The sequence below is a fragment of the Molothrus ater genome, chromosome 4 (genome assembly GCF_012460135.2).
Source record: "Molothrus ater isolate BHLD 08-10-18 breed brown headed cowbird chromosome 4, BPBGC_Mater_1.1, whole genome shotgun sequence".
NCBI classification, from domain to species: domain Eukaryota; kingdom Metazoa; phylum Chordata; class Aves; order Passeriformes; family Icteridae; genus Molothrus; species Molothrus ater.
The window spans coordinates 58,386,590-58,530,768 of NC_050481.2; the positions used below are offsets into that span (position 1 = coordinate 58,386,590).

The 144,179-nt window shown below is 37.7% G+C and overlaps 1 protein-coding gene across 2 annotated transcripts; it reads left to right on the top strand.

Moving 5' to 3' along the window:
- Positions 1 to 9,902: 9,902 nt before the first annotated feature.
- Positions 9,903 to 73,609, top strand: RAB28 (RAB28, member RAS oncogene family). 2 transcript variants are annotated; one of them, XM_036382654.2, is made up of 8 exons: positions 9,903 to 10,280; positions 17,342 to 17,438; positions 22,649 to 22,737; positions 31,357 to 31,486; positions 63,822 to 63,925; positions 66,728 to 66,805; positions 71,937 to 72,034; positions 72,937 to 73,041. In XM_036382654.2, exons 1-7 carry the CDS (start codon positions 10,203 to 10,205, stop codon positions 72,027 to 72,029), a joined length of 669 nt encoding a protein of 222 aa, XP_036238547.1. In that variant the 5' UTR covers positions 9,903 to 10,202; the 3' UTR covers positions 72,030 to 72,034; positions 72,937 to 73,041. The 2 variants fall into 2 exon arrangements, with proteins under 2 accessions (XP_036238547.1, XP_036238548.1); XM_036382655.2 differs by lacking the exon at positions 71,937 to 72,034 and having other exon boundaries at positions 72,937 to 73,609.
- The last annotated feature ends 70,570 nt before the right edge of the window (positions 73,610 to 144,179 follow it).

Below are 144,179 nucleotides of genomic sequence, written 5' to 3' on the forward strand. Positions count from 1 at the left end.
ATAAGTAAGAATAGAAAATCACTCCAAATGTTTCAAATTGTGTCAAATGATGAGAAGGATTAAAGACACACCACATCTCATTTTAAGTCAGAGTCTCAATTCTCATAGTAGTCTAGATATTTTTATAGTATTCTGTTAAGTCTATGCAATAAGCTGAGTAAGCTCTCAATTAATTGAATATATTGTCAAATTGAATATGAGTTTGAGTGTGTTATTAACTGGTGAGAATTTTACCAAAGTAAAGTAAGATAAAAACAACTGATGCATTATAAGATGCTAAAAGTGTAGATGGTGGAATTCTCTGGAAATAGAAAATAATACCTAATTTTCTTTAGTAATAATTGCATGTTCTCAAAACCTTAATTGCACCATTTCTTCTTGGTCTACTTGAGTAGAGTACTAGATATGCAAATTCTGTCACAGTTTTCTTCCAGCTTTTGCTGGGATGCTTCTCCTAACTCTCTCTTCCTTAGTATTTTCTATATTTACCACGTTGCTAATACACCTCTATGGTTTGGCTTGACTTAGATCTGAGATAATCATGCCATAAAGCACTTCATCTCCATCAGAAACACCTACAGTTTTGGCAGCAATAATAAAATTGCCCTCAAGATGTAGAATTTCCTGGGAAGAAATTAGTTTGGAAGCACATAAGCTAGCGTTGAGGAAAAACACTTTGAGTGAGTCACAACTTTTGATACCACATCAGAAGAAAATTGATACAAAGTAGGGGTTTGAAAACCAGTTATCCAAGAGACGTAATTCTGCTGGTCATAGTCCCTTATGGAAAACCGGGCGACAGTTCTGATTTCATGTGCAATAAGAAAGATGAACAGAAAAACTATCAGAAATATGAGTTGTCATTCCAGCTGAGACACATTGACATTGAGCTGTGCACTTTATTGTGCTAAATTACACAAATAATGTCTAAGAAAGCATGTTCATTAGACCTATGACAGGCCAGCTCCCAGCCAGGATGTCAGCTCTCCAGTTTGCTGGGTGTGACAGCAGCTGCAGCTGGAGGGACTTGTGCCCAGCCTGATTGCTCATATCATGGCTTAGGTTGCTCAGGTGAGGCTGTGGTGTGGGTGAGGTGTGGGTGCACATTAATTGCTGCCAGTGGTGGTAGCAAACCATGAAGAAATTGTGGATGTGACATCCTGAACTGCTGCAGCTGTTGGCTCCTGAACACAGTCAGAGCTCTCTGTCATGGTGGGTAGTGACACACACACCTATTGGGCATAGAATACATTTCAAAGCTGATTGAGATATTACATTAAGCTATTCAGATGGGGACGATTTTCTGGATAAGTTAGTGCTTTGCCTTCATTTGCTGACGTGGCAATGAGATGGCACAGCTGATGGCTGGCTGGTGGGTCTGTGGAGGAAATGCTCATCCTCTGGAGTACTGTATCTTATACAGACTATAACAACGGGACATAGCTGAGTTGGAGGATACTAAATGACATTCCATAGATACTTCAAATTAATTTTGGACTGAAATAGTTGTTTGCTCAAGAAAATCAGTCTTGGGTGTCTGCAGTCAGTGCAAACTTACCTCTCCCATGAAAGTTTCACAGGAAAGTGTGCATCCAATAACTCCAGACTGAGCTATACACATGACTGCATTGCTTGAATATTCACAGCAGCTAAAATCTGTAGTCAGACATGAGGATCTCAGTTCTCTAGGTGATGTACACAGGTATAGCCAATAGATCATATTTGTTCCCTAAAAACTGCAAATTGCAATCTAGGGAAAAAGAAAAAAAAAGTTTCCACAGTCATGGGGGACAATCAAAGAACAATGAGACAATTTTACACAAAATGACAGACAACTATACTGGACATCAGTACCTTCCAGCTGCCAAGTACTTATAGATGAGGTTGCACAGTGAAGGAGCAGAGGAGTAGAGGCTCTACAGCAACCAGTATAATAAAGTCTAGGAGTCTGGGGAATTAATTAGCTTTGAGCACTCTGAAAGCATGGTTGGCATGTGCTGCAGTGAACACAGAGCTGCACTGTCATGACTATGACATCTGCAGTTTAATGTTGCAGATAAATGTATATTTGGAGAGCTCAAAGTTGGAAATCTGGAGCTCTTTTCTTCCCTTTGAGGCTAGTAACATATATGACTTTGAGCAGATTGTCTAGACTTGGCAGAAAGGGGATTGCAGAGGGTTTCCAATGTCAAGATTCATTCAACTCGTGTATGTGCAATTCCTTGGATGAAGATCAATAGTTAATAATTATTGCTGTGAAAGATGATCATAAAAGTGCTTCAAGGGATATATTCACTATCATATTTATGTCAAATGTTATTAAATATGATTTGCAATTAATAATTTTTTCAGAATATCGAGTTTGTCTTCTGTATTGTTCACACAGTCTTCACAGACTGATAGATTATATAAAAGATTTAATTGATGTATTTCCAAGGGATTTCTTTTGACATGTAGTTCAGAATGAAAAAGAATGTTAATAAGGACCTGTAGGCAAGTGAAAAACAGGATACATTGCAACACAGGTTTCCTTTACCTGTCATATTAACGTGACAGTTGATTTGCTGAAAGATTTTTTAGACATGGGCAATTTAGACATGATAATGTATTGGGTTTGTGTGTCCTCGTTTTGATAGCAGGGGATGGGGGTGGCTTCTGTGAAAAGCTGCCAGAAGCTTCCATCATGTCCAACATGAGCCAATACCAGCTGGCTCCAAGCTGGACCTGCCACCGGCCAAGGTCATGCCAACAGCAACAGTGGCAGCACCTCTAGGAGTTAAGGAGACGGGGGGAAACCTGCATAAGTGCATCTGAACAGAGAAGTGAGAATATGTGAGAAGAACAAACGTGCAGACACCAAGGTCAGTGGAGAAAAAGGTGAGGAGGTGCTTCAGGCACCAGAGCAGAGATTATTTATCCCCCTGCAGCCTGTAGTGCAGACCTTGGAGAGGCAGGGGCTCTGTTGAGCTCCATGGTGGAGCAGAGATCCACCACCAGCCCCTACAGGCCCCCATGCTGGAACAGGCAGATCCCTGAAAGAGGCCTGTGACCCTTGGGAAACCCATGGTGAAGCAGGGAAAGAGTGTGCCCCTGCAGAAGAAGGAGAGGGAGAGGCTATGTGTGATGAACTGACCACAGCCCCTATTCCTTATCCTCCTGCACCCCTCGAGGGCAGGAGCTGGAGAATCAGGGAGTGAAGATGAGCCTGGGAAAAAGGCAGGGGTGACAGAAAGGTATTTTAAGTCTTGGGTTCATTTCTCTGTATGGGAGTAGCTACACATTAAGGCAGAAAAATGGAAATCGGTAGATAAGGTGAAGATGGGAGAATTAGATAAAGAGAAAATTATGATGGATGTTACTGAAAGAAGTATCAGGTTGCAGGGGATGGGCCACCTGAGCAATAAGTTTCAGGTGCAACATTGTGTAATGCGTTCTTAAAGAGCTGCCTACAAAAAGCAGGATCAGGGTGATTAACTGGTTAAGAGGATTTTGGGAAGCTACAGCAGAGGCTCAAGATACTGGGCCAAGAGAACTGGATAGCTGTGGCCCAAAACCATTGATGTGGGATAAGATTCAGCCATATAGACTGCAAAGTCAAACACTTGGAAACTAGTAACTTAATATTCAGGAGAAGATGAGATTTAATAGCTAATAGTCTAAGAGAAGAATGAGATGGCTACTAGATCTATTGGAAAAGTGATTTCTGTGTGAAGAAAGCAAATGCAATTATTGTGCACAGTAAAAAAAGCTGAGGGAAAGGGGGAGGAAAGTGGACATTTGAGATTATTGCACTTGTCTTCCCAAATAGGCATGCTGAGGCTCTGCCCTCCAGGAAGCATCTATACATCTGCCTGCTGATGGGAAGTAGAGAATTAATTTCCTTTAAAAAATTTTGCTTGTGTGTGTAGCTTTGTTTCAGTTATTAAACTGTAATTATCTCAACCTTCATCTCTCGCTTTTGTCCTTCTGATTCTCACCCTGCTCCTGCTGAGGGAGAGGGACCAAGAGATTGGGTGGAAGCTTCTCTGTCAGGTGGGATGTCAGGGCTTACCCCAGTTGGCAACCAAGCCCCATGCAGCTGCTTGCATACTCCACCATCAGCAGAGCTGGAAGGGTAAACCCATAATATGGAATGAAACCACCAGGCCTTAGAACAAACTTCCAAGATGAGTGGTGAGGGAAAATGGCCTTCCAATTCAACAACAGGACACCAGTGATTCAGGTGGGTCCTTCCAAAGCTGCACTACAGGCTAGAAAATAATTCTAGATTTTTCCATGGTGTTATAAAAAGAAAAGAAGAAAAGCTTTTTTTTTTGGACTGGTAACAGGTCAAGACTGTGAGGAAGATAGCTTTCTCCATTTTTGCAACAAGCATTGTGGTTTGGGGTCAAGAAACAGGAGTTCCCAGTGATCCTCTGTGTTCATGTGGGAAATTCCAGATTTGCATGACTGTCTCAGTAGAAGTACTTAATTTATAAATTAGTTCTCTTTCTGTAGGTCAAAAAAGACCTTCTCTTTCTGTAACTGTTGTTATTAGCCTGGCTGTTGCTGGACTTCATACTCTGAGTTACATAGTGTACTTAAGTGAGAAAAAGTGTTTACCACAATGAAAATGTGGTGTGGCTTTATTAGTAAATTCAGCTAGTGGAAAGACAAGAGAACTTGTTTGTCCAGTCACACAACTGGAGAGCAGGTTTCCAATGTGGGTTTTTCATGTTAACTATGGCTAGAATTACTGCTCTGTCTTAAATACTAGCCAGGTGTCAGTGAGTTATTTACCTTTCCACAATACAGGGAAAAAGGTAGTGCCTTACACAAATTAAAAAGCTACTGCTGACATTTCTCTCCCCTCCCCAGCAGAGTCAGTGTAGGAGGAGATGGTTCCAGTGGGACCACATGCCATGGTCACTATTGCCAGAAGGAGGATGTGGTCAGCTTTCTCTTAAACATTTAGCTTGGCCTCCGCAGTCCTGTGCTTGGTGAACCTCACTGGCCCTGTTTTACTGGGTAGTTTGTGGGGAACAGCTGGCCAGTGGTTCTTTTCTGTTTTATTAGGCAATGTAGTTCATAAAAGTTGTGGCCTTCAGCTTAACCATATTCCTGAGTGGAAAGTCTTGTTCACTGCAGTGTCTGGGCCAGAGACCTTTACATCACTGCAGTCAACAGCATTAAAAACAGTCACTCCTTACGTGACCTTAGGTTAGCAGGAAGCAAGATGGAAGAATGCCCTTCCAAAAGCAAGGATTTCCAGCTTGAGTAGGAACTGTTTCTTACATGTATAAAAACAAGTCATTATTTACCATTTCCACTCAGTTGTCTGTCTAGTCAGGCACATTAATCACCGAGTTTCACTCAAGGCACAGTCATCAAGCAGTGCAGAAGAAAACAGTGTCTGGTAAAGACATTAGAGATGATACTGGTGATGTAGAAACAATTTGGGTTTTATTTGCAAATCTGTAGTGCAATTAAAAGCAACAGCTGCTCTCTACTCTGCTCCAGAGGTGAGTGGCAAACCCAGCATTATAATGGAAGTAAATATATTTTCTTTTTAAACACACACTCCACTTTTTCTTTTCTTTTCAAGGACACTTCCCTCATTCAAACAAATGGAATTTCAATTTCCACCTTGGAGAAGAGGAGTGTGTGCAGATCCGAGCAACAGAGACTTGAAATAGAAAAATTGGTATGAATGAAACTCAAAAGAGAATGAGTATTGTTGTGTAAGCATGGGCAGAAAAAGCAGAACAAATGTTAAAAGAATGTCTTGTATTGGTAACAGAGGACACAGTTCATGTCAATCACTCTGAGAAATGTGTTGTTTCCATCAAGTGCTGTAAGGACAGCCCAGATGACTTGGTAGCTAATGACCCTGCATTCTTGAAGAGGATGGCAAAAACGTTGAAGGCTCCCACACATGCTATTCCTTTTTCTCTCACTGCAGATTCCACCTCATTCAGCTTGATTCACACCTTTTCTCAGAGCCTGGGAGAAGCATACATCTATTTCCTATGTAGGCAATGATTTTTAGTGCTTTTGTAGATACTTGCATAAAGGAGTACAACTTATACTATATTCTAAAAAAAGCCCTCCCACATTCAGAGGTGTAATTTGCATTTGTACAGTTTGCATTTGCAAACATGGTGGACTGTGTATGCCACAATTACTTAGTCAGGGTAGCCTAAGAGCAAGGAGGCAAAGAAATCAAAACTGGAACTGTGCTATTTCTTCAAACAGAAACTGATTATCAAAAATAGTTTTCTAATTAAACTGTAAAAAAATGACAGGAGAAAAAAAGAGAGTATTTCTGACTGCCAGCTCAAAACATGAGCAGAAATGAAAATCAATGGGCTGCACAAAAAAAATTTAACCAGGTTTGTAGGGGAAAATGTGAAGAAGGAACAAGTGCAACACAAAAATTCACAGGGGCCAGGAAGGAACGTTCCTTTAAAACCAAATGAGGTGAGCTGGGTACCTGGCTCTGTCTCTTGAGATGGATGAAGATGTTACATAAAAATGTGGACTGTGAAGAGTGAATACTAAAAACTCCCACTCTTGTCTCTGCCCCTCAGAAATTCCCACAGATTTCCCTTTCCAGCCTTCCTTTCCTACCTACCTATAAGCTCTAACTCCTCCACTGCTGCCTGTCTCCTGTCCTAAACATCTCTGGCCTGTCCTGTCACACTCTACTACCTCTGCCTCCCAAAAACTCATTCAGAAGTTGCAGTGATTCTACTTATGGAGAGTTACAAAATACAGACAGAATGTCAAACAATATATATTTATTTAACAATATATATTTATTGTCTGTGTCACTTGGTGACCCAGGCTCTTTTCAGTGAAAACTCCATTCAAAGTAACTGCTCAAGGATTTTTTCTTAGTATTTTAAAAATGCATTAGAGTTTCATATTATTTCTATACTGCCATCAATGATTTTTTTTTTACTGCAATGATCTGTTAGTTAATTCCAGTGCTTTTCACCACACTTCATATATTTCCTTTAACTGTGAAGTATCAAACACTTTGAGACTAGCTTCCTTTCATCTATAAAATGCTACCCATATTTAGTAAAGATGGCAATGACAAAAATAGTTCAATTTGAAAGCCTCCCAGAGGGGATGTGTTGGTAGCAAAAGTTTGTACCACTCTGTAAAATGACCAAACCACGCTGTTAATGTGCTTGCTGAACATTGCAAGCGAGATGTGTAAAGATTTCCAGTCAGATTGTTTGCCCTGTTATGCTGCTTAAGTTAAATAATGGTAAACAACACTCTTTGGTAGTATTATTGTTAAAGCATTAACTCCACCAGGCACCTTTTTTCTTGTACACTGATCTTTTATATAGTAAAAAGTGATTTTAGTACATCCCTGTCATTCATAGACTTAAGCAAGGAGGTTTTTGGGAGTTGAGTTGCCCAACTGCATAACCATGCCATCTCCTGGGGTAGTTTCCATTCATTTTTCTCAGTAGTCAATAGCAAGCATGAGTGTTTATCCATACCAAGTATTCATTGTATTTCCAAAATTATGTTTTAATATATAATTGCTTATTTAAACAGATCAGATACACAGGCTCAAGACAAATTTAAGCCTGTGAATACAACATTGAAGATGAAAGAGAAGCAAATTAAATTTTGGGATATTTATCATAACACACACATTTCTTTGTGGTATTTCATATGAAAATACATGTAGTCTGGACACCTAGAGCACCTTGCTCTCTTATCATCCTGCCTTTGCACATGCAGCTTCTCATCTTGTGGGTTAAACAGAACCTGTTTCTCCTCAAAATCAAGAAAGCTTTTAATTAATATTTCATATTTTTTTTTCTTAATGTGACTGAGGTGACATTTCAGAAATATGAGCAGTTCCACCAACAGTGGTTTATCAAGCATGTGTCTGCCCTGGTGTGAGATGTGGAGCTTTTAAATGTCTAATGCCAACTGTACAACTATTCAATATGTCAGAAATCATAAAGGAAAATTCCATGTTTGTCTCTATTGCTCTTCCTTCCAAGAAATGCTGAGCCCTGATGCTGATCTTACTTAAGTGCCAAGTTAAGAGAACTTGCAGTACAATTAGGCTAAATGATTATCTGAAGTGGAAAATAATGAAGAACACGTTACATTTGATTCAAAGTATGGAGTGACAAAGGTGTGTGTCTTGTTTTCCATTAGAATTTAATGTACTTTATGGTGTATCTGCCCTCCTCTTTTTTATTTTTTTTCCCAGAATGTCATTAGAAAAGCATTTAGCCTCAATTATGCAAACACATGAATACATGATCAATATGGAACCTTCTTCATCCAACTGAGGATTGAGTAAAACAGTGTACTTGTAATATTGGAAATTTCAGACATACATTTCATAAAGAAAACCTGAAAGAGACTGAAACAGGTATGATTGCTATTCAGACATTATACAAACTTGTTCTAAAAATTCTTAGCTTGTTATTGAATCCATCAAAATACATCTATACCTCAAAGAGTTCCAGATGGTTCTGTTCAAATTGTCATACAAACAATGTCCAAAGAATTGTTGTCACTCATACTGGAAAAATATGTCAAATGGAGGCTTGAAGAGTTTTGGTACTATTGGATATCATTATTAATGACTTTTGAATAGAGTATGGTTCTTAGACTTCCAGATACAAGCAAGTCAGGATGGTTGGCATGCATTTTAGAGGATAACATTATAAATAAAATTTTATAGACAAATGTTGCAAGTAGCCTGAAACAGGATTAAATTCAATGGGGAAAAGCAGAAAGCCCTACAGTCAAACAGAAATAAAGCTTCAACGTGTATGAAATGCCAATAACAGGAGAGCATCCAGAGGCTCTTTTAGGATAAAAGATAAATCAAGATTCATATGAGTCAGCAATGTCACACCGTCAAGAAAACAAACATCATACTGGGATATGTAAACAGAAGTCTTGTATGCAAGACACATGAAGTAATACTTCCACTCTGCTCAGTATTCCCAGGGCCTCAACAGAAGTACTGTATCCAGTTTTTGGCACAGTACTGCAACAAAGTGGAGAGGGGCCAAAGGAAAGCAACAAGAATAATCAGAAGTCTAGAAAAGACAACCGAGGGAAAGACTGACTGAAGAGGAGTTGTTTAGTCTATGGGGAAGATGACAGGCTGAAGGGATACTGGCAGTTTTCAAACTCAGGGAAGGCTGATGCAAAAGAGGAGGTTATAGCCTGTTGTCCCTGGCTATACAATGTATTTTATATTACATAAAGTAATGGCCTAAAATTCAGCTAGGGCTACCTTGACAAGTTTTCTTACTGATTGCTTATATGGATAGAAAAGTTCTGAGACTGTGTGAAAAAGTGGTGGAGTCTCTAGAATTGGAATTGTTCAGTCTGCAGAAAAGAAGGCTCCAGAGTGACCTTACTGTACAGGCCTTTATGTACCGCCCTATGAGAGACAGAGAGGGACTTCATACAGCTTTAAACTGCAAGAGTGCAGGGTAAGATTAGATATCAAGAAGAAATTCTTCGCTGTCAGGGCGGTGCGGCACTGGCACAGGCTGCCCAGAGAAGCTGTGGCTGCCCCATCCCGGCAGTTTTCCAGGCCAGGCTGGACGGGGCTCTGAGCAACCCGGTCTAGAGAAAGGTGTTGGAATGAGACGATCTTTAAGGTCCCTTCCAACGCAAACCATTCAGCGACTATGATTTGGCTGCCATAGCTATTTATTTAGTTGCCATATGCAGTTGCCATAGCAAACCCCCGCCGCCCGCCCGGTCAGCCCCACACGGGGCGGCCCCGCCCCTCAGCGGGGGCGGCCGGGCCGTAGCCCCGCCTCCGCCCCGCCCTCCGTTGCTCGGTTACCGCGCAGGGCGTCACTGCGGGGCCCGAGCCACCGCGGCGAGCGGCCGACAGCCGGGCTGAACCATCTCGCGCCCCTGTGGGGGAAAAAGTGGTGTGTCCCGAAGAAGCAGCTGGACTTGTTGCTGTAGCTCTCGCCCTCAAGTAACCGCTTCTCCCCCTTTCCTCAGCGCCTGCCCTTGGTTTCGCCCCGCGCGGACCATAGCGACGGAGGGCGCGCCGAAGGAAGATGGCGGTGCTGGCTCCACCGTTGCTGCCGGCATCGTGAGCGCGGCGCTCGCTCTTCTCGCTGTCCCGTCCTCGTTCCTGCACCCGGCTCCTCCCGGCTGCTCTCAGCCTCTTCTTTCTCGCCGGGGCCGTAGAGATCATGTCGGACTCGGAGGAGGAGGAGAGTCCGGACCGCCAGCTCAAGCTGGTGGTGCTGGGGGACGGCACCACCGGCAAGGTCAGTGCCGGCCCCGCCGGCAGCTCCTCTCCCTCGCCGCGGTGCCCCGAGCCCCTTCGCGGCCTTCCCCCTCACGCAGCCCCTGACTCTGCTGCTGAGGAAGGAGCAGCCCACGGCGCTTCCAGTCTGTCGCGCTGCCGCTGTCGCGATAGCTGCCGGCTGCTCCCCCTCGGCTCCAGGCCCTCCAGGCACGGGGGACGCGGGCTCTTCCCGCTGGTGTCCGCGCAGCCGAGCTGCCCGGCAGCCGAGCCCTCTGGCGGGCCTTCCGGCCCGAGGAGGTATCGTCAACTAAAAGACGTACACGACTGTAATCCAATTTTCTTGAGCCGCGAGCAAAGGAGCGGCGAATAACGTAGTTCGTGCTGTGCTGACGGAGTTTCCCGTGGTCCCCGTGCGCTGCCCATGGCGCGCTGGAGGCAGGAGTGGCTCGGCTGGAGCCGCTGGAGCAGCCCAGAGCCGCTCTCGGTGGCTGCAGTGCCCCGGCGTGCCGGGCTGGGGTCGGGGCCGGGCACGAGGGTTCGCGGCTCCCCTCCAAAGGGACGAGACGGGAAGGTCGCTTAGCTGGGGCTGCAGGCGCCCTTCCTTTCGGATACTGAGCTGCCAACCTCCCGAGCTGGATAGAACAGTTTGCATCTAGTGGAGTTACTGTTCCAGAGTTTGGAAAGGCACTGCTGGGTCTAGTTAGTTTTCGTTTGTAACTTCTTATGGCTTTGGGTTTTTTCCCCCTATCTGTAATCACCATAATGAAATCCTGTTTATAAGAGTTTATTTATCAACAATAATCAAACAATAATCCAACAAATTTCTCTTTGTAAAAGAGAAACTTTGACTAGGAGAGACCAAAGAAAGCAAAAGAAAGGCTGCTTTCTTAACCGTTTAAAATAGTCACTGATCTTAACTATTCCCTTGAACATATCGATTATCATATGTAGCCTGAATAATTTTGTGAGATACACATGAAAATAGTAAATTTATTGTATGATTGGAGTATACAGTTCATTCCTCTGTCATTAACACTTGAAATTACAAGGAGAAGAAATTCTGCATGCTTCACAGTTCATATGAAAAATGGAAATGTTCGTAGAGGTGGTTTAAATGCACTGCCTTACATTAATAGGAATAAGCTCTAAGTGAAAGTACATGTGGTTTTGCTCACTTACTTATTCAGAGCTCTGTAAAGAAACAAAACGTTTTTTTTTGTCTCCAGTGATTCTAAACCCAGTCTGAAGTGGTATTGTGTTCGTCTGAGTCAGTAGATGGGCAATTCCAACCAGCTGTGTGATGAGAGCATAATAAATGCACAGCATTGACAGCTGAAGTGCTGCTTCATGGGTAGCATTTCCCAGGAGTTTTCCATTCAAACTGAAGAATCGTTTCACTGCTGCTGTTGAGCAGCTTGTGGCAAGACCTCTCGCCAAGCATGGATTTTCAAGCATTCTTGAGTTTTGATGTATATTCCTGTTGGTTCTTACCTCTCTCACAGGAGCTGCCACTCACTGCATCTCTGCTGGCTCTAGGAATCTCATGCTTCCAGGGCAGGTTTTGGGCACAGGCAGCAGCAGCAGTACTCTGGTGGACTGCTTTTCCTCCTGTCCCCCCTAGATGATGCTGTAATAGAGGCTCCTTCCCACCATCTCACTGGCCTGGCAGCACTCAGAGATTTATTGTAAGGTCTTGTAAAAATAAAGAAGCAATTGGGTCATGGAATAGAAGGATAGACTGTACCTACTACTATTTTTTACCTCAGAAGACTAAATTGTTGAGGCTCTTCTCTTTTGTTGTCTATTCGTTCCACTTACTTGTTGAAACCTGTGTATGTCTACATGTTTTCAGCTCTAAATTGTCTGACTCTCACATCTGGCTCACAGCTGGTCTTCACTCACATGCATACTTACCTCTCTTACTGTGCAAGGTGTTGGTTTTTCTCTTCCTGTCACTCTGGGATCATGAGACAGGAGGTGTGTAGAAAATGATGGGATATATCTGAAATGCTGGATCTTGTATTTAGTGTGGGGTGTTCACATTTGGCTTCTTTTGCTCCCTCTTTTCCAAAAAAACACCAAAGAAAAAAATTGTTGTTATGGGTCAGGTGGAAACTTGCTGTTTTCCTCACCCATTGCTTAGAAGCAATGTGACTCAGGTTCTGTGCAGGGATTGGTAGCAGCTTAAAAACAAATCAGTGTCAGTTCAAGCTGGAGGTAATGTTTGTACTTACACTAGCTAGGAATTGCTCTATCCATAAGGCAAGGGAGGCATGCTGTGCTTCTATTAATTTGTTTTGAGGTTGTTGAATTGATAACTGGATACTTAAAATTTTAAGGATAGCAATAAGTGCTGCTGGAGCAAACACAAGTAGAGAAGAGTAAAAGTGGAAGAAGTGAGACAGTAGAATCTGTAAAACTCTTAGGTTAAAATAGAGATGGTAAGGTAATGGTAAACTGTGGAAAATCAAAACTGAGGGAAGCAAGACTGGTTAGTCAGAAGATAATAGAGGATAATTTTAATGAACTAGACAAACTAGGAAAACAATCTGAAGAGCAATCAGAAGTGGGGGCAATGTGAGATGAAAAAATCCAGCAATTATTAATAGCAGTTGGCTCTTTGTTTTGAATGTAGGAAGGACATATATACAGACAGCTGCCTTACGTGTCTAGGTTTTAAATCAACTCACTCTTCCTGGGCCAAAATGTATTTCCATTAAAATAAACCAACATTACTATAGTATGGATTGAAAAAAAAATGTTATGATCCAGATATTTCTACTCTTTTTGTGCATAGATTGGCTTAGTACTGAAATATACAGGATGCTGATTTGAGATAGAATATTATGATTTCCTAATGTTGAAAAAGGTTTTGGGCCTCTGGAAGTAAATCTCAGAGCTGTTAATTGGAAGGGAGGTCCTGAAAAATAGGTGTGCTGAGGTTCTGTTTGTTTGCTATCTGTTGTAGCTAGAACTAGAGTAGAACTAGAGTATGGTAGCAGAAACATCCTACCTTTTCCTTCTGGTAACACTAGATGATGGAAATGAAATAATGAATGCTCAAGCTATGGGAGTTGCAGGAGATAAAACATAGGCTGGCTTAAAAGGTACTGTCCTGCTTACTTTAGGATTTTTTAGGATAGCAGATTTTTAAGCATTGTGCCAATTCTGAATTGTCTTGTTACACTGGGCTCAAAAAGTTCATAGATGGTGACAAAAATATTTTTGTCACTGTTGAGTCTTGCAAATGAGAACTGAATGAAGTGTGCTGTGCAGATTGGCCCAGCTGCATCAAATAGGTCTACACCAAATGTCAAGAAATTATGATAATTTTCTCTTTTTCAGTGAAGAAAGTTGCATCAGTAGTTGGCAGTGGGATGGAAGGACATTAGCTTGGGCACTTATGTGTTTTTATGGTAGTTAAAGCATTTCATTATTTATCCTAGTGTTTGTTTTAGTTTTGTTTGTCCTAAAATTCTTGCCAATAAGGTAGGACATGACTGAGGATTAGTGTAGCTGTGCTTGGATAGTGGCATTGATGTTCTAGAAGGGAATGAGAGAAAGGATAGATACATGTGGTTTTTGGAAAGTAGATTTTCAGTTTGTGGCTAAATTTTGTCTGTGAATGGAAATTCATGGCTTCAGAACTGTGTGCTTGCATCTAATTGAATTTTGGGTTTAGTTTTCTTTCTTACAACTATGATACTACACTTTGGCACTGCTTTCTCAAAACTTAATTCTATAGGACTTTACTCAAAGAGTTGTCCTTGGTAGGGTTTTCCCTACAAGTTTCTGGTTGCCCTGATGAGTAGTCATTGTCAGAGCTGGCTATCATTGCTTGTTCCATATGACTTTCAATTTAATTACTTTTTAGTTTATTTCATAGCTATTGTTTGCTTTTTTTCCTCTTTACTCATTATGTAGGTCTTCAGGAACAGCATGTCAAATTCAGTTTATGAATTGACTGAATTGTTGACATTGAAAAATGGAAGCAAGGAACTGTCATGCCTTTTATGTAAGGTTAAATTCCATCTTTCAAAAAACCCATTCCAAATATCCTATTGTATTTTGAACTTAGAATACTGTACTTTTTTTTTTTTACTGCTATCTTGGTTGCTGTATATTAGAGCCCAAAGACATTTTCTTGTTTTTAACAAGGTTTTCTTAACCCCAACCTTCTTCAATAGAGTATTGATATTTAGAATAGTATGTTGACATTCACTTTGAAGTATTTAAGGCAGGTGTGTGAACCTTCCAAACGGATGGAATTTTTGCTGGAAATTCTGCTATGCAAGCTGGTGGCCTGTTTGTCTTAATAGAGCTGCAAAGGAACAAAGGCCTGCATACTATTGTACTGTTTTCTGACCCTGACATTAAGGGGTGGAATTGTATGGAATGCAACCTTTCTAAAAAATGGCCACTGATTACTTACTTATTTTTACAGCTACAGTTATACTGAACCATCATTTAACTTTCATTAATTCTTATAGAGATTGTATTCAACATATCCTCAGGTGAAACATTTGAGCAAAATCTTTCCTGGCAAGCACGGTAGCGAACATTTCTGGGATTTGAAGGGAGTATTTGCATTGTAGAGGCACTTGAATATGCATTGACATAACTTCTTTGTTTATTGTTGTAAAGAAGTTTGAACTGTTGCTCTTAACATTTTGTGGATAAATGCTTGTTTTGTGAATTAATAGAGGACCCTAGACTGGTAATTCAACACCTTCCTTGAGCTCTAATATTTATTAGGAAAAATTTAGGAAGGAGTTAGTCAATGATTTTGTGCTATAAATTCCTTTGCATTCAAGAGCACAGTGGAGAAAAACTGTTTCAGAGGACTTTGCCATGCTGTTAATTACTTGCTGCTCTTATAGGTCAGCTGTTAATTGAATGTGCGTCCTTTCTTTTTACTAACAGCCCTAGAAGTCCTCAGGGAATATTGAGTGTCACAGAATGATAAGCTAATATTTACTGAGCCTTTAAAACAAGAAGGGAGTGGTTGCTTATTTAATGAGGTGTGTTGGAGAATATAGAATACTATGATATAGTCAGATGATAGTTAAATCTACTCTAGGCACTGATTACTTTTTCAAAAAGGAAAATTTCAAGAAGGCTAAATGGTGTATTCCTGCACTTGTCTTATTCTCATCTACCTCTTTAAGGTCATGACAAATTAAAGATGTCATTGTAATCTTGACATGCTAACTGTTGGGATTAAATGAATCAGTTCTACTGACTCTTTCAGTACTGTAGTCTGAATCTGTATTGAATTTTATTTTGTGTGTGTTGTTAGTATTACTGTCACATAGCTGAAGGCAGAAGAATCTTCTCATGATTCATTCTCTGTGGTCTTCCCCCTTTCCACAGGGATATAAGTATATAAGTGTACTCATGCTATTTCTAGTTTGCTTGCCTTTTTCCCCATTTGTTCTTTTTTATTTTTAATCCTCTTGAGACTTGAGTTCAGTGAAGTAAATGAAGATGTTGCATTAGGCTAACACTGACTTACTGAATTGTTTCCTAAACATGTCTTCTGATATGAAAATATCATTCATTATATATATGCCAGTGATAGGAATATAAATATGATATAGAAACATGAAAACAGTAAATCTTGTTTTATTTACTTAATAGAAAATCTAATAGATGAATAAATGTTTGCCTATTCATACTAGAGTGTTAATGCTGGAGCTCTGGTGATCATGTTTTACTGCAAAAAAGGTGGGTTTTTTTTCTGTGTACATTTGGCATTAGCCTAATTTAGATCTTTCTTATAACCTTCTATTCATGGACCTTGCCTATTCTCATATTTCAGAACTATTGGCATTATTTTGCTATTGCATTTTTGGTTAAATGTGCTCTTAACAGCAATTTCTGATAACAGTTGGTGTGACTTATTTCTTCACTGCTTGATGAACAGAAAACTAGCAAGAAAAAACCTTTCTGGCCTGTTTCGAGTTTTCTCAGACAGTGTAAGGGTTTTGTGAGCCTCCTAGTATCTTTCCTTCTCTATATAGGTAAATAAATATTTAGTAGTAATTTGTAGTTAATTTGTATTTTTATTTACAGAAGTCATGTCAGCAAGAGATTTTTAAGTGTACACTAATTTGATGTTGGTTATATTTTATATTTTTTAGTATTTAGTATTATTTTTTCACAATACAAAGTTTTAAATTATTTATGATTGTACCACTATTTTCTCCTTTACTTTACTTTTTTGTGGGCCTTCTTTCTTTATTTCTTTCCCTTTCTACCCCCACCTCTTTTATTTTTTTTTCTCTTGAATGGAGACACTAAATTGCTACTGACAGAATGTAAGTGCCTTGCTTCAGTAGTTTGCCCAGGTTAGTTGTGTATCCTTTCAGCCATATATAGTAAAAGCTTATTATTAGGTCAGCAGTGTATTGGCTTGCTTTCATAAATCCACAGAATACCAATTGAAGAAATAAATTTTCAGATTTCTGCTGAAAGGAATAATTCTATAAATGTGCATTTTTAATATGAGTTTAACTTCTTTTTCTGTGTGGAAGAAAGGACTCTTCCCATTTAAGAGTTCCTGTAATTCCAGATCCCGAAACTGATGTACAGTGGCAGAAATCTTGCCACAATTAGGGATTCTGTGGGATTCTGCACTGTGCAGATCTCTATTCTCTCCCAGAAAATTGGTCTGGGATCATGGTGTTCCTTACCAGGGAGGACCCTTGTTTTTGAGAATCAATGCTTTTTAAAAATACTGAGATCTTCAGGTACAGAAGGTGTCACATAGTTTTGTGTCAGTTTGAGCATACTGATGATACCTCCTTCAAATCTGCACAGTATTTTGTAATAGAACTGTTGGAGTATTTTTGAAATCAATGCAAATATGCACCTTACTTCTTTTTGCATAAATTAGTAGCCTTTGCCACCTCCTGTTATTATGTTGAAACTGACTGGAGTGCTTGTCAACCCAAATCCATGAACACTGTTAGCATTCATTGATTTAAAAAGTGCTTAACTGTATTTCATACTTCTGGGTTAACATAAAGTTTGTTGCTGTTAAAAATGACAACTTAATTTGATACTGTTCTGTTTTAGACATCCTTAGCTACCCGTTTTGCTCAAGAAACGTTTGGAAAACAGTACAAACAAACCTTAGGACTGGACTTCTTCTTGAAAAGGATATTATTGCCAGGTAAGAGAATAAAAACTAACACTGAAGGGCTGGGTGGCAGCAGGACTTGCAGAAACAAATTCTTCAGAGTAATCTGTACTAAATAAGTTTAGTGCAGTGATTTTTATGGCAAAGTTAGTTAGGTTGTTTGGAGAATATTTTGTTCATGCTTTCTTGCCAGGTGTCATAGAGTTATGCATTTGCAACTTACATCTCTAAGTAAAACACTGAATTCAAATAAAAGGAATGCTCTCTATATTGATGAATTTTATAATCCCTGCTTGAGTGCACTCACTTTCCATGTGGATAGTGTAACACACAACAATGAAATGGAACTTTAAACATATTAATTGAAAAAGTTTATGTGTTTTGAAAGAAATATATATATATTTTAATGAAATACACAATTTATTTTTGAGTTGTGTGGGAGATGCATAATGCAGCTATGGACTCGCAGTGCTCTAATATGTGAATGCTGTTTTATGCAAGGCAGCATGAAATTGCTGGCATTTAATAGACCACTAAAATTTAGGGTCCCTCGGCACTCATAAAAATACAGTTTGAGCATTCAAGATGTTTCACTTCATGAAGGCAAAGAAACTATTTAGATGCCAGTTGCAGCACACTGCATGGAAAATGCAAAGAAATAATTTAAAAAGAATAATTGCTGGTTAAGTTTGTCTCTGAACAATTGGGGTTTAAAATACATCTTTTCACTGATTTGTGTGTGCTCATATTCTAAGTATGCAACTATTTAATTAAAAACATTTACTTCTGGATTCAGAGATCAGAAGTTAGAAAAAGTTAGTGTAATTAGTGAGAGCTGTAGTGAGATTTGATAAAGTTAATGCAAGTTCTGTAGTTCTGTCTTCTCCTTGTGAAGGATGAGGAGGGAAGGAAACCCAGAAAGTAAGCATTTTATCTGTAACCTGAAGTTACAAGAAAATGTATACAGTTCTTGAACTTCTTTTTAAAAAATTATATTGCAAATAATTTATTGATTATGTTTATGTATTTTCTTAAGTGAAATGGAATAATCTTTTCAGACTACCCCTGTGTCCACTATTTTGGTTTAGCCATTTTGCTATACTTTTTTAGTATCTGGTGAATGATAAAGTACCAAATCCCAGTGCTTATTTCTCCATTAAATCAACAGAATAATTTTTTTATTGTCCTGCTCATGCCTCTAAAAATACCAGTGTGTATAATGCTTAACAGCAGTACTTGCAAGTGGAATGTGTACACAAATCATGCAGTGTGCATGCTGAGAACTTGTATTTTGCAAGTTTTTTTTCCAGCTGTTAAGCATACAGAAACTATTAGTACATTACTGGGATTCTAAATATCCTTGTTGAGTAGAAAATGTGGAAAATTATCAACTGTTGCTTCATTCATTTTTGTTCATAGTTTATATTGTGTGTGAATTTCATTCATTCATAGTTTATTTCGTAATAAAATCAGAATGCCAGTAAAAATAGCACCAAAAAGTCTGTACATCTATTTTCCTCAAAACAGTAGCATTTGTATTCATATTCAGGAAGAAACATTTTTCTGTAGGTTGTCACTCTGGTTTGGCCTATACCTATGTATGTGTTTAGGTATATATGGCTCTCTGTTCCATAGGTAAACTGGACTAGTTGAAGGGAGCAAGAGGGAGGGAGGTTTCATTTCTAAATGCTGGAATGGGAAGCATTACTTTAATAAGTGGATTTTTCGAATTTCTAGATTAGTTCTGAGTTTGCAGAGTTTACTCTATGCTTGTTTACTTGACAGGTTAATTGATACCACTGCACAAAAATTATGTATATCAGTAGGAAAAAGGACTTGATTTCTCTTATTCAGTAGGAGAATTGATGAACAATTATGGTTCAGTAGTTGTTTTTTTTTTCTTCTTCAATGTAAGCAAAGGTTCCAGAAATTAAAATTACAGATTTCTAGAATTACACAGAAGTTTCCATTGGGCTTCATTGAAATATATTATAACTTACAAAACAAAGTACTGTTTTTCTGTTTTTTTTTTTTGTTTTCTTTTTAATTATTTTTTAAGATAAAAGTGGCATTTGTCTCCAATTGTTTTAGTAACTAATGCAGTTTTGCAGTGAAAGTAGTAAATATTTTGCATGGTAAAACAGTACAGTTTAATACAAATCAGAAATACTTTGATAAATTTTGAATGTGTTCAGTGTTGTTCAACATGTGTCTAGTGTTCAATGTGACAAATTCACTTCATGCAGTTTGTTCAAAATACTTTTTTTTCAAGTGCTAATCAGTTCCATTGTATTTATTGATGCAGAGCCTTGTATAGTCTGGATGCAGCCATGGTGTAGGTTTTAGTGCTTAAATAGTGTATCTGTTAGTCAGAGGGGCTGCTGATAGGGACTCTTGAGAGCCACAGTTGTATACTTTTTGGGAGGTTGTGGGTGCAGCTCAGTAAACAGGATTCTCCTGTTAAAAGGATTTTTTTAAAGTCGTTGGTGTAAAAAGTGTTCAGACTTGTGTCTTGACTGTGCAGCACTGCAGGTAAGGTAAGCAGCGCACCAAGGGTCCTCCTGCAGAGTCACTGCTGCAGCAGCCCAGTGGCTTCAGTCCATGCCAGGAGCAGGCTGCACACCTGCCCTGTGCTGCCTTGCATGCTTCAGCTTTGCATTGTGTGCATTTTCTACAGAGTAAAGAAGTGCTGGGGGTTTTTTGTTCCTTAATATAGTGTATTACATGTTATTTTGATAGGATTCTGCTGTTATTTTTATTGGACTGTTAAGACTGTTTCTAAGAACTGTCTTATTATGCATGGTTTCTTTTTGTTTTGTTGTAAGTCTCTAGTTTTTATGTTCCTGTTAAATTGAAAAAATAAAAGATTTCAAACTTTTTGCAGAAAACTGTGTGTGCTACTATCTCAGCTGTTAATTAAATACTTGCGAGGTAAATTGCCTGCAATTTTTCCTTTTGTCAGACTAATCCTAACATCCTTCTTTCTTCCCCAGAATAAATCTGAGCATAAAGCAAATATTACAGAACCTATCTGAAAAAAAGGGAAAACGAAGCATTTTGCACAGGAGATGATCAGTATGAATTTCATAGTTAGTGAGGTCCTAATTGAGGAGTTCACCTTAAATGAACTTCCCAATCTTTTTTTTTTCCCCATTTCTTTTTTCTTCCCTGTTTCTTTTTTCTGTTGTAATGAAGCAGAGTAAATAATTTGTAATAGGAGATTTTTTAATTGGACAGTCACAGACTATTTAATTTAACTTACTGCAATAAAATTTTTAAGGTTGTTCCATGCAGTTATCCAGATACTAAGGCCAGAATGCTGTGCATAATTTTCCTTAGGAGGAAAATCAGGTTGAAACTTTTTAGAGTACTTGAACACAAAATTAGGCATTTGAAAACTACTGATTTTGAAAGTGATAATATTTATAAAGGTTTTTTTTTCCAAAATAGCTGTCATGAATGACACAGTGACTTCCCAGCAGAATACATAGGGGTAGAATACTGCAGCATGGTGAGCCTTTGAGCCTGCATAGTTTGTTTACCCACTGAGCATGTATAGTCTCTTCAGACTGAGGGTGCACTGGTTTATCCATGCCAGATGCTTTATGGAACACTTTTCTGCATTGTTTGCGATCATTAATGTTCTAAGCTTTTAAAATTAATTAATTAATTAATTAATACATAGTAGATGAACTATCAAAACAAATAAGCTTTTTCTTGATTAAATTGGAGTGTTTATGATGTGTTCTCTAAGCTCCATGTAGATATTTTCTTGGTATTCTATAAAATTTAGAGTAGCTTAATAGTACTGTTTCACATTCATCTCTGTATTTTTGGGACCAAGGTAGTAGTTTTGGGAATCTGCTCTTTTAACCAGATTGAAGCAAGGTGCATTATAAAAATATAATGTGGTGCATGTAATATCACTGGTAGCATATATTCAGCTAAATAGTTATAATTTGCTGTTATTTTCACCTAGTACAGGGATACATTTCCATGGAGCACGTTCCCTTGTGTAACCAATGCCAGCGTATCAGTTACAAATTTACAGCTGAATGGATCATGTGGGGTAAAATCAGATTGTCAACTGCATAAAATAGTTGAATTAAGAATATATCTTACTTAGCAAGCCAAAGAAATGTGATTATTTCCACTTGATTTGTAATTGTTGTGGTGTGAAATTTGTTGCATTTTTTAAAATCTAGGAGTAAAATTAATAGGCAGTTGTGATTATTTGTATGTAGAATTTGTATTATCATGAAAGTGCCATGTGAGTTGTATATGGATTAGAAAAAAAATTGTAAGTCCTTACTCTGTTAGAGTTTGGTGCTGCAGGTAATCAGTACAGTTATGAAAACTGTTCTTACCATGCAAAATGTGAGAAAGTATACTTTAATATATTTGTATGTATATGATACCATACCTTTCTATGTATATTTTTGATATGTGAATTACTGAGTTGTCTTGCAGAATATGTATGATTTGTAGGATGTTAAATATTCTGCATTTACACTGATTTTTTTGTTAGTTTTGTTTTTAAAAACCTGTTAACAGTTTCAACATAGCTTAAAATGGTTTAGAGTAGAAAGGAGGGTCTATTCTTGGTGTAGATTCTTTGAAGATGAGACTGTAAATCATGTCCAATTTAGCTTCATGCCTTAAGGTGGTGAGTGGAGGAAGTAATCATAGTTTGCATCCTCAACTTAGATGTGTGTCAGCATTTCCATTTTTTTGCTCTGTCAGCTATACAATTCTGTAACTGTATACTACTGTCAGCATCAGTACCAAAATGAAGTTGTTACAAAGATTTTCCACACTTCTTGATCTGTAAGGAAGATTTGGAGAGGGGGTGAGGAAGGAACACACAGTATGAAATAATGTGGATAAGTTGGCATTAATTGTGTTACCTTTCAGTTCCAAGTACCACGCTACAGAACATTCTTTGTGCAGTTTTACATGTTTTGTCAGTGGAATATGTTATATAATTTCTATTCAGGAGTGTTATACTTTATGCCATTCCAGTTATTTTCTGTTACTATTAGATATGTTAATAGCTAGCTCTAGTTTTTCTGTATCTTAACGACTTAGCTGGACACAAATGACGATTTTCCCAGATGGTACAATCATTTTTGTTTCAAAGTTTAGTTCCTGTTTCATGTATACTTGTTAAAAGCTATTGTTGTTGAATATATTTGTATCTGAATTTTCCAGGGTACACAATATCTGTATAATTTTTTTTCCAGGAAATCTGAATGTTACTCTTCAAGTGTGGGATGTTGGGGGACAAACAATAGGAGGCAAAATGCTGGATAAATATATTTATGGAGCTCAGGTACAGTATAAATGCTGATAATTATATCTTATAGCAATGATATAAAATTAATTGAAACTTTGTTCTTAAAATTATACATACATACATACATTATATATAGCTTTTAATTGATTGATTAATGAATCTCAAAATTGTTGAATGTCTTTTCAATCTAAACTTACTTGATATTAATACACTACTTTAATTCTGGTGTGTAGCTAATTTTTAGAGCTGACATAAAAAGCAAAGCAAGTGTGTGCATTTATAGAACTGAATAACTCCCAAGAACAGATGGTTGTTTCCAGGCTTTGTGTCTTGAGTTAAGAAAAGCAATCACAATAAATAGTAAAGACTATTTGGATATCCACATGGTAGATAGAGTGGCTGCTTTCAGAACAGCTGCCTCCTGGGGGGAAAAGGTAGAAGGAGGAAATTAAGAGCAATCCTACACCATTAAACTCATACATGCAACTGAGGTTATAACGGGGCAAACAAAAGGAGACAACCAGGTAGGTAAATATTTTTGCAGAACTCCTATCCAATGAAAATTAAGTTTATCTTCAGGTTAACTAAGCAACCTAAAGTGGATGCTAGGATTAAGAGCTGAATATTATAACTGCATCTTGAGTCATGAGATGATTTAGGAGCATGTAATATAAATGCCAAACTTCTTAGCATGAGTGATCCTAAAACGTGCTCTGTTCCTTAATTTGGAGTTTGTAATGAGACCAATAGGCATATCATGTGCTATTCAATAATGTTATGCAACACAGGAATGGCTAATGAAAGAGATTGGGATTTATTAGTTAATTGGATAAAGAGAAACTTTTCAATGTAACATTTTGTCACTTCCAAAAAATGTTAGTGTTTTTAGCTGTTGCATCTGTTTATAGCATGTTATTTTTTTTAATAAAACTCAATTTGCTAACCTGTTACAGATCTAGCAAGCAATAGGAGAAAGTGGCTTCCATGACTGAGGGAATTTGATTAATCACAAATTGTTGCCATATGGCCAAAGTAAATTTAATGAAGGAAATAAAAGTCTATTAGCTTTGTCTGTATTGAATTTGGTGATAAACTTAGGAGTTTCTTACCAAAAATAGCAGGTCAAAGAGTTAATACCAGTGCCCAAAAGTGCATAAGCAGTTGATATCAGTAAGACTAAAGTTTGAATTTTTTTGTCATTCAGAACACCTTAACAAAAAAGCCCTACGTCCAATCTCTTTGCCTTTAATCTTCCTCCAGTCCTCATTTAAACCCAATTTTTTAATGGACTAGTGATTTTTCTCTCCCAGTGTTGACATGTGTTGCCAGTGTCTGTAAGAGGCTTCTTATCATCAAAGTTGTTCTAACACACTTTTCTATTAGTTTTATAACAATGCCTGTTAAAGATGCATAAAATTGTCTCTATTTTCATCTATTAATGAAATGACATGAATAGTTTGAAAAGGCACTGCTTTCAGCTTATTTCTAGGCATAAGCTTATTTCATGTTGAACATCTGTACCTTTTTATAAGAAAAAAAAAGGAAAGCAAAGTAGAACAAGTAGGAGTATTTGCAAGGGTAAATCCTTTTAAATATGGATAAAAATTCCTGTGAATGGACAACAAAACAGCAAGAAAGTGACTGGGAAGAGGTAGCATGGAGTTTGTAAAGGTAAAATGTGCACAGCCAGCTTGATTGTTGTCTGTGGTTAGGTGGTTAGCTGTGTGGAGAGAAGAGCAGTGGATATAACTTATATTCACTTCAGCAGGGCCTTTGACATAATCTCCCATAATATGTAGAGATACAGGTGGAATGGGTAGACCATAAATTTACTGAAAATCTGAATGGACAGCTGGATTTAAAGGTCTATAGCTCAGTGTCTTACTGATGCCTGATTATAAGTTTTATTTCTTAAGCGTTGGTACTGGGGTTGTGTCTTTTACTAATTCTTTTATCAATGGAACAAAACATTGTAAGTTTATGAATAGCACTAATCAGGGGAGGAATGGTCACTGTGCTGGAGTGTAGGGCTGCTACTGAGAGAGACCATGACCAACTGAAGGGGTGGATCAACAGAAACCTTGGGAGGTTCAGCTGATGACAGATGCTAAGTCCTGCACCTGGTACAGAATAATCTTATGCAGGTGGGAATCAACTGGAGAGTGTGCAGTGAAGGGCCACAAAGGTGATTAATGGTCTGGAGCATCTCTCCTATGAGGAAAGGCTGAGAAAACTGTGACTGTTCAGCCTGGAGAATAGAAAGCTAATCAATATATGTCCACCATGCAGGAAGGATGCAAAGAGGAGAGAAGCAGGCTTTTTTATGTAGTGTCTTTTGACAGAACCAGAGCAATAGGCACAAACTGACACACAGGGATCCCTTCTGAACATCAGGAGACAAGTTTTCTGCTGTGGGGATGACTGAGAATTAGCACAAGTTGACCAGAGAGGTTGTAGAGTCTCCATCCTCAGAGATACTCAAAAGCAGTCTGGACATAGTCCTGAGCAGCTAGCTTTGGGTGCCACTGCTTGAAGAGGATCATTGAACCAAATGACATCTAGAGGTCCCTTCCAACCTCAGTCATTCTGTGAAATGGCTTTGGAGGAAAAAGCTCTTGGATGGATGTCTTACTGAGGTAAAAAACCAGTTAAATGGGACTTTGCAATGCATCCTTGCAACAGTAAAAGCTAATTGAGTACTCATCTGTGTTAGTAAGAATGAACTAGTCAAATCAAGGAAAGTGAATATCATGCTCTCTGACATTTTTGAGGCTACATTTGAAGTACTATATTCAGTTTGGGGTTCCCCAGTACAAGAGAGCTTTAAAATATGGAAGTAACTTGAGTGAAGGTTGCTACATAAAAAGTGTGTGTGCCTATGATGTGCCCTTGGTCAGCATGTGTGGTGTAGCTGGGATTTTAAACATCTTGTTTATAAAGTACACAAGTTGTACGGATACAGGTAAAGCAGATTATTTGGATCTGCTGCAGAAATTGTGTTTGTCTGTGTATTCTTCAAATCTAAATAATTCAGATTTAAAGTACATGTGTGGGATTGTTTGTAGCATATCTATGGCATGTGTTGTGCCTTTATCCAGTATTTGCAGATGCCCATAGCCTTGTGTAGATTTCCATCTATTTGATCATTGTGAGATTCAGAAATCATAAGCTGCTAAATTCTTATTTTTGTGCTCAGAATTTAAAGTGTATGGTAGGCCTACTTCTGAAATCCTATGGCCAGCTGGAGATGGAAGTTTAGAGAATCTCCAGCAACTGAAAAGATTATGGTCTGGAGTTCACCTGATCTTGGTTGAAATTTGATCAGAACATCACCAAGAGTAAATGGAGTATCCATCTAAACTTCACTGCAAAAACTTGCCATTAGAGGTTTCCTTCTCTCTGAGAGATGAATCAATTCTCTAGGATAGATTTTTTGGTTAGGTTACTGTTAAGATGCCATATTTTGATTGAGATCCCCTATTTCTTGTGCCATGTTTTAAAAAAAGAATAGCAGATTTGAGCATGAGAACTTTCATTGGTTGCATTTGGAGGAATTGCAATTCATTTCTGTCTTTAAGCAGTTGCTTTCTCCCTGCACGTTTTTCATTTTTTCCTCTGATATTGCTCATTTAGAACAATGTGGTTACTGCATCCTATCTTGGTAGCTGAACTTTTGTGGTGGGGCAGAAGAACTCTGCAAGCTGTGGAAAAGAAGAGTCCTTTGTTCTTTATAAATAAAGGGTGTTAATAATCAACACTGAAAGCTATTTAAAACTACCACATTTATCTCAGAATTGAGAGATGCTGAGAGTAACTGTGTAGTCAGTTGCCACAGCTATACTGATAGGGAGTAAATAATTCAATTATGGCAATATAATCACTTAATCACATGTATTTGAGTGTCCATGTCCTCAGTATCAGCAAAGACAGGAGTGGTTAAGTATGTGTGGACTGTAAGTTGCTTTCATTTGCAAAAAACTCTGTTTTCATCTGCATGTTTCTGCAATAATTAAGTTGCTCTTGACTAAATTAATATTCTGTGAATAGAAAAAATACTCTAGAATTTTGTCGTGACTTATTTTATAATATTAATGGAAATTTGAAAGTTTAGTTCCTTGATGCAAAAGTCAGTCATAGGATGAGGGTAGCTGAGGATAAATGAAGAAGAAAACATATGTTTTTAATTATTGTTTTCTCTAGCTTCCTTTTATTGTGACAGATCTTGACATAAACTTGGCATGTCTTAAATTTTGATTATCAGTACAAATATATTGCCTGGTTACAACACGTCCGTACTAACACTTCAGTTTTGAAATAAGGCTGCTGCTGTTTGCATGGTAAATCTTTCAGAAGTACTCCCATAGCTTACCTATAATTGCTGCCCCTACCCACATATCTAGTTTAAATTATCTTTAAGATCTGGCATATGCTACATCATAAATTGGCTTGTTAATAGGAGTACTGCAGACTCTACTTTCTCCAGGGAGCAGCAAATAATTTCTGCAATATTTTCAGTTTCCAGTGACCTATTTTTGAAAATGCTCTATAATTCCTAAACAAAAAGCACTCACATGTGCACTAACATAGACAAAATGTCTCTTACTAGAGTGTAATTATGCAAGCAGGGACTATTCACCATGTTGCTGGAGACTAGAGAATCAATGTGCTGTTCTTGGCATGTCGTCTACCATGCATTTCAAACCTTTTTCATCACAGGGAAATACAGTACTTTTGTGTAAAAATGCCAACGTTAATTTTCTTCCTTAATTCCTCACATATAATAGGGAAACAACAGTTTCTATGCTGTCTACTTGGTCTGTACTCCACATACTGTAAGTTTGTGGAAAACATGATGTATTTTTTTTTAAAGCAGTTGTGGAATTTCTCTGTTGAATAAAAGAAAAAGATGAAATAAATTTTAGCCATGGAGTTGTGAATAGTCTTTCATTAATTATCTCTATCATACTAAGTTGTTTATAGAGTGCTGTTGTGGTGAAAATCTAAGCAGAAAGTATTCTTTATGACCTGGATGCCATGCTGCCTTTTTTTTTGCATCTATATGATGTTATACCTGCCATCTTTGCTTTTTGAAAGTGCAGCAAATATTGGCAAGACTAAAAAAAATGTTCAAGAAAAGAATGTGCTTTAGAAGCAGTGTTTTAGATCACAGAGAAAAGGACCAAAAGGAAGTGAAGTCAGCTCTAGTTGCAAACTTTGTTAACTGATTTCTTTGATAGTAAATCCACTGTGAATACCCTTTCATCCAAAGGGGTAGGTAGGCTACAGTTGTCTAGAAGACATGAAGCAGAGTAGAATTTTGATGAAGAATTGGTTAGAAAGAGTTGGCTAGCCTTAAATGCTCACACTTTCTTATTTATTCTCCATCAAACTCTGATTAGTGTTGAAGATTGTTTAGATAATCTGCTCTTCTACAAGCTGGTGAAAGAACTTGACAGCTGGTGAAAGAAGCATTGCCATTTGCTCTTTCCTCATTTACAACTTCCAGCATTATGGCTGGTGGTTTTTTTACCATACCTATCCTTTAGATTGAGTTTCTTTTCCACTGAGCATTTAATAACTTAAGTATGTCCTTCCTAGAGCAAAACTTAGATCGTGAGACAATTTAATTTGACAATTTAATACCAAGTGCCCAGGCATTTGGGTACTTATAAAAATAGTCAGGAGAAATTAACTGAGATTAACTTAGAGGTGTAAGATATTAAGTAATAGATTGTACCAAAATTGGAAGAGGGAAGTGGATGTTTAATATTATATTTGATTAGTAAAGAAGGAAAGATAGCAAGAGGAAAGTTGGGTGTCATAATTCTTTATTTCCTTGAAGGAACTGATGAAAGCTGTTCCTCAGAAATTAATAGCAACTATATAAATATAAGGAACAAAAAAATCAAGTTTGCCAAGGAGTTGGTAACATTGGAGGAAACAAGATAGATTGGTATTGCTGTCATAAGAAAGTAGGAGTTGGATGTATCTCAATAGGATCTGTTGCCCTCCTTCAAAGCTATCCATGTGTAATGACTTTTATCAACCTTCAAAAATTTTTTCAGTGTTTGTGTACACAACTGTTATAAGTGGTGTAATTCAGAGCTTTGCTATTCTTACAGTCTCCATAGGTTTTTTTGTTTTGTTAGTTTGCTTGTTTTTAGTACTCTTGCTATAATCTTGCTGTGAGTTAAACCTATCTCTACATGTTGTATTGATCACAGATTTGTAAGAAAGTGCAGGTTGGAAGGTTGTCAGGAGGTTGGAGTAAAACACTCTAAGTAGGGTCAGCTGAGAGATGGAGCTAGGCTGCTCAAGGATCTACTGAATCCTCCCTGTCAACTTCTAAGGATGGAGACTGAGCAACCTCTGGTCAACCTGCTTTATCTTCCTCATGGTGAAAAAGCTTTTCATTAGTTATGGTTTGAATTTCTCTTATTTCAGCTTATGCCCACTGAGTTTTATCTTGCTGTGCACTGCTGTGAAGAGTCTGGCTCCATCTCCTTCATTGCTTCCTCATGGGTATGGGAAGGCTGCTTTTAGGTCTCCCCAGGGCTGTTTCCTCTCCATGCTGAAGAATTTGGGTTTGTTCATCTCTTCCTCATAAAACAAGTGCTCCAGCCTCTGATCATCTTGCTAGCCCTCTGCTGAAGTTACTCCACTTTTATCTTGAGGGACCTAAAGATGTGTTCTGACTGGATGTGTTCTTTTAGATATGATCCAACAAGTGCTGAGTAGAAAAGTTTGCTGGACTGGTGGCTGTACTTCTGCTAATGCAGCCCAGGATCACATTGGCCATCCTTGCTGCCAGGGAATGTTGCTGGCTTGGATTTGGCCTGCTGTCTGACAAGACCTGCAGGTCATTTTCAGTTGCTCTCCAGCCAGTCATGTATTGCTCCCCTCAGCCTGTATTTCTCATTCCTTCCCAGCTGCAGGACTTTGCACTTGTCCTTGTTGAATGTTGAAAGGTTCCTGTTCCCCCATTCCTTGAGCATGTCTACATACCCCTTTGAGGTAACCCTGCCCTCGGGCACATTGGCCAGTCTTCCCAATTTAGTGCCTTCTGCAAGCTATGTATAAAGGCATACACAAAGAGAACTCCTGTTATCTTTTCTTGAAACTTGTACCAGCATTATCATGCCTACCATAAGTCATGCGTTTGTTGAAGCAGTCAGGTTTTTTCCCTGCTTTTTTCATGTAAGTCATGGTTTCCAAACCTATGATACTGTTACTTGTTTCTTCTTAATAGTACCCTTTTAAGACATTCAAGTCCAGAAATGGATGCATTATTTCACCTGGAATGTTTTAGGCCAGTGTGATATTTGAGAAACAAACTCAACATATTCAGCTGTGAGCTGTAACTCCTTGATCCTATTATATGGAACCTGCTACAGAGCCAGATGCTTCCTATTGTGCACTTGATTATTGCTTCCTTTGAACTTGTCATGGTATTTATTGAATTGCATCTTATTATTTTTACGCTGTTTGTCATCATAAAATCTGAACTCTCCTCAAATAGTCTTGCAGTCTATATTAATTTGTATCAAATGTGAAATTATTAAGTAGGTGTACATTCTGTTTTGTGATCTAAGGCACTCCTTATCATCTAAGGCTCTCCTTTTAACTATCAGTTAAAACTGGGCCCAGACAAATGTCTGAAAAACTTGAAAAATCTTTTCTATTGAGAGTAGGTCATTGACTCAGCTATTTTTGTATGGATCTTGCTGTTTTTTCAGAATATTTGTGAAAATTTCATGTGAGAAACAGTGTGCAGATGTATGGTTTTTTTGCCAGGTGTGAACTCCTTGAGAACAAGTGTGCCTGAAACCAATTCTGACTTTACTCATCATTTAAAAGATACTGACCTTATTAGGGTGTAGTGGAAAGCAGGAGCAAAAGACTCAATAAGATCTGAGAGATGATCTTAGAATTGTGGAGGGGACAGGGATGACATTTGGACTGTTAATAGGCTGTGCTTTATAATATTGAATATTTGTGCTGAGGAATCATCAGAAGTGTCTGCTTTAAGTATTTGTCACCTGTAGCTTGGCCCAAAACCTTGGAAATATATGGGACTCCTTTTTGAGTTCTCACCATGTCTTTAGGTTCTCTTTTGAAAGTTTAAAGCTCGCCAATACTTCTTACTTATCTTCTGCAACACTGAAGGAATGGAATCTGGCCTTTATCCCCAAAAGGCAGCAGAAACATGACAGACAATGTGCAGAAATGTATAATTGAAATGCCTTTTTTTTTTCTTTCAAAAAAGGGAACATTGAAACTACAACTAATATTTGTTAAAACAAAAGACCTTCTCCAGTGTAATTTTTATCTTCCCTGTTAGTGTGAAATGCTATTTTGGGTTTCTCATAAAGCATATGCAGTTTGTAATATTTCTGATATAAATAATTGTGCTCTTGACTGTATTGCCATTTATTTCCTGAAATCTGCATTTGGAACACATGAAATGCAGGAGAAATACTGTAATAATGTGTATAGTGTAGAAATTTATAATTCCTTTAACTGACTCCTGAAAGATATGATGCCATTATTTGTTACTACTCTATTCTATGACAATAATAATTTAGACTGCTGCAAATCTTACCATGTTAAATTCTTTTGCAATCTGTAACATTTTAAACATGTCTTTTTATTTAGGGCATTCTCTTGGTTTATGATATTACCAATGGCCAGAGTTTTGAAAATTTGGAAGACTGGTATAATGTGGTAAAAAAAGTGAATGAAGGATCAGAAACACAGCCACTTGTGGCCTTGGTTGGAAATAAAAGTAAGTTACTCATATTTACTTATAATTGAAATACTCTGGATGTGGTTTGCTATTAAAGAAATGACATAAGGTATATATATTTGGCAAAATGCAACTGAATACTATCTTGTGTGTTATTGCTGTGTACAGATGACATATTTGGATATACTTCAGGATTATGGTTCTGGGCAGATAGGTTATGTTATGGGGCTTGCTGCATCATGCTTTGCCTAGCCTGCAGCCTCTCTCAGCAGCACACAGGAGGAGGGAGATCACTTGCCTGTGTTTGAATGTGATAGACCCCAGGATATAGCCATGGCAGTGGGAAACTGGGGAGCATTTCTGGGTGTATTAAAAGGTATATTTCATGGTTCTGTATGTGAAGAGACTGCTGCATTAACTACTGGTATATGTTTAAAAAACTACACTATGCATTAGGCATAATACTTAGGAATTGCTTATCAGACTTTTTTTTTCAATGTTATCTGTAGTTGCGCATATCAAGTGATTTGTGTTGTTCTGGGATTTTTTTAACCTCCTTTTTTTTGATCACATAAGTATAATATAATGGTTTTCTTCTGACCACCAAAACATGTCACTTTATATAATCATCACTTAGATAGTTTCCTAATTATATGGATTCCAAATTTCCCCATTTCCAACAAAAAAATCTTACATAAACATCCTTATTAGCATATCTGATGTCTTGATCCTGGCTTTCTTACCCCTTTTTCTGTTGAAGCAACATATAAGAATTTTAGAAACAAAATGGTAGAAGTGGATACATAATTTTTAAACAGTATAAATACGTTATTTGAACAACAGAAAAATATTTCATTTTTTTTTCACTTTCCAAATAATTTGTTTCTATGTTACAGTGACCATGTCATGAACAAACCTGAGAAAAGGACTTAATCCAGCAAGCTAGAATTGTCTAAAATAATTTGAAAACAATGTAGAGACAGCACTTTAATTCAGAACCATTAATTGTAGTATTGCTACAGTGATGCTGTAACATTTTATTATATTAATTATGAAAGACTAATTTCCTGTGAAGAAAACAGAGAAGGTCTTGGAGTTACAATATATAAATTGTAAACAGAGAAGGTCTTGGAGTTACAATATATAAATTGCATTTCTGAAAGCATAACACTGACATGTTGTACTCTAGCAGACCAGAGTCAATAATACAAATTCTGTTGAAATTCAAATGAAAAGTATTTTTCACTGGTTTCTATTTTACCCTAAATTTGGACTTCCTTGCTGGAGTTCTGCAAATGTTACTAAGTATTTGCAGTAAGATACACTGTAACATAGCATAAAAAAATGTTCCTTTGTTGAACTGGCGCAATAGGTGCAGAAAATGATACATTGGTTTTGATTTGGAGATGTTTTATTTCTGTTTTTTTTCAAATATACATGCCCACAAATATATATATATATATATATATATATATATATATACATACATATATATATATATATATATATATTATATTTTTCATATCCGATGTTTCATTGAGAGCATCTGGAAGTAGAATCTGGTTTCCTAGGTGAGTTTTTAGACAAATGCTGACACTGACTAGAGAAAGGTCTTTCATTTTATGGAAATAGCAGCTGAAGGAATTGCTTGCTGCCTTGTTTTCCTTCAGTAGCTGTATATAAAGAAAAGCTGCAAAATATTGATTTCATGTGATGCTAAGGATGTTTGTTGCTGTTGCACGTGTTGAGCATGCAGGGGATACTGCTTACAGAGGGATGTTTTTGCTTTTTTTTATTTCAGCATGATAAAAATTAGACTTTGAAAGTATATTGCCTTCCTGAATTCTGTAGTAGGATAAGAATATCTAGGAGGGCTTCCACCCCAATACTAAAAATTTAATAGTAGGCTCCTCTTGTTACATAAATGGAAAACAAGGTGTTTATACAGAAGCATGGTGTTGACTCTCACATATTATGAAGAGATAAAACTACTGGTACTAGCAAATTATTAAGGAGGAATCACTCTGTTCAACTTCTTTGTTTAGTAAGTGATAAAACACTCATATACAATGCAAGAGCAATAATAGGTTAAGAGCCAGGAAAAGCCATTTGATGAATTGATGAACTTACTTGACCTCATGCATCATTCAGAAGAAATACTCCAGTGAGTGGTTTCTGTCTCAGGATTGTACTTGGTTTTTTTGAGCTGTACATGTCTTTTAGGAAAATATCCAGGTAAGCTCACTGAAAGATTAGAAATGTCAATATCCACAGGCAAGTTATTCTAGCACTTAACTTTCTTTCTGATAAAAGCTTTTAAAATTTGCCAAGAATGCAGTTATTTTCATTCATAGCATTTGGAAAGCTTTGGGGCCAGTCTTTAGATACCTTGATAAGAATTTGGAAGCTCAGCCTCTGTTTTGAAACTTTGGCTTAAAGTTAGTTACTTAACTTGGCCTGTCCTTTGTCTGTTTTCTCTTAGTAATACTGTCTGAAATACATGTGTATTTTTTCCATTTTGGGGGAGATATATCTGGATTTTCTCTAGGGAATAAGCTATAGCTTGTAAGAAAACAAAAATATTTCTCTATGTAATATGATACAGAAAACTGTACACTTGAATTCTATTAAATGAAAATAATTTCCCTGGGTAATTTTGTCATTGAAAACAAATTATTTGATACCTAGCGGTATCTGGTGCATAATTGTTTACTACTGTTAAGTCATGCAGTTTTATAGGTAATTTATTAGTGGTTTCTAGTATCAATTTGTAGTCATTTAGTTAAATGTTAAGTTTGTGGGGATTTCTTTAGTATTCCATAAAACTTGAAGAAATTGTTCAGTGCTGATTTAAATGAATCAGTGCTTGTTTTCACTGTTCTGGTTTATTGTGCATTGCAGTAGATTAGCAACATGAGCACAGTAGGCTGCTGTGTCTGTTTAAAGCATGGTAATTAGCTTCAGAGTGGTGTCAAGCTATTAAAATGTCCTGTTGTGATTGAAAGAGGTTATGATTTACTCATGAAACATTGGAAGGGTAATTTCTACTTAAAAAGCTCCTATCAGTTGCTGGTATCTCATCTATCAGAGATTTATTTGAAAATAGTAGAGCAGTATGAATTGATACCTAAATTCTGGAATTCTGGACCTTCCCACCTCTCTTTTTTATTTTCCCTTTTTTTCATCTTCTCATTTTGTTTGTTTGTTTGTTTTGGTTTTTGTTTGTTTGTTTTTGGTGGGGTTGTTTTTTTTTGGATGAAGGCATGTCATTGCCCACTAATTTATTCAAAAAATTGGGAGAGCAAGAGCTTCAGAAATGCAGATCTCTGTTGTAAAACCAGGACTTTATTGAAGCTGTCTGGGTTCCCTCTGTGTGCTTAGTTTCAGTTTTCATTCTTTTTTCCTTCCTGTACCTTTTTCCTTTTTTTTCATAGCCTGTCCTACACATTTGATCAGAGAGTGGAAAGCTGATTTGAATCAAGATCTCGCCCAGACCTGCTTTCTGCACCAATGTTCAATTATCAATTGTCTTTCCATAGATTTTTGTCTGTGCATTTGATGAACAACAGAAGGAATTATAAAATTTAATGTAGAGATATTTTTTTCCTATTAATTCTAAGTCATAAGATCTTAATAACCCTGAGCTTTACAGCTGACACTGAATCTTGAAATTGACTTCCTAGTAGTTTACGTTGTGTTATTTTATTCTTATTAAATACAAAGTGTATTTGAAGTGTGCTTTGTGTTGCTAGTACCACTTGCTTTGCACTGTTGGCTGGGGAGTAAACCTTACTGTTAATTTTGACTTTCTGTTTTAGAGTTTCTATGCAATAACTCAACTTTTGTATATATGCTGCTGTCAAATACTCTGATTTGTATGGTGTAAATGAGACTATAGTTACCAAGTGAATGAATTGTGTTTTGTGCACTTAGGATCATTGCTTAAATTAGGTATTGATAAAGTTCAGTGATCACAATGGATCTTCTAGTCATTAAGTGTGAATTAGAGAGGGTTTACCATGTTTCATATGATTGATGTGTTTGCTTCCTTTCTACCTTGATGGCTTTATGTATTTTCTTCTGTACTAATCTACAAGCAGTCTCCTCAAGTGTCATACCAGCATTTTCAGTGGATATATTGTAAACAAAAATTAACCCAGGTTGCATGGGAGCTATACCCATTTGATTTATAGCTACCAAGATGGTCTTAGGGCGGTGGTTATCTGTAGCTTATGTAGGGGGTAGGAATTATCAGGTACTGGTGTATAGTGGCTGGATGAATGATTTCTGTTCTTAGAGATATTAACCAGATCCACTCCTCAATAAAGACTAATAACTCAGATTTTTAAACAATCTTCATGACAGATGAGGGCACAGAGGAGAATGCATCAACACTAATTAAGAATGCTGACTGTTTGTTCGTCTTAGCCGTGATTAATTGATCTTGCAGTGCTATCTCTGAACAGGAAGTGGGATGCTGTTACATTGTGAAGTTTAAAGGTTACATTTTAGGGTACCCTTTAACTTGCCCTTACATACAACATAAAATGTTTTTACCTATCTTATCTGAGCACAGAAAGAAACATTTTCCAGCCCAGATACAAATTAACATTTGGTGTTTTGTGTATTAATGTGAATCTGGCAATCATGGGACTTGCCCAGTTTGCTTTTTGACTCTGTTGCTGCATTATATACTTAGTCTCCCCCGTTGTGCTCATAAAATGTCTTCATTAATACTCACTTTGATAATCTATTTTATTTAAATTCAGAGCTGTGCATTCATTCTCTTGTCCCTCCCAACCTCCCCCAGTTTTCTGTTCTTGTTTCCCATGGGCTTGCCCTTTTAAGGTCCTTCACCTGTAATTAAGACAAGTGTTGAGCAGCTAATGCAAAGACCCCTGTTCTTTGGAGTCTTATGCCTGATTGAACTAAAGTTCCTGTATGCCCAGCAGCAGGTCTGGTCACCTGAGCCTTACACATGCTCTTGGGATGGGAGGTACTATAAGTACTACTTACATATAGAGACTCCCTTAAAAAGAAAACCTTGTCCTGTGCTGCAATCATTTTACCAACTCATTTGAATAAATGTAGAATGATGATACCCTGTTTTAAAATATATATAAAATGTTTGTCTCAACCAACTTGTAAGATTAATAGAAAATTGCAGTCCTATGGATTTGTTTCAAAGGTCAGGTAACTTTATTAAAAATTACTTTTAATAAGAAACTTAAATTAATGGAAGAGAAAACCACAGGTAAAAATGATCTTTTATTTGCCATAATATTATATTTCCAACCCAGTATCTCAATATGCTCTGTATTACTTTAGCAGTGGGAGCAACCTAAGAGCACACACATTTTTGAGTGAAAAAATTACCTTGCTTGTCTGAGAAAGCATTTGTCTTGCAAGATTTTGATCCTAAATCATGCTTAGCTTAGCATTAATAGGCCTGAGTACCATACATGCTAAAGAGATCTATTAAATTATGTCTGTTAAATTGCCATGTGGGCAAGTCTGCTAAACTGTGATTAGTAGACAGCTTGAGCCTCAAGTGCTGTTCTTTGGAGAGGATCTGAGCTTACAGAACTTTACACAGAAAAAAAAGAAAGGAGGTTTATTGCTCTTGCGTAGTATTTACCTTGCCATATTGATTGTCTGTGAAGGGAAAACACCTGGCAGGAAAGATTACAAGGATCTGTGCATATGTATTCCATTCTGGCTCCAGTCCTCATGTGACTTGCTGTGATAAATATATCTGTTGCAAAGGGCTGCAAATCAGCCCATGTTTTACTACAAGCCTTCTTTCAGAATCCTTCACTAAATGATCTCTTAGATAAGAAGGCAGTGGACACAGAAGCTGATTAGCAACCTGGTTAAATGCAAATTTTTAGACTTCTGGACTTCTGTAGAGTGCTGCAGCCATTATTGAAGCATATATACAGTATAGTTTTTGATGCTGAATCCTTTTTCTCATGCTGCTCAAAAGATAATTAATAATCCTTGTGAAATGCCTATATTCAGCCCAAATAGCATTAGTTAGTTGTGAGCTTGTTTTTTCACTTGTGTTCTGCTGCATTCTGGGCTTCATGACGGAGTTGAAGTTGAACAATATACACAACTTGCACTCAGAAGATATGTTACTGTTGTACTGCTTGTCTGAGTTTGAGATTTGTACAGCTAGACAGAGTCCTGATGTAAACAGGTGTAGTTCTATGAAAATCAATGAATTTGCATTCAGTTGAACCGGGGCAGTTCAGATCTGTGCGAACTATTTGCAGAAAAAATGTTTTCTCATTTGCGTCATACAGTGCTTTTACAAGAAAGTGTACAAAGAATAGTCATGAACTAATTCAACTAATAAACAGTTTTTATGCTACACTTTTTTTTTATTTTAGTGACAATGAATAAACTGGTTTCTTCTTCCTACATGTAAAATCTTGAGGCTGCACTTGAGATTTTTGTTTTGTGCCCTTGAGTTTTGTCTGCTATGACTAACCAAGAGCCACAACCAAGTTCAAGGACCTGGTAGACAGTTGTTAGTGCAGTTGGAACTCAAACACCAGTGCTACAGAAGTACCAGTAAATAATATATTCTCATTCCCTAACAGTTATGCTTAAATTGAGAAAAATCTGTAGAGATGTCATTGAAAAATGCAAATAGAAGTAAACTGTTTAAATACAAAGGTTAGAACAGTATATGTATCATATTTTTATAATAATACACAAATGAAATGCTGAGAGATCTCTTACTGCTTCCATGGATTTTGTCTGTGGTTTATTTAGCAATGTAGACATACGCCCAATAAAAAAAGATGCTGCATAAACTATAGTTCAGGCTGAATGTGCTTCTGTTTTTGGTTTAGGTAGAAATGTTTTTTCTGGCTGCGTCCTTCATACTTAGGTCTTCTTACAACAAATGAAAGCCCTTAATTGTACCTAAGGGAATAGTTAATCTACGGTGGACATATGGTGGACAAAAGCTGAGTCTAGTAAATGAAAAAAATTATAAACAGAAAATGTGTGAATGTCTGCACAGTCTGAGAGTCATGGGAGATATTGTGCTGTTGGATTGGAGCTTATTTTAGGTTAATTTGCTATTCTTTTCTATCAGTGTATCAATAGAAGTCAGTGGAGCATAATATACATAGTTTTAAAACCCAGTCAAATTCATGTCTGTTTTATTGGATTGAAAAAAAAAACCCAACTATTTTTAAAGCAGGGCAGAATTTCTTTTCTTTGCTGGTTGTCCTGCTTCTACCTTTGCCATGTGACATAAATGCAATTTCAATTTCATTAGTGGAGGGAAACTCTCTGAAATTTTTAAAAGTTATAACATTTGATTGGGGGTAGTTAATCAGTGTTAACCCTGAGCAGCTCTTGGGCTTTATGGATTCAAGCATTATATGTGGTTGCACTGCTCCAGCAAAAGGTTAAGTATTAATGGAAAATGTTCACAGCTCTTTTACTCAAAGAAAACATGTTACTTGTAAGTTTGCTTTTGATTTTACTTTTACAGTTACATTGAATGTCTTCATTCATTTAGCCATCCATAAAGCAAATATTGTTGCACATGCAGTGGATAATAAGTCTTTTTAGGACTACTTGTGTGGTATGTCACAGATCATTAACTGCAAGTAACCACCTGACTTGAGGGAAGTCTGGAAGCATCATTACAGTGAAGTAAGCTTTTATTTCTGTATCACTGCAGCACATTGATTTGTAGGAATGTCTCCATTAGCTACTGTGGAAATATATTCTCATATATTATTATTGAAGGAAGCTGATGAGAGAGGATAACCAAATTTTGAGTGTGAATAGGGCATTACTATTAGGATTTTGGATAAAATGGAGAAAAAGACAAATGCTATTGTAGCATTATTTTCTGTTTAAAACCTAGAAAAGTCAGTAAACTAATATTTTTTAACAGCTTCAGAGTTTCAGAGTCAGACTGATAAGTGTAGTAACAGTTGTACAGCGTTTCAACTGAAATGCACGTAGTAGTTGAATATATTTAATACTCTGTATGGGCAGAAAGTGTGGAGGAGAAATTTATTCCTAACCAGCAGGGAAAACTTCGGCTTTTTGTACTGATTTCAATTAAAAAAAAAAAAAGAAATTAAGACTTTTATTGGAAGTAAGCAGTTATTATTCCAGTTCAATTTAGAGAATGAGGGATAGTCTATGTTAATATGGGGAATAATCATAATGGATAACCTTCACTTTCTTTGTGGTATAGTATGACTGGTGTGCATGCAGATTGAAGAACAAAGAAAAATTACAGGGAATGTATTGTATGTGTATTTTTAAATTGTGTAATTGTCAGGACATCATCATGTTTATTGGGGTTTTGCTAGAGAAGTGAAAATTAATGGTACCATTTTGAGTTTAGCCCACAGCTACATCTCCATTCCTGAGACACTGTGGGTTTATGATACCCATTTCAGTACAAGAACATGTGTCCTCTGCTAAATGTGTGGCTTCTTTTATATAGTTTTATGCATATTAAGCACTTATGGTTATGAGCTCTTTATTGCTCCAGTATTTGAGAAGGTATGTTTTGATGAGGCACCAATTGTGCTGCAGTTTCTTTCTGCATTCTACTTTGGTGTATTTTGTACATCATATTTTTTTGAGGGGAAGAATGGTATTTGAAAAAAAATAAAAAAGGTATGTCATTCCTTATGTGTGTCCAAAATGAGACTGTGAAGATGTTACCATGGGAGTAACTACAAAGCCATAATCAAACAGATCACCAAGATAAGTCTGCTGGTTAAATGCAGAGAGTATTATTGTTGTTATTTACACTCTGTGCTTCCAGCCATTTTGGTTTGAAGAACTTCAAGATATGCTTGTTTTCGAAGGAGAGGTTTAAGACTTCACATTAAATTCAGTTTAAAACCAATTAAGAATTACTGAAATTTGTTGGTTGAGGAGGGTACAGTACAGTGATGATGAATGGTAAATTAGTAATCTAATTTATTTATTTAAAATAAGTTTGTAAAAGAAGAGGCCTTTATGTACATTGCACATAATTTCTATTCCAAAAATACTGAGTTCCCTATGAAATTTTCATGACCTATGTTTGGTTTTTTAACTCTATTTTTTTTCAGAAGCAGTATTAAGATAAAAATTTTTGTTGTTTACATGGGTGTAAATTTACAGCACAATTAGTGAGCTACTCCAAGTTTACTCTGGTGTTCTCATGCTAGCCCCTAATTTATAATATTCTTCTGGATTACTTTTTTTAATCTGTATACTATGAGGGTTTTCTTTGGTTGTAAATATTGCCCAATATTTGTACCTAGTTATGTGTGATAACAGGACTATATTGTACTGGTATAATATACTAGTATGTAGAATTCTACAGATGGTAGAATTCATTGAAGTTTTGAAATATGTGTAGAGAAAGAGGAATAACATTAACTCTTTCTGACTTTGACTGGAGAACTCAATCATACCTAGGTCATACATTTAAAAACTGCCATCAGGACTATTGCTTTTTTTAATATGCTAAGCAAAAAGTAATTAAAAAAAAGCTATGGCCTAAATAGTTGAATGGAGCACACAGAACAGTAAAATGCCTTGGGAAAGGCTTGCTTTGGAAAAATCCAGGGATATAATCATAATGTGTATTGAGGACAGCTTTAAATTGTTGGATTTTGTAACCAAGCTTTTTTTTTGTTAGATAATGTTAAATTATCTACCACAAAAAAATGCTTGGTTACAAAATGAAGGCTGGAAAAACCAAGATTTGTACAGATAGCACACCTTTGATGCTGTGGACAGAAAGAGTGACCCTCAGTTCCTAAAACCTTACTTCATACATTTCCAGGAGCTTGATGTGTTTTGTTTTGGAAATGCCACTGTGATGTCTCATGGGATGTGTATCTTTATGCTTCTCTTCATTCTTCATTCTCCTACAGGCTTTGCTCCTGATGCTGTGGGTAGAAAGGCTGGTTTAGTTTTTGTTTTATTTTTCCCATTATATTTTCCATGATGTAGGCAAGCTTTCCCCTTAGGTATGACAGGACTTTGTGAGAGTAGTGCACCAGGAATACTGTCCAACTGGCAAATCTAAACTTGGGAGAAAATAACAGTGTAAGGCAAGCAAAAAAATCCCTCTCACAAGGCACCATACTGATCTTTCTGAATCTGTTTGGTTCTCTTGATTGAAATTTTTTTAGGGAGTTAGTTTTATATAAAAAAATGAATCTTTTTGATCAGAAAAAGTTATTTTCAGTGTAATATATGAGCCCTAATAGTTATGACTGATAGTTCTGAACTAGTTCAGCTGTAGAGAATTCCCAGAGTTTTTGAGTTTAATTAATTGTTTAATTTTAAGTATACTGTTGTGGTAGTTTATTTTAATAACATTACCTCATGTACTTGCAGATGCTGGAGAAAAGAAGCCTAGTCTGGTTGTATTGTAATTCTGCAAGGTTGAAAATGGTTCAGTGTGAAGAGTACTGACAGTTCTTTCCCAGTAATATTCAGTACTGCTTTAAAGTAAATTTTTAGAAAGCACTCCATAAAGCAGCTCTAAAACCTTTTATTTCTTAAGTTGTCTCAACCTGTACAGAAGAAGTAAAGGAAACAATATAAAGAAAGATTAAAGAGCAGTCATTGTAGAGATCTCTATTGCTAGTTAATATGCTGCCTAATTAATAATTGAGCAATTTTATTGGGCTGACTCCTAAAGTACATTTGTTAAGATGACCTGCTTTTACACTGTAAGTTTTGCAGTTTTGTTTTGGGAATGGTGTATACAAAAGATTATTAGAGAATGGTTACTGGTCTAGTTGCATGTTTCAGTGGTTGATCACTAGGGCAATAATGCTGGTTTCTGAGCACAGCCAGCACTTTTTCCAGCTGCTTTATAGTGATATCTTGAAGCTTAAAATGTAATCTATATGGGTAAGCCACAAAAGCCACTATATATTAAAGCAGACTCTGACAGTAAATCAAAATTGAACAGCTGGCAACACTACCAAAGTCATAAACTTATTTATTAAAAAAACTAAACAGAAGAATTATATTAAAAAGAGAGGAATATGTTCTACAGACCGGTGGATATAGCTTAAAACCTGGAAAGTGCTGCAGATTAAGGGCCCAATTTATGAACATCTGTTCTGGCAGTTTCTGTGAGATTCTCATGTTCTTTACAATAAAAGTGTGAAACATGTTTTTCCCCCCATACTAATCATGCTTTTCTGCAGTTCATAAAACTTGCATTGAGCCTTATGCAACTGGGCCTGTCTGCTTTACACACTTGCAGAGTAATTACTGTTCATGAAAAAGTACTATAGCAACATCACAATCCCACCATATACACTTACCCTCACTTGTTCCAAGCAGTCTCATTGCCTTCAAAAGCACTGAAACAAGACTGCAGTTTCCTTCATATTTTTCAGCTTAGAGCATGGCAATGAACTAATAATGGAAGCAGGATGCTAGAGAGCAAACTGGACAGAAAAATATCTTGTACATTGTTTCTCTAAAATTGAAGCATACTTACAGTCTTTCAACTGTTAACTCCCCTTATCTCTTAATTTTGAAATAAATGATAATAAAAAGATTATTTTAATTGTGATATTTACATGGAATAGGACCCTACTTTTTTGGTCGTATTGACAGATATGTGAGGGTAAACTTTAGCATCTGATCTGCTTTGAGAGGGAACTGAAAAATTAAAAGTTTAAAACTGAGTGTCTAGTTCCATTGTCAGTGGTACTGTTTGGCTTTTGACATCAGTGTGACTAAGATATGTTTCAGAGATTTTAGCCACAAGCCTTGTTTTGTAGTCAGGCTTGGTCTGCACAGCACAGAACATATTTTGTTCTCTATCTTTTGCTTCATGTCCAGTAATTCAGATTGAACTAGAGCAGATCACTTGGGAAGGCCATCAGTTTTTCTCTAAAGCAGTACAAGACTGCTAACATCCTGCCATTAGTAAACAAAGTCAGGCTCTTGACAAAGTCTGTGATTAGGGAAACCAATACGTAGAAGGAATACTGAGCAAATGTGCAATAAAACCACTTTCCTTGTCTTAAACAGATTATATTGCTTTATTGATGGAAATGGTTACTTTTTATTTGAATGCTTTGTTTTCATTTGAATTTGATTACTTTCACTGTGTTATGCCTTATTTATTAGGTTGCAAAACCCCACGTGCTTTTGTAGCTGTTTAATCTGAGGGCAACGCTTGCAGCTGAGAATTCTCAGGACAGGAAAATTTCTGTGTACCTTTTGGGTACTTTCTCATACATTTAGGCTCATACTAACTGGCAGTAGGGAAAAGAAGGGATATCTGATAATCCTTTGGACAAAGAAATGTCATGTAGCAGCAAGGCATTTTGTGTTTCTGTGCCATCCATTTTGGAACATTTTATAGCGTGGGGGAATCTCTGTCATGTTGATAGTGTGTATCCATTTCTGAAGTTGCTTAGCCAATTTTTTCTCCAGCTCACTTGTGGAATATTAAGAAACTATATTTCAGCAAAATGTATATTGTCACTGATAGTTCCTTCTGTCTTTCCATTGAATGATACTCTTATGATTAGTTTATTTGTAGTACTGAGGACAGTACTATTAGGAAATAAAACATAAAATGACTTATAGTATTTTAATGGCTCTGGAACTTAAGTTTTCATTTTGCTCTAAATACAAAGGATGAATTGGTGCACTCTGAATAATTTTATCTGCAAGTGGTGTTCAGTATATTAATGTCAGTTCTTAAAGCATGGTTTGTTTTTTTTTTTAATAGAAGGGTCAGACACATTAATGCTGTATTTGTTCTATCCTTGTGTTTACCTGTGGTAGATTTTTATTTTCAGCTTTTGATTTGTTAAAATGTACAAATTTAATTTGTATGCACCTGCATAAAATGTTTCACCTGTGACTGGGGTTTCATTTGTTTGACTTGATTTGTGCCCTGGATTTAGCAAGGAACTAACAACCCAAGAGAAATCAAGGCTTTGTATCATCAAAGACAATATCCCAGAGGCTATTGTCCCGGAGGAAACCAAGGAAGGGATCCAGGTTGCAATACTTTTTATTGGACCTGACTAGAATGTTATGGATTTCCGGTTTTGATTAGCTCAGATTTTCATATTTATAGTGACCCTTTTGTATGTGGGTGAGCAAGGGAGTCAAGCAAATGGCTGCATCACTGTAATTTTCCATCTGCCTCTCTCTGTTAGGCTCTGCTGTCCAGGCTGGATTACTTGTCTCTCTTATTCCACTTTTTCATCTTCTTCATACTCTTTACACCTTGTCCCTTGTGCTTGGTGCAAAGGCAATGCTCTCAATGTTGTTGGTTTTCTTTTCATCCAAAAATGACCAGGAAGTGTTGTGTCATCAGCCCAATATACCACGCTTTTGGTTCTTTTTCTTTTTCTTTTTCTTTTTCTTTTTCTTTTTCTTTTTCTTTTTCTTTTTCTTTTTCTTTTTCTTTTTCTTTTTCTTTTTCTTTTTCTTTTTCTTTTTCTTTTTCTTTTTCTTTTTCTTTTTCTTTTTCTTTTTTTCCTCCTTCTCTTCTCTTCTCTTCTCTTCTCTTCTCTTCTCTTCTCTTCTCTTCTCTTCTCTTCTCTTCTCTTCTCTTCTCTTCTCTTCTCTTCTCTTCTCTTCTCTTCTCTTCCTTACTTTGCATACTTTCTTACTCTATTAGATGTCTTACAGAAGTTCTAACAGCTTGTTTGAATAAACTTGATAGATGAACTACTAAATTCTTTTGGTTTAAGTAGTAGCTCTACTAGTGTACTGAAGAAGATTTCTTTTGGAGCTGTTACAGTCTACAGGGTGCATAATCCACATGAATTAATGTGGCATTTCCTTCATAATCCTGTGCATTTTCTGCCTTAGAGCTGCTTTTATGTTTTTTGTAAGAACTTTAGTAGAATGGACCTTTAAATATGTGTTAATATCCGGAATTGTTATATTGTCATAGTGTGCTTTTGTACTTAACATGTACAAGTAGAAATAAGCTTTGCTATTTTTATTCTTTCTGTGGGCTTTTTGTTAGAATTTTGTATTTAGTGCTGCGTATTAAGTAATTAGGCCAAGAAGGCAGAATTTTTGTGAGTATGCTGGTGCTTAAAAGTGTAGCCTGCTGTCTGGTGGGGTATTCAATTGGGCTTAAACCATTGCCTAGCTGCCCAGTTGCTTTGGTACTTTAAAAAGTGCCCCTAGGAATGCCTGCTTTCATCTTTCAGTCTCTCAGTATCATTGCAAGTGTGACTCTAATGTTTAATTCTTCCAAAGAGGATGTCTAAATGTAGGGGAACTTCAATTATTTTGATAACCAAGCCAGTAAAGATATGGCAATATTAATGAGCTAGTTCTGACTTGAGTGTCTGAGTTTTTTTGAGTTTCTAATGAATTTGTGAATAACATTGGAACCTGTGAAACCACTTCATTCTGGAATTAATTTTAGGATTGGTCCGAGGGAAAAGCATAGTAGACATCACAATTCTATTATATTTGCAAAACACAATTTAGTTTATTTTGCAAAATGTTTCTGAAGAAACATAGAGTTAACTTCTCTTTAGCTAATAAAATCACTTGAGTGTGGTGTGCACTTAGTGTAGGGAAACTTATTTTGTGTGTTTACTCTACCTCACTTCTTGTTCTGGAATTATTTTCCCTAGCATCAGCACAGCTGCATCATCCATTTCCACAGTCCTTTTAACCTCCGCTTTTAATTAAAAAAAAATTAAATCAAATGCTGTTTAAAGCTTCCCATTTAGTTTTGGGAAAATAAAAGTTCACATCTAGCTTAGACGTGTGTGAACAGCTGTTAAAAGCCACAAGCAAAACGATACTTATAAAAGTGGTGGGGGGAATTTTAAGAGCAAGCTGCCAGTTTGAATGTACTTTTCAATAGCTCTTCACTTTCAGCCAAATGGTTTTAACAATAATTTTCTTTGAAAAAAACCTTTTTTATAGAACCAGCAGCCCAAGCAGTTAGGCCAGTGGTAATAGGAGGCAAGTTGCCATTTCTCTTTAACTTTTTATGAAATTTTTCTTTGAATCTGAGGAAATTGCTCATTAGAGAGATTGGAGGGGCTGATGTCCGCCCATGCCCACCCACGTGTAAGTACATCTGTCCCCATTTGATTCTAATGAGGGATCTTGTTCATTGAAATTCCCAAGTTCCAAGACTGAGCATAATACTTCCCTTGTGCCATATTTTGCAAGCATTATAGTCCTGCTCATGATTTAAGTATTTTGAAGTAATAGGATTTCTCTTCTTTAGTCCAGGTTACTAAATCTGATTAAAATCAGTTGGACAGAAACAGGCAGAGAGTTTATCTGATGTGGAATATTTAAAGGAAAGAGGCAAGATTTAGACTTTTCCTTGTTCAGTCCACCTTCTGAAAGAGAAAAAGCAAAGAGTCGTTCCTTCAAGAATATTTTGTCTTTACTGATATTGGGGGTTGTGGGGCTAGAGTGTAAAATGCTCTATGACCCAATATCCATGTGTACATATCTCTGGGATTTGTTTGAGCAATTTTTTTTTGTCCTGTCGTGGCTGGTCTATTCCATAAGTGATACATGGTCACTGCAAAGCCTTCCAGAGGTCTGGTGGCACTTGGAGCAGGTGTGACTTGTCCCACCAGGTTACCCCATGGCAGGGCCATACTGAGTTGACTTTGCTTGAGTTTACTGTGTCAGTGCTTGATCAGAGCATGCATCTGGATGTGGAATTGTCTTCAGACAGTTGGGGAGCATCTCAGGTGTGGTCATTGAATGTTTTGTGTGGCAGCAGAGATGCTACTGAAGTTTCTTCAAAGCTGAAATTTTCTTTTTTTTTAATTTTTAATTGAGGTTGTAATTTTAATGTTGGCTTGTAATCTTAGCAGAATACAGCCTGTCATAACTGGTGCTGTCACTGGTCTTGATACTTGTTGCTTTGCTGTGTTGGGGTTTCCACACTTGTGGAAATACCTTCAGTATCACTTTTGCTCTCAACTGTGTGGCCTGAGGTGTGCAGCCAAATATTTCATGTTCAAAGGCTTGGTGTGGCATTCATTTAACACATCTGTCTTTGAAATATGCCCTTGTTGGCTTTGCATGGGCAGATGGTGAAGATGAGTTGGGTTGCAATGTAAATTCTTTTTAGGTTAATTGGTCATTGTTTTCTCCTTATATGTCTGAGTATGTTTTGACTTCATATTATTAGAAAGTAAGAACCCAAAAAGCTTTTTTATCACTTCCAGTTTGTTGGATATCTCATTTTTATGTTTAGCTTGAATTCCCCACAAATTTCCTACTGTCATTTCTGAAATGAAAAGAAGAAACAAGTAGGACAAGCAAAACGCCAAGTGAGTCATTTCCTTCTAACACAATGTGTATCCCTGGTGTCAAACTGCAAAGCTCTGATAAGACTGGGATTAGAATTTTGGGTATGAATCTCAGAATTATCCTCAGGAACTGAGAAAAATTTTGATTATCCCAGTTTACAAAGGAGAGCAGTGATGACCAGAGGAATGAAAAAGCTTTTATATGAGGAAGAGCAAAATAGATTGAGTTTCCTAGAAGTCAGAAAAAGACAAACAGGTATATAAAACCATGAAAAGAGGGTCGAGAACAATTACATGGCATCTTTTCAATACAAACCCAAGGAAATCTCATGCCTTTTGTTTAAGCAGCAAGCTTAAAATAAACAGAATAAATTACTTTTTCACATTGTGAGCAACTAAACTGTTGAAGTCCTATTCATTGTAGAAGCCAGAAGTGCACATGGCTTCAGAAAGGAACACAGAGACTTGTGAAGGGCTGACCCACCAGTGGCTATAAAACATTTCAGCTGTATTCCTGGCAACCTGGAGATGGAGTGCCAGGCTGAGGAGCTCAGGCTGCCTCAAAGTGGGGTGTGTATCAAGGAGTGATCACTGTAGTTGTACTGTTTCTTATTTTCCTGCCTCAGTACCTGCTGCTGAATGCTCTTTAAGGAAAGTTAAGGAGTGGACTATGTTAGACCTTCAACTACCGGACTTTAAAAAACCCCATATTCACTCTCTCAAGCTGTTACAACTCCTTCTCCCCAACTCCAAGCTCCAAAAAACCTTCTGGGACAGTGAACAAAACACCTCCACACATCCTTGCAATTTTGACCTCAGTGCCTTAGGTTGTGTAGCTATATTTGTGTGTATTACTTTGTAGCTGGGTTGTTGGAACAGTGCAGGTGAGAGAATGTGATCTGGATTCTGGTGGTTGCTCCACAGTCTTATTTATTTTTCAATACAATTGCCTTTGGATAAAGTAATTAAGAAGTCTGGGGAACAAAGAGAAATACTGAGTACTCAGTAGTCCCTGGTTAATTTTAGGCCTTCAAGGTCCTTCTTTAAAGTATCTGCACTTAACCAGTTCAGCTGTGTGAATCTCACAGACTCTTCTGAAAACCCTGTGTCTTGCCTAGACTACATTAAAGAAAATTGTGATACTGAAAGGTTCTAAGAATCTAACATGTTCTTTTAATATATTTTTTATTAATATGTTTTAAATGGAATTTTGATGTTGACATAAATTTGTCAAAGAGTGGTCAAAGTGATGGCCTAAACAAATGTTTAACCATTAGCTAAAAATGTTTATTTACTATCCTAATTTAGAACACTTCACCCATGGAAATTGTGCCTGTGGAAACTCTTAATGTATATTAGAAGAGGAGGAGTATTCTAAGTCACAAAGAAATTAGGTCATCAGCAGGGCTGTGCTAAAATTTTAGTAGATAATATCTTGGGGTTATTTGCCAGGGACTTGTTAGCTTCTTGATGCAAATTCTCCTTTCCTTTTCCAAACCTAGCAAAGGAAGTTCTACTGATCCTTGAGGAATTCAAACTATAAAAAATAGATTGGGTTTGTTTCACTGTTTGAGGTCATGACTGACCAAATAGTCTGGGAAAATACACTTTCAGCAACTAAGTTCTGCTTTAACTCAGATGTAGCTGATTTCTCTAAGTTAAAAATGGAATGAAGCAGAAACTCTTAAAATCAGCTTTGGTTTTAGGAAGTTTTAGAAAGAAATGTCAAAATGTTTACAAAAAGAATTTCCAGCTGAACCCTAACTTACTTAATATTTTCAAATCAAAATGAATCCTGACAAAAACTTATGAGAGTGCATACATTGTGTTCAAATTTAGCAGTTCTCAGTGATGTATTTCCCACAACACAGCCTGGTCTGAGGTGGTTTTGTGATTGACTTCACCTACTTTGACTTTTGTCCTCTGCAGTCATGGTAGCACTGCATGGTTTTGTTCACTAATCCAGCATCAAATGAGCAGAACAAAGAGGAGTTCTTCTTTGAATGAACATGTGGATTCCTTTCCTTCTGCAGTGGTGCTATCACTTGAGAAGCTTTGGAAGTGCTCAGCCAGTAGCCCAGGAAAAGCCAGGATCATCCCTTTGATTTGCAATTATGGCAGCTTAAACTACTAAAGAAACTATCACTTTTCTAACTGATTCCAGGCCTACCTCTTCTGCTGAACCATCTACTTTCTTGATGAAAGTCTTTTTGGTATGAGATTGGTTTGGTTAATTTTATTTTTTTTCTGTTTGTGTGTGAGAGAGAAATAATAAGAGGGAATTGGATTGCTTTGGAAAGGCAGATGGCTGGGTTAGCTTTGATAAGAGTATGGACCCTCATTTGTAACAAATTGTGTATAAAGTAATTTTCTTATTCCCTTGGTTTCTTTATGCATTATATAGCTTTTAAAGTCTTGGACAAGGTTGTTAATGATTTTTGTTCAGTCCCTTGTAGCTAGCCTGATGACTTGGTTCCCTCTGCTCATCTGAGACTGGTTAATACAGTAAAGTTACAATATTAATATAATCCCTCTTAGTGTGTCCACTATTTGATGTTTTAAATTTTTTGGGAAAAGGCTTTTGTAGCTTTTCCTCAATATCTGAGTCAATAATAGCTTTCTGTTAAGCTAATGAAGTTCTGGACCACACGTTCACATTATGATAGAAATTTATGTCAGGGAGAAATGAGCTGTATACTCACTCTGCTCAGAGGTAAGAAAAGTTCTTCAAGACAGTGATGAATTAACTGATGTATTGATTAAAATTCAGAGAGGTTTTTTTACCTGCATGACTAGATTGTGATAATGAAGTATGTGAGTTGGCAAATGTGTAGGATTTCTACTGTCTGCTCTGAAATCATCATATTGTTAAGTAAAAGTAGTTTGAATTCAGTTCTTTGTAGTCTTTGAAATGCTGTGGCTCAGTTTAAGAATTAGCTGATAAATTTACTATCATTGATCTGAATGTGCTCGGGTTTAATTTCTTCTGTAGTTAATTGAAGTATGTTATATTTATTTACTAAGCAGCCTCACTTTTTTCCTTATAAAAAGTCATTTAATATAAAGTTCAGTTGGACTATTAATTTTTTAACTGCCGGTTGAAATCAGTTTGGCTTAGTAATAATTAGTTACCAAAACTTCCAAATGGAGGAAAAACTGGGCTGCTGTTAAACAGGATTTGATACACATGGAACAGTTAAGCAGTAATAAATTGCCTAGTAACTGAGTAATTTCTCTCAGATATGTGCCAATCTTGTCTCTACATTGAAAAATTTTGGAAGAAGAACTGATGTTTGGAATTGCTTAATGCTGGAGGTTTATTATAATAACAGTAATACTGACTTGGCCTGATCTTTGAACATTTAAGGCTTGCTTTTATATCCCAGTGAATGATTTCATGTTCATTTATAATTTTTGTTGTGGGAGAGTTCCCAGAGGGGTATGTAGGAGAAGCACTAAGTGTCTCCAACTCCTTCTTACATCTCCTGGAACCACAAAGGAATCAGGCATGGAAGGGCCCTGGAGTTAACCTGGGTTGGCTCTGGTAGGAGCAAGTAATTCAGAGTATTGGATAAAAGCATCACACTGGAGAGGACAGCCAAGCACAGCTGCTGGCCTGGTGTCAACAGAAGCATACCTGTGGAAACAGTCTGTGTAGATGGATGCAGCAGTAGCCATCCAGAATGCTGGCATGGGCCCTCTGAGGAATTGGTTTTTTTTTTTTTAGGGGAATGCTTTTTATAGAAGTAAGTTTGGTATTAATAGTTCATTTCTATGGCTTCATGAAATAGATTACTCTGAGATATGTTCCTATGCATTATTTGGAAAACACTGTTTTAGGAACTGCTAGGTAAGGATAAGACTGTTTTTTGATGTTTTAGTATGTCCAGATTTACTTTTTTTTTTTGAAGAAAGTATTTGTCCAACTGTACTTAGGGAAGGGGCTGTATAATGTTTAAATAATAGGCAGAACTGTAAATTGGTTGCGAGATTTTGTAGGGGTTTGGTGGGGGGGAGGGCAGTTGGAATTAGTTTTGATTCCTATCTAGAGCTACAGGCTGCATCTCATATCTTAATAAATAGATATCTGCCTTTAATAATATGAAAAAATTAGTTTTTCATATGCAGTAATGAGACTGACTTTGTTAACTTGCCAGCCCTTTTCAGTGCTGAGAAGGAATTCAGCCCTTGCAAGCTCAAGGAGGCTGCAGTTCCACAATTGGTTGGCCTTGTGCTGAAGCACGTTTGCAGCTTGAAGTTACCATTGCTGCTCCATGGGAAATCGGATCTGAGACCTGATCTGGGTTAAACAGAGCAGCCAAAAAGAAATGGCTATTTTTAACATGGATCAGCTCACTGAGCTTTGTAAGCTCACAGGAGCTGCATGGCCTCCTAAGTAGGTGAGGAGGGAATAGTTACACTCTGGCATGAAGGTGGGGATGAAGAGCCAGGAGTGGGACAGGTGAGACTTTCCAAACTTTGGTGCTGGCATCAGTAGGTCTTGAAACTGTGTCTGCAGAAGGAAACAAATGTGAGTGACTGAAGGGAGAATGTAAGAAATGTTGTCTAAGTTTCCATAAAGATTGCAAGATCCTGAATTTGTGAAATTATAGTGAGCTTTATATTTTATGCCTGTCAATCATGTAAATCATCATTGAATTTTAGAATGGTATCATTTAGAAGTCCTCATAGTACTTAAATGATGATGACTGTACTTTGTCCTGATATTGATAAATTCTCTGATGATGTAGTAGATACATGAAAACTAGAGAAGATTTTGAAAGAGATGAAGAAAAGCTGATCCACATATGGCTTGTGGATATATTGGACTAGCACCATCTTCTGAATATTTAGTACACTGCAACTTCATGTCTTCAATAATGCACTAAAGAACATTTAAAATAATATTCATTCAACTTAGAATTTCAGGAATTGCATTACTATAATATCTTTTTTTTACACTCTGTTGACCTTTTGGAATTGTTAAATTCAACCAAAACAATGGACATCTCTATTTGGATTAGTAGGAAAACTTGGTTTTTACCCTTTTCAACCTCTGTCCTAAAACATAACTTGAATTATATAAGGAGGAAATTTATTTTTGAAAAAAGCTATTAAGCCTAGCAGTTTGTCACTAGTAGCTCAGCTAAATCAATCTAAGCATTTTTTTTGACTTTCAGTAATCCTGATAAAAACCAGTTTCATATTGAATCAGAGAAGAGTTTCTTTTTTTTCTGTCAGCAAGTCTTGTTTTAAAATGCTGGGGCAGTCATTGAAGTTCATTACAGGGAACTTTGGAAACTACTATCAAACCCAGTAATGTCTAATCTAAAGAGAAATGTGCTTTTTGAAGTTAGGCACATAGAAATGAACTTGTCCATAGTAGTGCATATGAACATTTTAAAAATATAGTGCAGCCATTGCAGCATTGAAAATACTCTCAAAATATTATGAATCAAATGTTTCTGTGTTTCTTATATGTTGCTCTGTAAAGGGTAGTCTTAGACTGGTGAGGGAAAATGATTCTAAGTGGTATAATTTTTTTTCTTGTTGGTATTGCTAAAATGTTAGCAATTAGAACATGATGTCTCACTTGAAACTTAATTTTTTTTCAATGTATATGCCTAATTACTGTGTTTATGAAGGATGCTGGATCAAAAAGTGAAAGACTATATATATTACAGAAAATTTTAAGAATGTGAGAAGAAATGCAGCAACTAGAGCTTCAGAGATGCAAAAGAATTATTACATATTTTCATGGTCTACTGTATCTGAGTTATGGTTCTTCATTAACAGAATTTCTTTTTCTCAGAAATGGTTACACTAATGCTATTGCTGTATAATTTATAATTTAATTAAACATCCTTGTCTAAACGTTGGTGTTTTAGTATTCCTGTGGGGACTGGAATTAATCTACATGGTATTGAGCATTGGGGATTACGGTTTGTGTGAACACAGCTTATTTTTCTTTGCTTTGCTTTCTCAGCATCATTCAGTAAACATTTTCAGCTGTGTTCCTGTCCTGTGCTGGTCACTATGCCTGCCCTGTGATTTTTATAATTGAACTAATATAGGAAGATAAATTCAGCTGGGTTGTGTTCTCCTGTCCTAGGCTTTTTCTCATTTCTCCTTGTCTTTAGGAAATAGGCACTCATAAAGATGTTGAGTCTAGATTAACACATTTAACTTAACTTTATAACTTAAATTTCTCATTGGCACAAAGATTAGGAAGCCTGAACACAAGTGTAAAAGAAGATGAAAGATGACTTAGTACACAAGTAAATTGATGGCTCAGTGAAATTCCCTGTGGTCTTAGCAAGGGATCTTAGATAAATTTATCTTTTCATATGTGTTTAATTTTCCCTTTGTAAAAACAAGAATGGTACTTGTCTAATTTACTGGGAAGCAAATTAGTCAGCAAATGATCTGTTACTAATTGTCAAGGGCTTGTAAATTGGCACTAGGGCCATATAAGAATCTGACAGACTGGATAAAAAGCAACAGTGAACAAATTGTCTTCTCTCCAGGAGTAGCTTGTAACTTAGGACATGTTTCTGTGTGGAAAGTGAAAACTAATTAACCATAGGTGTGAAATTAGGGAACATCAAAGTCTTGTGACATGATACTTTTGAGAGAGTAGCATTAATTTGCTGGAGCAGGCTGTTCATTCTCCATACCAGAATGCACAAAAGTGTTTCTTGTTTTTTTTCATTCACAGCCCCTCTTGGTTTATTGGGCTTACCCTAAGGATGTGTTTGTTTAGGTCTGTACACTGCAGTAAACAGATGCATCATGAAATCATCTGCCCAGAGGTGTGTGCACCACATCCATACTCCTTGTGCCTTGATTGATGTGTTCTGAGTTCACTGTCTGCTGCGTCAATAGATCTTCAGTGTTACTTGGCCACTTGAGTTGCAGGGTGGGAAGAACACAGTCAACAGTGCCTTTCCTCCACCTCTCTTGCTTTCTGTGACCTTACCCTCTCAAAAATAAAAAAAAAGTAGAGTACTTCCAGTTATGTTTTAATCCTAAAATAATATTCAAGGTGACTCAAATTTGTATTAGTTTAATGATATAATCTTTTCTGAATACTTGTTTCCAAAAATGTCAGCATTAGGGGTAGGGGTAAGTGGTACAGGTACCGAACAGAAGAGATCAGATTCCAGCTGTCAGTATAGTGTTAGTCCATTCAGCCAAATGAGAAATGGTTGCAAGAAGTTCTGCCAAGAATTTATTAAAAATGAAAATGGGAAATGTCTAGCTGGGAAAAAAAAATCTTATTTTCTCTTTAACTGTCTCTTTAAGCTGTGTAAGCCAGTCATCTGTCATCCTAGTTTTGAAAAGAAACTTGGGTGTATTGTTTTTCCTTCATAAGAAATTTTACTTTTGGATGAAAATATGCCTGCTGTTTGTATTTGCAAAGGTTAACATCATCTTAAAAATGGCCTGCCATCTACCAGGCATTAAACATGCCTGTTATTAGGCAAGAATCCTTCACACTCTTTAGTTAACTGCACTTGGTGTACTGAGAGGGAGGCATTTACTTCTGACTGCTCTTCTTGTTTTCTGTTGAAACCTATTTTAAATCTTGCAAGTGTTAACCTCATTAACCTAAGATGCTCAAGAACTGTTGTGTTTTAGAGCTTTAGCAGAAGTGCTGTAATTGTTTGTTGTTTAACAGCATTTGAAAGTCTCATTTAATATGGGATATTTTTTGTAAAGAGAAGTTAATGTAATAACTGCAGCTACTTTCATAAATGCCAATCAGAGAACTTGTCATGCTAAACACATTCTTTTGTATTATTTCCCGTGTTAGAACAAACTGTCAACCTCATCAATTTTATTTTAATGTGTGAAATATTCTTATTTCAAGAAGCTCAGATTTTGTGTCTTTGTATGACCTTTTTTGGACAAGAAAGATAATTCCACATAAGCTTTGTACAAATAAGTGGAGGCCTGTGTGAGAGTTGTGCGTAAAACCAGGCAAACCTCATTCACAGGCATGATGTCTTTCTGTTTTTAAGCAGACACCTAGGAATTGTTCACCTTTCCTTTCCCATATTAGGCCTACATTTTCATGTCTTGTGTCTGTAGGAATTTGTCTTTTGGAAGGCACTCAAATCATGGATTTGTCATTTGGAAGGCTGTATTTTTCTTTATTGTAATTGAGAAGCATATTTGCTGATAGTTCTATTTTTTTTAGAGGAGGAAGTGTTACAGTGTTTTGTGTAAATTACAAGAGTTTTTGAGCTATTTTTTTGCTTTCTGAAATGATTGTGATTTCCTGTTGTAGCTGGAAATGTTAAGTGTAGTTTTTAAAGTATTAAAGTGCAGCACCACCTATTACTCTGCCTTAGCAAGACTTCTAATACAACATTTGATTTGTTACTATGTCCTCATAGGAAAGCATCAGCAGTAGAGTGTTCATGACAGTGAGAAAGTAAACACATGCTTGCAATCAAATTAATGTATTTCATCTGTCTTCAATTAATAACAATCTGTCATGCTATCTATCTGAGAAGTGGCATAAACAGTTTATTTTGTGTTTGGAATAACTTCCTGGAGGTAGTTAATGTGACATGTAGTTTGTCTGACATGAGTATAACCAGATCAACACTCTAGATGTTTTCTTGATAACCTAAAAAAATTACTGAGAAAATCTGTACTGGAACTATATTTATATTTCCTTTTGAGCTTCCTTAAATCAGAGTAGGGGCATAGTTTTCAGACCTTCCATGAAAGAGTTTTCTTTTCTTGGCAGTTACACAATTTTAGTGTGAGAAAAAGATTGAAAGTATTAACAAAAAATTAACTATGAAAAGCTGCAGTTTGCACTCTAACATTTGGGATTGAATATTTGAGAATGTGTGCTGTAGTAATTTAGAAGTACCAAATCAAAACAGATTTTCAAAAAGCTAGCTGATATCCAAAGTCTGGTAGTGCTTCAGACCAGTTTGTTGGCAAGTTAAGTTATTGTTATTTTCTGTATAAATAGGATTATATTGGATAATAATAATTAGATATTAGATGCTTTTTATTTACAGAGAAAGAACCCTTGTGTCCAAATAGAAAATGAAAGTGCAGTTGCTTGAAGTTCTAAGTAACCTATTGAAATACTTTTTAAAATCTAAGACATAAAGAAATAGCTCCATGTTTTAGTGGGAGAGCAGGAGGTTGCTGGAAAGCTACGAAATAAAAATATTAGGGTGATGGTTTTTTTGTTGCTCTTTTTTTTTATTTCACTTTTTCTTTGGCTTGATGGTACAGTTAGGATTAAAACCAGATAATATTGCTTATGGCAGAAGAGGCTTGAAAGGGGGTTCCTTTGGCCAGAGCAATGGGCCATGCTAAGCTATTCTCTGTTGACATGCTATGAGACAGAGGTCTGATAAACTGGAAAGTAATTCCTTTTGCCTAGAATGTTGTTGTCAGTGTTCAGCTTGATTTCTGGTTTATTTTTTAGAATAGTGGATATTTGGCACTCCTGGAGAAATCCCTCTTTTAATTCCCTTTTTCATACACGTTTGCTTACGCGCGGAGGAAGCGGAACCGTCACGTTCTGGAATTAAACTGACTGTGCTTGTTGAGCAGTGTGCACTGCATGAGGACAGTGCTGCATAACAGTGGTGTTGTCCTCAGTCTGCTAAGTTTTCAGGTGCCCAAGCCAGCTTTGTTCTTAAGAAATCAGTCAGAAATTATACCAAAAAATAGGATGAAAAAGACATTGTCATATACAGACCCCTTTTTTAATGACCCTGGAGTATTTTCAGAAGAGAAAATGTGTACATAATTTTAAGCACATGTAAATCAAATTAATAAATTATTAAAGCATTTTACTTGTCATGTCTGTGTGGGCTAATCGTGATAGCTCATTATTTAAACATTATGTAATTGTATACCTTGTGTGCACAGCTGCAAATACTTTGCAGAAAGATTTATATTTCATTTTTCACAGCATACTATAAAAGAACATATTTTTGTGTGGTACCATAGATTAATAAAGATGTTTACTCATAACTTTAAAACTACTCTTAGTTATATTGAAATATGAAATAGCTATAATATGTAAGATAAGTAAAAAATCAGAGAGTTGTAACTTCATTTATGTGTTCCTACCAGTTTTAATGGAAAATACTGTTATCAATTAAAAAAAAGTTCATCTTAAAGAGAACTGCCCCTTTGCAACTGAATCCTTTGCAGTTTTTACAATTCAAGGTCTGAAAGCAAGAGATTGTCAGATTGGGTGGAGAGGCATCCCTTTACTGAAACTCTAAACTGTCTCTTGTTTCTTTCCATACATATGGTTTCAAAAGTGGATGAGTTAATTATCACTGGTATAATCATTGAAAACAGCTTATGGTTTGCAGTGTGATCTCACAATCCAGGGGAAGTCCCAACAAGGTATCAAACACTCAGATTTGCTTCACATGCGTTATACTCCATGCTGTCCTCAGCAAGTACTGTCACTAGTTTCTCAGCTGCTTGGAAGTACCTGTACAAGTTACAGACAGTTTTTGTGTTTCTTCCAAAATTACCTGAAAGGAAGATTCATGGAAAATGGATGTTTTCCTTCTTAAAAAAACCCCTGGAATTTTACATGGAGCTCTTCTCCCATGAAAGAAGAGACTGGCAGTCCTGGGGGAAAGAGAGATAAATAAAATGAGTAGCAGCCTTAACATTCTGCACAAATGATGCTCTGTTGTCTTTGTAGAGTGTGTGCAATTATTTACTTACATAGTTTTGAAGATTATAAAACCAGAACACTCATCATTCTTCTGACTGATTATACATATTTTAAAGTACTTCCTGGCTTTGAACCAGTTGTATTAGGTAAATAGTTACATGTATTTTATTATTACCTTCATTTTAAGACAATACAGTTCTGGGATTAGATATCGCACTCTACTCCTCACAGTAAACTGCTGAGCTAATTATATTGGTCCTAGCTCCTGGATTTTAGAGAACCAGTTGAGTTCAAGTAGTTTTTAAGCTGCTACATCAGATATGGTGTAGTGGAATGGAAATGGTAGTGCGTGCATGGTTGGTGCTGTGTGGTTCATTGCAGGCCATTTTTTAGCTTATGGAATGACACAAGCATCTAAATAGTGGAAGAGAAACAACTTTGACATTAATTTATTTACCATTAGGGGTTTCAGAGCCAAAAGCAGCAGAACTATTCAATCAAGATGGAATTGCTGTTGAATGGCTGGGTGTGGGTAGATTGTAAAGCACTCATTTGTGTTTTATCTAGTACTTTTAAAGGTTTTTCCATTCCCTTGCCACAGCCCAATAAACTAAAATCTCAGTGACTTAATTTCTAAAGTAAATTCATATAGACTTTTGACTTTGAAGAAGAATTTATGCTGTCTCAAGTGTTTCCTCAGAATTTTTTAATCATAAGATAGGTGTCTTGCCTTGCAGTATTTTAAAGTATGGTTTCCTTTTCCATTTTGATTTAGCATTGTCCATGAGATTTTCACTGCAAATAATTGATGTATAATAGCAATTTGAAGGGTAGTTATTGAAAATCCTTTTATAGATCACCTGAAGATATAACCTAATGAAGTCTCTCTGGTTATAACTTAATCTTACTTTTTCGTCCTTCTTTGAAATGTCACTTGCAGTGTTGTTCTTACAGGTGTGGTTTTTTTTTTTTTCTTTTTTTTTTTCTTTGCTGGTTTTGGCTGGGATAGAGTTGGTTTTCTTCCAAGAAGTCTTCAGGAATGCCTTAGAGGGAGTATCCTTGGGATTTCTGTGGGAGTTCAATACTTTCCTCCTAGATTCTGTTTTCTCTTTTCACCTCACTAGATCTCTGTTTAATCTCACCTATAAATCAAAATGGAACTCCCTGGAATTCATGAGAAGCAAGCATTTTAGTAAGTCTTACCTACTTTTGCAGCAGTAGATGTTGACCTGTGCTTGCTCAGAGATTTTCATTGGGTCTGTTTGCCTTGCTGAGAGCTGCAGCTGAATTCTCAAAGTTTCTAATCTGTTTTTGTTGTTCTGGTATCTTTATGAGATACCTGTACATACAGATGTGTATCAGCCTGTTATGGAACAGCACTTTATCTTACTAGTGTAATGGAAAGGACTCTTCATACTAAAAAAGCTTAAAGATGAATGTTTACTCTTGTTTTAGAGAATCAACAAGATGGGCTCTTTAGAGGATAAGCCAGGCAATGGAGATAAATTTTGGAGAATATCTGGCAGCCATGTATTTTTTGTAGTTGTCACTTGAGGCTTTTACTGTGTATTTCAGGCATAAAAATGATCAAAACTGCAACAGCCTATATTGTGGATGCCTTTTCTTTGAAAGGGACTTTGGAGGCTGCTGAGCCCCCTTTTCCTGTCCTCATCAGGCTGGTCAGGGGAACAATACTATCTCCCTCTCTTTCCCCCATTGCTCATGATGTCCCTCTGCTTCTCTTGATACAAGTTTTCAGGTAAGTATTCCATTTAGTGCAAATATATTAAGTGGTTCCATTCTAGCCAGGGAATTAGCAATGTACTCCTTTGACATTTTAACTATTGCTTTCATAATGTATACTTTGAACTGCCCTTTCTGCCTGTTGATCCCATTTTTAAGACATTTAGAATTTTTGAAATGGTAGATCAAAGGAATACTCTCACTGCATTCTCCAACATTTATACATCTTGGGCTTGCCTTAGCTTTTCATGATCAGAAAACATACTTTAATGCAGATAGGAGAGTTTGTATTCAAGCACTCAATCAAAAATACTGGTTTGTAATATTTGTGTGCTGTAGAGTGTCACTATTTTCAAATAGTTAAATCTCTTTCTACTTCTCTTGTGTCTTGTGTCCTTTTGTCTTCTTTATTCACCCCATTGTGAATCTCTAGCCATCAGTTTGTATTCTACTTGGTAAAAATGAAGCTATTAATTTTGCCCTGCTGTTACCCCCTTTCTCATTCCATAAAGATGAAGAAGATGACTGTACCATCTGGCACGTAAACTTCACTTTGGGCTTTTCTCTAAATGTTTGTGTTTGATGTGTGGCCAAATCTTGCAGATTCCTTCTTTGAGACCTTTGTTAGATATGGCCTAGCATAGCCATTACCAGAGTGAAAAAGTTCTCATTTTGTATCTAAATTTCAATAATTCCTTTTTCTTGGCCATTGCTGTGTTATCTAGTCATTTAGAATATTCTGCAAGATCATTTTCCAGGTTTATAAAATCAAATGGTATTTATGTATCTTATTCGCTTTCTTTCTATCCAAAACTTATTTGTCTTTGCTGTTAAACTTTTCATGGCTTAACTGCATTCTCGTATCATTCTTCATCCCAAGATGCCTATTCCTGCTGTTAATTGGCTCATCATATGAGCCCTCATTGGCCAGCTGTTAGTTTTCTGTCTGTAAAGTCCCTGCATTCCTTATAAACATCTTTTTGAGAAAACCATTTTTCTCCTCCAAATCTCTCCCTAAAGTCTTTTTGCTGTTATGTCTAAATAAAAGCTGGACAAGACTTATCTCCCGGTGTGCTAAGAATTCTGCCTGTTGAGCTGACCAATGTCAGATGTTAAAGAAAAAGGACTGGAGGGTAACTGCTCACTGTCTTTAGCTGATCTTCAGTAACTCTATGATTGTGCCCTTGGCCCATGGGCAATGCAAAGGAATTGGACTTTGGGTCATTGTCCTTCATTGACTTCAAACTGCAGTTTTGGGTAGTTGAATATTTATGAACTCTTGAAACTCTTCTTGTGCTAAAAATGCACCATTTTTCACCAAGAACTAACATAACATGAATCACCTGGCATTTTCTGTGGGCTCTGAATGCACACATGGACTGTCACCTGGCAGTTCCCAGGCGTGACAGTGCCTCTACAGTTCAGAGGAGACAGCCCAAAATTCAGGAGGCAGAAAGTGAAGTACTTGAGACTGGGGAGAAGTACTGAGAAGTACACAAAGTTCAAAAACATAATTACATCTTGATTTTTCACTTTCAGTCTGTTTGTTTCTATGATCTTGTGTGCTTTAATTTCTCTTCTGTAGTAAAGGATATACTCTACTGACCATATATTATTATTGATGTTTCTTCATAGGAAGTAAGAGGCATTTGAGGATGATTTCCAATATGCCTGTGGCATTTTTTTCCTGGAAATCCATCAACCTTTTAGCCTGTTGTTTTCTTTCTACACTCTCTATTCTTTCCTTCCTGGGAAAGAGAGTTTGAGAGAGATTGTAACTAGTGAACTTGTTTTTATGAATTTATGTAAGCATGTCATGGTCTTTTAAAGGAATATAGTGGAAATGCTGTCTATTTATCTATTTATTTAGTTCTGTTGTAATTGTGTGTAGGTTTTTGGAGTTCAGGTATAATCAGAGAAGTATAATGAGTGAAATCTGGAAGTGGGGTTTAAGTTCCTTTAAAAGTTCATGAAATGAAAATAAAGAAAACACATTTTTATTTTTCCCAAAAGAGTAATCTCACTGTTGTTTTTTCCAAGCTGCACTTAAAACTAATATATGAAGCATAAAAATAATAGTTAATAATGAAATGTTTTAGGCAGTATGCTGTATTTTATTCTTAAAGGCATTTCAAAAGAGTCTATCTTTCATCTTGGTAGTTATTTTTCAGAGAAAAAAATTAAATGCATGGGTTTTTAACAAAATTGTTATTGACTACAGGCTTTATTTTAGTAAACATATTTGTTGTTCCCTTTTTAAATGAAACTTTATTATGTAGTGGACATTTAGTATTATGGAAAAACTATAGAAACTATACTAGAAACATTAGTGTTAATAGCTTAGTATTTTAGTCCTTCAGAAATTAATGTCTGTGGTAACTGGATGATTTTAGGCCTGTTCTTACAAACAAGGCCTTACTGATGTGCAAGGAACAGTAATACGTGTCAAAAACTCCACATTAACCAAGGTAAGCAGTATAAATGGGGTGTAGGAATCCCCTGTTAGGCTAAAAATCTCCAAGAGAAAATCTCCAGAGCCTACAAATTAAAGACCTCCAATATCATTTAAAAATAAAGCCTTTTATGTAGTAGGAGAGCATTTTTTCAGCTGATAATCAAATAACACTATTATACAGGCTTACTAGATTTGCAAATTTACAAGTTTTTACAAGTCAGTTGGGTCCCTTCCTCAGGAAATCAGTTGAAGTTTTTTTTTCCTGTATTAACTCAAAGAGCTTGCTTGTCCTTAAATCCTTCTGAATATATTTGCCTTATAATTTGACTACATTGAGTCAACACCCTTATAGGAACTGTAATGCAATAAAAAAAAGAGAAACTGTTCAATATAGTTTCCAATTACCTGAGGATCAGATTGGAGAAACTGGAATGTACACAATAAAACCTGCACAAGACTTGAGTTCTGTGAGATTTTGGAAGCAACCAGTGCTTTTCAGCATAAAATACCATTTGAAAGCTTTACTCTGCTTCCAATGGTTGTAAAGTGATAAAAATAAAAATATGTATGTGTCCTGAAATATGCATTTTACTTTTCTCAACCACACCTTTGTGGAATTGAAAGTCTCATATGTAAGTAACTAAGCATCACTGCTTTTACTCAGTCAATTTTTTTATTACAGAGAATGTTTTTCCTTTGCCATGTTCAGCAATAAAATTCTTTATAACTTATTTACATTTTTACTTTGGAAAAATATGTCGATTCAGATGTGCCTGGTGAATTTATTTTGTATAAGTCTTCAGGTTACACTGGAATCCCCAAAATGCATCTTGCTTGCAAACAGAATATGGATTATTAGTTCTGTCTTGTTTTAGTATGTAGCTAGCAGCAAAGTTATTACAAAATATTTGAGTGTATCCAGAAATAAATTTGTACTTTGAGATATGAATTAGTTGCATTTGACCATAAAATTTTAGTTGTGGTTTCATTTTAGTTTTGCAAATAAAATTAGTCTGATATAATTAATTGCTTTTATTTTAGCAAATGATTATAGAGAGAAAGAAACTTGCATTTGCATCTACCTGTAAAGGAAAGTATTATATCTGATGTGTTGCCAGTGAATAATTTCTAAGGTCAGTAACTAAACAGGCTCCAGTGTAATAATTTTTCATTTCTTCAACTTATTTTTAGTTGACTTGGAGCATATTCGCACAGTGAAAGCTGACAAGCACCAGCGATTTTGTCAGGAAAACAACTTCAGTAGCCATTTTGTGTCAGCCAAGACAGGAGATTCTGTAAGTAAGGAAAAACCCCAAACTTGTAGATGTCTGTAGTTTTTTTTCAAGATGCAGCAGTTATATTTTACTTCACAACTGTTGAGAACTCAGAGTGCTGCAGGCCCTTTTTTGACTCCCTTAGTTGCATGAAAAGTAGATCTTTGTATGAATGTGTATTATTCTTATTAAATTACAGTGGTTTCTCATCTGATTTTCAGTTTGAGGTACAGATTTTAATGGAAATGATCTGGCTTATACATCAGTGTGAAAACTGAGACCAGCTAAATCTCTGTTTGCTGTCAGCCTGTAGTTAAGTATATTTCTTCATTCCAGGTGGAGTCACATCTATAGACCATCAATATAGAATTTTCCAACAATTGGTAAATAATGTGACAAGATCCTGTTGCAATAAAAGATTTTAATATGAGTCCTGAGCCATGAGAGACATTCCCTTTGCAGCTCCATTGAAATTTGAACATTCTGACATTTGTACCAGATGCTTTGCAGAGTACATTTTTGAACAATCTTTTGACTCTGAGCTAACTGGGTTATTTGTTTTATTTGGAAGCGTATGAAAGAAAAGGTTCTTTTTCAGTTGACACTATCAGTCAAATTAAATAATTTTGTATTGTTTTGCTTGATTTCTGTCTCATGCCTAATGAGTTTGTCATTCCCATAAAACAGTCTTGTATCTGTCTCCTTAATATTACTGTTGACAAGAAAGTTTACTTTACTTTAATGTTATTGCATAGCAAGACCATGGCCAAGTACATGGAAGTATAGTCCACAAATGGAATCACTTGTTAAGGTCTTTGATGAATCTTGTGCAGTGAACTGCCTAATTTTTTAAGATAATAGTTTTTCTGTAAAGTCTAACAATGCTGCTGTTACAAATGCAGTGAGTCCTGATTCTCTTTATAGTTTGTGTTAAATCTTTGGTATATTTTTTTGTTTTAAGTGTGAAAATACAAGCTTTTTATGCTAGAAACAGAAGAAAAAAAATCATAATACTACACTTAGTAAAATGTGCATCTGGTAAAATGTGCATCTGATAAAATATGTCTTTGCACAAGGAGACTACCAAAATCAATTCATTTTATAATTGATACATTTATAATTTCTAATTATGACAGAATCTTTATTTCAGCTTTTTAATTAAGTCATTAATTACCTCAGCACTCCACTATATATACTGATTGTACTTTTCATAGCTTACTGTTTAAAAACAAAAGTAAATCTGAAGATGACTAGAAAACATTAACAGGAAATCTCTGCCTAAATATCTACTAACAAAAGAAGTAGTTTCAATAGTTCATTTTTAGTTTCAATATAAATTTGAATTATCCCTTTCACTGCTGCTGCACACTGATCATTCAGAAGATGGAGTGTTTATCCTCGACAGTGATTCAAGAAGAGGCATCCATTGCTACTGTGAATATAGACTAAAGGAGTCTTACTCAGTTAAATGATTTGTTTTGTTTATGTCAGATCTTTTCAACAGACTTATTTGCAAAAGGTAATTTTGTGTGTATAGAAAATTCTGAAAGTCATCTCAGGGGCAAAAAAAAATCATGGAAGATTTATTATTACTAACTGTGTTACTGTCCACCAAATCACATAGCTGAAGCAATGCACTTGTGCTTGATGTTTTTTGCACAGTGTCCTCAAGGCAGGTGATGCAGCTCAGAGCACGTGAGAGCTTGGTGTGGGTTAAACTAGGTCTCTGAGACTCAGAATCTCTGTTCAGTGTGCCCTTTCTTGTTGTGTAGATGTTGGTAGAACAGACCAGTGCTATACCAAGGAATTGAGAGAAAGAGCAATTGTTTTGGAAGTGACCACCCTTCATTGGTTGTGCCACTAATTTATTTCTGGTTTCCATCTTGGGTGTTAGAAGAGATTGTGTAAATAGTATTTTTCTTAATTTCACCGAAAATGATGGTGAGCATGTACATAGAACTTTTTTTTGTGGGTGGCAGCTGCATGATGCAAACCAATATTTGTTAGGTATTTAGATGGTGAGCTCAGACTTCGTTAACAGCCCTGCAGATAAAATATAACCTGCAGCTTGGCAATACAGTGTTTAGCAGCACTGCACACTTAAACTGCTCCTCTTGAACATGTCATATTCTTTAATCACGTTTAAAATGCAGTTTTACCTAAACAGTGAGATAGGTAGACTGTCTTGAGATGAATTAAAGCACTTGTTTAAAACAGCATTACCACCCAGTATTATGCGTTAAACCATGTCCAAAGTCTAGCTCTGCCAGGCTGCTGCTCAGGCTGTACAACATCCTGATTGTTCCTAGATACTTCTATTCAGTGAATGTTTTGTAAGAGTCTTCAGAACTCTTTCATACTGCTGTTTTTTGGACATATGTAGTAGAGATTTTGGTGATGTCAATGCACAGTTCTGTTATTCTCTGTTTCAGAAACCTACATCTCTTATTTCACAATACACTGGTAATACATTTTTGTGCTCAACATTAGTGAATACCCTTATTCATATTTTATAGCACCGAGAGTAGGATTTGAGAGGTGGGTTGTGTAAAAGCTTGTTTAAACTTAGGTCTCTGGAGGCAAAGTAGAAGTGTTGCTTAACAATCCAGCATACTGTTCATTCCTTGTACCATTGTTGAGTTATTTTCTCAAATTTTTAAACAAAATTGAAAGTACCAGATGAGGTTTTTTTCAGATCTGTTTTGCACAGGTCATAATTTTGTATATCATTGTTTACTGTTCAGGAATGGTTTGATGTATTTGAAAGAACCTCAAGGATGTCTGTTTTTAATCATTGAAATGCAATTTATTTTCTTTCCATAGGTCTTCCTGTGTTTTCAGAGAATTGCTGCTGACATACTCGGCATCAAATTAAACAAAGCAGAATTGGAACAATCACAGGTGATTTTCCACAAATACATAGATTTTCTAATATTTTATTTAGTATTAAAAGTGATCTTGTGGATTAAGAACTGTTCTTTAAATAGATCTTCATTTATTGTTCTGAAGGTGAATATTTGATTTCACAACAGCTTTTTTGAAATATGATAATTCCTTACTTATCCATCATGATCAGCTCTCTGAAATAAGAAAAAAAAATGTTCAAAAATGAAGAAAAAACTTTAGTTCTAAGGATATTTGTTTAAAAATAACGGTTAAGATTAGTTTGGCAATTAAATATGTGTGCATATACAGGTAGCATGGAAGATATTAATGATATTATATGCATGGGTTTAAACTGAAATTGTTTTCTACAACCCAGTTTCAGAAACCTCTAAAAGAAAGATTATACTACTATTATACTACTGAGGCAACCCTCTGTAATGACATTTGAGATTTCAATTATTTAAATTTACTTAGAGAACCCAAATGTTGCTATTCTAGTGGTGTAATAGCCTAGATCTGCTTTTCAATACCAGGGTTAAACATGTACCACAAAATAAGTGAATAAGTTTATTTAACATAAATGGCAAAGCATTTCTTATGTACAGCTTGGTCTCCTTCTTTTTGAAATATACAATAAATATTTAATTTCTGAAAGTGCTTTGCCACAGCAGTGTTTGGAATCTGTTTTGAAGTAGTTAACTAGAAAACTGTATTGTAAACAGTGAAATTGTAAAATAAACTTACAGAGCATACTTAACAAGCAAATTAGTTTTAAAAAGCTGTAATTTATGGGCAAAGAAATACTAAGTGTGTCTTTTAAATGTTCTTTTACTACTAAGGTACCATCCATCTATTATTTTGAGCTCTGTGATTATTTGTCTCTAAATAATTGAGCACATAGAGTTCTTCAATTTTTCTTTGGTTGTTTAGCTAGCACTGGACTATCAGTCCTAGACCTCTCTGTGCTATGAATGGTGTTCTGTAACTCAGGTGTAAGATTGTAGAAAGGTGTGTAATTAAATTTAAAGGAGGCTGATTATAGGGTTATACAGAAAACTGTATCATTCTAAAGAAAAGGTCTGGTTATAGATTGGTTTTAAAGTAGGAAGCTCCATATAGCCCCAATTCAAGAGTACATAATTATGTCAAACTGGTATCAGATTTAAGTAGGCTTCCTTCTACTTTAGTATTGTAATTAGCTTTTAATTTTGTTGAGTAGATCAATGGAATATATGGGTCAGTTATATTACACAAGTTGCATTAGCAATAGCCTTTAAATAGTTAATTTGCATAAATTAAATACTGTGGCATACATTACTGTTGATGTGAATCCAGGCTCTAATTATCAAAAAAAAAGGTTAAAAAAAAATCTCTGAAAGACCACCACCACCGACAAAAAAACAACAAAGGAAGAAACAAAGCCAGTAAATGAATTTGGACAGAAGAGAAACTTCACTGTTGCCTTTCAGGTACAGCAGAAGTCACTATGTGGTGCAACATGTGTGTGTGTAGCTAAAGAGTGTGAGATGCTTAATTTGCAAAGTTCTGTTAATGGGGCATAATTTTAATCTACTCCAAACAAGCAATAGCTCTTTGTTATCAGTAAAACCTTTGATCCTTTTAAGAGGGTGATTTTGAAGAGATTCTAAGAGTTTCCCCAATGAGAATTATATTGGAATGTCTGTTAGCTGTATCTTAAGGTTCATTGTTGTATGGAACCAAACACCCCCATTACTTCATAAGAACAGAAAAGGGAAACTCTCTACATAATCTGGAGAGTGAAAACTTGAACTTTCATAACCTCAGGAAGATAAATTCTCTTGAGAGAAATTTATTTGTCTGCAGTAGAAAAGCCTAATTGGAGTGATGTGTAGATGCTGTTTGCCAAAAGCATGGAGCTGGTCTTTTGGCTGGAAGGAGGTGGTGTTAGAGGACAATGCCATAATCAGGTTTCTGTTTTACCATAGACTCTTGAATGACAGATGCAGGTCCCTTCAGTGTGGTGGTGGTAGGAGTTTTTCCCTCTTCCATCTCTAAAATGGGCACGTGTCTTCCTTAATTTGCAGGACAATTATATGATGTGTGTTCCTTAAAGTTTTTAGGTATTGAATACTCCAGCTACTGGGCTATAAAATTAGATCAGTGGATAAACAGATGCTAGGACAGAAGCTCTAAAGAATCTAATAAATACAAGACAATAGTAAATGTGACTCATCCGTAAAGTATACAAGTGTTGACTTGGATTCAATCTTTAAATAAGGATTTTGGTTTTTACAAATGTGCATTATTTACACACTGGATTATATATTTGAGTTTTCCATATTTTGTGTAATGTGAGATTTCCTTATTTTGACAACTGAGATGGTTCTTGCTTGAATCTGTTTGTCAGAGAACATCAGATATGTTCATTCAATCTAGGCATTAAATACTGAATTTGTGTAAAATGCCAACAGTCAAATGCTATATGTGTATTTTTTATTGTCTAGTATTGAGAATATGCTTTAAAATTATTTCTAGCACTCGATTTTGTGCCTGAAGATCTTATTTCTTGTGTTTAGAGTCAGTTATGATTGTTACATAGATGTGACTCATAGGTGGATACAAATAAGTAATAGGAATCCCAAACATAATATTTTAGCTTGTATGAATTTGTGGGGTTTGGCTCATGACTTTTGAGCTTTGATGAGTAGCAGAACTGCAGATGCTCTTGTGAAAAGTACGTGAGGTTCTTGGTTGCCTTCAAATTAGCAGCACAACTTCTGTTAGTTGACTGCAAGAACAAGCCTTAGAGATTGAATTATATTTACTCTGCATTGTTTCAGAAAACAGCTGCAGCAGTTTAAGATATTAATGCAGCCCAAGGTATTTGCTGCTGCCCTTTTGGAATGTATTGCTCCCACATCAGAATCAGAACATGGAAGGTGATCATGTGCTTTGGCCACATCAGGGTGAAGTTGAGCAGCTTAGCTTAAACTGCTGCTGAAAGTTGTTTTAAAGAGAAGCTGCCAGACTGTGCTCGAGTGGATGAGGTGCAAGTACACGTTACATTCCAGCAGCTCTCCTTTGGCAGCAATGATCTCCAGCAGAGGAATAGGACAGACATTTGGGGGTGGTAAGTTTTTAAACTATCTCAGCTAGAGCTACTAAACCTTGTCTGTTAAAATGCTGAGATGACTGTTAATCAAACCTTTATTTGGACAAAACTGTGGTGAAACAAAGAACTAGATTACTCTTCATGCGTGACTGGAAAGTAGAGCATGTTTTTTGAGATAGAACAGTTCCAAAATCAGAAAATTGCAGATTCTGACTTATTTTCAGTCCTCAAAATACTCTCCCTTTTAAATTGCAACGGTCTGATGAAATGTGAGGAAATAGCTCCTTTATTAATCAAATGTTTTTCTTTCTGTATTTTTTACTTCCAACCGTAGTGTAAGAACTGCATGGGGTACAGCTTTGTTCCTTGGCATTGGCAAGAGCTAGCATTTTTGTAAGTGATGTGTAGTTTTCTCTCTAATTAAATACTGGTTCAGCAGACCAGTGTGTGCGTGCCAGCTTTGTACAATAAAGTGTTTGGCAGATAAGTCAGATCTGGAATACAGAGCACCTGGACCAAGAAAGGTTATTTCTCATTATTGACAGTGATTTGAACTATGGCAATGGTACTCTTGATGTAGGATCTGATGCAAAGAAGCCCAAGTTTTTAATTACCGAAAAGCTAATGAAAGAAATGTTGCAATGATATTTTTAGACTCTTATTTGGATGAAATTCCATTAGAAAATCCAAGTCATTTATGATCATCAGTTTTTTGGTACAGTGTACCTAAGCATAGGTCACTAACCTGCCTGTGTTTACAGGATGGGATTTAGACCAATGTTTGAGGAACACTTAATTGCCTACTGATTGCAGGACTTTCTTTTGGGTATTTTTTTGCCCCTCAGCTCTAGCCAAATGATTGGTATGAAGAAACTAGGTCCTGTGAGGTCAGATAATGCTGTTTAATGCTAAAACTCCTACTACTGCCCTACATGGGATTTGGCAACCTTTCTCTTGATAACATCAGGCCAGGAGTCCAGTAAATCATGAGTGTTGTCCACTAGATAAGATAATATGAATGTGATGAATTAAGCTCAAGAAGAGTACTTCAGCAGCTAATAAATCCAGGTCCTTTGCCAGGCTATTCAATTATTGTTGCTTGTTTGACATACAGGTTGCTTGTTTGACATACAGGTTTTATTTACAGAGGTAATCTTTAATGTATACTGTTTATATATTCCTAATCCAGTTTATATATTGTTTCCTGTAAAATAATAGAATTTAATTATTTATTAATTCATTTTAACCTTGAAAATATATTGTAGGAAAGTTGAAGTATTTAAGAAAAATATTAGACTGGTTTAGGGTATCTTTCGTAGCAGACTTACCTCCTCTGCTGCTTCTTTTCTGAAATTGTTCTATGAATTTTACTTTCCTTTGCATGTACCCTGTATTGACCCTGTATTAATAATGAGAAGCCTGTATCCATTACCTGTATTAATAATTAGAAAACAGTTTTGTTGGTTTGTCTTTAAGGGGAAAAATGGGAGCCTTTTATTTTTAAATGAAGCAAAGAAAAATCAAAACTTAGAGCATTTTGATATTAGGTTGTTAATTTGGCCACTGCTTTTGGATTATATATTTAGGTGTAATGTGATAGTTATGTGATGGAAAAGATGCATGTGTACAGTTAATGCACTTGTTATGAGCTGATAATGTAGTATTTAAGTATCTTCGACTTAAAGGAGGAATAGGCCACTGTCATCTTTTCTTCCACTGAATTCCCTGCCTTTTTATTCTGTCCCTTCTCTAGCTTTAATACACTTTTGCTGATTGCATGTATGAGCCTTTTACTTTGGTGCTTTGAAGAGGGCATGTTCTGGAAAAAGCTCAACAGGCAGCCCTGGTGCTGAGTGCTGCTTTCAGTCAGACGTGTTGCTCTTAAATCTGCCTAAGGCCTGAAAATGCACTTTCCTTTTGCTTCTGCATAATCTTATGTTATCCATTCATTCTTTTCAACTACTGATTAATCTCTCCATTGTTTTCCTTCTCTTTTCTTTTTACATTCTTCTCCTTGCCCTCTATCCATCATGTTGATACATGGTTTAACAGAATGTTGTCAGGGCAGAACTAGTGAAATATCCTGAAGAAGATAACCAACATCACACTTCCAACTGCCAGAGCAAAGTCTGCTCAATGCAGTAGTTCAGGTATTGATGGAAAACTTGGTTTGTTTCTTTTTTATAAGCTGCATTGCTTTTACATGAAGTAACAACTTTTAAAGTAAGTTCTTTTGGAAGATTGTGTTTTGTATGTGTAAGTACTTGTAATACTCAACATATTATTTTGGAACTTTTTAATTACAACTAATTACATAGTGTTTCTAATAGTCAGTTTGTAGAAACTTTTAAATTCTTCATGTTACTGTATTCAGTGCTGTACATTCGAAATATTACATAGCTGTCTCAGATGGAAATGTATGCAAAATAGTACATTTCTGTCTCCTCATGTAGGAGAGAGCATCAGTTTATCATATGCTTTGTAAATAGAATGCATAATATCTGTTAGATTGTATTAGAGAATAAATATAGCATGTAGAGCTTCTTTTAATGTTAATATAATCTTTAGCCAGTATGCCTATCAAAGCTTTTTAAAAGTATTGCTGTATTTAAAATTTGCTTTGAATTCTGTCCATATTTTCTGATGAAATGCTTGGAGTAAAGACAAAAAGACTTAGGTACAATTTCCAGTTACAATTTATGCAGTTATTATTAAAGAATGAATGGCACAACTTTTGCAAATAAATTCTGTTTTATTACTCTGACACAGAAAAATTTTCGTGGAAGTAAAACTGTATTCTCTGCTTTAGCAAGAAAATTCTACTCCTTTTGTAGTGTTGTGATAACCTACCCAGGCACTTGCTTCTGCTTAGCATGAATAAACCTAGAATTATAATGAGCATTAGCACCTGATAAGGTTTCCTGTAAGGTAGTGAAAAAAAATACTGATTTGTTTGTTATTTTTCCCTTTGTATTTCATAAAAATCTGTTGAATGCTTTGCCAGCATGAAGCTTCTATTTTCTGATTGTTACTGTGTTTTCTTTTATGACAGAGAGTGGTGAAGGCAGATATTGTCAACTACAGTCAGGAGCCTGTGACAAGAACCATCAATCCTTCCAGGAGCTCAATGTGTGCAGTTCAGTGACCACCCTGTTCTTCTCTGGCTTGATAGCTTTGCAGTGCTCCTGCCTTGATGCAGGCTCTGGGACACCAGGAGCATTGTTTTAACAGGGACCAGCACAACAATGCCATTAGAGGTTTCAGAAACACCTTGCACCATTGTCCATTACAAAGCAGCAGGCAGTTTTTTGACTGGCTCAAATTCAAACATGAGACCACACACTTGAAAAATTTCAGTCTATATTCTTTAAAATTATATTTAAATGAAACTGTATAACTGTGTTTATGTTTCATCCTCTCTATTTGACTGATACCAGAATAAAAATAGATGAGGAAGCCCTGCGCTCAAAATGCTTTTAAAGACATTACTGTGGAAGGGTATTTTGCCAAAGCATTTTTAATTTTTTTCTCCAGTTATTTGAACTAACACTCAACAAAATGTTACTTGGAAAAGCTGTTGTTGGAATAATTTTAAACACATAATATATATTTTATCTAGGGATAATTTGAAAGTGTTCAATTAATATATATACACTTAGCACAAAATGTAAAAGTTGTATCCAGTGAGAAACAGTGCTTGAAATAAAGCTGTTATTATAAAAATAGTTACTTCTCTGAAGTCTCAAGTTGTCTCCATGGATGCTCTGAAAAATGCTAGTGTTTTTGTGTATTTTTATTACTACATCAGCATTACTTCTTGCACTAATAGATAGGCTTATATGTCCTTATGAATGTGGATGAATCTCAGTCAACAGTTTGGTCTGTAAATGATGAGTGGGATATTCAACATGCATTAGAAACTGTTGATAGATCAATTAGCATCAGTCACTTTAAGTAACTAACAGAATGACTTTTGGCCTGGTACTCTTTTCTTTCGAATATAGAATAAATGACAAATAAAAAGCTGTGTGCTTTGTGATCTTCACACTTGTTCCTGTTGCTTTTCTAGCAGTGCACACAGTTCTCTGCTGGCACATCTGAACAGAAAGCCAAGGAGAGAAAAAAAATTAAGCTGTCTCAATTCCCAAACTAGAAATCTTTTCCTGTTTAAACTCTAGAATGTGCTTTCTAACAATGACAAGGAAACATTTGGAGATTAAGAAAGTAATGAGGCTACAAAGGAGACTTGTATATCACAAGTGAAAATTATGAGGTTCTTCAAGTGAATATTACTATTAAGCTGTTCAAGCAAGTGATTATTAGTTGGAACAATTAAACTATTAGTAGTTTAACAAAATAGCTAAAATATTTTAATTATGTTAAAAAAATTTCAGATCACAAAAATAGCTATTTATTAGCTTAACATATAATTATATAACTGTGGTATGACTTAGTGTGTATTGTTTAGCATTCAGATGTGGGAAATTCTAAGAAGCTGAGATACTGAGAAATTATGCTACACTAAGGTAGGTGTGATTTGCAGTAACTTATTTGTTCTGGTCTGAATTCTTGCTCCTTCCCATGGGGTTTGTGTCCCACTGCATTGCTTTACTGTACAGTTAACTGCAGGTGTGAGAACTCTCTTCCACTACCACCAGATGAGAACTTCTCTTCAAAGAGTTTTTCTTCATGGTTATTCACTTCACAAGTTTATGGCCTCCAAGGCAGGTGGAACGTTTTTTTAAATCCTTACATTTCTTGGTGTGTTTGTGGCCTCAGCTCTGCTCATATGTTCAAATATTGACAAGAACTGCCCCCTCTGAGAAGCTGAGCATAACATAGCTCAGGCAGGTGGCTGTGGTCTTTCTCTAGTCCAGGTGTATCATCTTCATAGTCCTTCTTCCCAAGTAATATGTAGCATGGTCTTAAACACCCAACTTCTTGGGTTGTTTAAGTTTTTTTTCTTTAAAAAATTTTTGTAGTTTTACTTTACAAAAGAAAATGCTTTTTTATAACTTCATATGCAGAGTCCATTATCACCTTGAATAATAAAAAATTTTTGCTTTTACATTTTGGGTACCCTGCAGTATGAAAAATGTTACATGTGTCCCAGTACAAGCTGTTTTACAGATGGATTTTATGTCTTGGTCTCATCACAGTTTTTTACTCTCAATGCCTATTTTTCTAGCTGTCTTTGACTTGTACATCCTTTTGTATTTTATTCCTCTTGATCTTTTCACCAACTGCTATGTTAAAGGCCTACCTTCTCTGAAGATATTTTTGTTTATGTTTCCAGACTGCCCTCATTCTTTCTCCCTAACATACATGTATATTATTTACACTAACCAGGAATCTCCTCTCTTCTGTGCCCTCAGCTCCCCCTTTTGCTGCCCCTCTTAACCTCCTCAGCTTTTTGTATTGTATACTGACTTCCACTCTTTCTGCTTTTCCCTCTCCTTCCTGCCCCACAGAGATCCATTACCTGTCCACCTTTTAATCCTTACAAATGAGCTTTGCTCTTTTTGCTCAGCCCTGGGGACCCCACCTTGAGCCTTCAATTTCCAGCTGCAGTCTAAATCCTGGGCTGTGGTAGCTGCCTTTGAAGTGCTGCAGCAGCTACGGTTGAAGATTCAGCACTGCTGTTGCTGGTGCTATGGCACAGCTTCCTGCAGGCAGAGCAGAAAGGTTAGAGATGATTCTGGAGCATTAAGCAGTATGGAGAGAGGGAATAGACAGTGTTCTGCAGGGAAGGCAAGGGCTCTGGTGACTGGAGGGATAGACACAAATCTGCCTAGAGAAGGACTGTGTAAGGACTCCTCTGGGTCCGGGTGCCTTCTGTAAGTAATGTCCCACTACTGATTCATGTGATTCATGTATAGTAGAGTTGAATTGTACCATATTAATGCACTTAAAAAGTTCTTTCCAAGGTGAGAACTGGTGGAAGGCAATTCAGCAAACAGTTACGAGGTAAAAAAAAGCAGTGCTCTCCAAAAGTGAGGCGACATGTGCTTAATGTCCACTGACATGGGGAGTGGGCTGGGACAAGTGAAACGTGTTTTTTCCTGAAGCTGAGGCCAGATGAAGGGAAGAAACATGTTCAGGCCCTGATCTTACACAGATGCACACTGGTGAAGTGATCTGCCTGCTCAGAGCTGTTGTAACTAATCATTTCAGTAACAGCTCTGCAGTTAAAGGTTGTTGCTAAGTTCAGCTCCTTGCTAAGGTCAGTCTCTGTGATGTGGTGGATACCAGTAGGTTCATTGGGTCTGGCTGCATGGTTGAATATCAGTGCTTTTAAAACATGGATCTGAAGCATTATTAGACTCATGCAACTTGTCTTTTGTGGTTCTAAAGTTTGGTGAGTCAAATTGAATCTGTTTCACAAACAACAGTGTGAAGTTATTTTCCCTTGCAACCAGATGCTATGAGTGCCAGAACCTGTGATGAATTCACAATCTCTCTGAATACATCATTGTTCTTTTGACAGTTCATAAAAGTCATAAAAACACGTGAAGCTGCTTTTTAACCGGACTTTTTTTTTAAGTTTAGGCATGTACAAGGTCACCAAATTATGTGAAATGTGCTTGTTTGAGGAATTTGATAATTGTCAGTTCTATCTATCTGCATCATTAGGCATCTGAAACCCCCATTTCTTTAAATCACTGCTTGATTTTCATTGGAAGAAAAGGAATTTTGCATCAGGCAGCATCTTTTAAATGCAGAGCTAATTTGCTTGTCAGCAGGTGCACCTGATAGCCTGATATCCAAAATTTTATAATAATTTTGTAAAGAAAGATATCATAGTAATATTTGAAGTTGGTTATTCTGCTTTTTTTTTTGAGAATGACAATTTAGATAAATTGCAGTTGTATTTTTCCTTTTAAAATTTATTTTATATCAGGAATATGGTTGCTTTTCCACAAAGATTTATAATCTTTGTTTCATGATGTTCTTGACATTTTTACAAAGTCATACTAGAGAGTACAATTTAGTAGGAAAACATTGGTATATCTAACTTGGACTGTACTGTGCTGCTAATGTTTTGACAGAAGATTGAAGTGCTGTTCTGTAACATAACTAACAAGTTTATAATAATGGGAAATTTTCTGCAGGGGAATTTTTCCTATTTAGAATACTTATATGCATTTCTGATGTAGCTTAACAGTTTGTTTGAGGGGCCTGATAGATGTATTTAAAGCAGCATTGACTTTTATAGAAGTTATATTTACAAAGCTGGCATGATTAACTACTTTTCTTTCTGGAATTTGTATAATTTCCCAAGCAAAGTTGTTTTTCTACAGGCTGTATTCTTTTCTTTCTCAGTTCAAATACTACTGCTTAACATATAATCTGATTTCTTTAGTCTGTCTTTATTTAAAACCAACTCATAACCACTTAAAATGTCAAAATAGCTGAATGTTGTTGAAAAGAAAAAGCTAAAAGTTGTCCATGTTTGCATAGGCGTAACGGCATACGTATAAGATTAAAACTCCAGTCCAGATAATTATCTGTAGGAAGCAAATTTATACTCTGATTTCAGATGCTATGAATAGAATGTGATTAGAATTTAATGTGCTGCAGTTTTATTTGCAAAATACACAGGTCCTGTATAAAACCTCTTTTTATAAAATACTCTCTAGAAGCCTTGGGGATCCCTGTTTAACTTGCAAATGCCGAAGTTTGATCTTCCCCAAATAGAAGATAGTGAAGCTCCTGAGTTCCATGAACTGATTTCTATTTTCAGCTTCCCATAGAGAGCTGACTGTTCAGCCAATTTAAACTCTTTTTTTTTCCCTACTCCACTTCATCTTCATTCATTTTGGCACCATTTTGAACTGGAAAACTTCCAGTTAGCTAATTGGCCATTTGCCTTGTTTTATGTGGGGGTGATGTCAAGTGCTGAAATAACCGATTGACTGAAAGCAATCTTGTTTCAAAGGCTGGTCAGAACCAAACCTCAAAAGGTACAAATTTCAGGTTTGTTTTGTATTTAACTGCTACACAGCAGTCCTTATCCTAGTGGACAAACCTCAGTGAAGAATATAGATTTGAGGTCAAGAGCTGGTGTTTGCTCAGATACCACATTTAGAGCACTGAATTCTGGAGGAAGTAAGAATCCAGATCTTTTTTTAATATCACTTTCAAGACTTCCTCTACTTCTACTCTGTAATGTCATACTAGCAATCAATGCTTTTAAGAAAATATTAATTCAAGTCTCCATTTAAAAAAAAATGGTAAGCATACTTTGGTTCAGGAAAGTTTTTCTTTTAAGGATGAGTGGTAAAAACTGCTTGTTGTATGAAATATCACTGGCATAGTTGAAGATATTTAATGCACATTAATATTCATATTTGGTTGTTATAATCTGTTAAATATCCTATATTCTGCTTTCCACTTTTCTTATTTAAAGTATTCTTTAAATGATAATGATTATAAATAGAAAACAAAATACCAAAGCAGTTTTAATTAATTTGTGACTCAGAAAAAGTCCTTCAAACTGCTTCAGGCAAGCATTTTTTCTTTGCTAGCTAAACTCCATTTCTGTCCTTTCCTGGGCTGATCTATACCAGGTAGCTTGGAGGATCATGACCTACTAATCCTTTTTGATTTCTGGTGAGCTTTTAAAAACAAAGTAGACCAAGAAACATCAAAGGAGGATTTAAAAAACACACTGTGCCCTGAAAAGTAAATGTTGCTTTGGAAGGCATTCTTTCCTTTAAAAAAGAGATTAATGCTGTGGTTCAACACTATTCCCCAAAAACACTTAAGCATATGCTCAAAATTAAGCATGTATTTAAGTTCCCTTGAAGTCTATGCTGTTTAAGTACACACTTGAAGCTAAATACATTCTGTCATAATTTGCTGACACAGAAATTCTGGCTCCATTGAAATAAATGCCTTTGAGGAGAAAATTCTTTCAGGAATTTCAGTGTTTCTTAGATTTTTTACCCATTGTGAAGGGTATAAAGCCACTACAGTCACTGAAACTAAAGCCACTCCCAATTTAAAAAGAAAAAAAATGTTTCTCATATGATCAGTTGTTTTTCTGATATTTTCTCTAGCATGAATGATATGGAAATTGAAAAAATAGAAGTTGAAATGTGGTTCAGTTTTGTGAGCAGAACATTTACTTGACATTGGGCAAGTGCTGTTTTTGGAACAAATGCTTCTCAGATCCATAATGAATCAGAAACAAAAGAATCTGGAGGCATTTGACAAGTCTCATTGCAAACTGAATTCCAACTGATTGTGCAGGAAAACATATCAAGTTCCCATTTATAGTGTCTGAATTGCAGATCTGACATGGAGGATAAACAAGACCTGGTACTTCTTACTCAGATTTGGGGAGGTATTCGATCACCATCTTGGAAAAAATGAAGTGTGATTTCTGGAAATATTCCAGTATTTGTCAAAGAATGGTGAGGCAATGTTTAACTGCATAATGGAAACTGGAGAGAAATGTTGACATCCCACTCATCAATCCAATTGCTTTTTTATCTCTCCACTGTCTTGGAAAGAGAGCAAAGTGTAAACCAACGTTTGGCACAAATGGGCTGTCTGTGCCATTTAGGAGCAATTTGCATGTAATTGGTAACAATTATATAGACAACCCATTTATAACAAGGAGTGAGCTCACAACCTAGCATAAACGACAAGAAAACGAATCATATCCCCCAGGAATCACACACTGATGTAAGAAAGGAAATGCAAGGTTTTCAGTTGAACCTCTTCACTGGTTTTATCATGCAGAAATTCAGGGATGCAAATAAGCCTGTATTCAACAGGTCATACAAAAGTGCAACTTGTGTTTGTGCCAGTAAGCTTGAATATAATCAGGAGTCTTAAAGAGGGTACTCTCTATCATTTTTATTTTCACTCAAGTTCTGCTAATGTTACTGACTAAACAACCAACCTTTCAAAGTTCAAAATCTAACTCTGTTTCCATATGGTCAGCTGCTGAACTGATGAGGTGGCTTCCCAATCTCCTCTGTCAAGGGCACCTGGTGCCAGCCAGGTCCCCAGCAGCAGAGATTCAGGTGACAGCTAGTGGTGACACTGAAGTGCAGCTGAGCAGGCTTGGAGAATCTTCAGCCAGATACTGCAGCTGGGGAAGTGTAAGTCAATTGACTTAGACATAATTAGTATGATTTGCACATGTCAGCAGCAGTTGAATGTCTTCCACTGTCTTTTGGACAAAACACCAACTGACTTTTTAAAAATTACAATTATTATTTGTTTTCACGTGGGTGCAAACCTACTGTAGTTCTAGTTGTGACAACAGGTTGGATGTTTCTGCATCCTCCTGCTGTGGGCAGTCTTTTCCTCTTTGGTTGAGAACCATACTGATTCAGGTTGGACACAGTTTCTGATGCAGCTTTTGAAAAAATCTGAATCTAGATCCTTGTGCAGACACTTCATTAGCTGACTCTCTGAGGAGCATTCAGTATGGTGCTGCAGTATCCATTCAAAGGGGGTGCTATAAGCAGCTCATGATAATTCTGGTCTTTGTGATTGTTTCTCTACTCCTAACTCCCCATGCGTGGTACAATTGCTAGGCAATAAATATTGGTGATTGGTGAATTGGGTTTTTTTGCCTGTTTATAGGATCTTATTAGTCTAATTGACACCTATTCTCCAAGAAATTCAAATGGCAATGTCTTTGAATTTATTTGGAACGGGACACTGCAGACCAGCATTTTCAATGGAAATTGGCAGAATCTTTGGCTCTGAATTAGAGGAGCTGCAAATGCTCCCTGTGTGCATTTGTACAAACCACTTAAGCTGTCTATGTCTTGGAGCTCTTTGCAGGCTGACCACAGCACTCTATCCAGCGGCTGCCGTGGGCGTTTGTGGGAATGTCCTGTGCCTGTGTACTGTGGTGGAGTGGGACTTTTGACTGGTTCCTTGTTTAGACATGGGAGGCATCAAGCAATATTTTCTAGGATTTTTGTCAATGCTTCCATTGTGCAAGTGTACAGTCTGATGGTATCCCTCATGTAGCCAAATATTTGGGATGGACCTGGACAAGGTGTATTTCAGGTAACAAATAGGCCCAAGTTTATGAAAGTTATCCCAGCAAGGTTAGTTGACTGTTTACATGACTGTTTACATCATGCAACTCATAAACATTGAAAGATGTTGTCTATTTCTGCTCTGAAGACACACAGCTGGCAGCTGAAGGCTAATGCAAGTGATCACTGAGGCATTCTGGCAAAGTCTGGGGATAGATGACTGCTTTGCCTAAGTGTGCCTTAATCACTTTAGTTAGTCTTGGGATTCCTTTAAATTAATGAAATAAAAGTATTTTTTCTCGTCTGTTCCTTTCCCTAATAATTGTTCTAAAACCCAAAAAGTTACCAAAACCACTTTTAAAAAATATTTTTTTCTTTTACTGTTCCACTCATTGGAGCAGTGGTTTCTGGTGTGCCCTTCACACCTGCAGCCACCCTCAGCAGCAATCATTCTGAGCTGTTTCTTCTATCCCTGTGTACTTTAGCAGGACATTGTACATCTCTGTATAAATAAATATATGGGACCCTCCAAACACTTTGACACATAATGAATGCCTTGGTAGTTGGTGCTAGCAAAGTTTTAAGTGTTGGGTTCTCTCTCCATCTATCTCTATTTACTGTTTTAAGCCAAGTGTTTCAGTGCTGCTAGAAGCATATATCAGACTACATGGCAAAAACTTGGAAATAGCTGCAATATTTAGTGGTACATATTAGATATATCTGTCTCTAAGCTATGTTGACTACATTGATACAGTAAATAAAGTAAGTCCAAGGGGCACTGGAATGTTGTTGTTTGCTGTGGAGCAAAAATGGCATTCCTGCCCAGAACTTCTTCTTTTATTTACGTGGTGCAGTAAGAGCTGCAGTGGATGTAGGGCAATGGGAAGATGGTTGGAGAATAGGAATGCAAACCAACTCTCACTGTCATTTCACCAAAGCACTTGGATGTTCACAGCAGTATCAGACTGCAGTATTTAAAATCCTCCCTCCACTTCACTGTAATTAAGGCAGCACAATTATTTATGTTATAATATAAACTGGGAAAATGATCCAGCTTAAAAAATGTGGAAGAGGAACATTAGAAGACAGGATCAATGTGGCCTGGCATGCATTCTTTAAGCATGGCTGGGGTGACAGTGAGCTGGAGCACAGAGGCACCACTGGTCAGTGTTTGGGTGAAAACAACTCATGGAATCACAGACCTAGGAAAATGTATACCTTTTTAGGACCTGCAGTCCTCAGGCCATGCAAAAGTTGTAAAGACAAGTGACCTTTTTCTCATCCTGCTCACCACTGTATGACCTCCTCTTGACATCAGTTCCACCTGCAGAAAGCCAGTCTGCAAACACATCCTTTCCTGGGCTCCTAGATATTTAAGCCATCATTTGTTTTTCCCTTTCATGTTGCTGTTAATGGCATAAACGCAACAGATATTAATTTTCAAGATTTTTTCTTTTTTAATCACCTGCCTGATCAAAGAATATCTGGACTGAAAGACAGGTCTGACTGTGTTCCATATAGGAGATATTTCAGATGCCTAAAATGAGATGAGTACTTGAGCATCTGATTGCAGGGCTAGGGTTACCTCAGGTTCAGAAAATTGGTATCTTTACCTTCTTTTTATATAAAATAATTTGTGTTTTCTTTTTAAATATAAATTTCAGTGAAGAAAGATGATTACTTTAAGCACAAAATGACCTACCCTTTTTCTGTACCTCTTTAGAAGTTTCTTGAAACAGCAGAGAAGAAAGAGAGGGGATGTGCACAGAGTCCCCTTTCAGCCTATCTGAAATCCATTGCAAAGAAACACTTTGCATTCCTCCCTGTGTTTTCTGGCACTTTTTTCACAAAAGGAACAGTTGCAGTTTCCAGTGTACCTTTCTATTCTCTTCTTCCATCTGAAGGTGAATAAGTGACTTGAGGAAGGGAGTGTAACTTTATGGCAAGTATGACTCCATACTGGTTAGAAGCTTTCTTGTATAGTTTTGTTCCTGAATCAAGAACAACCATGTGGGAGAATCATGTGTTTAGAACATGGCTGTCACTGACTAATGGCATTATGCCCACCTGCACCAACGCTGAAGTTGCCCACTTGTATGGAAGTTACAATCCTTAGGAATAGCCTGTTAACTTGTGTTTGCTGTGTGAGTATGTCATGTATGTAAATTGTGGGAATCCATAAAATCAGAGGGTTTTAGGAAAACTGCAGAAGGCAGGCCTCAGATGCAGCAGAATTGTTAGTAGAGCTAAAAGCAACAGTCATGAGATAAGTCAGCAGAAAAATTATTTAAGCTGTAGAAAAGACATGGGAATAGAACAATAAAGCTATGTATTAGTGCTTGTCTGAATGGCTTTCTAAGTTGCAGAAAGTTTATCTAGCAAGATATTAGGAAGGTTAAGCTTATGAATGGAGCTCTGTGCCTCACAAACAGTTATTATATTCGAAATAAGCAAGCATTGTTTTAACCAAAACTACGTGTGCTTATGGTGATTGGATAGAACTACTGTCAATATGCTTTTGCCTCATGTGATTGGTCTAGAAGGTTATAAAGTATGCTGTAACATTAAGTTTTCCGGCCTGCTGCCTGGACAGTGAGCTGTTAGCATCTTTCCATTATTATAATTATGTAATGAGACTGATGCTGAAAAAATAAATAGCTCGAGACACTCTCCCAGTAGTCCCATCCTGTTCGTGTCTGTAAATAAATTGCTGGCATCAGTTTATGCCACATAAGTGAAGATGCCATGTAAATGATCTACATTTGGTCAAATCAATTAAATCTACACATTCCTCTTTGTGATCTGGAGGGTTTTGTTTCTTTGCTAGGGGAAACAGAAAAATATCTATTTGTTATCTTTATCAAAAAGTGCTAAAACACCAATTGTTGTTCTGGAATTAGCAAAAGTTGATGCTGTTCCAATGCAGAAACAAATGATGGCATTGTCACAATGAGTTCACATTGTAAGTAGGACTCAGGAGCCAAACACGGATACATAGAGATAAGGGTGAAGAGAGGTTCAGATGCACCCTTAGAGGAAGAAATAAAAAGCTCTGTAGGTTGGATTTGAACAAAGGCAGCCAGCTCTTCTGTGATCTCTGATGCTTGTTGACATTGGATTTGCTTATTAAAATTACTTATTCAGGTGGTAAAGTCTGAGTAGCCCTTCTGTTTCCATCTCTCAAAGTGGAGGCCAAAGAAGGCTTCCTGGATTCCCAGGGAAAGCAAAGGGAGTCTATCCATAAATTCCTGCTCTTCAAAATGCTACATTCCTGTGCAGTGTGAATAGTAATGCCCACAATGCATGTTCAATGTGAAGAAGTTACATGGTGGCATTGCAGCACTGTCTGATAGGAGGGAAGAGCTAGGGACATGACTGTCATGTTTGGTGGCATTGCCTGAGCCATCACTGCTAGGATCAGAGGATGCCTTGACTGTACAGGAACTTCTGTGTTATTGTATAAAAAATCCCTACTTCAGTGCTAAATGGTGACACCTAGGCATATCCTCATCTGAAAGGAATTCTGGTTAAATGCTGATCATCAGGCACTTAAAAAGAGGGCCATGGACAGAGCTCTTGGATCGGGGCCAGGAGATCTGGACTTCCCCCTGGTTCTGTGACGGACGCACAGCAGCAGCTCAGGAAATCCACACCTGTTGTGTTGTAAGATTACAAGTTTCTCATTCCTTCAGATCAATACATCACTACCCAAGGAGATGGCTGGCAGCACCCTCAGGAGGGTTTATGTCCCTTACTTGCAGAGTGCCTCTTTTATAAAGTGTTAAAACTGTGAGCAATTATAAAGTATTAATTATAAAGTAATTATGGACAAAAAGCAGAGGCTCCTTGATCCAAGGCTGCTCCTATACTAAGGCGATGTGGCCTTCAAAACATTTGTTAAATTTTAATAAATAATAGCTGCATAAAGGACTAAGAGTTGATCCATGGAGCTACACATTACTTAATCTCCTCTTAGTAGAGTCAGGAGATGGATTTCATAATAGTTGGACTTCTGCCTTTGATTTCTAATTGGTTACCATTTACACTCACAGAGTCATTGACCTTTCAACTTGCAATTTATGAGAGAGTCTTATATCTGATGATACTTCAAAATATTTAAGATATTACATTTTATCCAGAACAGCTGAATAAATGTTCCAGAAATTTAATGGGATTTGATAATACTGAAACAAACCCCACTCCATTTTTTTCAGTATGCTGCTAATTTTTTTATTTTTTTACTTGACATATTGTACTTGCTCTTAAAGCTGCAAGTAGAAAAGATTTATCTGCCTTGTTCTATGATGTTTGGAGGTGGGGAGGCTTCCTGTAGAGTCTGAATGCTCCTGATTGCTGTGAGTTCTCTGGAAGCTGATATTGCAGGTGGAATTCTTGTATAAATTATTTGATAAAAGGTTAGTTTTGTTCATGCCTATAACAGAGATTTATTACCAGAGCTGAAACTGCAGAGTGAAAGGCCAGTATGTCTATGCTGCCGTGGCATTTTTCAGTCTACATAAATGAAAATGTTTTGTTGTTGGCCGTGGGAGTGCACTGGAGGAGCCCAGCTGCAGTGCTGTCCTCAGCAGGGGAGCTCCAGGGGACAGAGGTGACCCAGGGAGAGCACACAAACCTCCAGCCTCCAGCACTTGGATCCAAGGCTGCCAGTCTTGGCCCTGAGCATCTGTACTCAGACTGTGAACTCTGAGATGCAGAGACAGTGCCATACTCTGAGGGCTGGAGAGGCATCTGTCCAGAGGCCAACAGAGGACAGACCATTGGGTTTTAGGACCGGAAAATTTTAAATGAGTGTAGTGTTCCCCATGTGGATCTATGGTTCTCCTCTTAGGAGCTGGTGCTCAGTGATCGTAGAATCATTAAGGCTGGAAAAGACCTCCAGGATCATGGAGTTCAACCTTGGAATATGCAGAAGAGATACATTTGGTCCCAGATGTGCACCCACATCTGGCTTGCCTGAATTATCCAGATCACATCCCGTAATGCAGCTTTCTTTGTCAGTTCCAGGAGAGCCTGCAGGCAGGGATGCAGAGGAACACAGCCTTAGTAATGACAAACTGGATTTATGTTTGTGAGTGACCAACTCATCAACAGAGGCTGTTCCTCAATATGCATGAATGTGCTGATTTAACCACCATAATGATCTTAATGGGAGAAAGTTTCCAAGAATATTTTTTTAGTTACTGTAGAAACAAGAAGTTTTAACATTGTGTTTAAACATTACTCCTGCCGCCCAACAAATCCAGTAATGAAGTGTCATTTCATATTTCTTTTTTTTAAAAAACCTCAAATCTGAAATGATAGCAAGAGTCAATTCAGAATATGTAATATATTTTGTTTTTTGAACTAGAAAATACATATAAATAACTTCTCACTACAACCGTTAATGTTGCCTGCTTTTTATAAAATTACTTTTCTCTCCGTAGCATGTTTTGCTGAGAACTGGTCCTTAAAGTGGTGCAGAATGAAGTATCTTGAAAGTGGGTTTTGTGAGTGCTTCCCTCTACTAGGGGGTGTTAAAAACACCCTCCTCTACTAGCTGGTGTTTTTAACCCTATGTGCTGGTTTTTTTTTAGTTCAAATTTATTTTTCCTAGAAACTGATGTCTTCTTGTACAAAAATTATTGAGAGAGCTGCTGCAACTTCTTTTGTAATGATTCACCACATTAAATTACCCCTTCCAATTTTTTGCACAGGATTTTTAAAAATTTTGCTGAATTTTGGCTGTTGGGGCTGTTTTAGCTCTCGAGTGGGTCTTCAGGAGTTGGAGGGGAGCTCATGAGAAGAAATTCAAGGAAGTCTGGGTCAAACCCCACCTTTTCTAAATTTTGTTTTTGCTGGAGTCATGACTTGGATGGAAACCTTATTCTCTAGGTGTGGCTGAAACCAAGATTGCGTGAGGAATTGGGTGACTGGGGCATGAAACTGTGGAAAGGGACAGGCTGCCAAAGGGACTGGGAGCAAGCAGAGTGATGGAGGATGGAGACAGGGGTGTTGTGAAAATGCACACGTGGTTGAAGCAGTCAGTTACTATGGGGATGTGCAACACCACATCCACCACTGAGGAAATGAATCCTGCCCTCCCAGCAAGGCTTTCAGACAGTAGTAACAGAATGTGCCACACCTTTCTGGGTGAGGGAGGGAGAAAATATCTCATCCAGTATCTGGGTGAGAGTTTCTTTAGGGGAAAGAGTAAGTGATTGTGTAATGAGAGATGGTGTCAAAATGTATAGGCATGAACAGGCAACTTTGCCTTTTTTGCTAACTTTTCTGTTTCTGGTTTTGGAGCCTTAATGTTTTTCCATATGGCTTTCTTGATTATTATATTAATTATATATTATATTATATTATATTATATTATATTATATTGCATTACATTAAATTAGATTAGATTAGATTACATTACATTATAGACACAATATAGTATAATATAATATATATGTTGGATATAATATACAAGCATAAATAAATAAGCTATGGTGAAGCCAAGGCTGCCAAGAGAAGTTTAGTAGACTTTAAAGCAAATTATCCTATATTTTTGTTGGTTTTCAGTTAGATTGAACTAGCAACATTGTAAAAAGGGACCTTTTCATCTTCTTAAAATATATCCCTCAAGATTATTCGAAGTTACCACAAACAGGTTGTGTTGGGAATGAGTTCATGTTCTTAAAGTTCCATCAGTAATCCATACAAATTAATTTTAGTCTGTGGGTTTTTTTTCTTATGCTGGTTACAGCAAGTTTTTCGTGCCATAGGATCATTTGTTGGTTTTGCACATTATTCTTTTTGTTTCCTTATGGAAAGCATAAGACTGAAAAATGTGCTATCTTCCTCCCTGTTTCCAAGTTGAATTTGTAATAGCTATTTCTACACTGTGAAATAAGAGTTGTTTTTTTTCTTTCTCTAAATGCAGTTTGACCACATGTATTCATGGTCTGCATGAGATGGCTTTTGATTCATGCACAGTCCCATTGCCTGGCTCCATGTGAGCAGCAAGTCCTGTCCACAAGCTCCAGCAGGATCCAGGACTCAAGTAAAGAAGCAGGTTGCAAATACCAGTGCAGAAAAAGCAGAAGACATAATCGACAAGGGAATAGTATTTGCAAATAAATTTTTATGTATTTGCCTAGCACTATTAAGTGAAAATTCTTGAAAAATTAACTGCTGTGATTATCTGACAAGTGAGCAAAATTGCCAATAGTCACTACCAGTTAAGCTTGGAATTAGTTAGTCATAGCAGACTAAAGGGTAAAGAAATTAAAGTACCTCTATGAAATGCCAAAAATAACTGCAGATAAAACAGAAAGTTAATTTTTATTCACTTCTTCTGGCCTTCTTGCCCCTCCCCATCTGGTATTAATTTTGATTTGATTTGAAATAATCTTTAAGACATCAAGGGCGTTAGGACTTTGTAGCTTTAGAGGACTAGGTCTGCTTTTCACATCGAAAAGAGTATACCTTTGAAGTCCACTCATGGTTCAGAAAGGAATACCCCCACCCTCTCTTTGAGAGTGAGTGAACCTCAGATGGTTTTAAATTTTGGCTTGATAGGTTAAGTTCAAAAATATTTTGGAGCATTTTTGTTTCCTCTTGAGCTTTGTGTCAGCCTGGAGTGGGATGCTGCTGACTCAGAGACAGATGGAAAGATGTATTTAACAAGTGGAAGATTTAAATGAAATTCTTTTTCCCACCCAATCCTACATTACACTGTCTGGATTGCTCTGCACATTGCCAGCTCCTTAATTGCTGTCAAAGCTCCTATTACTTCTCACAGAGCAGAATGCTGAAGGTCATAACCAAGAGACTATATTTTTATGCCAGAAAAAATTTCTTCCTGTGGCTTCTCACTTGTGTTTCAAAGAGTAAGAAGTATTGCCACTCCAAGGTACCAATCTTAAGGCATACTGTGAGGAACAAGGCTTCATTTTGAAGGTTGCCTAAATAATGAATGGATTTGGCATTCCTCTTAGCAATGGTGCTCACTCTCATAGCAGGGGAGAGCTGCTAGTTTAATTCTTCCTTTTGTTTGAAGCTGCTTGAGCTGGTGTGTAGGAAGATGCCAGCACCCAGCTGATCAGCAATAACTGTGTGCAAGGCAGCAGCAGTTCTGACCATCTCTGTAGGGCCTGCAGGCACTATAGGGCCTGCAGGTACTATAGGGCCTGCATCTCTGTAGGGCCTGCAGGCACTATAGGCCTGCATCTCTGTAGGGCCTGCATCTCTCTAGGGCCTGCAGGTACTATAGGGCCTGCATCTCTCTAGGGCCTGCAGGCACTATAGGCCTGCATCTCTGTAGGGCCTGCAGGTACTATAGGCCTGCATCTCTCTAGGGCCTGCAGGTACTATAGGGCCTGCATCTCTCTAGGGCCTGCAGGCACTATAGGCCTGCATCTCTCTAGGGCCTGCAGGTACTATAGGCCTGCATCTCTCTAGGGCCTGCAGGTACTATAGGGCCTGCATCTCTCTAGGGCCTGCAGGTACTATAGGCCTGCATCTCTCTAGGGCCTGCAGGTACTATAGAGCCTGCATCTATCTAGGGCCTGCAGGTACTATAGAGCCTGCATCTCTCTAGGGCCTGCAGGTACTATAGGCCTGCATCTCTGTAGGGCCTGCAGGTACTATAGGGCCTGCAGGTACTATAGAGCCTGCATCTCTCTAGGGCCTGCAGGTACTATAGGGCCTGCAGGTACTATAGGGCCTGCATCTCTGTAGGGCCCGCAGGCACTCAGCTGCAAGAAGAGCCTTCCCTGGAGACATCTGCTGTGTGTCTGGTGTGTCACTCCTCAGGGGGGTGGGCAGGAGCTCCTGTGGCTGCTGAGGCCTTGAGTGTCACTGTCAGCATGGCCAGGTGGGTGTGTGGGGGCACGGGGAGCGAGAGGGGGGTGACACAGTGACCTGCTGCAGACCACGGCTCCTCAGCTGCTGGGTGTTTTGGTTAGTGGGGGAGAAGCTGTGAGTTTACTTTTCCTTCTGAGGGCAGCTTGGGAGGTCCAGAGTGATCTGAACCGAGAGGCTTTCAGCCCATACACCCAGAGCAGCTCTCAGAGCCCTGACTGCAGGTGAGCCCAGCCCTGGTGGTGCCAATGCCCCGGACACTGGAGCAGCAGAAACTCCTGGCCAGGGACAGGCAGTACTGTGGTGACATCAGTCACAGGCAGGGGCAGCAGTGACACTGACCTCTCTCCTGTACAGCACAAATCATCTTTTGGAGCTTTTCCTACAATATTGAGGCCTTTCCTGGTCAAATTTTATTTTCGTATCACAATTTTTTGTATTTTTTTAAATGCAGTGAAAAATCTGAAACCAGAGCAGTGCCTCTGCTTTGACAGAGTGCTGTGAGATTAGATGGTGACTGTGGGATCTGCCTCTTGGGGAGTTTTACTGTTTGTTCATCAGTGTTACAGTGAATTGATTTGCTGTGGTGCAAAGCTATGAAGTTCTTTACATTAATAAAAGAAAATTACTGAACAAGAATAACACATATTAAACTTATCCTTTCTTTGCCATGGTTAAGAATGCTGTATCATTAATATTCTCTATGTAGTAGATAGTTTTATGAGGAAGGGAACTATTGTAAGATTAACAATTCCTTTGTCTAACTTTGTGAAACAACATTAATATTTCTTTGCCTGAAAGAAAACATGTCACTGTTGATTTATAGCCTCTGGTCAAATACTTGCATAAAGTTTGATCCATCTGTTAGATTATACAAATTTTTGTAAAGATTAATTGAAGCATGTATCTTGTTGAGGTTTCTCCTTGTCTGTGTGTCTGTCAAATAGATAATTACAGTGATTAAATTTGTCAGAGAAAAGGAATTCCAACCAGATGTGTGAATAAATATTTTGTGCTATTTTAGCAATTAAATTCTTCAGTTGAGGCTACAACTTTAGGAAGCATTGAATTTATTAGACTTAATAAAAAGGGGATATTTCCATGAGACCACCTGTGAGATTTTACAGCAATGAAAATACTTAAGCTATTTCTTACGTTTCCTTACGATAGTTTCATTTTTTTCTTGATGTTTCTTTCAGCACATGTAGAAGTACAGTGCTTTGAAGGAAGACTTGTTCACCTGTCTCTGATAATCAGATGTTCAGATGGGTAATGTCAGGCCCGTCGTACCAAATATGTTATACAGTTGTAAGTTTATGGATTGAATTGCTGTATTTATTTAGGAAGCAATCAAGTCCTTACCTAATAGCAGAATATGAAACTATAAGAATCTCATGGGCTCTCATACCCTATGCAAAGCAGATGGGCCTCATAGATTCTTAGCATTAAGTCTTTCCATAAAGGCTGATTTAAATTTTTCAGAAAATGTTTAATGCATCCTGAACTTTCTATCCTGACCTAATTTGCATATCAGACAAATATTAGAGCATATTACTTCTAAGTGAGGCCAGAGTAAGTCTCTTAAGTAAGAGACACAAAACTAAAAAACTTAAGTGTATAATTTTACCATTTACAGAGTTGTCCTGGGGAAATTCAGCATGGATGTGCATGTGGACACTGAGAAGGAGGAATTTAAGGTGTGGACTCTGGGTGCCAAATCTTTTGTGAACTAGCACCATGTGAATTTTACTTTTGTCTTCAGTAAGAGAAAACATCCCAGATGTGCTCTCCTGTCTTAAGTAGAATGATGGCTGCCAGTTAAGATAGTTTTTGTTAAAGCTTTGCTTCTTTATGTAATCAGAAGTACATCTTTAAATTTACTTACTATGGGCAAGAATATCTTGCCAAAATGAGTTTTATTTTATGTATTAATGTAACTAAAAAGGGCAAAAGATGATTTTGTCAAATAGTAAGAAGATGAGAAAATAAAAAACACAGGTAAACATACTTGTGGAATTGGCCCCAACTGAATTTCAGAGAAAGAACTGAAACAAGTGTAAGCACAACATATTTTTAGGTGCCTTCCACTGGATACATTAGTAGGATAAATATCAAGAAAAATAGGTTTAAAAATAGATTATTCACTTGGTTGTTGTCATTTGCAAATAGTTTGCTTATGTTTGTGTCTGTGCAAACTAGCAGAATTTTAGATCACTAAGCCAAACACTGTAACTCCTGAATCCTTACAAAATACATGATCCTGCTGTTTGAATGCTCAGAAAACTGAGGAAAATATTTATTACTTTTACTGTAATTCAGCACTGGGAATGAATATTGTGTTTAGTCTTACAACTGGTTTTCATCAAAATGACTTAAAATCCTGTAGCTATATCCTTTTAAGGGAAGTGCTCTTCTGGGGACTTGTTTTGCCAGAGTTTCTTCCAGCAAGAGGGTAACTCCACCTTCAATAGTTTATTTGTTTGCTGTAATCTATTAATCTTTATTGAAGCTCTATATCAGGGATATGTATCACCCAATATTTATCTTGTGCTTGAGTATGAAGGATGATGATAATTCCTAGCTATTATTTTATTATTATTTAGAATTCAGGGTTTGGCAGTCCATTTGCTTGTGATTCATGGCATGGTGATATTTAGTCTTCCTGAATAACATCTCTCTGAACTGCTCAATGATATTTCTGGATAGGAGAACAGAAGAATTGTGGTCTATTGAGTTTTGCTCTTAGCTCGAGAAACATTCAACTTCTGATAGAAGAGTAACTACAACTAGATTATTTCAAAGTACATAAATGCATTTAAGACAAATGGGTTATTTTTAGTTCTGTCTATCATAAGGAATTTTGCATGCCAGCTGGCTGATGAGGCATAAATTGGCATTCTTCAGTGTAACTGAGACGACCCACCCTTGCTTCCAGTCTTTGCAGTCCCGCTGTTAATCTGACAGCTCAACAAAGGTGACTGCTGTCTTTGGCTTTAAAATGAGTTCAGGTGATCTAAGCCCAACAGCTGTGTGTTTTTGGCCAGGAACATCTGGCACTCATCATGGTATGTATTGTTGTGTGTTTTGTTTTACACGTGCCAATACTGCTTTTAAGCTACTAGAAGGCCAAAGTTTATTTTGGCTGAGTAGTCAACTATTTAGAATACACAATAAAATCAGATTGCTCCTTTCTCACCAAACTCCTACAGCTGTTTTGATAAGGTATAGAGCAAAGAGGAAAACCTAGACGTGACTGTAACTAGAAGATGAATACTTTGGTGCATCTGCAGTGGGCTCACAGCTTGGGTGGTTGCAGGTCATATATATAAAGGAAAAGAGATTGTTTCAAACTGGTATCCATCATTAGTAGTAACTTAGGACAAATATTAATATTAGTGAAATCAAAGCTCCTTGAATTTTGAATGGGCTAGTTACATGTAATAAACTACTTAACACATGATGAATAGCTTTAAAATGGTAGCCTCTTCAGCATATAAATGTCCATTAAATAAATGTCTGGATCTTTTTAATCACCAGAATCAGTTATTTAAAATTCAATATATGAAGATAAAGGCACTGATGGCAATAAGGATAAACTGCTTAAAATGTAGAAAGTTTTCCTGAGCAATGCACATGTGGCAGAAAGATGATTCTGAGGTATTCTTTCATTAAAATGACTTTAAAATAATTTTAATAGGGCAAGAAACATATATTTTTACAGTAAGTGAGAATCTCCATCAAGATCCTAAATTTATGCAACTTCAATCAACCAGTTAAACCTTAAGTATATGATACCTGGAAGAAAAAAGCTAAATTAAAAGACATCTGTTAGTGGGTCACAAAGGGGAAACTATTCAGTCTGTTCTGAAAAACAATATTTAATGTCTGGGTGTGAATTTAGTCAGTGGTCTGCAATGGAAACTTCAGGTGGTATTTTCCCTTGTTCACTTTCATATATCCATCACAAATTACAGAGCTGCTCAGTTCCGTGTGAGATACAAAACAGAACCAGTCCCTTGCTCATTCAGTTTAGTGCTTAAAGGTGGAAAGAGAATATGCACTGGGAAACATGCTGGAAGGATTAATTTTCAAGTTATATATTTGGGAAGAAGAAGATGGAATTAATTCAGAAATGAAGGTGGCATTATATTTATCATAAACTTCAGCTTTGTTTCCATGTCAAGCTGTCCATTGGAGCCATTACAGTTGTAGGCCCTACAGGACCTGCTGTCTTTGGGCAACATCTAAGACAAAAAAGGTAATTTAGCACAGTAAAAAACCTGCTCTCTATTCAGTGTAGCAAGGAGAAATTAGTTTGCAACAGAAATATTTTTAAGCGGATTCTGCCATGTCTAGCTGGAAGCTCAGCTAAACTTAGGGTAGTGTGGGAAAAGCCACAGTCAGAAATGGGGCAGTTAGAAGATATTGCTGTCTGGGCAAAGGCATGAGGTGATTGTCAAATGGTGCCTTGAAGGTAAAGGGAAGTTTTGGTGGAAATACTTAACATAAAGGTGTTAGGAGAAAACAGTAGTGGGTGTTTGTGTTAAATGGGTTGCAAGGGAGAGGCATGGGAAAGTTATGTGTGTTTTAAGTGACTCTACATTGTACTTACACTTTCAGAGCTGCTATCCTGCCTTTTGTGTAAAAAATGTTTAGAAAATGTTTATAACATATACAGTCAACTTGGTGTTTAGGTCTTTCAGAGCCTAGTAAAAAAAAAGGGAAGTAGAAGTACTGTTAACATAGTTCAACCTTGTGTATTTAAATTGTAAACTCATGGAGGAAGAATTGTACAGGGATATGTTCGCACATTGCTTGACACAGTGGGTTCCTGGCTTCTGTATCTTATTATACTACAAAGAGCAAACAAGAAGCATAACTACATTACAGTCACTATATTTTAGAATTATAGTTCAGGCAGTAGTGATCAAACCAGTGGTAAAATAGGATTTCAGTCTGGTTTTGCACATGTATAATTTGAAATTAAATCCTCAAACAAGCCAAGAGAACTATAGCTGTAGGGGGAGCAGATGATCAGGGTTCAGAGGCCAGATAGTTAGTGGAAGGAAAAGTGGGCTCTGGGGTTTCCTTTGTTTTACCCATATATATATCTGCAACCCATACAGATGCAAAATTGCTTTAGTTTGGCCAGCTACTGATTCTTTCTTCTCTCCCCTCTTTTGACATATGGCTTCTTTCTGCTTGTACAAACTGCAGCTGCACGGCAAGCAGCACACAACAATAATGCTTTTGTTAGTAGTCTTGTCATCCCTGTACCCATTCTCTTCAGTACCTGCATGCAGCCTTCATCACTGGAAGTAAAGGCTTTATTAAGTGCTTTTGGGTGTAATTCTTAGCCCATCCCTGAACTACTACACTCAGGTATGTGTTAACATACAGGATAGTATCTTTACTTATCCAGCAAAAGTGTGGTGTGTTAATGATACAATGAGAGATAAAATCTTGGTGAGGAAGGGGAATGAAGCCACAAAATTTTTTCACAATCTTCCTGTTCTTCCATGTATGTAACAGGAATGAGTACATGCATTCTTGATGCTGGAGGAAGTTGAATGTGTCAACAACAACAACAACAGCAGCAATAATAATAATATCATCCCTTCAGATCTTCCTGGGTAGCCTTGTTAAAATAAAACTTATTTCCCTGAGGAATCAAGAGATCATGTCTGCCTGCTCTGCTCAAGTGGGAATCCCAATAACTGCCCACAGGAGGAGAGCAAAAACAGTAGAGATGAAACCCAGTGTGCATGTGAAAGGGGAGAATTTTGCTTAAGGCATCTGAAGTATGATGGGAGGCTTAAGATAAAAGTTCTTTTTGTGTTTGGAGTGCAGCTGTGTAATATCTGACCTCAGGCTCAATGGCTACCAGGGACTTTTAGCTTCACCATTTGTTGGTATAAAGTTTCAAGAACATTGATTCTGCACTGCTAAAATGAGATGCAATGGATGCTCCCTCTAGCTCTTTAGCTGAATTAGCTGGAGGGCATAAACTCAAGAATTTTTCTTATTGTTTTATTGGGTAGGAGAGACTGACCCTGGCTTTACATGCAGATGAATTTTAAGTATCAGTTCTTAAAATTCTGTTTTCCCAAGAAGCCTACAAAAAGAGTATTAGCACCTGGCCCCTGAGATTGTTGCCCTTCAAGATGACTTGTTCAGTTTTCTTTACGTTTTCCCTGTGCATCTACAGTTTCTGTACCTTCTTGTCTGGTACTGGAATTGCAATGTTTCTGTCATGGAGATCATTCTTCTGCTCAGGGTTAGGCTGCACCTAACACAGTGATGTCCATGTCCAGTGAAGACAAATACAAACAAAAATGTGTTTAACAACACTTGAGGAACTGCAGTCAGCACCTCTTACTCTGCAGATGCCAATGATTGCCCTTGCTTACAGGCACAGGCTAAACCCTTACACTGTAATTCCTCTTGTATCTGTATTTATGCTCGTATCACTCTCACTACAATGCTTTATGTTACTGGGACTATAATTTTCAGAGGAGAGCAAAAAAATGTTCCCCATCTCAGTGGGATAAACAGCTTGAAGAAACACATTTTGCCAGATAAGGACAAACTTCCAAAGAGGTTCTCACAGTATTTCATTTTTGGCTTTGCTTTGTTATTTTAATAGCAACCATGCAGAGGTGATATTAACTGATAAACTGATTGCCTAAAAAATGTCCCAAGTAAAATATGAACTCTGTATGAGTGCTCTCAATGCTGGACCCCACTGTGTTGTGGGGTACAAAATCCTTCTGCAATGACTCAGTATCCCAAATACTGCACAGAATTCTTGTAAAGACATTCTGTTCTGTTTGAAAACATAGGTCAGTCCCCACACCTCTCTAAACAGAGAGGTTTATAACGGGTTTATATCTTTTCCTAAGCAACTGAATGAAGAATTAATTTTGTCTAATTTGAAACCTGTTCAGATATCATCACTTTCAAGGTCCAGCTCAATCTTGAACATTACTAGGTTCATGTTTCATTTCAAGAATATGGTAAAAGGGCAGGGAAAAAAATCAGTGAGAAAAAAAAACCAAGAAAGGGTAATGGAGTGCTTCGCTCTAAAAAATAAATAAATATGGAGGTTGAGAGTGATAAAGAAATAGGACTAAGAAGAGCAGAAATTTGTATGAAAATGTCTGTTCTCTCTGTATTACATGAGAAATCACTATGCTGGGCCCAAACCAGTTTCCTTATCCATGGAGGAGAAGTTTCATTTAATGGCAGAGTGAGAATAAATTGCCCTTAGCATAATAAGAGAGAGAAGAAAGAAAAATTTTTAAGAATTTCATCCCTTCCAATGTTCAGCATGAAGATTTTTCACAAACTTTTCAGCTTGGAAAAATTTTTCCATCTCTTATCATGAATGTACTTCTTCAGTGTTCCAACTGAACAGCTGCTGCATGTCCAAGTCTGGCAGACTAAGGTGAGGAAGTACTAGATCTCAACAATTTAAAATCTATTATTTTGCCCATTTCTCACCTCTCCTTTGTGCATAATGTGATATATGGTGCTAATTGTTAAATTTCATAGGTTAAAAAAAAATTGGAAAGTATGTTTGTCTTGTTTTCTTGTAAAATGATGCTTTTTCTTGCAATATGTTGCTGTACTTCTTACTTGCAAAAAAACATGGTATGAATTGTTGATTGAGCTTTCTACAGTGTAGCTAAATCCAAAGGACTGGCTGGGAAGAGCAGAAAGATGGAAAATTTCTTCTCTTTCAACTGAGCATTTCTCTGAACTTTGTTCTGTGGGATCCCTTTTCTGTTCAGCTGCACAGCCAGAGAAGTGTGGAGCATGGAAGCTCCTGCAAAGAAGATTGGAGAATCCAGGGATTGGTGCTTAAATGAATGCACTCAGTTCCTCTCTCAGAGAGTATTAACAATTAATAATTTCTCCATTTTGTAGATCCAACTAACTAAGCAGAATCATCACTTTGTGTCTGCATCTACTGCTTCTCTACCAGGACAGATTGACAGTAACCACGCTTTTTGACTCCCAGTGTCAAAATCTTGTAAGGTTCATTAATCTTTTCATCCTGAATCCACAGGTTTTACTTTCATGATGCATTTTAACTGACTTGTAATATACCAGCACCCTCTCTCTGCATGGATCCTGATACTATAATCCTCTAACTGTATTTAGGGGCAATGGTGTTCTGATTAGCTTTCAGTGGTGATTAATCCCTTTTTCCCCCAGATGACAGCTGTTTATATCATTGGTGGTGCTCTCAATTCTAGCCAGCCTCTTCTTATCAGACAAGTCCTTTTTCAACACCTGGACCTGGCAGTGGATTTCATGCCTCAATGCATAAGAGCTATTTTAGAGCCATTAACCACACTGGTGCTTACAAAGTAAATGTTATATTCTCCAAGCAGCATCCTGCTTCCCAGTCCCTGTGTCCTTCTTCCTTCCTATCCTCTCTCTGTCCTTATCTTCTCAAATTATTTTAAAGTAAACCTGTGATTCAGACTAGCCTGGGATATTTAGCAGTCAGTCCTGCCTTTGCAGTTTTCAATCATACACTGACTTCCAGTAGAAAAAAAAAAACCTAAAAGGAAAGAAAAATAGTTTTTGCTGTACTGAGTCTGACTTAAACATCTGCCTTCTCTTGGCACTGTTGAAGCCTGGGAATTTGGGAATTTAACAATGCTGTACGTGGAGTTGGCCAGTAGGTGTCAAAATAACCTGTCATTTGTACCACTGCAGTGTGACACCGATCATCGTTTCTCTTGTGCAGTGTTTATGAAGAGTGGTCTCAGCGAGGGTCTTGTGTCCTTACCCAAGAGTGGAGCTGATGGTGTGGCAATTTATCAAGAGTGGCAAAGCTGTAAATGCTTGTATTACAGATGCTGTGTAAAATCTAGTGAAATCAGCAGATAGTGGACGTTTACTCAGGCTAGTAATGCTGCAGAAAGCCACGCACTCCTCTGACCTTCCTTCTCCCCCAGTAAAACTTAGCAGACTGGGTGTATACTTTCTAGTAGTCTGCATATAGTGCTGCCATAAACTGAGATGAAAGCTTTATTTGCTGGCTTCTTGGCTTTGTTTTCTGTCCTTTTGTCCCACCACAATTAACCTTAAACCTGATTTTTCTGAATGTCTTGACCTGAAAGTAGACCTGATGAGTTCTGCCCTCAGGGGTGCGCGGTGGCTTCTGCTGACACTAGCACTCAACGCAGCTCTGTGAAGTGAAATAGTTCAGCCCCTGCATTTGGTGTGTCACTGAAAAGTTAGGGAAGCCCTGCACATACTCAGGACATTTGGATTATAAAAAAATATCGTGTTCTTTGACCACTTTACTTTCAAAGACAGAAAAATGATGTTTTTGTAGAGTTTTCAAAATCAACAGCTTGTGTAACATTCTTATATGTGTTTATTCTTTTCAGCCTGAAATTTTCCTGCTTGTTAATTAATATAGGAGCGTTCTGTGGTCTCAGTTTATCAGGATGAATATAGGCACAGGTTTGCTGCCCTAAAACTCCACATGCTTCTACAGTTCTAGTTTGGTATTTTGAAGGAAAACACTTACCTGCGTGTATAATTGGAGAGTTTATAAACCAATTTTTTGTGTTTCAGTTTACTGATGAAACAAAGAAAAAACATAAGCAATGGGCAGATTTAACCCATCTCATTTGGGAATGGAGTTTTTTCTGATTTTCTAGTTTCCTCAAAATGCTGTATGTGCTCCCTCTGTGATGCTACAAAGGAGCCTGCATTTCTGACACAGGATTGCCTGGTGCTTGGTGCCACTCAGATGGGCAATTAGTTGAGCAATTAAATTAATTAGCCGCCACTTAGATGAGCAATTGGTTGAAATCTGTTTGTTCCTCTGCGTGTCAGAGTGTGCCACACTGGCAGAAATGTGACACTGAAACATCTTCCCCAGCAGCGGGCAATTTGTATAGAATAGGGCTGCTTGTTTTTGATTTGACCTAGGCCAACCCTTCAGCTTCTGTGTGCATGGCTCATCACACCTTGGCTTCCTCCTTACTGCATATGTTTATGGGTGATTGTGGTGGAAAATCTGTGTTCAGCTAGTATGAGACCAAAACCAAAAGAAAATATGAAAGTATGGGGGGAAGATCAACTCTAAATGAGTCCAGAAAGTGCCTTGGATAGGAAGTGAGCTGAAGCACAAAGGCCAGTCAAAGGGAGCCTTTTCAACTGAGCAGAATAATCAGGCAGGATTTGGTTTAAAACAGAAGGCTCTTATTGAGGACACCTCAGAAGCCATCACACATCTGGGAGATCTGTTTGTACCTTGACCTTTTGGGAAAATATAATTTATTTTTGTAAGATTTTAAAATGTAATACAATGTAAATTGACTCCTGCCCTTTCAGCTTTCACTTATTTCAGATGAGTTTCTGATCCTTAGTGCCACATTATAGCAACAATAAAAAAAGTTTTTATAATACCTTATAGTAGCTGCCAGTAATAACACTGGTCTATAATGAAGCCAACAAATACTGAAATTTGAACAATTTGTAAAGTCAGTAGAAAATGTGTAACCACATACTCTGGCAAATAGGCTTTTCTTACATAATAATCTTACAAAAAGCAGATGCAATTTCAAAGCAATAGAAAATATGTGTTGCATACTGAAATATGCTTGTTTCAAAAATCATCTCTTACAAAGCCTGTGGCTGCATGTTTACTGTCTCTGCCTTCTCCTTCTTCTCAGCAAGATTGTTTTCTGGCGTGCTCCTCGCCCCCCATGGAAGGTTCACACGACCCACCACGACCATGCTCCATTAAGTTCTTGTGCTAAACAAAAAAGTTCTATGGACCTTTCATTTATCAGCTTTTCCCCAAAGTGCTTTTTGCATTTCATCAGGGATTTGCAAAACTATTCACAGCTTCAGAAACCCAGCACTGGAGCACCATGATCAATGGGAGAAGAATTCAATAACCACCCAATGCTGTTGAGCAATCCTGGCTACTCGATTGGGACAGGAAGTGAACGAGCATGATGAGTCAAGGAATTTGATTAGGAATGGTTGATTAGAAATGGGTTGGGACTTTTAAGTGCTCTTGGCAGTTAGAAACTTGCTTTTAAGCCTTATTAAAAAAATTGGTATTTTTAAGAAACATGTAATTTAACACGCTGATGGGTATTGGTTTAGGCCCATTCCAAGTATGTATTTTACCTTGCAAAGATAGTGGGGTGTAAAAATATTTCATTAATATATCTCACTTATTTATATAAATTGATTTTATAAAAAAATATTTTTTCCATGAATGGACAGTTTTAAATGCACACGTAAAATTGTGGACAAGATAGTACTGCTTCAAGACAGAATGGTGCCCTGAAACCACAGATCCCTGTTATCTGGATTTATTTTAGTGCTCTCTGTCTGAATACAATTGCAGTTTTGCTTTGTTTATCTTAGCTATCCTATAAATTAAAATAGAAATGCCTTCATAGGCAACATTGCCCCTTCTCTCCTTCAGAGCCACAGCTGGTGTAGCGTGGTAAGATCTTTCAGTCCTGGAATAAGAGAGTTTGCTTTTGCACACAGCTTTGGAGTGTGTCAGTCTGAGCTCCTTTATTCTACATTGTAGATGTCTGGAAAACTGCTGTGTCTCCTCAGCTGGGTATTCTCATTGCTTAGCACATTCCCTGCAGCCCCCGGCAAAGCCGTTACTGTGGGAACAGGGGAATGTCCAAAGCACACGATGTTCTGGCAGATCCCAGCTGGCAGGCAGCCCTCTGGGGTCACAGCTACTCAGATGTGGCGTGGGTTGCTTTAAATCAGACCACGGGCAAGCTCCAAGGACCAAGAAATTTTTTGCTGCATCCACTTACCCCCAGCAGATACTGGGGCAGCCGAGGTTAGAGGCCAACGCAGCTCTTCGTAGCAATGTCCAGGTGGAACATCAATCAGGGATTTCCATGAAGAATTATATGGTACATTCAGTTTATTGACAGAAGAGGCTGTATAAAAACATACTGTCTTGTACATGAAAGATAAAATGATAATGCTCATTCATTTATTCTATAGTTTTTATCACAAAAAAACAAGGGGCTGACAGCAGTGCTGTTTACAGACATATTTAACTAGAGTTAAATGGGACTGTTCTTGTGGCTGGCCATGAGTAATGATGAAGTCACTATAATTAGTAGTTGAATTATTTCTGAATCTCATAACTAGGATGGAGGTCCTGTTGTGCTAGGTTATTTATAAACATAGAGTAGAATATTCCATTTCTGAGCATTTAATGGTAAAAAAGGACAAGACAGGACATGGAGAAATAATCCAATAAATAGTAGAATAACTAAGTGAATGTAATCACTTACATTAAGAGATGATCCTAACATTAATATGCTTTTTCAGTCATAGCTGAAATTTTAATCGCATTGAACAATCCATAGTTGTTTTTTAAAAAAATTTTTGTATGCTATATTTAAACAAATTCCTGCTGGAATAAGGACTGCAGAATTTCATTAAATTTTTCTTCATTACAGTTTGTTAATTCTTATGCAGACTATATTTTTGTTATGTTATAAATAGTTATTTGCATTTATTATTTAATTAAAGCTGCCATGATTTTAAAAGTCTCTTAACTTTCTTTGACTTGTTTAGTTTAGTTGTGTTTTAATCACAACCCTAGTCAAGTGGTGAAGAATAAATAGTAGATAACAGTGATGAATGAAGCTGAGTATCACAGAAAACAGGTGTCTGATCAAGCTTCTGCTGAAATCCAGGAATAGATTCCTACTGACCTTTGTAAAAACAAAAAGGGAAATGATCTTTCAAATCCAGTTGCAAGCTTTATGAAAAATTAGCCTGGGCAGTTAAACACACTGAAACCCCCAGCCATGAGGCACATTAGTACTATAATTTTTACACCTGAAAGGGAATATAAATTGAAGTTTCATTTTTCTGAGAATAGAAGAGTTTTCCTTTTATGTTATTGATTATAGATAACTTAGGAAGTTCTGAGTGGTCTTCTGAAGGACAAAATAAATTTTGACAGAGTATGTGTAGATGAGGTTTAACTGGCATATCATAACAATGCCATATGACAGTGAATTATATACTGCTTTGATACTTACTGCTTAAAAATACCATAGCAGTTCTCAGACAATAATTTTATATGATAGAGAGAGAAAAAAAGGAAAAAGAGGAGCTCTGCTTTCTCTGCAGTCTAGGAACATTGCTGTTTACCGAATAACAGAATTCAGTACTAATTATTGTGAATGTAATGAATTTGACTCTTTAATACACAGCTGATAAAATTATTCTGCTCAAAAAATTTGTGTGGGTTGCAATTTTAAGGTGGTATGGAAGGTATGGAAACTGAAAGAGAAAGGGCATAAGCAGATGGAGTGTTGGGATACTTTGTTGAAAGTCAGAAAGAAAATGAAGATGTGTTGAATGCCAAATCAAAACACAAATAGCAAAGGAAGGCTGGGTGTAAGGAGAAGCATGAGAAAGAGATGAAAATTGAGGGACTCTAAAGGTGGAATAAGAACATCTGGATTCAGGTAGGAGGTGTGCCTCAGTGTATCTGGAAGGATGAAATTTCAAGGGGGAAGTCACACTGGACTGGGTAAAGAATGAGGTCAGTGGGGAAGAATTCAGAATGACTGTTCATGGCAACTGTTGAAAAGGCAAGATAAAAGGATAGAAGCCAGAATGGGCTTTGTACATTTCTTCTTCAAACAGTGAAGGAGAGTAAGGCATATTTCTGTCAGAAGTGTGAGGAAACTAATGAGAGTGAGAAGTTAAGGAAAGGGAGGGAGAGTAACAGGGCAGCAGGAAGAATGTACTGGATCACTGTCTGATGGTGGGAGTTAGAGAGGCAGTAACAAGTTCAGAGTTACTGGGGTAGAATAAAGGAGGAATAAATTTAATACCAATAGCCTTTCTTTTAAATGTGCTCTAATTTCTCTAGTGGCTTTGCTTTATAACACTGCTGATAGCCTCGTGCCTCCCTGATATCACAGACAAACCAGTGCACAGGCAATAGACTCTTCTCCTGTTTATGCACACAATGTAGAGTGTGTTCCAGTGCTGTGTCCAACAGGGATGTTAAAATAAGGTTCTGCTTTTTATTTTCAAGGGCTTGGGCTTTCAAGACTTTGGACTGAGTGCCAAAAACAATTCATCAGGAACGCTTTACAACTCAGCAATACAAAATCTGTTAGGAGACAGACACCCACAAGACAGAGTTTGGGGAGGAAATATGTAAAGCACTGGTTGACCTCAGCATGATTAATGGTTTTTAGCACATTGAGCTCTGTTGCTTACAATGTGAATTTTACCCTGGCTCACCCATAGTTGTTTATTATTTTTTTTTTTGAAGGAGGTGGAACCTCTGTTTGTGAATTTTCATTCATATAGAAGTTAACGACAGTCCACATATAACAGCAAAATATTTATACTGGGACACAACTGTCCCAGTTGATTCTGCTTCTCAGCAGTTTGTTCCCTTTAAAAGCAGCCTTTAAAAATTACAGACCTTGCAGGGTTTATGTCAATCATCTCTGTCATGAAAGTATCATATAAAGCTCATTTACTGGAGTAGAGCACTGAATAAGATATCTTCCATCACCACGAAGTCATCCCAGACCCAGCTCCTCGGATTAATAATAACCCAAGTTTGAAGGGACCCCATAGGATTGGTGAGTCCAAATCCAGTCTTCACATAGAGCAATCTTGAACTGAAACTATTTGTCTAAGAACATCACCCAACCACTTGGACATTGACAGCAGCAAGTAGTCCAAGGTGGACACTCCAAGCATTCTGGTCCTCAGGGTTGCTGAGCTGTGACACATTTCCAGTTACAGGCAGGGCTCTACCTTTCGCTGCAGCAGGTCCTGCATTCAGAGGCACTTGGCCATCTGCACACAGTGAGTGGGATTTGTGACAATGTGCTGTATCTGAAATGAACAGGGTGAGCCTGTTTCTGCTGACCGTGGCTGGGATCCTGCTTTTCCTGGGATCCTGCCTCCTGGGGTGAGGCTGTGCAGCAGCTGACAGAGCAAGAGCTTCCAGCCTGTGAGCCCAGCACTCTGAGACTGTCCTGGACCACGGGCCAGCCACGTGTTCTAGTGTCTCAGGGCCAGGCATGCCAGACCTGGATAAACTGCACAGCACACGGAGAACGACTGCTTATGCCTTCTGAGCTGATTTGTTGGCTTTGTGTTGGCTTTGTGACATTCTGCTTATGCCCTCAAAGTCAAAGGACTCCTTGCCTTGTCCTAGTTTCAAGAAGGCCAAAGAGATCATAATTCTTTTGGGGCTTAGCTGGACAGGAAATATGCTCACTTTTTTTTCTGAGCAGTTTTGAGAAGGGAGAATAAAACAGGGGACTGCTATTAGCTATGAGTCACATATGGAGTAAATAAGTAAAAAAGCTGAAGGGCTGGTTCTCTCCCGAAGGCTAAAGAATTAGAGCTCCAACCTTCAAGTCTCTACAGTGTCATAGCAGTAAAAACCAGCAGCAGACATAACTCCACTGTGTTAGAAATGCTCTGGGAGTAGAAGAAAAGGAGGAAGGTGGCACCTGTTTCATAAATATGTACCTTTAACCTGGAGCTACAGCTTTTGTCTGGTTGACCCATTATATAAGCAGAAAGTCCAGACCTGTTTCTGTAAGCTTGTACTATGCATTCATCTCTTAATATGACAGTTTCCATATTTCACCCTGGCTCTGACTTGTGTTACTTGTTAATCCGGAGCTAAGTTTAAAAGAATGAACATATTCCACAGGGCTTGAACTTAGTTCAGGTGTTAGACTCCAACACTTTACATTTCTTCATATTTACTTTATGATATTTTTCATAATTGCTTAAGTGCAAGTTCAAAAGATATGTGTTTAAGCTCCTTAACAGCAAAGATGTTTTTAGAAACATCACCTAACATTTTGGAAGGTTTACTGCCTTTTTCTTATGAAGTTCATGCAGTTGAATTCTACAAAGTGCTTATTCACAGGAGTTATATTTTTGTATTTATCACTTGCTGCTTTGAAGTGGTAAACAATTCTGACACAGTATTGAAAAGTATTAAGATTAATGTAGAAAAATTAACTGATAGTTTTCCATGCAGTTAATGCTGCCATCATCTTTGTAGCATTTCATACCTGTTTTCTACACAAACCATCCTAACCACGGGATGTACATTTTAAATATTAAGCATAGTCTAGACTGAAATGGGACTATACAGAAATATGCACCTAGCTGGTCAAGGCCAATGATTAATGCAGTGCCTCTTCAAACCTACAGCAAATTGCCTTCCCCAGCAGTAAGACAAAGCATGCAAAATACCCCAGATTCTGAGTTTTATCATACCATCTGCCTTTCTTTCTGAGGGTTTCTCTTAATTGCCTGTTTATGAGGAAACATGGGGTTAATGTCCAAAGAAAATGTGGTGCATGCCCATGGACCAAAAGGGAATTGGTGAGGAATGGAAACTTCAGGAAGCAAAGAAGATAATGGAGGGGCTGAAATGAAAGTTCGTGTCTCAGATGAGGTGATTTCTTGGTGATGTCACTGTGCAATGGGATGGTTTTGGGGCGGGTACAGGAGAAGGTGGGACAGTAGAACAGGGCTGATGTCTTGAGGCTCATTTCAGGAGATAGCTGGTTGAGTCACAGCTCATTTGAGCCATCAAAGCAATACCAATCAAATATCTAAGTTCTTCCTTTGTCAGTTCTGGAAATAACAATTACGTCTCCTAAGATATATTCTGCATATCCATTTATTGTTGGAAAGCAACAGCATAAAATGGAAAACAAATGAGCTTATCTAAAGAATAAGGTCACTTTGAGTAGTGCAATTTGAAAGAAATATACTTTTATTTTTTTCTGTAACCATTTTCAAGATAAAACATTGGGTCTTTTTTTTTTTTTTGCTGTCTTCCCCCATGTTTCCAATAGAATGTAAGCTTGTTCTGAAACTTTAGTTGAGTTCTGAGGTGAAAAAATTCTTGTATTTAACAAGTCAAACAACAAACAGTATGAACCATTCAATTGCTGCTTTCTGAAGAAAAGCAAATGAAAAAGTTAAACCTTGTATTTGAGTTACCTGTGGTGAGTGGGATAAAGATGTGATAGGTATTACAGGGAAGTGGGGATTTTAAAATCTAGAACATCTTTTGTTTTTTTATTATAGCTATCAGAACATGTAAGCCCAAGTTTGGTTTCTGGTGTCCATTTTTAAATGGAGGGTGGACACAGTGGCATATAATGACAAATCTTTGGAGTGACCAGAATGCTGTGGTGACTTGGTACAAATCTTGCCTACTTCTGGTTCAAATGTGACTCTGAAGCAAGAGTAAAAGCAATGCTGTGTGTGTTCCTCTGCTCCTTCCATGTTTCATGGGCTGAAGTCACCCAAATTCAGGGTGGGAACTGCTGAACTCCTGCAACCAGGGTAGGATCCTGGTTGATGCCAGACTCATATATGTTAAGCAAAAGGTGTTTCTCCTAAAAAGTCTGATTGTGCTCCATGAAAACTCAGGGAAGTAGATTTCAGCCATAGTTTACAGCTGCAATTTTTCCAAAATACTGGGCTTGCTTTCCTTGTAAGTCTTCCATCTTAAGGTTGACTACTTTGACTGTTAATTCAAAATGAAACTCTGGGCCAGTATGTCTGCTTCTGAAAAAGGAAAGAAAAAAGAAAATAGCTGAAACCTCAAATAAAGGATTCACTTCCATTACTGAATTTTATAAGGTGATATGTGGCATATAAAAGCCTGTATTGGGAGCTTGGGATCACATGCTTGTGTTTCTGCTCTCTCTCATCTGGACTGAGCATGGACTATCTGTGTTATGGTTTGGACTGGAGATGGTTTTTCCCTTTCACTTAAATTGGTGACTACAGGATGTGGCAGTTCTAATCATACTGAAAATTGCTGTAATTGTTATCAGGCAATAAACATTCAATATATTTTTGTAAGAAGTGGAGCTTGGTGGAAGTTTTCCAGTATTTGAGAAAATAGCTGGAAGCAAAATGGTAAGGATACAAATTGAATTTGGACTTTACATACTGAGAAAGTTGGCCTGGCTTATTCTCTTAAGAAACAGGATTACTTTAACACTCGGAGCAACGCAAGACATGTTCTCAGCTAAGGATGAATATGAATGTCTTTTTCATATAAAAACACATTGTAAGTGCTGCAGGAATGCATACCTGTCATAAGCATAACTGTTGTACAGAAAACAGAACAGGATTGTGAATTAAATGTTCTTACAAAGGACATAATTTTCCTCTTTGGTTCTCTCAGCAGCCATATATGGGCAACTTTTACCAAATGAGCCTGCAATAAAATCTCTGTATTGTGCATTCACCTTAAAGCAATCAAAAGATAATGTCCATATAATTTAGGTGAGAGCTCTTATTTATTACTCTGAAATTATAGTACTTTTTAAAGTACTCCATATGTGTCAATGGGAGTGAAGATTCTTAAGTTGTTAACATTTGATCTCCTGTTATAATTAATCAGATCCAGAATGTAGCTTAAATAATGTGTTTATATAGTGTTGTCTAAGAGTTTTACTTACAGCGCTCCTTTGAAACTGTCTGTATTGAATGGGACTAAATATAGGTGCAGTGTTTTTCCTTTTGATAAAACACATTTCCACCGGATAATCCTCTTACTTTATTTTAAGAATTGATGATTTTAGAAAAGGTAAAACTAATTCTGAAATCCTGTAAGTATTTTATCGGCCTAGTAATGCCCATAACTCATTTGCTGGAAACATTGCAGGATGAGAATTAAGTTCTTGGATTATAAAGTTCCCTTTTAAAATAAACAGGAGGAAACATAGGGGAGAGACAGAAGAGTGTAACTTGTTTAACATTTAACAAGCCTCTTGATCCATTTTCTGGACTAGTTGCCATGCTTTTGAAGATAAAAGCAATTACATAAGGTATGGGGGTGGTTTTCATGCTCTGGGGGTTGAGAGAATTTTTGTTCTTTACAGAAGCAGGAATGTGAATATTTGACTCAGTGTCGAGGCTGATTTTTTTAAACATTTTTCTGAGTGCATCTGTGAGAAATCCAGATCTTGCTGAAATCAGTGAGAATTGCTCATTGCCTTTAACAGGGCCAGGATTTTGTATGTGAATGTTCAGGATTTCAGTCACTGGCCAGCTCCAGTGGAGCCACATTTCAGCTTTTCTTTTTTACTACTTTCTTTTTTCCTGGCCCTAGACTACAAAATGACTCCCAGGAAATTTTATTTCTGGAAAGTACAATGTTGATGATGGTAGCATGGATTCTGTTAGCTGAAGCACAACAATATTGTGATTAAAGACTGGGAGCCCACTAATAAAGTCTATATACCTTTGCTGGGCAGTGGATGATGTTGGACTGAGTTGGGTCAAAGCCCGCTCTTGTAAATTTTGGCCAAGAAGTGGGAAGCTCCTGTATGGGATCCTGATGTTAGACAAAGAGCCTTGGTCAGAATTGGGATATCTGATAATGCTGTAATGTAACCAGCAGAGAGAATGGATCATGCAGGAGAGGAGACCTGGAATCTCTGGATCTCTAACAGAATGAGGGTTTGCTTTATGCTGCCCTGCAGACAGACACACAGCTGATGCAAATTCAGCCAGCTTGGTCCTCTGACATATGCCTCTCTCCAAAATGGCTTGAAGGAAAAAAATTACCAAAGTCAACTCAGAGATAAGGAACTTAACACATTTTTCAAAGTCTCAGTGGTAGTTAGACCTGACTTTATTGCAGGCCAATGAATCTTAAGGTTCTTGATGCCTAATTTATGTCTGAGAAAATGGAGTTGGACACCAAAGTCATCTATCTACTCAAAAGCAAATGTAAGTGTTCCTGTGTATTGTATTTGTAGGGACCCTCATGGCAGGGAGGAATGATGAATCTGACTCCATCTTCTCAGAAGGCTAATTTATTATTTTATGATACTATGTTATCTTAAAGAATGCTATACTAAACTAACTAAAGAATACAGAAAAGATATGTACAGAATGCTAAAAAGATAATAATGAAAACTCGTGACTCTCTCCAGAGTCTTGCCACAGTTTGGCACTGATTCACCAATGAGTGAAAACAACTCACACCAAAAACAAATGAAACAATCACCTGTTGGTAAACAACTCCAAACACATTCCACATGAGCAAAACAGAGGAGAAGCAAACGAGATAATTATTGTTTTCCTTTTTCACTGAGGCTTCTCATCTTCCCAGGAGAAAAATCCTGGGCGAAGGATTTTTCCAGAGAACATGAATGCCACACCTGTGCATTGTCTGTGACTGACTTCTGGGCTCTACCTCTTTGGAAGAGAAATTCTCAAATTCAAGGTAGGGGCCAGAAGCCACCCCAGATACTGAATAAAGGTGCCAAACAATGGGTTTGAAGAAAGTGACTGAGAGATGAGTTTGTCCATTTGCCTACCAGGCTGTAATTTGGCCCCTGCCTGAGAGCTGGATGTGGGATTCCTAGTTTGGCAGCCTCTAATGAGGCTTCAGGTGGGAGGCTGGTGTTAGAGGTACTGATGAGGCCAAGGTGACCTGAGGGCTGGTGGGTCACACAGAGTCCTGCCCTTGCACAATGCTCCCAACAGGTCCTCTGTTCAGTCTGCATTGCCACTGCTTTCCATTGGGCTGCAGTCTTTTCAGGGCTGACCTGGAGTTTGTGTGTTCCTCTGTGTTGCCTTAAGAAAAACTGGGGTTGAATAAACAGTTTATTCCATAAATCCTTCCCCTGGGATGTATCTTCAGTGGAAGAGAGATCTGTCTTCTAAGACAGTTCAAATGCCATCATTCATCACAATGGTTATATTCAGATTTTAGTTACTCTCCTAATACAGTTATAAATGCATTGTGCAGTCATCTGGTGGTTGCATATTAGAGAAGTGTTTCCCAGAGGTTTCCACTACTCACAGTATGTTTCATAATTTTGGGGGGTTAAGTCAATTTGTGAGTTTGGTTGCAATGCCATTTTGTTAGTTACTACAAGCATAAAGAAATGGATGGTAGTATGCAATCTTTCTGAAAAAAATGGGAGAGTTGAAAAGGCAATTTTAAGTTGTACTGAGTGCAGAGGAATGTAAAATAAGTTGGAAGTTTTAAATGTTTTTTAAGAAGACAAGAGCTCCAGCATGAGCATCATCTAACCTATGAGTTTCAAAGCAAATATGTAGAGTTCTGAACATTCCATGTGCTTGAAATTGTATATTTAAAATGTAAGCCTCTAAGAAGGTGTGTATTTTGCCTCTCTTAGTTTCCTCTCAAAATTGGTAAAATGTTTTGGATTAAGCATGTTCAAACAATTTGTGTCTGCAGAAACTACAGCAGATGCTCTGTGTGTTCCAGTTTGCCATGCTGCCATTCTGCCAAATCTCAGATCTGGTGCAGTAAACAGAGGTGGTGTTTTTACTTTCCTCAGTCCCTGTGCAGCTTCCCTGCTGTGTGTTAGCCACACCACTAACTCTGTTGCAGGTCAAAAGGAAAGTTGGCAACTTTACAGCTAGGACACCTCTCTGCAAACAGCATAGCCTATTCCCATCTCTTTCCTGGATGATACTGGAATTTCCTACTCCTTGTGACTCCTGTGGCTATTTTCCTCCTCCCAGGAGTCTCTGTCTGTGCCTTGGACTTCTTGATTCCTCTGTTTCCTTACCTGTGTGAAGCAGCTGGGGACAGGTCTGCGAAGGAAGGCAAAATGTTTCTTGCAAGTGTACAGTTTGTTTCAGATAAGGGGGTGAGGGGTGTGAGGTGGCCTAATATATTGCTCCAGGAGGGGTTTGCTGGAGCCAGGAAAATCCAGCTCCTGCAGACTGGCTCCACTTTCCTTTCACCCCCTCCTGTGAGTAATGTGAGTTGTTTATTTCTTCATAGCCGTCCTTGCAGAGAACAACTAGGCGTTCATTTCTCTTCCCACCTCCTCCTCGCCTCGCCTCTCTTTTTTCCTTGAAGAAGTGGGAAAAATTGCAAGGGAAAACACCTTCACTGCCTGTCCTTGTGGGATCACAGGGCACTGGGGCAGAACCAGATGAGCTGCCTGAGCATGGGGAGGAGTAGGACACTGTGCTATGTAGGGTGAATTTTGCTGGGGCTTGCAGCCCACCCCAGGGCTCATCTGCTTCCAGACCCTGAGCACAGGGTTAGATTCTTTTGCTGCTGCCCATGTGCTTGTGTGCAATATCCTACCAGAGATTTCAGCTAGGATCAATTTTAAAATGAATTAGAACCTTAACCTCTTCTTCCTTTAATAGTTCTCTGTAGTAATTTTATCCTTCTGTTTTTAAATTTCCAAATAATGACTGAAATAGATGTTTATTTGATAATTTACAGTTTAAAGAGGATTTTGAAAATAAATTAATCTCTTTACATGGGAAGACACTATGTAATCTTCGAAGACATTCCAAGTTTCCTCAATATTTTACAGTCTTTTTGCTATTTATTTTGTATCTCTTTTCTTGAAAATGTTTATTTTGGGTAGGTCAAAACAAAATTCTCCCTATGTCTCTCATCAGCTGTAAGATGAATGCACACAGTTGGAACATGTTCCATTGAAACTCTCATGCAGAATAAACAAAGTCCTGACCAAAGGCTTGACTCATGATAGATCTTTAATGACTATTGTAATGAAAAAGTATTTAACATATTCTCCACCAAAAGATGGGTGTAGCTTTGCTGCAGAGTCAGCAACACATCAAAATAGGGGCAAGGAAAGATTCAAAGGGGAAAGCTGATATGAAACTGGTGGGCATTGGAAAGGAGCTGGGCAGCTGTGTGCTCATTAAAGAGGGTGAGGTAAGAGCGCTGGGAGGTCAGGTGTGTCACAGGGAATTTCTGCTGTCACTGGTCAGGCTCTCCAGATGGAATCAGCCTACAGAAATGGTGCTATCCCAGGGTGTTGCAAGTGTGTGGCGACCACTTGAGCTCCTGTGGGCTGTGTCATACCAACCTGTGATAAAGCAATTTTGCCTCACATGTTCACACAGTGTGTGGGGAATCTCGGGGATTGTTTTGGGAAGAGATGTTTGGTATTTTGATAGATGAAGCTGGAGATGCCTACAAAGTCACTGCACATCCTTAAACAAAGCTGATCTGTTTCCTCTGCCTTTTCTACTTGTGTGACAGTGAGTGTAACACTTGGCAGTCAACAAATGCTGCATGCTGCTCTTGTCATCATGTGGTGGGGCAGGAAAACTGCTGACATGGAAAAGTGCAGACAAAATCAAGCAAAAGTGATTCATAGCTTGGAAGGCTCTGTGTCCTGGGGAAAGATTAATCAAAATGGGCCCACAGAGCTCAGGGATAATAATATGCATGCATGTTATAGTTACTGGGTGATAGGAAAATATCTTTGGGTGAGTTGGGCCAGATTCACAGATGTTATTTTAGGAGGTACATTTATTATTTTTGCTATTAAGAAAGGTCTCTCTTGTAAAAGTCTAATCTCTCTGTGAGTGAGGGGCTAGGAAACCTGCACTGTATAGATTACAGACCCATGGTATTCACAACAGTCATAAGGAGGACTGAGTAGAAAGTCCAAGAAAATTACACTCTTAGACCATTGCTTAGTGAAGAAAAGATGCTATGAGAGCTGTGGGACAGGCTTATCAAAAGGAAATAAAACACTTTGGTCCTTGAAGAGTTCAGGTATCTGAGAGTGGTTCAGACTGTAATCTCATTCCCTGCAGCAGTAAAAAATTAAAATTCCCATTTTAATTTTAGTAGTACATGTTACTTGATAATTTTTGGAAGGTGTGCAGTTATTTTTCTGTAGGCCTAATTATCTTTGAGATGAGCAAGACAGTGATTGGAATGGTCTTAAATATTTGATACTTTTTAGAAGATTAAGAGATAAAATGTCCTTTTAACCAATGCGAAAGTATACACAGATGATATGAGAGGAAGGAACAGTTTCAATTAAATTTCTAAAGGAATAGATCTAATAAAATCATTCAGTGAGTATGATTAGATATCTTTATTCTAAAGAAATTTTTGAACTTGTTGGCCATTTTTACTGAATTTAAGTACCAATGTTTTCTCAAAATTGTGATGTTCCTCTTTATTCTGTGAAAACTAGAGCTAGGAAAGACATTTATACATGGATGGATGGAGAATTTTCAGCAAACATATCTTGATCAAGCCAGTGGCATGCACAGAGTTCAGAAACAAGCACAGTGCCTCTTGCTTGACCTGAAGCTGATGGATACAGGAGGGGTGGAGGAGAGCATTGTGGATCACAGAGAGGGGAATTTATCAAAGGAGTATGGAAAAGGGGCTTGGACTGCAGCATTACAGAGCAGGGAATGATGCAAGCCACAAATCTCTAGGAAACCAGGCTTTATTAGTTCCACTGCTTTTGGAACAACTTGTTTAAACTTCCCTTGTAGGTAATTAACTTTCTAATGGCACTGTGAGATAGGCCACCTGCAGAACCCTTGGGCAGAGGGATTCACAAGCATGTGCAGTTCAAAATAAGGCCTCATGGAAAACTAGGCAAAAGTGCGTTAGAATAATATTTACATTCAGTAGCATTAAGTACATCTGTTTGTTATTAGTGGGAGGCTGAACTGGCTCAAAAATCTTCTGCAAGAGTGACCCACCAGCAGAAGGCCAGGTACCTCTGACAGCTTTTCTACAGCTACCAATAGAGATGTTTTCAAAAACATGACAAGATTTCCCTCTCAATGTCAATTTGAATACAAAGAAGATAAAATTTAGATTAACATATAAATATTCCCGTTCTGTCCTTTTAGGTGTTTTGCTTTTTCCTTATTTTCTCTGTTACTCCTGTGTTTACACAGTATGAAAACTGTGAAGTTTTCATACAAACTAAGGGGGTGCAGTTCTGGCTGAAATCAGTGCAAGCAAATGATGGTCATCTTGTTTGAAAAACCAAGGCGACAGTCTTTAACTTAATAATTTAAAATTTCCTATGAGTGTTATTAAAGGCAAAAAATTTATTGCATCTTATTATGTCAAACATGGACACAGAACATGAATTTCAATTTTTTTTAGTTCAGCTTACTATGCTTACTATAAAGTTGATGTCTGAAGATTGTGCACATAATTGCCAACAAGGATTAATGATTTCAATGTAGCTGTGATGATTTAAGCTATCTGGATTTAATGTTTAGTGTCAGGTGGAAAAGCTTTGACATAGCTAAGAACAGAGTCCTGATATTTCAATCCTGTGTCTTAGACACGTGTGCGTGTGCTTGTGCACAAAACAGTATTGGGGAGATGGGTTATTCTAGCTTAGGGCTTAGGAATTCTACTGACCATATACTCAGGCTTTTGTGTTCAGTTTTGTGTTCTACTAGAGGTTTATTCAATGTAAAACTAACTAGTAACAGCTATTTGTTTATATTTCTCTGTCTCTTGAGATTTTTAAGAACCTGAAGGGAAAGGAAAAAAAGACATTCTGTATATGTGTGTTTACATATAACACATAAAACATAAAAATTTTTATGTTTTGACCCCCCATCTGTGTTAATCAATCTTTCAACCTGAAGTATCCACAAGTTGCAGGGAGATTTCTAAATCTGGAGGTTGTTCTGGCAAACTCTTATTTAACCACAGATGATGTCTTTCCTCTAAATTATTAAAAAAATCTGTCCATCCAGCCCCTCTGAAAGTTTCCTTTATCTTTCCCTTAGATTCACACTCACTGTCAAGGGCTGTCTTCCCCTCTGGTTCAGAGCCTGCTGTCTCTGTTCTCTGAATGTTTGTACTGGCTGCTGTTTCCTGGCCAGTTTACACCTTCAGTAATCTTCAATAGACATTATATTGCACCTTAGTCTTGCAGCTATAAATTCTTGTGCTGTACAGTCTTTGGGATGAGAGCTCCTGAGCCTGTTTTGTTGGCAGGGCACATTGAAAGCCTGATATAAGTGATAGAGGTCGGTTCTGCTGCCCAGCCACATGCACCCATGTTATAAGGATCCCCTAGGGTGTGGGTGTGACAGCTCTGTGGGGCTGTCAGGCATCATACAGAAGTTTTGAAGGTCTCATATGTCCCTGGGAAGACATGGCTCTCCTACTGTAGACCAGAGGATACCCAAAGGTATCTCTGGTGGTACTCACCTCTTCAAAATCATACAAGCAGACATTTATTAATGATGCAGTTTCCAACAGTTAAAACAATTCTTAAGGAGAGGAAAAAGCAAAACGTCCTTTTGATTTGATCAAATCTGGAAGAAATCTATCTTGGTTATGATCAAAGAAAATGAGCATTGATAAATAAAACACCTCCAAAGAGATCTGACACAATAGCAACAGATGTAGAGAGCTGTGTGTCTGAAGATTAGCAGCAGAAGTAACCACCTTGTGATAAGACTCAGAGTGTTGTTTTGTGGTTTAGGAAAAGCAAGTAGGTATGACCAAAATGACTGTCCTTTGGGAAGATGGAGTCAAAGGGCACATGCTTGAGAGCCACAAATATGAGCTATTCAGAAAACAAACAAAGACCTCTAAACTAGAATGTGCAGGTGACTGAAAAGGTCACCCTATGAAAATCACAAAGAATGAAGCAAAGGGAGGTGATGAGGTGTGTTTGGAACAGTGGCCTCATCTCCTGTATAAGTGCACCAGATGAGGAGCAATGTGGGTCAGTAGGTCCCACACTGACTTCAGGATCTTCAAACTCCTCCAGTCTGCATGAGGCTTTGGGACACAGCTGCTCCTTTAATGAGCAGTAATGTGGGTGGGTAATGTGTTCAAAATGTGTTGGTTTCTAGAGCTGTGCTATTTAAACAGCACAGAATGGCAAGACTTTGAAACTAGCCTTAACATTTTATGGGCAGTGTAGCTGCCTTTAAAAAAAGGAAGCAAATATTAATTAAAAAGTGGGAGACCACCTACTTAAAATATAACTCTGCAAGTAAGACAATAATTTCATTAAAACAAACTTATATGCAAGCAGTGAATCACCCTTTCACTTCTATAAATGTTTGTGCAGTGTGCATCTGTTGAAAATCATTTGGATTCAGAAAGGCATGGATTTGATTCTCTCCTTTCTTGTACTAACTGCTATTAGTACTAAGTAGGTAGATTACTCATTCAGGGATTTACTCATTCAAGAACTCACTTCCTTCAGTCTCCTGGCCAACTGAAAGCTTTCTGCTCTGATACTGGGCTTTCTGATACCAGCTCTGGACAGTGATACTATTTGTTTCCTATAAACCCTTTTCATGCTCATGTAAAAGCTGATGGGTCTGCTGAAATCAGACATCCTTCTTCAAACAAAATTTTATATAAATAAGTTGAACTGGATTCCCCTCAGACCTTCCAGGACTGGTCTAATATGCCTTCTTTTCATTCTGTTAATTTCTTTTATTTGCTCCAGTTTTTGTTGTTTTTCTCAGTCTGTTACAACTATTTTGAAGAGTCTCATTTTGTTATGTGTGGTCACTTATCTGTTGCAACCCACTTAGTGGCTTCCATATGTTGCTAAAATGTGTTTGGAAGAGGGGATTAAGTTACTGTTTCTAGCTGTGAGTTTGGTCACTTGGACACGTTCACTGGGATGTGAGATCCTGGAGTCCACAAGAGCCTTCCAAGTGGAGATTTTCTCTTTCTTTTCCTTTGTAGTGGGGGACCCCACACATGCTTTCCCTGTGAGCCCTGCTCTGAGGAATTCACATTACATCACAGCTTTACTACAGCAAAGTGAAATCTTCGCAACCCAGGTTCTGGTATTCCCTGCCCTGGGGTCTGACTTGAGGTGCCTCCCTCCAGAGGTAAAAGAAGGAAACAAGGGTTGTGGAAGTTCCCTCAAAACCCTTAATGTCCACTGCATAAACATTTATTGAATAATCCCTGACAGAACTGGTTCAGAGAGTGAGGCATATCCTTGCTTCTGTCTGAGTAAAAATTGAGGAATTAGGAGCTCAAATAGGATATTTAACTGTGAGTGACCAAAAGAACTTCAGTTTGTAGTGGTTTTTTTTTAATGAATGTTCATTGTTAGCATTACATTCTACTAATTACAGTGCTACTTTGAGAATGTAAGTCTGGGAAGACTTGACCTGAGTAATGTTTTTACTCAAATCTGTTTCTTTATCAATGCTGTGACTGGTTTAACTTCTACTCTTTTGTATCAGCTTTTTGCCAATACCTTCATATGACCATTTTTTGTTCTTGAGTGTGTTTTGAGAAGATGACTTTTCTTGTGATTCTTAGCAGTTCATAAAAATAAACAACATGTAGTGAGTTTGTTTTTGTACAGCTAGGGATATTTACCTTATAGAATTCTATATAATTGGCTTTGGGAATAGCTTTGGGAGTGAAGAGCTAAGGCAGAGGCAGAGATGAAGAATCTGTTTAATTTACTTGATTATTTCAAGCCAAGTGAATATGCCTAAGCAGCACAGAAAAGAGAAAACAACTAATTGGTCCCCTTTCCCAGTGAGGTTTTGCATGGATTCTGCACTGTGTCTCAAGTATCAGCAGTGGCCACATCTAGTAGAGTAATCTTGACATGCAAATGTAGCACTAAACACAACATGAGGTCATGCAGGTTTGTCCTTTTCAGCCTGTTTTAAACAGTCCGCTCTTCTGGTTTTTCCACAGTTGTGTTTTTCTAATGCCCATGGAAGGTACATTAGTTTTTTGCATAGTATTTCATGGGATTGAACTCAGCAGTTTCCCAAGTCCTCTGGTAATAGTATTCTGAAATAAAAAGAAAAAAACAAACACAAGAAAAGCCACTGTTTTGGTCACAACTGTAGTATATGCTGCAGCAATTAATGGATACTAGTGAAACAGAAATCAGTGGATTCAGCCTCTGCTCTTGTGAGTGGCAAAGTACCTGAATATTTAAAGTAGTGATTTGTCTGAAGAGCTGGGTAGGAATTGATGAAATAAGCAGTGGCTTCCTTAGACTGCTGGGCACCAAAATAACTGTCATCATTAACTGAAGCAATCCTGTCATTAATTTGAAGATAACTTTCACAACTTGGACTGAAGCAGAGGGGAAGATATTGATCTCTTCATGCTCATGACCAGTGACAGGATTATAGGAAACAGCATGAAGGTGAGTTGGGGGAGGTTTGGGTTGGATATCAGGAGAAAGCTTTTCACGTGGAGGGTGGTTTAGCACTGGAACAGGCTCCTCAGGGAAGTTCCACAGCACCAAGCCTGGCAGAATTCAAGAAGTGTTTGGACAATACTCTTGGGTACATGGTGTGATACTTGATGGTGTCCTGTGCAGGGCCAGGAGTTGTACTTGACAATCCTGATGGGTCCCTTCCAACTCAGCATATTCTCTGATTCTATGACTGTGTACATACAGGCAACTACTTGTGTGAATGTGCAGAAAAAACTAGAATGTAATGTCTGCTAGGCAGACAATAACCCTGAATTGTATATTTCTGTTTGCCTCAGCCAGGAAGTCACTCAGCTATTTTTAAATTCTCTATCTGTGAACATAAGAGTCTTTCTCGAGGAAAAAATAACAAAGAATAATTTAAAATGCCTTGAAATTTCATACACTTTTTTATCTCTTGATGCTTCTCCCTTTCTGTCAGAGGGTTTACAAGTTTATCCAGACTAAAGGCAAGAGTCCAAGAGTTCTTTCCAGAAGTCCTGCATTTCAAAAGAGTCCCTACATAGCAAGTAGGCAATCTTAGAATCCTTCATTCAAGTCATTCAAGTACTTTTACTGCTGACTTATTGCTTATCTCTTGGCAAGTTCCTAGGCAGTTTGCTAATATTTAGATGCTAGAGGATGGCGATGACAGTCAGATGACAGCAGTTTGTCACTAGAGTTGTCACTACTCTCTGGATTATTAGACCATGAAAAACATGGTTGTATGAAATGTTCTTTGTCAGCTGCACTTTGAAAATAGAAAAATAAAGATTTACAGATTTGATTTCTGAAATGAAATTGAATGGAATGACATGGAATCCAGTCTGCTTTTCCAAATGTTTATCACTGTAAAAGAGAGCTGATCAGGTTAACTAAATCCCAAGTCTTTAATTTGGGCAAACAAGCTATTTTTTTAGCTCTAGTACAGATATAAGTGGGATTTTCAACAACTACTCAAAACTCATGGTATAGAATATAATAGTAGTTGGAATATATAATTTATGAATAAATCCATGAGATCCGAGATGTTCCAGCATCACATATCCCTGGCCAGATTTATATGAAAGATATGTATTTGTTAAGGAACCAAGTATTACTTGTTTTTATGAAAAGCACATGATTTATATAGTTCTTAGTATGTATATTAATGATATTGACAAAGAAGGACTTTTGTGTATTTTACTTCTTTGTGTGGCAGATTTTTTTGTAAAAAGACTTCTTTTGCCTTCCAACATGAATGAGGATCACCAGGTCTGGTTCTGCAATGGAAAACCAGTTGATATTTCTGTTTAAGAAGCAAAGTAAATAAAACACAATCCCTGGAGTGGATACCTCTGCCATGTTCCCTTGGAAAGCCCCTAATTGGACAGAGGTGCCCTCTGTCCATGCACAGAGCCCAGCAATCAAATACACATGGGGACTGAATTCCAGCAGACTTTATAGCCACCTCTGCACAATAACAATAAATAATGAAATAAATGCAGGGCACTTTTGCTGGTTGGTTCTCAAAGCAGTCTACAGACCACTTAAACAGTAGTGCATTGATTTTTCTCACCCTTGGAATACAGCGATCCTGTGTCAAAACATGGCTGCTGTTTAAAAGCACAGAGCAAGATTACAGAGTGTTTAGGACAGTGGTAAATATTTGTGGTAAAAACTACAGGATATTTTTAAGGATGCAAAACATAAGCGTTATGGAATGTGGGTTATGTCTTTTTCGATGTGTGCCTGTCCTTGCTGTTTGACTTCAGAGCCAGGAAAAAATTTTGCAGAAAATGGTTCTGTTATCAATCCTTAGTCACTTAGCCACTTGCTTTTCCCTGGTTGACTTTTTTTTTTTTTTTTTTTAATTTTTGGCACTGAACTACTTTCATTGTGCATACCTGCAGTGTACTCCATACCAGTAGCTGAACTTAAACAAACTGAAGAAGCAATTGTAGCACTGTTGGTGAAACCCATTCATTTTATCAATCTCTTTGGATACCAGTAGCCAACAAAGAATGAGCACCAAACACCCCAGAGAAGAACCTGATCCTCAGCTGTGCTTGAACTCCAGCTGCATTGGAGTCTGTGCTTCCAGAGCTCAGCTGCTCTTGGTACCTAAGGTAGGAATCACCTGAGCACCCCTCTCTGATGTGATCATGCTTGTGAGCACGCTGTTCAACACAGCCCTCCTGAGGTGGCTTGGAACTCCTCTACAGATGTTTCTGCAAGCTGTCAGCCCTTCTCAAGAAACTTGGAGCTACAACTTAAAAGGCTTCATTCATTCTGCCTGTGATCCAAATTTATCTGCTTGCATTTGTTCAGATTAAATGCAGGTGGTTCTTACTTGAAAATCCGGATGTCTTTTGGTTCTTCCACATCTAAAATATTTCTTTCAGTGAGGCCAGAGGTGTGGTGATATTTTCCTTAGTTTTTGTTTCTCTTTCTTGTGTGTAAATGTGGGCATCTCTATTCCAATTGTTCAGTTTATAGGAAGATGGCCTGGTTTGTTTTTTGAAAACTCTCTTGCCAATACTAAATTATAGCTTTTCCTAAGTTCTGAATCCAGCATGAAAAATTTTAATTTGAGTATTTCATGATTTCTAGTACTAAGCTTTGCCTCACACCAGCATGCTATCCATTTACTCCTCCCTTACTCATAGGAAACCAATGGAAAATGTTAAAAAAATTACTGTGTTTTTATTTTTTAAAAAATTAGGGGATGAAACTGCCAAAGACTATGCCATCTTTTTCCCCCTCTCCCATATTTTCCCTGAATCCTGAAAGAATATCCTTGATAATAACCATTGACTATTCAGAAGTAATTCATTTTAGACTCTTACCTCAGATAAAATGGCAAGATATTATTGATTTACTTTCCTAAATATGTTGAGCTTGGCTGGTTTTATTCATGGTAAGTTGTAATGACATGGTTAGAGGATTCACTGTGTGTTTAACAGTGAGGAATGAAGCTCTAAAGGTCTGGAAGTTCGGAAAAGTTCAGATGCCTCAAAATGTCTGGATTCCTCTCAATTTTTTTTCTTAGCTGTATAAATCTACCACCCAGCTGTCATCCTCTGAGGAATTAGCAAAAAAATGTATTTATAAGACAAATCATTTGGCTGATGAAGAGAAATATGCTAGCAATAATTTTTTGATTCACATTTGAAAGTAGAATATTTCTTCCATTTCAGTCTGAAGTCAGGGCTGCAAGTAGGTTCTTTCCAGCAAACTTACAAAAGCCTTTTTCTTTCTGCAGGCATTCAGCCACACCACTGTGGGCTGTGATCTTGTCAGTTCTCATAAGCTACTAACACCAATGGTAACAAAATACTTTCCCTAGTTATGGGATGGATGTACATTTCCATGAATTGGTTTGGTTCATCTCATGCATGAAGTGTCAAATCTTTTTTTTTTTTGAAGCATGAAGAACATTGAAAGAATTTTGAGCAGTTTTCTCCCTACTAAAAGCTAGTTATATGAGTAAAAGCCGTATCTTAGAAGTAATTCAGTAATGGCAAAAACCTATTTGGCAAAGATGTAGCCTGAAGGGCTCATAGCCCCTCTCTCTGTGCCTGTCCTCCCTAGGTAAGCTGAATAAATGAGACAGGATGAGGCCCAAAGCATGTAAATGAGTTGGTGTTCCATGGTACAAAATTGTGCCTTTTCTGCAACGTAACCCAGCACCAGAACAGACAAACTGAATGTGAACTCTCTCTCCTTTGCTACATAAGCAGTTATCATTCAGGTGGATTTAAAAGGGCTTTACAGCCTCGCTTGTTTATACAATGTGTTAATTCTCCCACCACTGAAAGCCAGACACCTCTGGCCTGAAACGTGGCATCAGTTCAACAGAGTGTAGCAGCAGACTGCAGCATGGCAGGCACTGAGCACAGCAAACATCTCCATCTGATGATGCCCAGATAGCAGCAGGAGGGAGAGATGAAATTGCACAATGCGTACTCAGATGACTTGCAGCTCGAGGTGACTTGTGCCAAAACCTGCCTGGGATGGTTAGAGATCAGTGATTGGGATGAGCTGGAACCTGAGCCTGGCTAAGGAGGCAGCACTGCTATTCTCTGGCACTCCCTGGCACCGCAGCGTGGCAGAGTAGCACTGTTAGCAGAAAAGGAACAGAAACTTGAATATGTCGCCAGCACTGCTAGCGAGAGCAGCTGAGATTTCTCCTCTTAGATAGACCTTGCAAACATAAGTAGAGCTCAAGTAGAGCCCAGAGTTCCGCTGACAACTCTTATTTTCATTTAAGTAATATTTCAGTTGGTAATACTTTGAATAGGTAGGTTTTTAGAGAGAGATGCAGTTGCTGCTCTGCTGCAATAGGTCTCTCTTCCTGTGAAAGCAAAGCATTATGAATGCAAACGACTTTTCTAACTAACACTGTTGAGAGGATGGAAGTTCTGGTGGGAAAACTTCCAAGGGAAACTTTGGCTTCACTCAGCTGGAGTGGCACAGGCTCTGTACTAACAGCACCTTTTTTTTTGTGTGTGTGTGTCCCCCTCCTTTTTTTTTTTTTTTTAACCACAAACTTCCCTGTGTCACAGCTCTGTGCAAATATTTCCCATATGTCAGCTGGCCGGGCCAGTAATCACTTAGGGCTGGAGTGTAAATTACACACGCGGCAGCACGCGCACAAATATCTGGCCTGTAGGAATCCGTAATTCAGTGAGATTTAACTGTGGTGAATTGAACTGGCTTTAAATTAAAAACTTTCTTTTAATAGCTGTGTAGATTCAGTGCTAGAAGGGCTATTATTCTGTCTCCCATTTTATCCCCAGCCAAAGTAGAATGTCTCGCTTGTGTTTTAATGGTGCCTCTCTTGCTGTTTGCTTTCTCAGTTTACTTCCATTTCTACCCAGTGTGCTGTCATTATGCCATGAAGTAGTTTCTTTGGGTAGGAAATATCTTTTTTGAACATCTAGGATGTATATGGCATTTTGTAAACTAATTAATAGAGTATGCTATTGTTTATTTTATATCTGTAATACTGCTGTTGAGCAGTTGACTGTAATGTTTCCGACAGGGTAATAGTCAGAGAGTATTTTGATTTTAGGGAATTCTGGAAGGCTTTAAGTTAATCTTTTCATTCAAGATGGTAGGAGTGCACTTCTCACCCCAACATGGAGGGTATGCTAGTGTTTATAGGAGGCAGAAGTAATAGAATAGTGCAGGGGACTTGGATTTCTGGGACTTTTTAAAAATAAAAGCTTTTCAGAAAAGAATGCTTTGAACAGCCTTGGCTACAAGTTTCCCTCTCTGCTCGTGTGTAAGTGACTGTGCACAGGGCTCCTCTGGCCCCAGCAGTGACTGTGCAGTGTGGGGCTGGTGGGCTGGGGGAGCTGGTGGTGGGTTTCAGGCTGCAGTGAGGTGGTGGGTTCCAGGCTGCTCCAAACTTCAGGGCTGAAGAGCAAGAGCTGTTGCTGATGGAGTCAGCTTCTCTCAGGTCATCACCACTTTTAGTGTTATTCTCCCTGCACATGCAAAGGTTTAGAAGTATCTTTGCATACACTTTTACTGACCATCTTTATACTGGCTGTGAATGTTCCTGTGCAATGCTTGCCCCCTTTCTCTCTTGCTTCCCTTTCCTTGGTTTCCTGTGTTTTGTAGATTTCTGAACTTCCAATTTCTTTTATTTTGTCTTACTTTACCTTCTTTTAGAAAAATTTCTTGTACTCCTGTCTCTCTCTTTTATTTCCCAACATTTTAAAATTTGTACTATAAGCAGACATTCCATAAGAATGCTGTTGAAAAACAGAATAAAATGGTTTCTACATTGGAGAGTTAATAGATGCATTTGTCCTTTGTCCCTTTTTCACAGCTGAATTGATCATAAAAGCATATATTTTGCACTGAACAATACTGTGAGTGGACATAGCCCACAGTATGTAACAGGTTCAGTCCCAAGGACTGGAGGACATGTTGGGTTATAGGCGACAATAAAGAGGTTGTAAATGCGACATTTTGGTTGTATAAAATGGATTGTATAAATAATCCATAATTGGAAGTAAGATTTAACCTCATCTTCAAGATTTAGGAGGAAGAATTCCAAGCCCAAGAGGCAACATGGTAGAATTTTCACATTTTCAGTCACATTTGATATGAATTGGCTGAGCATGATCCTGACAAGAACACCCACCAACATGGACCTCTACATAATGTGAATTTCTGAGTAAGTATGCAGATGCCTGCAGTCTTTCCTCCTCTGGAGACTGCCACCATCCAAGGAGTTAGTGGAATTGGCTCAGATGAGGATCACCTTTGCCAAGCTGGCTGGTACCAGTAGACAAGGCTTGTATTGTACATCCTCCAGGAAGATTTATGGGTAGCTCTGGAGCTTCTCTGAGGAGGATTCTGAATTTAAGGGAGTTTTAAGGCCTAGGGAGAAGGGCATTGTGGTGTGATTTTGTTGGGGTAGAGAGAAGAGCCATCACAGAGGGCAGTAGTCCTTGATCCTGCATGAAGGTGCAAACTGTTTCTCCTTCACCTGCTGGAGTAAAACAGCTCTTAGATTTTTTTCACCCAAAGTTTCTTGGAATGTATGAGTAGAAGCTCTGCAGAAATCACATAAGAAAAATTAATCTCATTGCCTTCAGTTGTAAGGGGAAGAAGCAGAGCAATTCTTTTCCACATCTTCTATGGCTCAGAATTATTTGCTATAGCAATTATTTTTGGGAGTTCAGAGTAATTTTAGGATCTTTTTATTTTCTGGCAAGAACCCACAGAGATAAAAATGGCTCTTGCCACACTGGTACAGTGGCAACCACTGCAAAGAAAAGTGCTCCCTTGGGATGTGAAACTCAGCAGTTTCCCACTGAGCCCTGGACCAGCTGTGGAAGGAGGAGGAATAAAAGGTGATATGAGTTAAATTTATGCTGATGTATGAGGTGAGCGTAGGTTTTTGCTTAGAAGCTGCTAGAAGGTCATGGTATTTTACCAACTGAGATTTATACATTTGAAAATGAACCTCCAAATGGGAATGTTTCCAAAGTCTAATAAAGCAGAGCTATGCTCATACACTGACCTTGGCAAGCCTGCAGGTAAGTTCCACAACTTCTACCACCTTATAAACACTAAGATGGGTTATACAGAAAAAACTATAGAGGCTCTATTTAGAGACTTATGGTAGCAAGTAGGCAGAAAAACTTCAAAACCACCAATTTAATTTATTGAAGGTCTCAACAGGAATATATAGGAAAAAATTCTGTCTTCCACTGCAAATATTCCCACAGCAACCCAATCTACCTGCCAAGAGTACCCAAAATTTAGGGGAAAGGGTGGGGGAACAATGTTAAACCTATTTAATAATACCTCTAAACAGAACTTGAAGGATGAGCATGAACCTGGATCCATATTTTACCTGATTACCTCAGCAAGGAAGCCTATGGCTGAGAGGTTTGTCAATTTGGAGTTTACTATTTATCTAGTTATATACTGTGGTTATAGACAAAACAAGAGAACAGCCACTGAGACTAACACATATTTTTTAAAGTTTTCCAGCCTGTCTCTGATTTTCATAAAGGTTTTTAAAATTTCTTTTGTGAATCCAAATTGGAAAAACATGGGTGAGATGAAGAAGTTGTTCCTAGTTCCAACTAAAATGCCAGAATGCTGGTTAAGGGTTCAAGGCCTCCACTTCCAGGGAGACAAGCATGACAAAAGAAAACCCAACAGCTTTGGGCCAGAACTGGAGTTGGGACCAGTCCAGGGCATAAATTTGAGCAGTTTGAGGAAAGGACAACTTGCACCAGCATCCTCCCAGCTTGCCAGTGCAACAGGGCACTGTGGCTCTGCCTGTGATGCTTCTCTGCCACTCCTGAAATTGAAATCTAGGAACTTCTCAAGGCAAATTTATGCTGCCTTTGCTTTATTAGCACAGCATAAAAAGGCCATAATGTATGATGTAATTATTTACTTGAATAGTTCCATAAAATGACACCCAGTTTTGTAATATTGTAATAATTTTGTATTAAGCCATCATTAGCTTTTTCATTAAATGTTTTTTTTTTTTTTTTTTTTTTTTTTTTTTTTTTTTTTTTTTTTTTTTTTTTTTTTGTCAGCATGGGCAGTGGGATTGAATGCACCCTTATCGGGTTTGCCAATGACACCAATTTTTGTGGTGGAATTGGCACACTGGACTGTAGGGATGCCATCCAGAGGGACCTTGACAGGCTTGAGAGTTGCAACCATGCAAACCTCATGAAGTTCAATAAGGCCAAGTGTGAGGTCCTGCAGCTGAGTCAGGGCAATCCCAAGCACAAATACAGGCTGGGTGGAGACTGGAAAGGCAGCAGCTCTGAGGAGACTGATTCAGGGGTGTTGGCTGATGAGAAGCTCAACATGACCCAGCAATGTGCACTCAGGCCAGAAAGCCAACCATACCCCAGGCTGCATTAAAGATGTGCACCTAGCAGGGCAAGGGAAGTGATTCTGCCTCTCTGCTCTAGTGAGACCCCACCTGCAGTGCTGCACTGAGGTCTGCAGTGCCCAGCACGGGAAGGACAGGGACCTGTTGAAGCAAGTAAAGAGAAGGCCATGGAGATGATCAGAGGGCTGCAGCACCTCTCCTATGACAAGCTGAGAGAGCTGAGGCTGATCAGCCTGAAGAAGAGAAGGCTCCAAGGAAGTCCTTAGAGCCCCTTCTAATACCTAAGGTGAGCTTGTAAGAAGGCTGGAGAGGGGCTGTTCACAAGGGCATGTAGTGATAGGACAAGTAATGGCTTTAAACTGACAGAGGGCAGGCTTAGATTGGATATTAGGAAGAAATTCTTTACCCTGATGGTGAGACATTGGAACAAGTTGTGCAGAAAAGTTGTGGACACCGCATCCCTGGAAGTGTTCAAGGCCAGGCTGGATGGAGCTTTGATCAACCTGATCTAATGGAAGGTGTCCTTGCATATAACAGAAAGTTGGAACTGGGTGATTTTTAAGGTCCCTTTATACACAAACCTTTCTGTGATTTTATGCTATTTTTTCCCCCTTGCATTGTCTTTCCAGGATCAGAAAATAAAGGAAAATAATATTTTACAACCATCACAGAAATATTGTTTTAAATCTTAGTATATCTTGTGGTATGTTGTGTTTTTAGACTTCGTAAGCAAAAGATGTATCTACACCTCTGACATATTTCAATATGAAAGTTCTGAAGGGGCTCTGAAATAGCCTAGGTGCTGATAATGTGTCTCATGTGTTTGCATACAGCCTTCTGCTATACAAAGCCTTAAGAGCTGCCCCCTTCATGGCCTTTTAGGTTCTATTTTCCAGAGACATAAAATACTCCAGCATGAATAAGAGGTAGAGTGCACAATATGATGTGAATAAACACGTGTGCTCTTTGGAGCTGCCAGCATGTTCTACCTTAGCAGAGCTGCTGAAGGGATGTGATTAGGAACAGGGTCCCAACTGCAGGAGGTTTTGTTACATTATATAACTACTACACAGGTTTTTTATCTAATTTTCCTTACTGTTTTCTAGAAGTTATTTTTTGTAATATTTTTAACTTAGTTAAATGCACAAGGTGTTGCTCTCCAGCTTAGTCTATAGTGTGTAGCTCTAACAAATGGTTTATGGTTTAGGGCTGGGTTTTGTTTCTAGGAGTGTATTTCCCTATGCAAAACTGACTTGGTTTGTGGAGTTTTGCCAGTGCTACCCATAAAGAGGACTCTCACCTAACATAAACTTTTTAGGACTTATCCTACATCTGCAGTTCACGATTTGTGGAACATACAGCCCATGTGCTGGAGGATGTATGGAACTCCCAGCTGGTTTCATTAATGTAGGTTTCCATTTGTGTGTCGGAGATCTACTTTTGTCCATGTTGTGCAATGTTTTTGCAATGATTTTGGCTCTTCTAGCATTAAGTCTTTTAAATGGTGGAATTTATTCTTGATTATACTAATAAAATAAAAGCACTTTTTTTTTTCCAAGAGCCATATTATTGGTCTTGTAAAAGAAGTATCATTCACCAGATATTGATCCCTCTTCTCTGGTTAGAAGGACTGGCCTTCCACTTCCATGAAACAGTATCTGGCACAGCAAACAGAAACGTTTTGCATTTAAATGTAATTGGCCTCTCATGAAAACAGAAAATTGCACCAAAAATTTGTGCCTTTATTCCATACTTTTTAATAGAAAAGACTGAATCTTACCTCTGTTTGGTGTGTGTGGGTTTTTTATGTGTGGGGTTTTTTAAAAACTTTTTCTTTAAGTAATAAAACCAACTTGGAGTAGAACATCTTACCTTATTCCAATGCTCACTTCACTCTTGCTGACTGTATTGATTTTTTATTTTGGGCACAAACCCAAATATGCTTTTTTTCCAAACTGTGTGAATGTAAGCCCATGACTTGGGGTGGCCTGAAGTCAGCCTCAGCGCATGCCAGATGAGGCATCCTGGGACTAGGACAGGTGTCAGTACAGACCTGAGTTTGTCCCTCTCTGGAAGGAGGACCTGCCAGGTGCTTTGCAGTCAGAGCTCTCCTGTGGTACTCTCATATGTCAGTCAGGTAGGTAAATTCGATGTGGGGTGCTTCTACAAGAAAACCAGGGAGGTAAATGGGTTATTTAGCTAATGTGTCAAGGCTGACCTCATAGCATAGAGGATGCAGTGCTCTGAAGAACAGGTTGACAATTTGGGTACTTAAAGTCAGACAAGGTTGTCATTCAGGATTTAGTGTATTTTTATACATGTGCCTTCCCAATCTGTAAGACAAGCAAAATCTGTATAACCAGCAGGACTGTATTGTAAAAGGAAGAGTAGAGGGAACTGAAGGCTACAGTATTACATCTTCTCACTTTTGGTGATTTATTTAATTTCTATTTCCTCTCTGCTATACCTTTTCTCTGGAATTTGATGTAGTTTTTGTCTTTCCCTATTTTCAACATTATTAAAACTCATTATTATTATTACCTTATTATTAACTTATTAATATGCAGGAGTCTTTGCACATTATTTCCTCTCACTTTCACAAAATCCATGATTCTTGACCAGGACAGAATTTTATACATCTGCTGCTATATTCTCTTTTTAAAGTATTTAAAACACTGAGGCCTAGGATGGGAGTCTTGGCTGCAGAATTGTCAAAAATTAATTGTTGTAATTCAGCTTGAATTTACTCTTAGAACACACAAACAAAGGGGAAACAGCTTTGAACTGTGTGGCTCACTATGTCTCTGCAATACAGAACGACATACACCAAAATTTCTGGAGTTCTAGACATCTTCTGTGATTATAGTTCACTGACTGTACAAATCCCACATCATTAAACCAAGCATTTGAGACCTTGGAGCTAAAAAACCCCACAATTCTCATACCTTCCTTAAGTTTTGTCACTTTTCTTTCTGATGCATTACAAAATCTTTATATATATTTGAATATACTATCTGTAGGAACACAGTTTTATCTTGGAAGGCAGGTATTCTAAAACTGACAAGGCTAATTACTTGTGTCTTTGGAGATTAGGGAAATCTTTTTACCTCTTCTCAAAGAGTGCATCTGCATTAGTAATTTAGTGTCCTGGAAGACTGCTTGCAGTGCAGAGACTCCTTTCTTCAACGTCATGCATGCAAGATTGTGCTATGGACTGACACTCAGCAGTCTGTGATTGGGCACCAAACGTTGCATACTGCTTGTATTATACCTACAGAAGTCATACATGGCTCAAACTTCTGAAGCACTAAGTTCATAAACTTTAGAGAGAGCTAATTAGTTCACTATTAATGAATAATTAAAAACACTCTAGAGAGTGGACTGGCAAAGTGTGGTCAGCACTTGTGAATGAAATATAGGATATCTTGGTGAAGCCATTTGAAAATCTGCAACACAAATTCCTTGGGAGTAAAAAAACTTTTCACCATTTTCATGTATCTGGAATGTCACATCTAACTGTTCTTAACCTTTTTGTAGAGAGATAAGAGAGGAGGCATTTGAGGTGGGTAAGGGGTGCTTTACAGAAAATAATCATGGGACAGGGGACAGGTTGAAGCTGTGGATGTGTCAGGAAGTTCAGACCCCTGACTGGGAAGCTGCTGCTCAAACTTCATAACAAGGATCTTTTTCCTTGTCCTGACCTCTCTCGCCAAGTTTGGCATTTGGCTTTATAGCACCTTGGTCAGTTTGTAGTCAGCATTTCCTCAGATGTTTATGCCTCTACTTTAAAGGTGGAATTCTCATCCTGAAGATGATAATCCTTCATCATGTAAAACGACCATGCTGTAATAAGATCTTCTTGCAGGGTACAAATGTGTTATTAGGTGTCAGTCTGCAGGCTCGGGTCATCCGCCAGCTGTTACACTGCACAGGTTGTATTTTTTTGCAACATTTGGAGGAACATTTCAGGACTGTGGGATTATCTGAACCAGATGTGAAAAGGCATCTCTCTGACACAAGTGTGCAATTAGTCATAAGTGATTACCCATGACCCCTTATGTGCAAGGGGAGAGAAACTTAGGGTTAACTGCTGTCTGCACCTTAACTGAAGAGGGCTATAAAAGTTCCTCCCTTTTACTTCTCAGACTGCAGCCAATTTTCTGCTTGTTCTTGCTTCTGAGATTTTTTTTTCAGGGACAAGTAATCCAGGAGAAACCTAGACATCTGAGTCCTACTTGGAAAATTGTGACAGGACATCATTGAGGAAGAGACATGAGTCCTAGTTTTTCTGTACCTTTCTCTGCTGTTCGTGGTTACAAAGTCACTGTAATATCACAGTCTCTTCCCAGTAAATGGGCTGATATATTGGTCCAAGGGCAAGAAGCAAATTAAGGATGTCACTCTGACTAGATAAACTTTCTTTTATATGGAGCAAAACTTCATTTTGAGTTATTGCTGCCATCAACAGCTCCAGTAACATGACAAAGGGAGAAATACGAGTCTCATGGGGCTTTACCCTTCAACATTTACCCCTTGGCTCCCTCTGCAAACAGGTAAGTAGTCAGCACAATTCCTGGTGCTGCACAATTCTGCTCAAGTGCTATTTCTAAGAACTAACACACCTTACTCAGTTTCTGAGTGGATCTAAGTGGCAGCTCTATCCCTGTGTACCTGTAGGGTTCCAAGTACAGTGGGTTTCCTGTATCTGCTGTATGCTTGTTGACATAATTGAGTAGATGAATTTATAACAACATGAAAACCTTTGTAGAAATCTACTTACATAGTTGTGATGGCACAGGGAACCATGTGAAGCCTTTTATTGTTTAGAGACAAATGGAAATCTCAAATGCTTTCGGCAAGCTACATATTAACTTATGTTCTTTAGCTGATTAATGACTTCCTGTTGTCGGACTGGCATTCATCTTTACCTATCCAGTGTGACTTTCCCCCTGCTTTCCCTCAGTTATGTTTGTAGGCTATAAATTGGTCAAAGGTCTACATTTATTTATGAAAGAAGGGACCACAGCTAAGGCACAGTAACAGAAAAGGTAGCTGGTGCTACATAGACTTTGAGCAGCAGGTGGGGATATAAACCCCCACAGGTTACTAACTGTTGTCATAGATGCTAGAAATAGGCAAAGATTACTAAATTGAGCTGTGTTCTAGCTGCTTTCTTCTCTCCAACCAAAACTGGGTCAGGCTTAACAATACTGAGTTAGCTCCCACCCATGTTGCTAACACAGTCAGTGCTGAGTGGAAGGAGGTAGGGAAATTAAGTGGTACCATCTGCTCACTGAGACATTGTGTGAAAGCAGAGTTGCTCCCTGACCCTTTCAGAGGACCTGTGGATGAGGAGCCTGAGACAAAACCTGTCTGGCATGAGGTCCTCAACAGTAAGCACAACAATTGCCTATGGCTGGCTTTGGAAAAGGAACAGACCTTCAAAATTTCCCATGTTTGTAACCTGCCTAACAGCAGTGCAGCTCTCAGGAGAAATTCCTGATGCAGCACTAGACTTTGACTCACAGCCATGAAGAGATGAAAGAGGATAGATGTCAACAGGTCATATCATCATATCATCACATATCATATCAATCTCCTACCCTATTCAGGTCAATAGCATGTGGTCCATCAGGCTCTGTGAGAGTTCTCATCACAGCTCCTTCTGTGGGCCTTGGAAATTTGGGTTGTCTGAGTGAAGCAATATGTTTCTTAAGCATAGGGCCTTTATGGGAAATCAAAAGCCTTCCTTCCCTCAATGAGGTATTTTAAAGCTTTTAAAATACCTCTTTACCTCTTCTCTGTCAGAGTGGGGTAGAAACCACAGTGTGGCCAGTGAAATCTTCCAGACAGTTTTGTGTTCCCAGTGTTAGCCAGACTCAGACAAAGAAGCTTTGGCATTTTCCCCTAGAGACATTTTCCTTCCCTTCAATAGTGGCTTGTTCTTTCTGAATCTGCCTAATTTTGAGCAAGAAACATCTCAGTTTAGATTTAAGCTTTTCATCATCTTCTTTGAAGGGTTTTTTTCCCCTCAAGTGCTTACCATCAAGGCTGGTCTGCATGTAACACATTTACCTCTGAGTTTTTGAGCACTGCCTGCACTGTAGAATTTAATAGACATCAAGGGAAGAATACTTGTTGGTCAAACAACAATTTTTCAAGATTTATAGTTTCTATTGCTCCTGGTTATAACCTTACCCTCCATCCCAGGCACCCCTCTCAGCATGCAACTGAATTTTTCCAGTTTCATGGTACACTCGAAGTTTTTCAGAATTCAGTATTCACACCAAGTCCTGACAAAGCATTGAGTGTTCCCTGAATGTTCAGATAAATATTAGACCCCAGCATTGCCCTCCAGATGGAGAAAAAAATCAAAACAACCTCTGGAGGTAAGGTCAACTCCATCCAATGCTTCCTTGTTAGCTGTGACAGTTGTATCCTGACTGTGCTCATGTAGGTCCTCATCCTTCTCTCTGCAGCTGGATAGCTCAGGGTCCAGCCTGAGCAGAGGATGGGCGGGGGGCTGGTGACACCTGCATGTGGACTTGATCTCTGGGCAGAAAGTGAGATGCTGTTCCAGCAGTAAGGGATTAGCATGAGTGAAAAAGAGCTCTGACTGCAATTTCCCTTTGGCAGCTAAGGTGCATGCTTGACTTTGAAGGTGGAAGCCAGGAGATGGAAGCAAAACGGCCCTTTTGCCTCCCTGCAGTGTGATACGTGCTGAAGTCTGGCAGGATCAGCACTCTTGTTTGGATTTCTGAATTCCTGCCAGATCAGGGCATTTAGCTTGGATCATAAGAGAAGTAGAAACTGTTCACGAGGCTTGGGTCCAAATTTCCACACCATCTGCTGTGTTTGTAGATCAGTGTGGAGGTTTGAGCCTCTCATAAAAGTAGAGGGAAAAGAAAGTAATGTTTAATAAGGGAATTAAATGAAGGAAAATATGGAACAAACCAAAAAAGTGTCCATCCATGTTCTTGGGCATCATAAATTAGGAAGGGAGTAGCACTAAACAGAGAAGAAGGACAGGTATGGGACAATGGACTGCTCTACTAAGGATAAAATGAAGTCAGTTTTCAGTGGAATAATGAGGGTGAAAGTGACCAAGTTTTGATTACTCACCTGGAGTTAAAAGTTATGACTAATGTCTTTGGCGACTTCTGTCTGCAGGTTCTGGAGACAGAGAGAGATAGGAAGTTGGAGTTTGGCAGTTCTGAGACTCTGGTCTTGAACCAAGACAATGTGCACAGCTCAAATCTCTGCTCTAGAACTGCTCCCATAATTTCCAGTTTGACCTCTTTTTGTGTGTGGTTGCAGAAAATCAGAATAGGTGTAATGGGAAGAAAATTATATTTTGGTGATGGGGCTGACTTATACAAATGTAAAATATTGATAGTTAATATTGTCATGGTTAATTAAGATTAGAAATTGGAGAAATATCACGTAATGCAATATAGTAATGTTTAATTGGATTAATTATCTGTTACACTTTCAAATCTCATTGTAGGAAATTGCTTTCAGATGAAATTACCATACTCATTATTTCAGTTGGAAAATAATGTTCAGAAGAAAGGCCTGGTATTTCATAATAAAGATAGTGTAAATTTTACAGTAAAACTTAATAACCATAAAAAGGAAAAAATGTCATTGCATAAAAGCAGAAGCAGAGTGATGGCTTTCCTTCTAAACTTAAGTGAAGTGATTTTCACTCTTTCCTAAAAATTAGAAGCATGCGTAAAAATTTTAAGTTGTCGGTGTGACAATGCGAGGTTTAAACCCCATTAAAGCCCTGTTCATACAAAAAACCAAGCAATATTGTGTGCCATCAAATCACATAATGTGAATGATGGCTGAAACACCTGGCACTGTCCCTTTAACTCAATCCCTGCCACATCTGAATGTGAGGGGCGTTTTTATTTTCCTATCTTGGGCCTGCTGCCTCTCCCTTCCTCTCTCATCCATGTGAGTTTATTTTCCATTCTGTTTTTGTTGTTTAGGTAGGTGCAGTAATGGCATTCCCAGGGCAGCATTGGGAAGCACTGGCTTCCTTGGTGGAATAGGAAAGCAAAAGCTATTTCAAAGCTGAAATCTGATTATGCAGAGTACCCTGTATTTGGGGCAAATTTTAGTGAGGCTAAACATAAAACGCTACCCATGTACATTACTTCCAATGGTCAAGGAGAGATATATATATTAAACAACTTGATCTGTAATCCTTGGTATTAGATTATTTATTTGTTTTAGCCAATGAGGAATGTTATTTGATCTTTTAGTCACTGCCATTTGTCTTGCAGTCTACACTGCAGATGCACTGAGAAAAGATTATGTTCCTTCACCTCCCAAATAAACTTTTTGTTTGTTTGCCATGGCTTTTGTATACCTTTCAAGCCTGAATTTCTGTGTGGGCTTAGGTAAATTTCTGTTTTCCTCAAAGCTAAAGAATACAGTAACCTGCTTAAAAGAATCAAGCTATAAAAACACCACCTTTTTCTTGTGCACTGGTAAATCCATGAGATATTTAGGAGCTTGGTATCTAAATGGATAGACACACAACTTTGAAAGATAATTTAAAAAATTGATAAAAGATTAAATGAGTATAAAATACTGAAATGAGACCTTTAAAATGTTCTTTGTAACTCCTCAATACAGGCTTTAGAAATTTTGTTAAATAAATTCAGTAATGAATGCACACACATCTGGCTTTCTGAAAGTGATAGCACTTGAAAAATAATGTTACCTTTCTCTGTTGAAAGCAGGTAATGTTCTCCCTTACATCTTCTTCATCTTTAACTCATTAATCCTTGTGACCCTTCCCTGAAGGAAAGAAATATTACTAATATTTTATATATAGAGTTATGACACGGGCAAATATTAAGGGAATTTCATGGCATAAATCCTCCAATAATGCTGATACCAGGGGGCTTTGGATGACTATATGCCTGGGAACCTGCACTGAAATTCTTTTGTCCCAGAAAACACCGTTAGCATGGTCAGGGAGGAGATTGCAGCTGGGATTGAAGAGATGTCAGATTAGTGCTGCAGCCACTGGGCAGCGTTTCCGTGTGCTGCCTTCTCTTCTTCAGCCCACTTTGCAGCCCTCACTGGCTCATGGAATGCCTGCTTGGTGAGGTTGTATCAACAGCATGAGACATTTTAGCTACCTGTACATTCAGTGCAGTTCTAGTCAGTGACTTGACTTTGCAAACAAGGATCTCTAGCAGGTACCTGCTGTCCAATTTTTGGCAGAAATTACGGTAGGAGAGCCAAGAGCAACATGGAGCATTAGTTATGGGACAAGTTTCAAATGCTGGCTGTTGATGAGCTACATGTGCTTTCTTCAAACAGCTTTTTGAGTATCTTGTCCTTGTGCTGTCCACAGTATTAAAGGTAAATCAGATGGTTAAACTCTACCTAAAACAAATTTTCTTTTAATTTTTTTTCCAAATTTCGCTTTATCTCCACATTTTGTATGTGAAAGCTATAAGTTGCATTTTACTCCTTTGTTCTGATAGATGGTCACCTGAAAAATTACGTAAGTTCTACAGTTCCTTGATTCTTTGGTAGGGAAGCATAGGAAAGATGTTATTTTGGATTAGAAATCCCAACTGAAGCAACACCATTTAATTGTTTACTTAGATTAAGCTAAAAACATTTGTCATTAAGAGCACAAGAGGTAATTTCCTGCCAGAACACCCAAACCTTTGACATTTTTCCTTCAAAAATCTTTAAATGTGTGGTAGAATATCAAAGCCTTTTCCCTGCCATCATCAGAAAAGGTCAATGGTTTCTGACGGATGCATATTAAGCCTGACTTAATTATGACTGAGTGCCACAAAGTTTGATAACATCTGTTATCCAGTGACTAAACAGTGTCTATAATTCTTTTTTTTTTTTTAAAGGACTAGCAGATGAAAATGACAATTTCAGTCGGGAAATCTGAACTGGCAGAAGAAAATAAAAGTCCTTTTTTCCTGGAATATTTCTAGTAATTGCTATAATTTTGAAGCAACTCAAACCTTAAAAATTCCCACACGTGGCCTTGACAAGGTCAGTGAGGCCTCAGTAACTTTTATGTTTCCTGCATGATCCCTGCAGGTTAAATCTGAGGGCCTCACTGAAGGGAGGCCAGCCAGTGGAATAAAAGCTTTCTATAGGCCTGAGGAGCAGCTGTTCCTGGGCTCCTATAACCACTCTCCAGAAAGCCTATTTTCACAACTCAAGCAAAAATCTACCTGCTAGATCATTAAAATGTCAGATTGCCCAGGTCACGTAAAACATTTCACAAATAAATATTCTTGCTTGGGCTCCAGCATTCAAGAGGCTGAGTGGGACTGCCCTTCTTGGGCACAGCTCATAGCATGTCTATTTTAGGTTGCTATTGACCATAATTATACTTAAACATCTTTTGTGCAAAATAAATAGTAATCAACAAATCTGAATTGAACTTCATGGAGTCCTTGCTGCCCTCTTTTTTTAAGAAATGCTTTCTGTTAAAGTAATGGGTTTTACTTTCATTTCTTTGTTTTTCTTTTTATTGTAGATTTTATTCATTATTATTTTAGGAGAACTGTATTTTCAGGTGAAGATACTGATGTGCTGGTCGGTGTTCTGGGCAACTCAATATAAGATATAAAGCCATTTATATCTTAAGCCTCTTCAGCAGATTTCTCAGGGTCCATAACACCTAAATAGTTTATATTTCAAGTGTCTTTTTACACTAAGCATGCTAAAGTGTCAGAACCTCTGTCCAGTGTTTGGTGCTGAGGCCTCAGGACTGTGTCCTTTCTGACCTTAATGATTGGGTGATTCTGGGATGTGCGGCAAGACAGCTGGGATTTTCCAACTTGTTTCCATTTCTCATCTTGTTCAGACCAACATGTACCACCCTGAGCAACTCACTTGAGCTCCAAGACCCCTGTTTGTCTACTCCAGCTCTAAACACCTAAACAAGGAACCTGAGTTAAGAGTCTGGGCACTGTGAGTTTTTTGACCATCACAGACAGGAGAGCTGAATTGGGTCAGTAAGATTTGGAAATAAATACATCTCAAGATGCCCAAGGTTCATTTTGGCTGAGCCTATATAGAACCTCTGAGACTTTAATCCCAAAACAATGGGCTTTCTCTGTTTGGCTTTCTCTGAACTTGAAGGTAGGAACCCTTAATGAGATCAAGTTATATTTCACTCTTCTTCCAGGGAAATTTCTCTGAGTAGTCTCTGTGCATTTCTGAGTTGATGCTAATATTTGTAAACAGAATCCCAATCTAAAAGCAATAATAAGATCTGACACTCTGCCCATATTTCAAGATTTGGGAGATGGAAACTTTTCTGTTGAATAGAAATGCACATTTATTACTCAGCAAATCACAAGTAATTTTTCTAAGTGGCAAGTTCAGGAGCTAAGAACTAATGGAGTGACATGTGAAGGAAATTACAGACCATTTTAGAACTGCTAGACAATTAATCAGATCTTGCTTCACTTGTCATGTATGTACAAAAGCTGCTATACATTATTATGCCCATGCTGTTCTGCATTGGAGTGCCATAAGTGGGGATGACTTTGATTAGTTCCTTTTTGTGACAGACAAATATTGAACTGCTACTTAGTTTGAATAGTTTTCTTACTCATACAGATCTCTCAGTAGCTCTGGCTGAAATGAAAATGAAACATTAGAAAGTTTACTACAAAGTGAAAGAGTTTAGCGAAGTAGCTAAAGGGAATGAAGAGTTTACAATTTATTGATGACTGGAGAGCTTCCTTAATTTGTCTGAATGATCTTAAAGGATCCCAGATTAAGTACCTAATTTGTTAATCTATTGTATGAAAATTACTACTGTATTTTAAGCATTAACTTTTAGCTACTATTTAAATTAAAATAAACCCTTTTTTGAAATTTATTTGTACCTTTTTGATACCATCACAAAGAGCAACCAGGATGCTGTGTACTAAGTGGTTTTGTGAAAATGGTGAGACTGCAAAAGGAGGGCAGACTCTAACTACTGTTTCTGTATCTGTTAGTATTGCCATTTACTGCACCACACCAGCTGAGACTGGATTTTACTGGAGAGACAGGACCATTAATCTCTGCTGTTTTGACTGGGATACACTATCAGAAAAAAAGAGAAGCACAAGTGTGATATTATGGTAGCAGTAACTTAGAAAAAACAGCTCTTCAATATTTTTATTAATTATCCAACCATTTCCACAACTATTTACTTTGTTTTTTGCATTTATTCACTGCCATATTTGAGTAAGTGTCTGTTACGTTATTGAGAGGGTAACCTAGATTTTCAATTGGTTGATTTTATTTCATGTTTGAGTCAAAGAAAACGCTGGAGGTCATGCATATGGCAGGAGTCCATAACTCCTGACTGCAGGAGCTACTGATAGCATCATTCAGGCAGGTTGAGATGCAAATTCTGATTTGCCTTTGGATGTTGATGAATTCTTGCCCACGTGAAGCCCAAGACAAAATCCTTACCTGCTAAAATGGAGTCAGAGGCTTTAGATTTTAATGATTTCTTTCATCCACTCTTTTCTCTTGTTTACACTTCTGTACATTTTTGTTTCTACTGGCAGTGTTGAGCTGCTGATTTCCAGTGTGACCATTTTTGTTTCAGAAAGCTGTTATCTATGAGAGGGATAAGAGTGAAAGGATACATTATGCTACAGGTGGCATGGGTTATGTATGTCAGGCCTTTATTCTTAGGACCAGGGTCAAAACTGAGGGTGTAGATTAATTGTGTAACAAGGTGTCAGAAAATATTCCACAAATAAACAGAACATGGTTAACTGAACACTTTGAATTTATAGAAAGTCTAAATTATATCCTTAAAATAACATGATTATTGCTAAGTTCTAGCCTGAAGCTAAACTGGGGTTCTACTTTGAATGAAGGAGCTCCCAAATGGCAGGGACTTAAAAGGTAACTTAATATGCTCCACTACTAGAAATATAACAGACTTCTTATTGGGACATGTTTAAAAAACAGAATGTAGAATATTTTTCTGATCTCACTGATACATATTTCTACAAATAACACCAGAGAGAAGTGAAATCTGGTTTATGGTTTGCAAGAAATCAACTGGACAAAACCTGAGTTTCAGTTTGAGCAGTTCTACATATACAGAGAGTCCCAGCAGAATCTTTAAAAATAAGCATATATTTCCCCAATGACATCATATTTTTGTTATCTGCATTGTACCATAGCAGTTTTTCTTAAAATAAAAGACAAAGAGAGCTACAGAAAAGTTAGACACCATAACATTTCAGTTTAGCTCTGTTTATTCCTATGACTGTCTTTAAAATATTTTGATTAAGTAATGGTGTAGTTAAAAAACAGGGATGGTGAGTACTTCCAGGGCTGAAAACCATGTAAACTAGTGCAGAAACTGGACTTAATACTTTATTTTCCCTACAGATTATAGATAAGAGATCCATATACTTGATTTCTGAAATATTTAAGGGGAAGTAGCAAATGCAGATTGACCTTTTAGTTCACACTTAAATTATTAGTTTTATTTTTAGTTCTGTTTTGGGGACATTAGGGTTATTTCTGTTTATCCACTAGAGTTGGTGAAATGAGAAAATAAAAGACAAAAATAAAGAAAATGTGTGTGGTAATAGTGTATTTCAAGTGAAGTAGCAGATAAGTGATTCCAGGTTTTAATGGTCATATCTAATAATTACAGCCTGTATGTGTGTTTATAGATTTCCTTCATGATCAGTAAAGGCTTTGCTTCTGCAGTGTCTGTGGGTCTGTTATATATATCCACATGAAGCACATGTGAAAGTAAAAGGTCAGCTCTGCTGTGAGCTGAACCATCCTGTTCTGTGGCTGATGGGCAGGGGCAGCTCCTTTCATTTAAGGTCTACGCTGTTTCTAATAAAAATCTGTATGAAAATATGTGAATGAGATTTGGTATCAGTGTATAAACCACAGGTTTTCATCTGGTTTAGCTTTTCTTTCCCAGTTGCCAAAAGAAATTAGAGTGTGAATGATTCAGTTTCAAAATTTAATTAAAAAAACCCCCACATTAGAAACATGATCATAAAAATGCCTGTACCTATTTCTTCTAGCTTGGACCATTTTGTACCTTTTTAGGTTGCTTTTAAAAGGGAACAGGATGGACATAATGGGACTAAATATCTGTCTTAGGTTGCAATGCAATATGTGGCCGGGGGTGTGTATTCTATTGCCATCTGTTAGAACCAGGTGGGGCATTATCTTCTCTTAATGGGTCAGCTGCTAAAACCATGTGGGGCAGTTTTCTTTATCTCTTCCATGACCCATCCTCCCTCCAGGGAGATACCTTCTGTTGATGGGCCATTGGGTGTCACTGCATGACTGGTAAAATTACAGCATCCCATTGTGAGATGCTCTGCCCAGGGGGAGGAGCCAAAGCATTCCTACCTGGATATAATCTGAGCCTTGGAACACCACAGGCAGCCTTTTCCCACTGCATTCCCAGAGGGAACCAGGTCCATCTACACCACAAATAGACCTTCACAGGAAAACTACACCCTTCCACAGGATCACTGTTTCAACAGAGCCACGCCTGTCACTCCAGGAGGACTGCAGCCACCATTTAATGGGACTGCTACCAACACCCTGAACAACAGGGTGTTGGTAGCAGTCATATTCTGACTCTGCCAGTGTTCTTCTGTATTACTGCATTTGTTTTTATTTTCCTAATGAAGAACTGTTATTCCTACTCCCATGTCTTTGCCTTAGAGCCCCTTAATTTCAAAATTATAATAACTCAGAGAGAGGGGTTTACATTTTCCATTTCAAGAGAGGCTCCTGCCTTTCTTAGCAGACACCTGTCTTTTCAAACCAAAACAATATACCTGAGAAGAGATGCATCTATGGTGTAAAGCACAATGAGGCCTTGCTTTGAGCTTGTGTGAGGAGATGATGATACAGAGAGAAATACAGAAATGCTGTCTAGAGACCTACAGCTCCATATGAGCCGTGGTTTGTGGCATTCTCAGGGATCAGTTTCACAGCTGGCACAAAGGCAGTGCATAACACACATCCTTGTCCAGCTGTACCTCAGGCCAGGATCCCAACTTTTGTTTGCAATACTATCACATCATTTCAACTGTCTCTGCTCAGATAGCATCAGCTCATGCAAATCAGCCTCCTGTCCTTGTTGTCAGTATAACTGAAGTTCCACTGACTGGTGTCACCTGAGACTCCACTATGAACTGTGTGGAACTTCAATAATTTTGTCCTCTGTGTATGCTACGTGCTATTACCACAGTCTACTAAGGTTCAGGTTAGTTTAGAAGCAATTTTTATTCAAGAGTATCTAAATAATAATTCTCTGCCTAGCCCTAGGCAGAAATTATTCATCTCTCAATATCCTTCCTTGTAAACCAGATTTAAGGCAGTCTTTGGTAGAGGCATTAGTGGTTTCTAGAGGCAGATTTGCATTTGCATCCAATGGTTTTAGAAGGTACTTGCAGGTGCTGCATGGAGGAGCAATGTAAAAAATTTGAAAACATTTTCCTTGACCTTGCAGGTTGCATTTTCACCATTAGCTTGTGCAAAAGGAAAACCCAAGTAAGCGCAATATGAATTGCAAGTGCAAAGTTAATGTCAGAATTTTCCTGGTAAGACTGCAGTTTATAGTGTTATAGAAAGAATAAGGGAAAATAGAGAGGAAGATGGAGCAAATATTAAAACAGAAATCACTGCTGTCCTAATGATTCAGTCCAGGCTGTCCACTGACATAACACTGTGTTTCCATCCACTGCTTTCCTTGGAAGTTGTGCTTGGCATGGCTGCACTTTTAAGAGCATTTGGACAAATAAATAACATCCCTCTTCATTATTTATTTGCCTTAAAATTTTAATCAGTATTTGTGTAATCAGTAGTAATTTACTACATTCCTATTCAAAGAAATTGGCACAGTGTTTAAACATAATCACCCAAGGTAGCTATTTTATTTAAGTACTGGGTTCTAAATACACATAAATTCAGCAATTATCACTGGAACAAATTTTAGACTTTGAAGAGAATTATATGAGGAGGAGTTTTCTGTAGTTCAAATTGGAAAAACAAACTTCATTTGCCCAGCTGAGGAATCTGACTGTGACTTTTATGCACACGCACTTGGTGTTTGATTTTTGAATGAAAAATGTACAAAATTTTAGGAAGACTTTCAAGTGACAAAATGCAGGGCTTCCCTCAGCTGCATATGAGTGCACTGTTTGGCTTGTGAGGTTACAAAATATGCCTTTCCCTTTGATTGATTTTTCTTCTACATAAAACAGCCAAACTGAATAATAAATCAAATGCTGATAGTGTTTTAGCCCTGTTTTTTTTTTGTCCTGGGCTTAGTAGGTATCGGCATCCTTTCCCATAGTGTCTGAGGGTCTTTGTTAAATGTTTCTAACCCAGTTTACAAGGAGGAGCTTATTCACCTGAGCTGGAGCTTTGTGAATTAGTCCTCTGCCCCTCTGCACTGGAGCAGCTCAGGCATATGTCTTTATACTGTGGTTAGTTAGAGCTGGAATAAAGTGCCAAAGTCAGCAGCTGAAATAAGTAGAGTAAATCAAGTTAAGAGGGAACAGGACAACATCTTGGAAAAGGAGGGAATACGGGGTAAAACCATTACCCAGAAGTTCAGGGTTAAGATGATGAGATATAAATGGATTGGTATTTCCTGGGTTTATAATGGCAGACCCTGGTTTGTGACATCACCATCTGATGGCTTTTCATGTTGCCCTGTGCCTACTTGGGCTTCTGGGATGCTGAAGATCCTCCTTTCCTTTTGAAATCTACAAGAATTTTATCTGAACAGTCCATGAAGGACTGTTGAAGATCCTTTGCAACAACTTTAAAAAATCTTTCAATGGCTGTCAGTCATTATGGTTGATCGACATAAGTTATATGCATGTGGACATGTACTGGATAAATGTGCTTCAGGCTTTGAAAGACACATGAACTTGCAATAATCTGGGTTTAATGAAAATTCCTAAGTGAGCATACACACTTC

What these genes read in the sequence shown, in the direction of transcription:
- RAB28 (XM_036382655.2), top strand. Translation starts at nt 10,203, where the DNA reads ATGTCGGACTCGGAGGAGGAGGAGAGTCCGGACCGCCAGCTCAAGCTG. An exon ending in CAGCCAAGACAGGAGATTCT is followed by an intron (nt 63,926 to 66,727) that starts GTAAGTAAGGAA and finishes TTCTTTCCATAG; the next exon opens with GTCTTCCTGTGTTTTCAGAG. An exon ending in CAGAATTGGAACAATCACAG is followed by an intron (nt 66,806 to 72,936) that starts GTGATTTTCCAC and finishes CTTTTATGACAG; the next exon opens with AGAGTGGTGAAGGCAGATAT.